We start from the raw sequence: 134297 nt of genomic DNA, 5'->3' as shown, positions 1-134297 counted from the left end.
GGGTATGCACACTTAAGTAACCAGGTTATTGTGAGTTTTTTATTTTTCCCCCTCAAAGATTTGAGTTTGTTTTTAAATTGAATTGTTCCCATTAAAGGTGGAACACGTTCTGACATGATTTATCTTTGTTTCATTCTTTTACATCACAAGAACCTGGCATTTTAACAGGGGTTTATATCCACTGTATATATGTATATATATGTATCCATGTATAACTTTATTTCACCCAACCAGTCAGTTTTATGGATTTAGCAAACAAAATATAGAGTGATATTACATTATTAAACTGAACTTAAAAGCATTCCCCTCAATTCATGAGACTAAATCAGTCTCTGAATAGAAGGCTAGAATAAATAACAACAGTTGCTTCTGGTAATTTGCATGTAAGTGATTTTTTTTTTCATTTGATACCAAGTGGAATGCAACATTGCCTGCATTCCACTTGGTATCAACTACTAAGGTCAATGACATGCAGGACAGGAAAGGGAACAAACTGAAGAGACCAGAACTCAGGCAACGTGGACTTCTGCCGTCTCAGATTCATTCACATACAAATGTGTGTCTGAAGCTGATGACACACCAGACCTTTTTTAAATCAGTAGAGTCAGTAATGGTTGCTGCTCTGTCTCCCCAAGACATCTCAATTCAACTTGAGTAAACAGACAAAAAAAATCCTAAGAGACAAATAACATCATTCCAAAGACCAATAACAGCCTTCTGAAGACTAATTACATCCTTTGTGTGATTAATAACATCCTTTAAGAGCCTAACATCCTAGACTAGTAACATCCTAGACTAGTAACATCCTAGACTAGTAACATCCTAGACTAATAACATCCTACTAACTACCATTCTTCCAAAGGCTAATAATATCTTTTATGAGACTAATAACAGCCTTCCATAGATTAGCTCCATGAAGACATCAAGAAGATTGGAGTGGGTTTGGAGAGCAGAAAAATAAGGAGAAGAGGGGAGAGAGGGGGATATGGGAGAGAACTCACTGCGGAACTTGACCACATGATATCTTATTTAACTTGCTGCATTAAATCACATGTTCCAGCATCACCTGAGTTGTGTTCCTGTTACCCATAATCACAACACACAGAATGTCCACATAAAACTATTCAGAAGTGAAGAATTTACAAGAACAATTACATTCTTCATAACGGAGGGTTCTCACCAAATTATCTCTGTGAATGCATTTCTTTTTTCTAAGTTTAGATACTAATTCAGGAAGTGAAAGTTGGAGAGGCGCTCTTGAAACCTATAACAAGGCTATTATGTGTTTTTTTCTAGAGTGTGATGGGGTTATGACATCACAGACAGTTCACCAGACATCTAATTACATTTTGTAGATGTATGGCCAGAAGTTGAAAAACTATAGTGAAGTAGTTTCTTGTTCAATACATTTTTGGTATCAGATCTATTTTTCGCTAGAGTAAAATGTTTCATCTTGAATTGCCTAAATGGCACATTTGATACACATCGTTTAACTTCTATCGGTTTGATATAACAGATGGATTGAAAAACTACTTTGGATCGCCAAGACTGCTAGACGTTTAATGAGCTCTTCCACTTAACGTCACAGCAAGTCCCAGGTCATAGTGTCTATAATACTGTATATCTATATCCCAGTAGGTAATGTGCAAAATAATTTCGGGATACAATCTCTATAAAAATATATATTTACATCCGATGACCATTCTATTGCAAACAGTTGTAAATGACTAGTTGAATATGGAATTAAGACTCGGCAAAGAATTTCTGAATTTGAAAGATGTTTTTAAAAAAAGGGAGCAATTTCTTTTCGCAGCATATCAACATTGGCCATGGTTCCCACAAAAAGGAGTTGAACGTTTTCTCAGCGCAGTCCGGACCCCTGTAAGCTCAAACAGGGTAGTTGGCCGGTGAATACGGCTACCTCCCTGTGAGTATGTGCTGGCAAAAACTGCTGACATACGCTTAGTACCATAATATTTATTAATATAACAGACTTCGTATTTTTTTCAAACCTCCTCCACCGTTGAAATTCTGCCAGAGTTCTGTGATGATCTTGTATTAATAATACCTCCAGAATCTTTGCCTGCTGATGCAATCACATGGACCAACTTAATGCACGAACTTGCCCATGACGCTCTGTGGTTTACTCAGAAGGTACCACGTTATTAAAACGATCTTGCTTAATTTATGTTGTGAAGAGAAGCCCGACTCATCATTACAGAAATACACATTGTGGATCTAAAATGACCCCATATTCAGCAATAAAAAAGTCTCCTTCGTTGGAATCAGGACCCTCATTGCGGGTCCTGTAGCGAGGAAATCTGTATGGTCAATAGAGTTGTTTTAGAACTTAATCGCATATTTTATAAATAGAAGACACAGACCTTGTTTCCCAATAAAAACCTTTATACCAACGTTATTCACTAAATGCAATAAAATAAAATAAAAACGTTAGTACTTCAGCTAGTCAAAACCATGAGTTAAACGGGTCCCTGTCTTTCATGACGGGAGACTGCATTGTCAAGTCTGCCTCACAGTTAACAGAAACCTCCAGTAAGCCTACTGAAGTTACAGTCATTCCCTTTCTGATGGCCCGAGGCTGGGCCTAGCATCGCAAACCTCCCATGGCTAACGTGAACCGTAACCTCACCTAGGGTAGCCAAATATCCTGACTTATGCCTCAATTAATGCATGGTTCTTGTTCAAATGTTTCAGCCCCGATGACCTGCTGCTTTAAAATACAAGCGGTTTTACAGTAGTTTTCACTTTCAGCGTACGACGTTTTTCGAAATGTTCTCAACGTTCTATGGTTTCACGTTCATGACGAATAAAAGCCTCCAGTAATTTCTTATAGAGTATTTTTCGTCATCGAATTATTAGTTGTCTGATGAATCGTGACAGACCATATTGTTTTTAAATTGTGTCTATAATTACCTTTGTGTTTAATGGACATTATTTACTTGTGGCTCTGATCATTTGGGCATTAAGAATCATATCTTGTATTTACATACAAAGCCACCACAGGATGGTTTAGAGTCCTACCTCTTAACCAGATAAGTAATACCTTTACCAGAACCAGATCAACTTTGTGACATCACAGAGAAGGATTCCAGGATTATTGTATTTCTTACAATTTGTGACATTTCAACCTTAGTTTTTTAGAAACAAGCGAGATTGGATGTACAAGATGAAGACAAGGAACAGATGGACATGCCACGGTTGTGAGAAACTGAGTGGGCTCACACCAGATGTTGAGCACATGTTAACTTCTCCCTCACACAAACTGTGTTTGGGAATAACACAGAAAAAAAATATATAAATAGTATCCCTCATAATGAACAGTTCTCAGCAAATTAGCTGTGAACAAATCTATTTTTCAGACATTTAGCTACTTAAGGGAAACGGGGGGCTCTAATCTTTTAACCCCATTGGCCAAGAGCGGTTGTATACCACAGGCCTGGGGGCATATACTTGACGGCACAGACACCTGGATTGGTTGTTTGTGTTCATCAAAATATAACCAAACAATGGGAACCGATTAATGGGACAGAGGCAGAAGATGGGAGAGCGGGGGGGGTAGCCAAAATAATTGTGTGGTGGAGTACACTACTATATAACCACATCCTGGTCTATTGACTGTGGGTGACTAGAGGGCAGAACGTCTCAAATTCCCCCTCCCTTTTAACCCAAAGTGAACCACATTCCCATAGGGCACTACACAAGCAGAGCAGGGCTTCATCTAGGCAAGGAGGGGCCATTTGAAACTCATTCACACAAACCATGAGGTCCACAACTTAAGGCCCGCAGCTGACATCTAGTGGAAACAAACGTGCCGTCACATTAAAGAGACTGCCCACATTTCACACTCCACAGTTGGAATGAAACAATTTCATCAAGTCATTTTTATTTATTAATAACAAACAGTTAACACATTTCCTTCATAAGATTTATATTGTAAATTGTATTCCTCTGAAATACTGAAAAAGTTAGGATGAGGAGCTTGTAAGTGCTTTTTCCACCCCTCAAAAATGAGCTAAATGTTTAGACAGTTCTGAAAAAAAACACACACAAGACCCTCAAAAATAATGAAAACTCAAACAGAATGCAAGACACAAACCTAAGGAAAAAGGTAGCAATAGCTTACAAAGAAAAGTACTTATCAAACTATGATTAGACAGTAACAAAGCATAATTTCATTACATTACTAAAGCAACAATACATCCTCCGTACAAACATTTAAAACCACACTGTAACACCAACAGTCACTAATGCAAACACACGGTTAAAGTGCAGTAGTTTCTGGACTTCAGGAGACGAAGGAAACCTAAATATGCTCAACACGTAGTCACGGTCATGATGTCAGCCGTGCTGTCTGAGAGCGCCGTGGTCTCCTCAATCTGCTGCAATGCATTGTGGTCAAAGGGGGGTGGCAAAGTGGGCTGAAAGAGGAGAGAAATGAAAAACATGTGATCACATGTAATGAGTCACCTAATAGAGTAAATGGCATTATCTAATTACAGATAATATTGTTTTTCCACATCTCCACCACAGAGCATTTAGTCTGGTGATGAATGTAGCTCAGGGAAATTCAGCCTTTAACTCCAGCAGCCAGCGACGGAGCAGATAGGTAGGCGGTTTAAAGTCCATTACTTACACTTGTGTCGGATGTAGCAGGGGTCACAATAAGGCTGTGTGTTTCTGATTCTGATCTGGGTTCTGAGCTCATAGCCTCCAAGATGGCACCTGCAGTCAGCACACTGGAGGGAAGACCATAAGAGGCTACAATGAAAAGCATAACACCCAACCATTACAGAGCCTGCAGACCGCCACCATGCAAGTATGGAAGACACCCAACCATAAGGGAACATAGCCTGGAAACCACCCCTGTGTATGGAAGACACCCAACCATAAGGGAACATAGCCTGGAAACCACCCCCAGTTCACCTGTGGCAGGAGAGGGGAGGAGAGGAACAGGCCCAACAAGCAGTGGAGTCATTCCACCAAATATATATGATAAGTTACGCAGAACCACACCCCAGTTTCATGAATCCAGCCAGCCACAGTCCATACCATCCAGAACCAGGATGGATACAGCCTCTCACCTGAAAACAAGCCAGGTGAAAACAGAGGCCCAGAGCCTGGATAACCATGGCGGCTCCCCTCCCCAGGGGAATGCCACACACTGAACACGCTTGGCGGGAACTCAGAATCCTGCAGGGGGTTGTGGGACCACTAAAGAGAGGGATCAGACGGATCAGACAGACCCACGCAATTTGGACCTTCAGGAACACCAAATCATGAAAACCAATCCGCTTCTATAAGAACAGTTTGTTCGATTTAAAACGTTTTCCTGTTCCATTAGTTTACTATTCAAATCCATTGTACCGAGCAGACCGTTAGACTGGGTGGTATCTGCCCGAGAACCCCGCTTTGGAATACACGAATGCTGGGAGGAGCCGAGGTCTGGAGCCGAGCAGAAACTCTTTGAAAGCAACTCCAGGGAGACAAGCGTCCATGACATGAAACGCCTGACTCATAGCATCTGATCTATAGGCACAGCTGGCCATGTCCTTTAATTCCCCCATGCGAAGCTGGACTAAGACATGCATACTATTGTAATCAAGCGGTCATCTGTGAACACTGACCAAAGACTGTATTTAAGTTGTGGAGCTGAAAAGGGGACAGTATAGCAACGTAATTGTGTGAAGTTACATAGCCTAGCATTCCATCCTGTTTCCCTGACTGAGCGCCTTTGTATGCATACTGAGAAAGGAGACCGCTACTGAAGAAGGGTTTCAGGGACAATAAGATTGTGATCATGAAAAGTAAAACTAACACTGCCTGGGGACTTATTTTCCTATAGTATCTTTGGCTCTACCGGACCAAATATATTTTGTACTAAATTAGTAATTCTAAATCTAACCCCTAAGCCAGTAAGACTTTTGTGGGACCAGCTTTAAAGAAAAAAAGTGCCAGAGTCAAAATTTGTCAACGTTTTAGTGTGGTCCTTGTTTGACTGTGCGTATTAGGACCACATGGCCTCACAATAAACTGGTCGGTACCTGCCACGCTGCTGCGAACTGGGTTGTGACTCCGTCAGGGGCTCCACCCCGAGGTTGGGCCAGGTGGGAGAAGTGCAGGAGGGGCGGGACCAGGTAGGGGAGTGTTTCTGGGTTCCACTGGAGTACCCCCCATAAGCTCCTGCCATGCTCTGACGGGAGGAGGAGGAGGGGGGTCGGTGTGAGGCAGAGAAACCCAAGGAGGAGTATGGGCGCACAGGATTTAAGACCGCGGTGGTCGACGACGAGCTGGAGGGGGCGGGGTTGTGGAGGTTGTCCATGGACTCATACCTGAAGAGAACATACATGTTACCGGGTCGTTGTCTCGCCATGAGAATTCACTCAGCAAAACGGACCAGGCTTGACAGCGATGTCCTGCATAGACATTTGCGCATTATGTCTGGACTCATCAAGCCATTGTTCCCATCACACACCTCCTCATGGATGAGGAGCGGCTGACTGGCTCCCTACTGGTGGAGGCCGCACGTTGGCGTATCCAGCTGCTGTCTGTCAGGAGAGCCGTCCTCTTCCTCATCTCCCCCAGAATCTGCTGCCGCTCGACCTCAGCTGGCGACATGCTCTGACCCAACTTCATCCTGGGCACCTCGCTGGTCCCGCCTGGCAACCAATCGTAGGAGTGTCACTTCAGCACCAATGAGTGGACAGTCCAAAGCACGACCAATTGGAAGACGCCCCAGTGCAGAGATAAATGCCAATCCAACAAATGATACACCCTGGCATATTTGAAATGGAGTGTACACCCTGGCATATTTGAATTGAGTGTACACCCTGGCATATTTGAATTGAGTGTACACTGCATAGACTGGTGCTAAATGGAGTGCATCAGAACCTCCAAGGTCCAACTCATTCCTAACAGAGGACAGAGACTCAGAAATGGCTGACCTTTCAACTTGTCACCATGGAAACTGACCAGCGATGAGGTAGACTTGGATTTTAGCCTGAAGAACACACAAGTCTGTCAACAGGACAAACACACTGATACCTTGACATGACTCATTTACATGGCATGCCGTCACCAAGCTAAAGATCTGAGCCCGAGTGCGGACTGACCTGTCAGCAGCAGAAAGCTCTGTAAATGCATAGGAATCCCCTGACCTGGAGAACAGCCACAGAGGTCATGTTAGAGGTCAGGGGGCAGAGACACAGGTGGGGTAACAGGGGAGGGAGTGAGATAAAGGGCTGATCACAGCAAAGCACAGCAAATAAGCATAATCACACTGATCTATAAGAATACTGATCCAGTCAGTCAGTTGAGCAAAAAAAAAAAAAAAAAGAAAAAAAAGCTGTTTAAGATCTTAAGGAATAAATGTAAACGTTCATCTGCCTTACCAAAAATCTCCAGTCTCCTCCCTCTCAGACAGTGACTCCACCTCCTCAACACATGGCCCCTCCCTTCTTTCCCAGTCAACTTCCTTTTTCTGATTGGACACCACCTGGGCCGGCGGCGAGGGCTGGCTCTGGATTGGCTGATGTCCAGCAGGGCAAGCCGTGTCACTGACTTCAGCAACCCCATTTTCCATAACACCTTTGGAGAGCCCCACCTCTGCTTGACTGTACCCCACCAGCCCTGCCTCCTTCTGGGCTTGCTGCCATTCTGCATCCAGCCTCTCCTGGTCGCGCCGGTACTTCTCCTGTAGAACGCATCCTGTCAGAGACCACGAGCTAAAAATTGCTCTATAACTGTAAAAAAGTTTTAAAGACAGAAGTGCCACACTGAACAACTACCTACAGTCAGCCACAACTATCTGCGATTCAGTATGGGTTCCAGGCTATAGCGGGCGGTAACTGCAAGTCAGTATGGGTTCCAGGCTATAGTGGGCGGTACCTTTGGACTATAACTTAAATATAGTTGGAAAACGTGAACGCAGTGCAGCAATGCCACCTCTGTCAGCACCGTCTCGTCCACCCCCCGTCCCATTCATTGTTCCTACTGGGACTTCACCCGGTGTCTTTATTTGCATGTGCCAGAGTCGGTTCCATCAGACATTTTAAGGGCAGAACATTCTGGCACACCCTTTTACCTAGAGGACTAAACTGTTCCCCGCCAAGATGGCAGGTCACGCCGACATCAGTGATCAAATGCCACTCTGGACAACTACCTACAGTCAGACAACTATCTGCGAGTCAGTATGGGTTCCAGGCTATAGCAGGTCACGCCGACATCATTGATCAAACGCCACTCTGGACAACAATAGGTTGACAGACACATTAACCTGACCTGTAGTTGACGCTCCTGCTCCTCCTGCCAACTCTGCTGCCGTCGCCTCTCCTCCTCAGGGTCCCAGGACCAGCTGGAGGAGGTGCTGAGGGAGGGCACCTGGAGCTTGTGGACAAACCATAACATTTCCAAACGCATTGTTTTTCTATTGTTCTGGGAACCTGAAACCTAATCCTAACCCAGAAATCCATGATTTCTAAGCCCCCTCCCAAACAACCACTTACATCTGATATTGCCGACACGGATCCTCCTGAGAGAGAGAGAGAGAGAGACAGGTAAGTCTTCCAACAACAATATTCACAGCATCAGGGCTAAATTAATGGTTACATCACTGTCCATTACAAGGAAACAAAAGGCACTGCACACCAAGGCACTGCACACCAAGGCACTGCACACCAAGGCACTGCACACCAAGGCACTGCACACCAAGGCACTGCACACCAAGGCACTGCACACCAAGGCACTGCACACCAAGGCACTGCACACCAAGGCACTGGACAGATCCGTCTGATCTGCAATCAGTTGAACCGTCCGGGTTTCTGTGGCAGCAGTAGCCGGATCCACAGGCAGTCGTAAGATTCATCGGTTTAACTAGACAATTATTAAACCCTGTCAAACAAAGCAGCCTTGTTGGGGACTTGGTCCTGATATTCAAGAGTGTTTCTGTGCTTCAAATGCAGAAAAACAGCAGGCAGGCAAGCAGACACACAGACATTTACCACATAGGTAGACCATGGAGCTGACTCCTGATGAGCCTGAAGGGAAACAGTTGTTATAGCATTCCCAACAGGCGGCTACAGCAACAGGGTAGCAGAATTAAACCTTCAGAGTTGAGCCATACAAAGAAACTGCAGAAGCAGCGATTGCAGGATAGCAGTAAATTTCATACATATTCAAAGCCCCAATCAGCAGACACCGACACATGACCCAGCAAATATCCCAGCCAGGCCAACCAACATCAACTTTTACCTTTCGGCTTAAAAAACTCTGCTCTCCTTTCCCAGTTTTTTAAAACAACAAGTACATGGTCTAGATGCAGAGAAACAGAGCGAAACAGAGCGAGAGAGAGAGAGAGAGATTTAGTGAGGCAGAAACTGAGCGACAAAACGAGAACTGCCATCAAGACAGATGATTAATTTACCTTTACTTCTGACAGCCTCAGGATCGTCACGGAAACCACCGTTCAAGCTTTTAACTGCCATACCCTAGAGGAGGAATGTACCAATTAAGGAGTCTCACTAACACTTACGCGTCAAGCTCCACTTATCTCCCCTCCCTCACTCACATTGAGAGCCTGGCCGCCGGCCCGGGACAGTTTCACAGTCTTTGCCGTGGTTATACCGGTGTCTCTGTCGGTATCGGGTTGACCTACAATGGTTGGAAGACCACCGGTCAGATTGATGGTCTTGCGGGTGATAAAGGCCTGTGAATGAAGACTGCTGGCCCAGTCTGGTAGACCACAAATCCAGAAAATATTGAAAAAGAAACTGTCAACCAGTAGATTAACCCAGTGGACTACATAAACTACTTTTGCACATTTCAGTGTTACATGTCCCTGAGCTGTACCAAGTACTGCATAATGTTGGTAAAACTTTTACTTTAACTACAAAAAATGTATTCACCCATATTCCTTTTATAGACTCAAATAACCCTTGATGCAGGCCATGTCTTCAGAAGTAGTTTACTTGAACAAATCCCCACAGTAAGGCGGCAGCCCCATGTCATGGGGATTCTTTACATTGGACTGGAAACATGTCATGACTGAGGGCAAGATTGATGGAACCAAGTACAGGAAAACATTTCAGGAGCAGGCCAAACAAAGATCCTAAACTGACTGCCAAGACTACATTGGAGGAGCTTAAAAGCAAACATTGTCCTAGAAAAGCTCAGTCAACTTTGCACAAAGACTTCTAACCAACAGAGCCCATAAAACTTGATCGGTTTTGCCCAGAAGAATGGTCCATAATTGCAGGGACTAGATGTTCAAAACAAACCGAGGCTTTCCCAAAACAGCAGTAATTGTTGCTCAAGTTGGTTCTAATAAACATTGACTCAGGGATGAATACTTTGAAATAACACATTCAGGGTTTGTCTTATTACCTTCTGTTTCACATTAAATCTCTATTTTTTACCTAGAATACAGTGATCTCCAAAAGGGACAAACAGAACACCCATGTCAGGTGGAGGGGCGTGTCCTTACCATGGTGACCATTGCACCGCACATCCATAGTGAGGCTGCCCTGCTGCAGGGCAGAGGTCATGGTGCCCTTCCACTGGTCATAGCTCATCTCTGCCACCCTGTGCCCAGCCACGGACATGATCTCATCACCCACACGCAGCTGGCACAGCTCCGCCGAACTGCCTGGGCCGTGGCATGAGAGGGAGACACGCGTTACTGGGCATTAGAGGAGCGGCAGCCATCACACTCGATCATGCCTAGGTAAGCACTTTGCTTCGTAAAGCCACACCCCATCAACAACATTCCAACACTATGAACTAGATGTCAGCAACTGGAGCCTCCGGGCAAGGTGAAGTCCAACCTGGCCGAGCCGGAGGTTATAGTCCCGGCTACAGATACTGTGACAGCCGGAACAGGTCCCTGCCACCTCAACACTTTAAACATTAATGAATGCCTCCTTATGAGGGACAGGGGAGACAATACGATTTCCAAAGACCTAGCCAGTTCACTTCCTGTTTTGATGACTAAAGAAAAAAAGTCTCTCAGCCAAACTCCTCTCCAATTACAGCTGCACATTTTATCTTCAGTTAATTTCTACTATAGACGATTTAGATGGTTTCTGTGGAGTACTGTGTGTGTAGGTGACATTGTTTAATGGTTTTATTAAGCCAGTACATGAAACAGTTTAAGAACCAACATAGACCTAAAACCAGACTTAATATAATTTATTTAGTTTTTTTTAAAAGGACAACAGAACAAAGGATACTTGTGGTTATCCATCAGTCACCAGACTACCTCACTATTACTGCTGTTGTCCCATCAGATTAAAACACATTCAGACATTTACAACGAGGCCTGACTGGGACAGACACACCACAGCCCTCTTCATTAATTACCAAAAAGAGTAGTAAAGTCAGATGTTACCTGGTTGGACGCTTTTGATTCTTGCTCCTGTAGAGTCCCAGTGAGCAATGAAGCCAAAATCGGGCCGACTGTTGGGCTTCAAGCTCAGACTTACTCTCAAGTCACTGCGATGCATCTGTGAAGGGAGGAGAGAACAGGTGACACTGGGCGATCCGATGTCCCACATGTCCTGACAGAAACCAGACCCCCGCATCTCTGCAGCACTCACACACAAGACTTCTCACCCAGGAAAGGCAGGCAGGCACACCCTTGGTTCAAACTACTTTCATGTGGTTTCCATTAGACAGCAATCCAGCTGATTAATTTCCCTTTATATTGAACAGAATTCCAGGTTAATACACGTCTTCCAAAAGGGCTCACCTCTGAGGAGCCCTTCTGGATCTGCATGATCGAGGCAGGGGGGCTGGGATGGGTGGTGGGGTCAGACCCTCTTGTCTTCAGAATGGAGGACTGGCTCCTCCCCTCCTTTTTAACTTCCTGGTTCACGCTGCTCTGATTGGCTGGAACCCAGGTCTGAGCACTGACTGCCTCTTCTGAGATGGTGACCTGCTTCCGGGGGCGTGACACTTCTGGAGGGGAAGTCTTCCTGTTGAACTTTGAGTCCTCTGGCAGAAAGGACTGTAACATTGAAATACAATGTTTCCATTACATTTTTAGTTTGTTCCTGAAGGACCATTGCAGTGCAGCATCATTCAGCAGCTTTAGAGCCGAACTGGAAAAGCGCTCTAGAAGGTACTCTTTTCACACCCCTTCATGTTCAACATGTGGTCGGCTTAATTTAAAATGGATTAAAAACCAAACGTTGACATTGGGGCCGATTCTAAACTGACCAGTACATGTATACATTCCATAGAGCACTATAATTCAGCAGAGTCGTAGGGACCACGGTCATCTGAAGCAGAACATGGGTCCATTTGGGACAGCTGCCAGGCCACAGTATCCACAACTCACCTCCATTATTCATAGGAGAGGCAAGCAGATCTAGTAGCACAGGGTAACAAGACCACACACCTACACAAAAAGAAACCTGCTCCTCCAATCCCTCAGTCACCAATAGCAGTGGACAACTACGAGCCCAAATCACACCTTCAAGAGGCGGTGGTAAATGCTAACCTGGAGGTCCAGTAGTGACAGGGGAGCGGAAGGGAAGGACTACTCACATGGCACAGCCCAGGTAGGGAGGACACTCTGGAGAGCTTGGCTCCAAAGGGCCGAGGGGTGAAGCCGGCAGAGAGGCAGGATGATGAGCTATCGGCCCGGCGGTATCCCCTGGGGAGAGAGGCGGAGACCCCCCCAGGCCCTCTGCTGCCTGGAGCTCTGGAGGAGTACCTGTAGAAGTGACACTCCTGCTGCTGCGCCCCAGGCTGAGGGCACTGCTGCTGGGACTGGCCAGACGAGAAACGCCCGGACTCCGGTCCCAACACGGACTTCTGGTTAACCGAGCCGTCCATAGAGGCTGAGGTTCTGTGGGAGCCCGCGTCGCTGCCAAAACTACTGGTCGTGTCGCTGCCACGAGAGGTACCAATGCCATCAACAGGGAATGATCCAGATCCATTTGTGAGGGTCTTGGCGTTCTGGTTCTGTCCCGTGGAGACCATGAGGGAGGGACTGGAGATGGACCGGCCATGGCTCTGTGTCAGTGAGACGAACTGAGAGGTTGCGCCGTCTGACGGGGGGCCAGTCATGGGGCTCTTGTCTCCTCCAACGAGGGGCTCCGGATCCTGGAGGGCCCCAGTGGAAGAAGGTCCACCATCTTCAGAGGAGTAGCAAGATTCCACAGCGTAGCTACGTGTCAGCAGGCCCCGGGTTTGGGGTCGGAGCTCCAGGGAACCCTCCTTGGCGATTGTGGAGGCGGAGGAACACGCAGTCTTGATGGAAGGAGAAACCGTCTTGGTGGAGGTGACTACCTTGTAGCTTCTACTGCCTGGGGAGTCCTGACCGCTGTATTCCAATATGAGAGGGGTGGTTGATCATATTACAGTCACATCAATGCACACTAACACCCCCCCCCCCCCCCGGGCAAGCAGGGGTCCACCCGGGATAATCTCACTTTCACTAATTTACAGAATTTAAGCTTTATAAGTCAATGTTAATAAAATGTTAGCATTATCATTGTTCCATTGTTTAAAAAAAAATTACACTAGACGTAAACAATTAGAATATTTCCAAACCACTGAATTAAAAAACGTAAATTATACAAATGAAATGTTTGCACCACATTCTGTCAAATATCTTGCACGGTGAATAGTAGATTTTTTTTTACTGAATTTCAGCCAATTCAATAAATGTGTAAATAAAATAAAAATAAAAAAAAGCAATTCACATTGACGTGTGTGTGTGTGTGTGTGTGTGTGTGTGTGTGTGTGTGTGTGTGTGTGTCCTACCCATCCTGTTGCAGGCTCCTGAACGTTCCCACGGTAACGACTTTGGCGTTGGCCATCAGGCCAATATTATCCTTCTGTTGCATTTTCCTCCGCAGGTCAGAGTTGGACATCCGCCGCCGCAGCTTCCACTGGGTCAGGTCCTGACGGACACCAGCAGACAGGCACTATAAACAGACAACTCCTAACTCACTAAGGTGTGTGCACGTGCGTGCGCTTACGTTATGCCACTTGGCCTCGCTGTCCATGACCCTGGCCCGCCCCTTCTGCAACGGGTCCTGACCTGCAGGGTCAGAACCAAGCACCGCCCCGCCCTCGGAACCTTGGTGCACCAGTCGCATGGCCGACATCCGCGGCGTGATGTCATTCATCGACTTGCTCCTGATAGGTCAGAGACGGGGGAGTGGGATTAGGAGTTCGGAATTCTTGATGACGCATCAGTCTCCACGCGAACGTTACGGCGGCAGCAATTTAAGCTACAACAGCGCCATCTGCTGGACACTGTCGGCATAGCTGAGTGGAACATTACAGCATATACAACATTAAGCCCAAAGGACGCCCAGGCAGCAAGCCAGGCAGTTGCAGTTCAAGCAGGTTGTCATAAAGGCCAGCCGGTGAATGAAGTACTCACCATATCCACCCAGGGTTCACTTCCCTATTTCTACAGGACCAGAGAAAGAGAGATCAGAGGTCACTTCCTGGTCACTTGTGGGTCATTGCCCAATCTAGTTTCACTCCTTTAATCCCAGACCATGGGCCCAGAGAACAGCATTACAGTAAAATTGTATCAAAATGGATTTGTAGTTACTTAATGACATTTGTGTACTTCAGTTGATTCGACAGACCTAGTTATGGAAACGAAGACGACAAAACTACAAATGTTGCATGCAAAGGACACTGGGTATTATAATAATCAGCTCCTTCTCCAAACAAATCATATCAATCAGGACTGTCAAAAAGGATTTTGTGAACTGCAAAACACCTTAATATACTTCACTGGATTGTATTTCAAGCAGGTGAAATACAAAACTACAGCACACAAAGGAAATGTAATCGTTTCAAATATCAGAAATACTGCAGAGCTCTGCGAAGGGCTCAGTTCCAAAGTAGTGCCCTAGTTTGGGTGTAGAGGGATATTTGGAACACAGAAATGCCCTCTAGAAGACCAATGACCCACATCACATATAACTGTAAAAAGCAGCAGCATTCATCAGGCCAGCACTAAATACCATTTAAACATGAATCTTGTTTTATTGACACCACGATTACAATGTTGGCTTTGTCACTGCGTCACAGTGCAAACAAGACATGCATTCAAAGTCAACAATAAATGTTGGCATTTAAAATAAAATGTAAATCAGTTAAAATATATTAAAGGGGTTAAGATAGGTCCACAGCAAGCCTGATCCCATTGGAACAGCCTAGAGTACAAGGCAATATTATTTGCATTATGATTAAGGGCGAACATGTCACAGGACATTACAGGGAGTCCAGCGCCACCCTGTCCAAAGCCATTTACAGTAATAAATGATACTTAAAACGACCCTGTCATGTTAATGGATGAGAGTTAAGTACATTTCCTATTCCATTTTCTGAAAAATATTTGGCAAAAATGCAACAGTCTCAATTCATGGTACTCTCTGCTTAGCAGCGGTGTCTCTTTGGGGCGAGCATGCCTGGAACCGTCCACAGTAACACCGGTTTTATCACTCAAACGCGTCCCGACGGAAGCTAGCCTCGCTAGAGGTTCACGTCACAGAGCGTTACATACACCGAAAGAAATACTCTCCTCCGTTTAATACCAAGGTACAGAACTACAGAGCGGATGGATAATTGAATTCCAGGTGGGTGAGGAGCAAGGGCTGGTAGAAGGTGGAGATCAGGTGGTGCGGACAGACAAGACAGGAAAAACAAGCCAGGAGGTCAGGCGGTCATCAGAGGAGCCCAACGTCTTTCGGCTACAGACAGAAGACGGATAGAAAGACAAGGACAGGGAATGGTGAAACAGGAAGACAAAGGGCAGAAAGAAAACGTCAGACAAAAACAGAAAACCAAGCCAATGCGTAGGAAAGGTGTGACATCAGGGTTAGGACGAGTGAGTCTGGGGTGGCCAACAGTCACACACATCCAGATATTAAACTCTCACGCCCACTTTAAAAGCAGCGCTGTGTAGAATCATGTCAATAACATTTACGAACATTCATTCAAACAACAGGCCAGAATAATAGCAGTTATTCCAGGGCAGTTTACGGTGGGAAGGATTGTGTCTAAAGCCAGTATGACCACCAGTCAATGCATGATTGGTGAGAAATACTGCTCTTCGGCACGCAGAACAATTTTGTAGAAAACTCAATTACTTAATTTCTTTCCAGGAATTTCCGCTTGTGTTTATGCCAGTAGTGCAGAGAGTCTTAGCCCTTTTGAGTGTCAATCCAACAATATTAGCTCATGCAAACAGACTCAGCCATGTCAGAACCAAAAACCAACAGACCAGAAAACCTGCAACCATCACACCAGGTTGGGTTAGGGTTAGGACTGCTGCAGTAGCCAAACCGGGTCAAAACAAAGCCCAACGCAGTCATGACGGCCCAGGGTCAGGACCCACAGCAGATGTTTACAGACGGACCTGAGGGCCACCATCCTCCGGTACCACGGTCTCTTCTGAGAGCCCAGCCTGATGTTCCTGACATGCACCTCCTCTTCAGGGGTCCAGTATCGGGGCAGGAAGCGGTCCTGCCCCAGGTTGGAGGAGGTCTGGTGTAACGTCAGTGCCACGCGTCGGGCGTAGAGGTCGTCCCGGACAGGGTCGGCCTCCTCTCTTCCCTCATCCAAGTCTTCGACGTCATCCCCGTACAGCGCCCTCGCCAGGAGCTCGTCCAGGGAACACCCCGCTTCAGACAGGAGGGAGGGGGGGGCGGAATGCGGGGGGTTGGTGGGTAACAACGTACTGCTGCAGGTACTAGAGGATAATGACAGAACCGTTAGGAAACCACGGACCAACCAGTCGCACGCGGCGGACACGGAGCAGATACCAGGGGCCCCCCCAACCCGCTGAGCAGGGTTAGTAGAACGGACAGATCCACCTGTTGAGCCAACGGCATCGTAGGGAACCCGTCTCGTCATGTTAGCTGCAGGGCTCAGAAGCCCGGGCGAACAGAGGGTGTGAGCACACACACGGTCAGTGGAGAGGTTACATGAAGCCAAAGAACAGGGTGCCATTTTCAATGCAATCCTGTGCGCTGTACAGAGAGGCTAGAAAACCTGGAATCCTCTCAGCGAAAGGGAACCCTGCAACACTCTTACCGAGAGGCTTGGAGGACTGGCGCCCAGCCTCCTCACGGTCTCTGTGTTAGTGCTGATTGAACACAGCTAGCCTGGTAGCTTGAGCAGAATGAAGCGGAACACAAACGCCACCCCCCCCCCCCCCCCCTGACCTCTGAGAGAACCCAGCCGTGAGTCGGCAGGGGGTGCCCATCCTAAATGGACGCGGCTCTTCGGGCCGCCGCCTCATGGGCACTGCAAAGTTTGTGGGCGTGGCTGGCGAGAAAGTGCGGAACCGCCGACTTGCCAGATCATCTGCGACAAAGTCGGGCTGGGGGCGACTGGGGTCCGAATCGCCGTTGCTATGGTAACTGTGCACCCACCGGAGAAAGGACGGCGTGTCGGATATCTGGGGGGGGCTCAGACTGGGAGGGCCTAGCCTGAGATCAGACCAGAGTTGAGCAAACATGATGTTTGTTCCCTTAGTGACACAGGTTTTTAAACATAATCATCAGTCTTCAAAAACAACAGACAGCACATTGGTAACGACACAGATAATACAAACCACACCAAGTACGAAACCAAGACGATCCTCAAGTACAGCCACTGAAGACGACAACAACAGAGAGGATGATGGGTAGGGGAAGCAGCGTGCAGCACCTACCTGGTGAGATGGCTGGGGGGGCTGCCTTTAGTCCTGTCCTCTTCCTGTCTCCTCCTGCATCGACCCGCAGGGGCCAACCCCTGATTCGCCTGTCCGGAGTCTCTGCCCTCGGCCATCCTAAAACACGACTCTGCCTCCATGTCACTACTGCAGCCTGGGGAGGGAAAGATGGAGGACAAGTAGTGAGAAAGAGTTCAGGAAGGAACAGCTAAGCAGAAGTTAGCATTGAGTACGGCAGTGAAGGAGGCGCGGTGGAAAGTGAAGAGGGTTTTGGGTGAACCGAAGCCTGCCACGTCCTCCGCCCCAACTCTGCCCCCCAGCCGGCATGAGACACACCCGTTACCAGAGAAGTGTGAAAGCAGAAGGAATGTCCCACCCAAGGCAGAGAGTCAGCCGGACCCGAGCAGGGATATGCTGTCGCCGTGTTCCTTCTTCTGTGCATTATCTTAGCATTTGAGAATTGTGACATCATTAACTCCGGTATAAGAATGTGTTTTCCCATTAGATCATGAGGATCTGGGCATTATAGCCAATCTCAGACTCATCCTTTCCTTATTTTCACTGTAAGCCGCTCACTACATCGGGCACTGAAACCCCGGTCCAGTCCGGTGAAACCCCGGTCCAGTCCGGTGAAACCCCGGTCCAGTCCGGTGAAACCCCGGTCCAGTCCGGTGAAACCCCGGTCCAGTCCGGTGAAACCCCGGTCCAGTCCGGTGAAACCCCGGTCCAGTCCTCACCGTCACTGGCGGCCCTCAAAGTGGAGTTGGAGATGCAGCTGGAGTCGGAGATGCAGCTGAGAGTCCGCGACCCAAGCGAGTCAAAGCTCCCGGCCGAGTCAAAGCTCTCCACGGAGTCCTCCCTCCGGTAGCTGGGTGGCTGAGACTGGCGCTTCTGCTGGGTCGGAAATCCCTCCTCCCGCTCAGGGTACCAAAGCTCACTGTACCCGCTGTCCCTCACACTTCCAGCCCTGGGGGCCTCTTCTAGAGCCTGTGGAGACAAGGGGGGGGGGGGGGGGTCAGGGGTCACTAACATAGGAGAAACAGTTAGGGGTTAGGGAGCATTTTACCTTGGACAGAGCAATGCCCAGCAGCCCTTCGAATGCTTTCAGGTTGAGCTGAGGACCAGAATAGAAGCAGTCACCCTGGGCCTTCCTGCCTAGCCAGTAGATGGTGATCAGAACCTGAGAGAAATGACATGACAGGACAGTGATTCCAGTGTGAAAGCATGAAAACCCAGAAACCACACCAACATCTAGAATTTGCCTTTCGAAAGTCCACATTGCTTTTTGGATACATTTTAACCATTCACACAGCCCGCTTCCAACAAACACACCTCAACTAAAAACTTCAGTTATCCATTATTGCTCAGTCCACTATGTTTTTTGTACAAAACTGCTGCACCAACAGACCAGAACAAATTACTAGTGTTGTGAAACTTCCAAAAAAAAAAATACCGGATCACACACATGGTTCATTCATGGTTCAAAGAGAAATGTCAACTTACGTTTTTCAGCCTCCGATTGCTCTCCGAACCCCTGACAGAAAAGTGAACAGGAGTGAATTTCACTGTCCAATACCGCCACACGCCTTATGAAAAAAAGTGAAAATGCCTAGAGCCGCCATAGAGGCAGCGGTCTGAGAGAGGTCCTCAAACAAGGACAAGATGTTCGTCACAAGTAACAAGCCTTCAGAACCACCAGACGAGGTCACAGGCTCAGTCGGCATGTCAGTCCCTGTCCATCTGACATCCAGTTCAGTCCAGTCTCACTGGTCATTGACGTGTGGTTACTGATCAAGGCAACTATGAACCAATCGCCATTCAAAATGACAAGGCATGCAAAAGCATACATGCAAATGCATGCAGAACTACATTCTCCTTAACAAGCCACTGATCTCATTTGCAACTCCTCGCCATTACAGTCATGTTGACACAGATTAGGATATCAATTGAAACTATTCATCCAGCGCTACACATCCAGCCATTGGCTGCCCAGACAGAGTCCTTAGTCCTTCAATAGAATATTAACAGTCACCAGAATAAACAGAACATTCTCTGCAAACATTGTTAAAATGACGCAGCTTCTCACTGAGACAAATAGCAAAGCAACCAACATTAAATATGTTGATGTATTCCTTTACCAAAATGTGAGTTGCACCATTTTCCTGCTAATACATGGAAAACAGACCCTTCTCCATCTAGTGGACATAGTTATTCATAACATACATTACATTTAGCGGAGTAAAAATCAGAGGACATGATGTTTACCTGAGAGTGGCCCGAGTGGAGAGATCCTGTAGGTCTCCCGGGTGAAACAGCTGAGCCTCATTTAAGCCCAGTTCACCACAGGCTCTTAGGAACACATTGATGTTGTCCTGGACACAAGGGAGAACAGACAGGACAAAATAAGTTTACCGGTTACTGAATTATAACTGTGCGGGACGATGGACATTCTATAAACTTGCCTAAAACCTTTTTCATAAAGTACACAACCTGGCAGAACCTGGTCAGAGACTTGTCTAAAATGTGCAGACTGCCCACTAGGTGAACTGAGCCAGACAACAAAAGAAAGGTCGGGCTTAGAGTTGTGGAAGACAACCATTCCAAATGTTTAGAGCCACCCAGTCAATCAAGACAAAACATCTTAAAGTAGGGCCTAACCTGCTGATTAAGGAGTAACTCAAAAAAATAGCCATGTCTGTCCTAACTTTAGGACTCCAACATTTTCAGTCTAAGAGTATTTCACAAAGCATTTTAGCACTAAAACCAGCTCCTCAATCTGTGGATAGTTGGGAGCAGGGAAGAGGACTCCAAAAGTCACTAAGACAAAGTTACAAACAACCCTAAAAGGGCTACTGCGGGGAATCCCCCTCGTAATCAAGTCGATGTTTTAGAAACATTTAATGATACTGAGCTTTTAAAAAGGTATCGGCTTAATCACTAGGGTGTTCTGATCACAGTAGAGCTGGTCAGGGATGCAGTCGCTTCACCAACAAACAACATTGGAGATCAAGGTTGTGACAACTCTACTCTACTTGGCCACAGGGAACATGCAGCTATGCATTGCAGATGAACTACGTACATCTCAATCATCTGTCAGTAGATTACGTCAAACAATAAATGCCCTCCCCAGACCTCATATCGTCTGACAATTCATTCGGTTTCCTCATGGTTTTTACCAACTACAAAGTTGGCCATAGCTGGACCACCCAGTGTAATCGGTGCTGGGACACAATTGCACAAATTATTGCACCATTAAAATATGAACACACATTTATCCATCTGCCAATCACTGCGGGCATAGGCTTGTTCGTGCAACACGACATCACCCATAGCAACTGGGTCAACCCCACCCTTTCCTTTAGCTTAGGACACTGAGTAAAAATTGGTCTTAGCAGCTTTGAGAATAGGTTAAAAACATAGCTAAAACAAACAAACACTGTGCTGTATAGGAGTCCTAATGGTAAGAAGGTGTTTTGTGAACACAGCACCAGGTTTTTAAGATGACAGATCAGTCATTAAGCAGACGCTTAAATCCAGAGAGACACAGATTAGTCGCACTGCTAAGTCAGTATCAGACATACACAGGAAACCACACAGGCTTCCTGACACACACACACACACACACACACACACACACACACACGAGAGAGAGCGAGAGAGAGAGAACTCACCAGCCCAGCGATGGGAGTAGAGAGTCTGTTCATCCTCTTGATGACACCTGGCTTCAGCTGGTTGATTAGCCTGAGATGGAATACGGTAGGTGGAGACAGACATTGAAAAAACACTGCAATGTTGTTCAGAGCAGTAAGAGGAGACCCAGTGCCATGAGGAAAAATGCTCCCATGGGAGCACAATCAACTCTACACATAACCAACGTTCATCACCCTCCCTTATAATCACATGACATTCCTCTGATACAACGTGCCTTTAATCTGCAGATCCGTTCTTTTGTGTTCTGTTAGTGGCTTTTTTTCCTCCCCAATTATTTTGGCACTGCAGAACAATGTTTCCCCAATGCCAGTAAAGCCCTTTAAATGGAATTGATAGATAAGGGACAGCAGTCTGAATCAAGCCCACTAACCCAGGGAAAGGCCCAGTGGAACTGGTAGTTTAACCAATATCAGCTAAGGTAGTCCTGTCCGTATAGCAGTTTAACTCACTCGCATAGCAGGACTCCATTCTCCAAGGCAGAGCGGAAGTTGTCACTGCCAAAAGATTTATTGGTCACCTCCTACAGAGGGAAATGAAAGGACATTGATCATCCCAGAGTCATACCTACATTATCAAAATGAACAGGCAAATGCAAGGGGAAAAATGCACATTACCATGTTGGCCACATGGCAGACTTTTAGAGAGACTGACCGGAGCAACTACAGGCAAAACACATTCTCCAATTCCTGGGAATCTGTATATAAAAGGCTATAAACCATGTGTGAACCAGGCACTGGCTGGCAGACCACCTGAAACCCCCCTTCAACTTAGTTGAACTCACGAAGATTTCAACCATTCAGTGGAATGACCCAAAATGAACTTGCCTGTATTTGACCCTTCCCTAGAATAAAACGGGACAGTGTGGGTTGAGAGAGCCATCGTTGGCATGACTACACACTCCCCCTAGCCATGTTCTGGAACCACCAGCCAACTGGTCCGCCGACAGCTCGTCATATACTGTGCCCCTCCGAGCAGAGGATGGGCACAGAGAGGACACCACTATGGCCCATTGTTCATTCATAAAGACGGGGACACTGGGAATTGGGTTGCACTGTCGTCTGCATTCCCATTATCGATCCCGCCACTGACCGCTGCACTGGAGAGCGCGTACTTATAACGGAACAAAACCATAGCAACCATCAACCAAGCAATTTCAAGTTTTTATGGGGCTGATATGAAAATCTCAATAGTTACACGTCATGCCTGCAGCGGTCGAGTTGATTTGCAAAACTCAAAAGGTAATATAGATTGCTATACCAGATTAACAGAGCTACACGTAATGTCCACATTACCGCGTCATCAATTAACTGCAGGATGGAGGTTATGACATTATGACTGGCCATTAAACAAACCATGCCTCTAAAAGGTAAAAACCCATCCTACCGAGCCAAAAGTTTAACTTTAACCGCGTGTCACCTAGTGAAACCGCAGCTGTAGCTTGAATGACACCACTTTACATGTGTAGGCCTATTCAATTAATTGGAGCAAACTAATCATGTATAAAAGAACATGTTTTAGAAATAGACTACTGTAGTTTTCGATTCAACCTACCTCCATCCACCGCTGTGCTTCGTCAAAAGCATCTTCACAACTCACGCTGGTTTGTTCTCGCCACTCCATCTCACAGAAAACTTAACAGAGACACAAGCACCTGGTTTGGGCGAAAGGAAAAGCTGGTGGGAAACTGATATTCTTTCTAACGATGCAAAAATATGTTGTGTCAATCAAACCATTTCCTTGTCGAAGGGTGCTAATGACCCAAAAACTATTTAAATGGCTTGCTCCGTATTGTTAGAAATTGCCTACCTGCGAATCCTGAGACTTCAAAACTCCGCTCACCGGTGAACGATTCCAATTAATTGACGTCGGTACGTGGCGAACCGGAACACTCGCCATAAAACGATTTGCCAAGCGCGCGCATTAACTTAAGTGGGCGTTTCCTCGCGCTGATGGATCACCCTTTTTGTCAACCAGCAGCGTTTTAACGGAACACCAGGGTGCGCCACAGACGGTATGAAGCAGCTTTCACTTACCCAACACTGTTGGCTGGTGTGAAGGCGTAGTGTTGAGGGAGGAGTAAAAAAAAAACGTTCTCCTCTAACTGTGACTGGCAGACACACCGAAGAAAAGTCATAACTGAGACAATTGTACTAAGTTACAGAGAGGGGGGGTCACAGACCGAGAGAGAGAAAGAGAGAGAGAGAGAGAGAGAGAGAGCGGGCGATAGAAAAGTAGTGAAAGAGAGTGGTATTCACAGAGGGAGACTGAATAGAAAGGTTACTACACAGTAAAAAGGTAGTCAAGGACTCATCAGTGTCAGTATCTACTGTACTCTACTGTGCTGTACTCTGCTCCATCCTCAGATCAGGTATGTATGTCTTTCCCCCTTTTTGTCTATCTCAAGGTCTTTCAAATTGGCTTTATGGTGATGACATCTAACATTTAGGTAGCCTTCTGTGATGTGGATGTTGGTATTGTCTGGTCCCTGTCATTTACATGGTTACTGACCCACATCCTTTTTTATCAGTTATTTTCTGGGTTTTAGCTGCATTAGAATTCTAGTCTACCCGGGTTTCAGTTCTGGGACCCATTTTTAGTAGTGGGTAATTTCCTGTGGACCTGGGGGTGAACTTTTGAACTGTGATCTCAGGCTTCAGAACCCCATCACCCACTTGTTGTTAAAAGCCCAACCCTCATTTTTCGTCCTGTTTACCTTCATCACGACTTCTCGGTGGTCGTGATTAAATGTGTCTAAGAAAAGTATGTTTTGTGTTAAAGCTCATGTTTGAATTAGCAATGGTAGACATTGCAGCTGGTGTGTGTGTGCGTGTGTGTGCGTGTGTGTGTGTGTGCGTGGGTAGCATAGTCTCTGGCTCAGACAACCTGCCAGGAAAAAAGTAGGCTACCTCATTATCATGGAAAGTCTGAAGTCATTCAATATATCACTGAACAGAAGAGGAGGGAGGAGAGGAGATGGGAGGAGGGGTGAGAGAGAAGGGGGAGAGGGGCAAGAGGAAAGGATGGGTGAGACAGATGGGGAAGAGAGGGGAGAGGGGGAAGTTGAGAGGATGGGTAGGAGAAGGGAGAGGCTGCTGCATGAGGACAAGTGCTGATCAGATTGAAACTTGTAGAGGAATTAGACCGGGGGGTCTCTAATGTAAGAAATAGGGAGCAGTTCTGTCAATCAGAGGGAGGTGGAGTCTGTCATTTGAGGGTATGAGTATGAACTCAGGTACAAACAGAGGGAAGCTGTTGGGCAGACAGACAGGCGTCTGTGGTAAGAGTTTGTGGTGGTTTGGTTTATCAGGCTGTTGGGTGCTCTTAGTCTTTCCATCTATCTGGCTGCCAGACAGAAAATTACACTGTTCCCTATTTGACTAAACTCTAAACCATCAAGTGTCTCAACAAGCCAGCAACTGGTGCTGAGAGATGTCAGTAAGAAACAGGTTACAGGTCACATCAGATAGCTCATGGTGTCAGTGTTTATTGTGGGAGTATGTGTCTGTCAGCTGGTCTAATGAACTAGTCCATCCTCTTTTGCTAATTAAACAGCTGTGGACGGGACGTTACCCTGTTGATTGACAGGAGGCCTTCATTTAGTGTCCATTAGAGTCCTTAGAAAGGTATGAGGACGATCCAGTCAGTGTCTGACTTTAAGCCCCCCCCACCCCCCCACCCCCCCCACCTCCAGCCAACCACACTAATAGTTTAGCCAGTTCGTTAGGTGGTTTCATCACTGGCAGCTGGGGTGTGGTGCTGGACACACAGGGCACTGGGGCTTGTGTACGCCGTGGCTTGGCCTAGCTTGCTGTCATCCTGCTAGGTAGAGTGGATGACAACCTGAAGTGTTCAACCCACCCCGGGACCATTATTGACCAGCGCTGCAGATCTCTTCACTGATACGCCTCTTTAAACTCTCATCCACATCTGAGCGGTGGCTGTGGTGTCGTCAGGCGACAGCAGGAAGTTGAGCTAGACGACAGTACAGAAACAGGAAACATGTGGGTATGCCAAGGCAGTTTGTGTCTGGCTGTGGACGGCAGTCAGACCACAACGGTAGATGCTTTGAAATGAACAGAAAAAGGCAGCAGGGTGTCTGAACACCTCTCAAACACATTCCCTTGGTTCTTTTCAGTTCAGGATAGCATGGGTTCACTTCCAGTCCACCCCCACTCCCAGAACTTTATTACTTCACTTTATTCTACTCTGTTCTACTCTACTCTGTTCTTTTTTTAAACTCTACTCTGCTGTACTTTACTGTACTCTGGTACTTACTGGTTAGTATGACATTTGAGTACAATAATAGGTTTCATATATTTCTGTACTTTTTCCACCACTCATTTTGCTCTACTAACCCCAACACTTGACCACAAAACATCCTGAAAAGGAACAGGAACAACTACTTAAACAGTAGCACCAGTATGGAGGAGAGCAAGAAATAACTACTAACTGTGTTGTCTCACTTGTGTCTCTCTCTCTCTCTCCCTTTTCTCTCCTGCCTCTCTAACCTTTGTCTCTCCTCTGTCTGTTTTCTTCACTCTCTGTCCTATACACTATCCTCCCTCTTGTAGTGTCTCTTGGTGTTTTCCCAAGCTGAGAGGGAGATGTCAGTTGTGAACCGGATCATGTTCCGCCCACAGCCTATGGAGACACAGCCCTGTAACCTTCCCTCTCTGCAGCCCCAGACAGAGCCTGTAGACCTGTCCACCAGCCACTCCAGGACCCCGCTGCGCCCCCTGCCATCGCCTTCGTCATCTTCCTCTTCGTCACGGCCATTGCTGTTGTCATCATTGTCGCCCTCTGTCATTAAACCTGTCCTAAAGACATCAGCTGCCATGTCAGGGTCTGGCTTGGGTCCGAACTGTGTCAAAGGTTATCCCCTCGTTGCCCCCAGACCTGCCCCTCTCCTCCAGCCCCGCCCCATCCCCCAAGCCCCACCCCATGGCATCCGCGTGCCCGTGTTGGTGTTGCGCCCCACACCCCTGCCCTGCCGGGTGCCCACAGCGACGCAGCTGCCACCCGGACGTCCGTGTTACCAGAGTGACAGCGAGGAAGACGAGCTGACAAACACAGAGGTGGACGGCGTCCCAGATATGGGACAACTTATAGCCAGAGTGATGCAACAGTAAGCACCGCCTCCTGGAACGCTTCATCCAGTCACATCAGGGCTCCCTCTAGTGGCACAACCAAAATTATATCACCAGAAAATAAGGTGGGAAAATCTCAATTTGAAACTCGTGAATCCCAGTCCAACTCCTATCCCCTACATACTTTCCCGGAGTGTCCCCGGAATGCCCTCCAAGCAGAATAAGACCCATAGAGTTGAGTATGGGATTCACAGCCTGATTTTTCCCATGAACTGTATTCCCACAGCCTGTATTTCCAGTAGAGGGCAGCATAGTTCAGTTTAGGACATAATTCATGATTAACAGTTTTAAAGATGAATTAGCAACATGACATCTCATGAGTCATTGATAAATTGGTGAGTGAATGGATATTTTTTGAATTGATTGGTTGATCGATGGATTGATTGGTTAGTTGATTAACGATTTATTAATGATTTGTTGAAGCTCCATGTTAGCCAGCCATCTCCCCAGCCTGGGAGTGTGTCATGTGACCCGCTTAGACTCACCTGACGCCAGGCACAGGGTGCGTGTCCGTGGGCGTGTCCACAGGTGTGAGGTTGAAGGATGCAACAAGGAATACACCAAAAGCTCCCACCTCAAAGCCCACCGACGCACGCACACAGGTTTGTCACAGGCGCGCACAAACACACGCACGCAGGCAATGAAGAATGAGACCAAGATCTCTCTTGTAATACTATAACCTTGTGTATCCAATTTCTCTGTCTTTCTGTCCCTGTCAAATTCAGACGGCTGTATTGGCAAGAAAAACATCGTAAATATTGACAAAGCGTCAATGTATACAGAATATATTGTAATGAAACAATAAAGCAATGAATACTGATAAGATAGTAATAATATTAAAAAAAACAATTAATATAATATCTAATTCAATGTTTCATGAATAATAAATACATGCGTTTATTATATATAATAAAAAAACTAATGAAATAAATAATACATGTTTAATAATATCGGTTTCTCTCCCCTCCCTCCCTGTCTCTGGTCCTAGGAGAGAAGCCGTATCGCTGTACATGGGACGGATGCCGGTGGTGCTTCGCCCGCTCCGATGAGTTGACCCGCCACTACAGAAAACACACCGGTGTGAAGCCCTTCAGGTGCGACGACTGTGAGCGCTCCTTCTCCCGTTCAGATCACCTGGCCCTGCACAGACGCAGACATGCACCGACCTGAGAACGAAACACACGGACTGATGAACGTCTGTTTAGAATAGGCTAGATGAACTTTTGCACAAATCAGTGGGCAGTTGGGATAGATATGAAACGAGCCGTGGGTTAAAAAGATTCAGTGTTATTTCCTTGGCTTTTAAATGTGTCAAAAGCTCATTTAAATGCTGTTTCAATTGCTACATATCAGTTAAACTGTGAATAAAATGTATCCTAAAATACACGTGTAATTCTTGAAGTTCAATTGATCTTAACTGATCTATTTTTGTATGGTGCTGTAGAAGAAAATACATTTTAGAAGTGTAGGTGATACCTACACCGTTAACGTCCAGTGAACTGATACGTTAAGTTTCTGAGACCAAAATTATTCCAAGTTAGTCTTAGAAACAAAACGCTGTCTCCATTGAATGCTAAACAGTCAGTAACTGTACAGTTTGAACCGTCTCGAAACAGTTTCGACATGTTTTTCCGTTAAAACAATGTTCTTGCGTCCTTCTTCTTGCTACACACAGCTGTTTGGAAATGTCACTGTCGGGGGTTGGATTACAAGAGGCGATTGTCCCGGTCGTAAATTAACAAGAGCTGGAAGCACGTGGAAACATTTCCGTCTGGAAACTCTTCGGTGCAGAGACTAGATATCTCCACAAGGAGGCAGCGCATCCATATTTGCCTGCATCACCATTAGCTCTCCCGGAGTTGGAGGACATTATGCCTATTTATTTAGTAAAATGTTGCAATTATTTTAATTATTTAACAGTCGTCCAGAGCGACTTACAGGAGCAGTGAATGTTAAGTGTCTTTTTCAGCGGCACTTAAGCAGATTATTCTCCTTGTCTCGTGGATTCAAACCTACCGCCTGATTTTAGCTCTAATTGATCTGACCATCTGACGTTGTTGTAGGCAAATAGTAAGCCCGAGCTGTCATGCCAGACACGTTTTGTAAACCCTGACCTTTAACCCCACCCTTGACTACCTGATTTTTAACCCTGTCATGACAGTTGTCTCATGCAGGGGTAACTGGCATTCTTACTACATAGTAGCATATAATACCTACTGGGACAAAATGTGTCTTAGCATGGACATGACAATTGAAAGCTTCTGACATTTTAATGTTGTCAGTTGGGTTGGGCTAATTGATGTCAGCCCTTAATTGCTGAACTGGGACAAAGTGTCCTTGTTATTGTGTAGTTTGTTGTCATTATGATATTATTGTCATCATGTTGTTGTCTTTGTGTGATCCATGTGGATGTTTATGACTGTCATCCACATACTGCTGATAGACAAACTGACCTCTGACTTGCTAAGTGGCTGTTTGTCTGACTGACTGAATGACTGGTTGTCTGACTGAATGAATGGCTGGTTGTCTGACTGAACGAATGGCTGGTTGTCTGACTGAACGAATGGCTGGTTGTCTGACTGAAAGAATGTCTGGTTGTCTGAATGACTGTGAAGGAACCGAAAACTGATTCAATGATTGTGAATACAGAGGGATAAGAAACACCTTCTGAAAATATTGTCTCAGCGTCAGTCCAAACAGCAGGCAGTGGAATGGTTTTCCTATCACCTCTGGGGTAGTAATCCAAACACACACACACGCGCGCACACACACACATACACACATATGATACAAACACACGCAGATACACACAAACACACACACAATCCAAACACACTGACCATTGAGAAGAAACAACACTCCACCACAGAAGAAAATGTTTGTTGACAAGACACAGAAACACAGAGAAGAAAACATGTTCCTTATTTGCTTTTACAACTCCCACTCCCTCCCAACTCCTTGTTCTCTCACTCTCTCCCTCGTTCTACCACTCTATCTGTCATACTCCTTGTCTCTCAGTTCAATTCAAAGCGCTTTATTGGTAGGGGAAATGTTGGTTTACAGTGCCCTGCTATGTGGAGAAAGAGATCTAGGAGTTACAGCAGGCCTTCCCTGGCTGGGGACAGAAGCACTACATTGTCTGCAAACAGTAGACATTTGACTTTGTGTCCAAGTGTTGCTATTTCTAAAATGTTGTAGTACCCTTGCCAATTTATCAATATAAATAAACACTACAGTGGAATCACAAATTGACTTTATAATGGTCCCCCCCCCCCCCTCTATTCATTTCTAAAGTAGAACTTCATCCCTGTTAGAAACCTAATGGAGAGATTTAAGTCAGATCCATACAAAACAAAGCTGAATCCCTGAATATTTTCTGTTTGACTCCTGGTAGTTTCAAAGATGGGACTAGCAGCTCTCCGCAATGTTCAATGTAGAATCTTAACGTCTGTATTTCCAACCCGGAGAAAGTTGAGTGCCCCGGGCCAGATGTGTTCCTGGATGCCAGAGGATGTTCTCTTTCATATTCATCATCTGATGTTTCTTCGACAGGAGAGCCACAATGTTTGTTCATAATTAATTACTTTAGAAACATGGGTTTGGGAGAGAAACAGAGAGAAACACAAAGGCAGAGTGGGAGACAAAGAGAGAGACTCAAAAGGTTTTGTGTCATATGGGAGTAACTGTTAAACTCTGCACGTTACCAACAGTCAGGCTGACTCCATGTCTCTCATCTCCTCCCATTATCAGCCCACACACTCCATTAACGCTGAATCACACACACACACACACACACACACACAAAAAAAACAGCAGTGATTATCTTTATGACTCTCTTTTAATGGCAGCTCCTGACTCATTGCTTCTTCTATTGTGATCATTGTCATCATGGAGGACAGCGTGGACATTATTGAATTTAGATCTGTCATAAAATCTAATGGGACATAAACATTCAGTGGCTGCAACATTGGTCTGCCAGTCTACATATTATAGGGAATGTTTTACAATGTTTGAGGGGTAAAACATTGGTTGGCAACAAGCACTGGTCATAGCTCGCAGGGTAGACAGGCCAGGACATGATTCTCTGCAACGTCAGGTAGGCCAGATGAATCAACATCTGTGACGTCATGTAGGCCAGATGAATCAACATCTGTAACATCATGTAGGCCAGATGAATCAACCTCTGTAACATCAGGTAGGCCAGATGAATCAACATCTGTAACATCATGTAGGCCAGATGAATCAACATCTGTAACATCAGGTAGGCCAGATGAATCAACATCTGTAACATCATGTAGGCCAGATGAATCAACATCTGTAACATCATGTAGGCCAGATGAATCAACATCTGTAACATCATGTAGGCCAGATTAATCAACATCTGTAACATCAGGTAGGCCAGATTAATCAACATCTGTAACATCATGTAGGCCAGATGAATCAACATCTGTGACATCATGTAGGCCAGATGAATCAACATCTGTAACATCATGTAGGCCAGATGAATCAACATCTGTAACATCATGTAGGCCAGATGAATCAACATCTGTAACATCATGTAGGCCAGATGAATCAACATCTGTAACATCATGTAGGCCAGATTAATCAACATCTGTAACATCAGGTAGGCCAGATTAATCAACATCTGTAACATCATGTAGGCCAGATGAATCAACATCTGTGACATCATGTAGGCCAGATGAATCAACATCTGTAACATCATGTAGGCCAGATGAATCAACATCTGTAACATCATGTAGGCCAGATGAATCAACATCTGTAACATCATGTAGGCCAGATGAATCAACCTCTGCGACGTCAGATAGGCCAGATGAATCAACCTCTACCATATGCCAGTAGGCCAGATTAATCATTTTCAGCAGCATCCAGGTAACAGCAAAATGGCCAAATCACAGGCGAAATTTACATAGCGAATGTTTGGATACCAGCACATATGAGATATGTATGTAAGTATGAGGTCAGTTTTATTTAAGTTGGGCTTTTCACGGATTCATCCTATTTGGTCAGATGTTTTTTTCAACCGGCCCCACAGAAACCAACAAATCAAACGAGGCCATATGTACCAGCGAGGTCGTGCGTGAGCAAAACAAAGAAAACGGGAATGCAAACAAAACAATAATGAGAAGGAAGTGGCGTCCATTTATGTGCGTGGTTTCCGGAGGGGAGTGGGCAGCAGCCATTGTTACACTCTGGAATGTTTATGATTGGCTGTATGAGACCACTCCCATGAGACCTGTCATAAAGTTACTTGATGTGTGCATCGTTTAATGTACATCAGATGTCTGACTGAAGAGGCCGGATGGATCACTTTACACATCATTTGTGTAGGCGGGAGCAGAGCTAATTATTTGCAGGAATGGCAACAATCATCATCATCATAACTTCAGTTGTGTAAAGTGGTGTCAATGTAGAAAGACCTGAGACATTTTTCTATATCAACCGTCCCTCTGTGCTCCCTCACCACCTCTTTCTAACCCTCAGTCCCTCACCACCTCTTTCTAACCCTCAGTTCCTCACCCGCTTTCTCTCTAACCCTCAGTCCCTCACCCGCTTTCTCTCTAACCCTCAGTCCCTCACCACCTCTTTCTAACCCTCAGTCCCTCACCACCTCTCTCTGACCCTCACTTCCTCACCCGCTTTCTCTCTAACCCTCAGTCCCTCACCACCTCTCTCTAACCCTCAGTCCCTCACCCGCTTTCTCTCTAACCCTCAGTCCCTTACCCGCTTTCTCTCTATCCCTCAGTCCCTCACCTGCTTTCTCTCTAACCCTCAGTCCCTCACTCGCTTTCTTTCTAACCCTCAGTTCCACACCCGCTTTCTTTCTAACCCTCAGTCCCTCACCCGCTTTCTCTCAAACCCTCAGTTCCTCACCCGCTTTCTTTCTAACCCTCAGTTCCACACCCGCTTTCTTTCTAACCCTCAGTCCCTCACCCGCTTTCTCTCAAACCCTCAGTTCCTCACCCGCTTTCTTTCTAACACTCAGTCCCTCACCCGCTTTCTCTCTAACCCTCAGTTCCTCACCCGCTTTCTTTCTAACCCTCAGTTCCTCACCTGCTTTCTTTCTAACCCTCAGTCCCTCACCCTCTTTCTCTCTAACGCTCAGTTCCTCACCCGCTTTCTCTCTAACCCTCAGTCCCTCACCCACTTTCTCTCTAACCCTCAGTCCCTCACCCGCTTTCTTTCTAACCCTCAGTCCCTCACCCGCTTTCTCTCTAACCCTCAGTCCCTCACCCGCTTTCTCTCTAACCCTCAGTCCCTCACCCGCTTTCTTTCTAACCCTCAGTCCCTCACCCACTTTCTCTCTAACCCTCAGTCCCTCACTCGCTTTCTCTCTAACCCTCAGTCCCTCACCCGCGTTCTCTCTAACCCTCACTTCCTCACCCGCTTTCTCTCTAACCCTCAGTCCCTCACCACCTCTCTCTAACCCTCACTTCCTCACCCGCTTTCTCTCTAACCCTCAGTCCCTCACCACCTCTCTCTAACCCTCAGTCCCTCACCCGCTTTCTTTCTAACCCTCAGTCCCTCACCCGCTTTCTTTCTAACCCTCAGTCCCTCACCCGCTTTCTCTCTAACCCTCAGTCCCTCACTCGCTTTATTTCTAACCCTCAGTCCCTCACCCACTTCCTCTCTAACCTTCAGTCCCTCACTCGCTTTCTTTCTAACCCTCAGTTCCTCACCCGCTTTCTCTCTAACCCTCAGTCCCTCACCACCTCTCTCTAACCCTCACTTCCTCACCCGCTTTCTCTCTAACCCTCAGTCCCTCACCCGCTTTCTCTCTAACCCTCAGTCCCTCACCACCTCTCTCTAACCCTCACTTCCTCACCCGCTTTCTCTCTAACCCTCAGTCCCTCACCACCTCTCTCTAACCCTCAGTCCCTCACCCGCTTTCTTTCTAACCCTCAGTCCCTCACCCGCTTTCTTTCTAACCCTCAGTCCCTCACCCGCTTTCTCTCTAACCCTCAGTCCCTCACCCGCTTTATTTCTAACCCTCAGTCCCTCACCCACTTCCTCTCTAACCTTCAGTCCCTCACTCGCTTTCTTTCTAACCCTCAGTTCCTCACCCGCTTTCTCTCTAACCCTCAGTCCCTCACCACCTCTCTCTAACCCTCACTTCCTCACCCGCTTTCTCTCTAACCCTCAGTCCCTCACCCACTTTCTTTCTAACCCTCAGTCCCTCACCCACTTTCTCTCTAACCCTCAGTCCCTCACACGCTTTCTTTCTAACCCTCAGTCCCTCACCCGCTTTCTCTCTAACCCTCAGTCCCTCACCCGCTTTCTCTCTAACCCTCAGTCCCTCACCCGCGTTCTCTCTAACCCTCACTTCCTCACCCGCTTTCTCTCTAACCCTCAGTCCCTCACCACCTCTCTCTAACCCTCACTTCCTCACCCGCTTTCTCTCTAACCGTCAGTCCCTCACCACCTCTCTCTAACCCTCAGTCCCTCACCCGCTTTCTTTCTAACCCTCAGTCCCTCACCCGCTTTCTTTCTAACCCTCAGTCCCTCACCCGCTTTCTCTCTAACCCTCAGTCCCTCACCCGCTTTATTTCTAACCCACAGTCCCTCACCCACTTCCTCTCTAACCCTCAGTCCCTCACTCGCTTTCTTTCTAACCCTCAGTTCCTCACCCGCTTTCTCTCTAACCCTCAGTCCCTCACCACCTCTCTCTAACCCTCACTTCCTCACCCGCTTTCTCTCTAACCCTCAGTCCCTCACCCACTTTCTCTCTAACCCTCAGTCCCTCACCCGCTTTCTCTCTAACCCTCAGTCCCTCACCTGCTTTCTTTCTAACCCTCAGTCCCTCACCCGCTTTCTCTCTAACCCTCAGTCCCTCACTCGCTTTCTCTCTAACCCTCAGTCCCTCACCCGCTTTCTCTCTAACCCTCAGTCCCTCACCCGCTTTCTCTCTAACCCTCACTTCCTCACCCGCTTTCTCTCTAACCCTCAGTCCCTCACTCGCTTTCTCTCTAACCCTCAGTCCCTCACCCGCTTTCTCTCTAACCCTCACTTCCTCACCCGCTTTCTCTCTAACCCTCAGTCCCTCACCACGCTTTCTCTCTAACCCTCAGTCCCTCACCCGCTTTCTTTCTAACCCTCAGTCCCTCACCCGCTTTCTCTCTAACCCTCAGTCCCTCACCCGCTTTCTTTCTAACCCTCAGTCCCTCACCCGCTTTCTCTCTAACCCTCAGTCCCTCACTCGCTTTCTCTCTAACCCGTCCCCCTTGACCATCCCTCCACCCAGCTGGCGCTACCCGGGGGGGGGCACAACCTGACGAGGTCCCCGTCCGTGGACACTGTGACACTGATCTCTCACCTACTGTGGATTGCTTTACACTTCTCTGTGAGGCAGAGAGAAAGGGTGAGCGATAGATGGGGAGGCAAGGGGGGAGAGAGGAGAGAGAGCTCCAGAGTGAGAGAGGAGTGAGGGTTCTCCTATGCCCTTGCACTTCTCTGTCATTTTTCCTGCCTGACAGTGAGTCACCGTCTTCTTCTCGGTCTCTCACTCTCCAGCATTCAGTCAAGGCTGAAAACCAGGAAAAGAAATGCTCATGTAATTTGGCACGCCTATCCAGTCTTTTGTGTTAAATCGCGCAAGCTGAATAATAACGTGGAGCATTTTGAGATTCCACTTGTCTTGTGGAGACTGCGTCGGTTGGACACTCCCTAGATGGGGCCACTGGAGGGTCTATTCAGCCTCCTACACCCTTGATCATTTTCCCGCCCTCAGCTTTGGGACACGGGTGCAAATGGCGAAGGCACCAGTTAACGTGTAAATGGCGGGACGTGGGCAGGCAGAAAGGGGAGGGAATCCATTCAGGACTCAACACTCTTTTAACCAGAAGGACTTCTGGATAATCTGACCTGATGACTACCTATAAAACCTGGTCCAGACCAGCTTGGCTCTATTCAATCAAACCTGCATTACTGAAACTAAGAGACTGGTCTTGGTACTGTATAAAAACCCACAACTACCACCAGACTGGTCTTGGTACTGTATAAAACCTACAACTACTACCAGACTGGTCTTGGTACTGTATATAAACACACAACTACTACCAGACTGGTCTTACTTTATTAAAACCTACAGCTACTACCAGACTGGTCTTGGTACTGTATAAAACCTACAACTACTACCAGACTGGTCTTGGTACTGTATATAAACACACAACTACTACCAGACTGGTCTTACTGTATAAAAACCTACAACTACTACCAGACTGGCTTTTACTTTTAAGAATGACACTCGTTACAACACATGGGCTCAAGATGAATTATAAAATATGTATTGTATGTATTGTGCGTTAACATTGGTGTAGTCGGTTTGAATGAATCCAAGCCCTATTGTCAGATAGCAGATGTCTTAGTGGGAAATGGAAAGTTTTTTGCATTTGTTCTCTACTTGGTGACAGAGGCCATAATGCGGGGTCAAAACCTGGGTCGGAACCATCCAGAATATGGAGACTATGTAGTGATGTGTCCCATCTGTAATATTTTAATCCAGACCCTGGAGGGACGAGAGACAGCCCACATAGTGGTGGACACACACACACGCTAACACACGCTAACACACGCTAACACACGCTAACACACGCTAACACTCACACAGAGCCCACATAGTGGTGGACACACACACACGCTAACACACGCTAACACACGCTAACACACGCTAACACACGCTAACACTCACACAGAGCCCACATAGTGGTGGACACACACACACGCTAACACACGCTAACACACGCTAACACACGCTAACACACGCTAACACTCACACACAGCCCACATAGTGGTGGACACACACACACACACACACACACAGACAGACACACACAAACACACGCTAACACTCACACAGCCCACATAGTGGTGGACACACACACACACGCGCTAACACACGCTAACACTCACACACAGCCCACATAGTGGTGGACACACACATGCGCTAACACACGCTAACACTCACACACAGCCCACATAGTGGTGGACACACACACACACGCTAACACACGTTAACACTCACACACAGCCCACATAGTGGTGGACACACACACACGCGCGCGCTAACACGCGCTAACACACGCTAACACTCACACAGCCCACACAGGTCAGTGGTGGAAGAGAGCAGGAGGTCATCAGAACAATGGAGGTCTATGTAGTTATGGTATGATGTGAGACAGACAGCATCTAGAGGATTATCACACAGAGATGATTATGAACTCTGGTCTTCATGAACACTAGAATGACACCTAGAGAGAATACATCTGGCAAAGAGGAGCAGGGAGGAGAAAAAGAGAGAACAGAGAAGAGGAGCAGGGAGGAGTGGAGAGGAGAGAAAAGAGAACAAAAGGAGCCGAGGAGGGGAGGAGTGGAGCAGAGTGAAGAGAAGGTGAGGAGGAAAGGAGAGAAAAGGAGGGCAGGAGAAGAAAAGAGAAGGCAGAAGAGCAATGGAGAGAGGGAGACGGAGAGGAGCATGGGAAAATATTCTGCTTATAATGAACCTTTGGGAGAGAGGAGGAACATAAGATGAGCTAGTCTGGTGGTCCTGAACCATCTGACCCACAGCACTCACAGAAGAGGCCCGTTCCTTAACCAGAACACTGGCTCAGGAGGGGTCAGGGTGGAACCTGACCCAAATAGGTCAACGGTCATTCTCTCATCCCGAGGAAGCATGTAGAATAGAGAAACACGATTTAAGGAAGATAGACTTCATTGTGCCTTTTATACACAGACAGGCAGACACACACACACACACAAATACTTGATAAGCTAGCATGGGTTACTCACAACACACCTGCATTTACACACACAAACTCTGACTACCTTGTTAACGTCTCCAAGTTCACCCTGCCTCTTCAGTTCAACAACTGTATGACAAGTGTATGACATCCTACAGACAATGAAGTGCCATGTAGATCTCTGCGCTAGGTTCTGCATGTAGATCTCGGCCGCTAGGTTCAGCATGTAGATCTCTGCACTAGGTTCTGCATGTAGATCTTGGCTGATAGGTTCTGCATGTAGATCTTGGCTGATAGGTTCTGCATGTAGATCTCTGCGCTAGGTTCTGCATGTAGATCTCGGCCGCTAGGTTCAGCATGTAGATCTCTGCACTAGGTTCTGCATGTAGATCTTGGCTGATAGGTTCTGCATGTAGATCTCTGTGCTAGGTTCTGCATGTAGATCTCGGCCGCTAGGTTCACCCATGTAGATCTCTGCGCTAGGTTCTGCATGTAGATCTCGGCCGCTAGGTTCTGCATGTAGACCTCTGTGCTAGGTTCTGCAAGTAGATCTCTGCGCTAGGTTCTGCATGTAGATCTCGGCAGCTAGGTTCAGCCATGTAGATCTCTGCGCTAGGTTCTGCATGTAGATCTCTGCCGCTAGGTTCAGCCATGTAGATCTCTGCGCTAGGTTCTGCATGTAGATCTCTGTGCTAGGTTCTGCATGTTGATCTCGGCCGCTAGGTTCAGCCATGCAGATCTCTGCGCTAGGTTCTGCATGTAGATCTCGGCCGCTAGGTTCAGCCATGTAGATCTCTGCGCTAGGTTCTGCATGTAGATCTCGGCCGCTAGGTTCAGCCATGTAGATCTCTGCGCTAGGTTCTGCATGTAGATCTCGGCCGCTAGGTTCAGCCATGTAGATCTCTGCAGCTAGGTTCTGCATGTAGATCTTGGCTGATAGGTTCTGCATGTAGATCTCTGCGCTAGGTTCTGCATGTAGATCTCGGCCGCTAGGTTCAGCATGTAGATCTCTGCACTAGGTTCTGCATGTAGATCTTGGCTGATAGGTTCTGCATGTAGATCTCTGTGCTAGGTTCTGCATGTAGATCTCGGCCGCTAGGTTCACCCATGTAGATCTCTGCGCTAGGTTCTGCATGTAGATCTCGGCCGCTAGGTTCTGCATGTAGACCTCTGTGCTAGGTTCTGCAAGTAGATCTCTGCCCTAGGTTCTGCATGTAGATCTCGGCAGCTAGGTTCAGCCATGTAGATCTCTGCGCTAGGTTCTGCATGTAGATCTCTGCCGCTAGGTTCAGCCATGTAGATCTCTGCGCTAGGTTCTGCATGTAGATCTCTGTGCTAGGTTCTGCATGTAGATCTCGGCCGCTAGGTTCAGCCATGCAGATCTCTGCGCTAGGTTCTGCATGTAGATCTCGGCCGCTAGGTTCAGCCATGTAGATCTCTGCGCTAGGTTCTGCATGTAGATCTCGGCCGCTAGGTTCAGCCATGCAGATCTTTGCGCTAGGTTCCTCCCATGAAAATCTCTGCAGCTAGGTTCTGCGTGTAGATCTCTGCAGCTAGGTTCTGCTGGTTACACAACAGGCACATATCTGCAAGCACATTTCCTGCATTAACACAGTGTTCACGTCTGTATCACACTTATTGCTAAACACACTGTCGTCTACATTAGGCTCAACAGCCAAAACATCTCTGTAGTCCCTTTGGAAAGCTACAATCACAATGCCAAGCTCTGTACACCAATTGGCCTCACCCACTCCTCACAGGTGTGACCACAGCTTTAGCACTATACGGCCATAGATGAGCTCTCCTGTTTTGAAGGAAAATGGAAGTCAATGGTGAAGCAAGAGCTAGAGGTCAAGGAGTGAGTGAAGGAGGAAGAGCAAGAGGAGGACGAGGAAGGACAGTTGTCTCAGATAAAATCAGGGCCACAGTGGTTGACCATGTGCTCAACCATGGATTGAGTATGAGGGAGGCGGGGCAGACAGTTCAGCCCAACCTGAGCCGCTACACGGTTGCATCCATAATCCGTACATTCAGAAATGAGAACCGGTAAGTTACCTGCCATCTACACAATGCTCTTCATGTATGTACACTGTAGTATACTGCAGGCATATCAGCAGGGCTGTGTTACTCAGAGATTGTTGGCCAATTTTACAGTAATGTTATTTCATAGTGAAAGACTAGAGATCATTATAGCGTACTGTAACCAATCATATACTGTAATATTTGTGGATCTACTGCAGAACTGGGAGACGGCCAGGCCATGGTGGAAGACACCGGCTGTTCACACCAGAACAGGCGACCGCTACGGTGAACATGGTGGTGGTAAACGACACCATTAGACTACGAGAAATCCAGAACCACATAATGGCAGACAACACAATATTCAATAACATTCAGCAGGTGGCCTTGTCGACACTGGACCGTGTGTGACGACGCAGCCGAATCCAGATGAAACCGGTCTACAAGGTGCCATTTGAGCGAAACACAGAGACGGTTAAAGATCAGCAGTATGAATATGTGCAAGTAAGTACTATCACATCAGCACTGTATAGACACATTACAGTACTGTAGTCCAGTCTGTTGTGGCTCATCATATTGACTGCTCTAGGTCTATTTCACATATTGTCTTGTTGTCTGTTTCAGAGAGTCTTGGAGCTGGATGCCGCTGTAATTCAGCTCGTTTATATTTACATTGATGAGGCAGGCTTCAACCTGGCCAAAAGAAGGGGACGAGTACGGAACATCATTGGCCACCGTGCAATTGTCCCTGGACAGGGTGAAGGGAATATCACCATGTGAATGTCCCTGGACAGGGTGGAGGGAATATCACCATGTGAATGTCCCTGGACAGCGTAGAGGGAATATCACCATGTGAATGTCCCTGGACAGGGTGGAGGGAATATCACCATGTGAATGTCCCTGGATTGTGTGGAGGGAATATCACCATGTGAATGTCCCTGGACAGGGTGGAGGGAATATCACCATGTGAATGTCCCTGGATTGTGTGGAGGGAATATCACCATGTGAATGTCCCTGGACAGGGTGGAGGGAATATCACCATGTGAATGTCCCTGGACAGGGTGGAGGGAATATCACCATGTGAATGTCCCTGGACAGGGTGGAGGGAATATCACCATGTGATTGTCCCTGGACAGCGTAGAGGGAATATCACCATGTGAATGTCCCTGGATTGTGTGGAGGGAATATCACCATGTGAATGTCCCTGGACAGGGTGGAGGGAATATCACCATGTGAATGTCCCTGGACAGGGTGGAGGGAATATCACCATGTGAATGTCCCTGGACAGGGTGGAGGGAATATCACCATGTGAATGTCCCTGGACAGCGTAGAGGGAATATCACCATGTGAATGTCCCTGGACAGCGTAGAGGGAATATCACCATGTGAATGTCCCTGGATTGTGTGGAGGGAATATCACCATGTGAATGTCCCTGGACAGGGTGGAGGGAATATCACCATGTGAATGTCCCTGGACAGCGTAGAGGGAATATCACCATGTGAATGTCCCTGGATTGTGTGGAGGGAATATCACCATGTGAATGTCCCTGGACAGGGTGGAGGGAATATCACCATGTGAATGTCCCTGGACAGCGTAGAGGGAATATCACCATGTGAATGTCCCTGGACAGCGTAGAGGGAATATCACCCTGTGCGCAGCTGTTGGCCAGCAAGGCGTCCTCCATCATCATGCAAACCTTGGTCCCTACAACACCGCCCTTCTCATCACATTCATGGACAGAATACATTGCATCCTCATTCCGGCCGAGCAGAGGGGTGGACCAGAGCAGCCCAGGTATGTTGTCATCTGGGACAAGGTGAGTCTCCACCGGGCTGCTCTGGTCTGCAATTGGTTAATTGACCACCCACAGTTCATTGTTCTATACCTCCCACCATATTCCCCATTTCTATAACCAATTGAAGAGTTTTTTCGGCATGAAACCATTTTGGACAGTAATGAAACAGTTTTGAATGCAGTGTTTGCTTTTGCTAGGGACTTGTAGGGTTAACCATTTTGTGTTTGTGATTTTGTGTTTTGTGTTTACAGTTTTGGGAAAATGAGTCAAGGATTCAGCAAACGTACGTAAAAACTGTATTTCACATTGCCAATGCAAGTAGAAAATAAGGACGATATAATACACAGAAAAAATTAAATGTACATTGAAAAAGTGTAAGATTTGAAGTTGGAATAGCCTTCAATGTGAAATGTGTTATTAGGTGAATGCTAAATTATGCTAATTATTATCATCATAGTTGATAAATGCAATTTGACATAACTCTGTGAAATAAAGATTATCTATGTGAAAAACATGTTGTCACAGCAAAAACACAACATTTAATCAAATGTGGCACATGCCATATACATTGTGCAATGACTGATGCATGTTTAATATATTACCTTTTCTAACATTTCCAAAGATGGCTTGTTGGCTTTTACAGCAATAAATTAAGAAAGAATATAATAAATATATCATTCTATCAAAACATTTCAACAATATTGTATCAGTGATTCTAAGGTTAAAATAAAACACTGCGTTCCAAAGAATAAACATTAAATGACAAAATTATTATTTTTTTTAATAGAAAAATGTAATGTTCCCTTCGTCTGCACAGGATTGAGTTAATCCTCCTCTGATGACAAATTGGAAGCTGTAAAATAATTATTTTAGGGATTGCAAAACACTTGACTCTTATGAGTACTGGGTGGGGTTTGGGCACGTATGGTGATGTAAGATGTCTTAACTTGTCTGGTGTCAAAGACATCTTCAATATTTGCAATTAGGTTTCTGAAATGTATGTAATTATTTTTTTAAACCCAAAAGTGTACAATGGAAAGTTATTTAGCTTTAATGTTTCTAACACACATTGAATTGATGTTTATAATGTATTCAACTGAATGTGTATTTAAACTATTCACTTCAGTAATAAATGCACTGACCTTTTCCAGCTCGTCAGCATGGCTCAAAATCATTCAAAGACAACACATTGATTAGGGAGCCTTTGATGGCTATTTGCAAACTAAGACTATTGATGCAAATTTGCTTACAAAAATGTAAACAGCTTCTTTTGACAAAGTAGCGTAGCAAACGTTGGCCAGTTTGCTGGCTAGTAAGCTTGATTAAACGTTGCTAAAATTGTTTACTTGCATGTTTCTAAGTAGCCAGCTAGCAACACAAAAATGAAGTGCATGTCCAAAATATTAAAATGATTAGCTCATTAATTGTACTTACAAATGTGATTTTGAATTTCCGCGAAATGTGTTGATAGAGGACAATAAGACGCCCTCTCTCAAAATGTCCAGCATAAGCAGGTTATTATAAAGTATAGTATAGCCACAACCTTAAAGGGGAAGATGACAAAGAGGCATTTTCATAGGCTAAATGTAGGCTAAATACGATCGTGACCGATGAATCACCCAGTCACTTATTGGAGTTTTGTCGGTAAGCCAAATTGCTAAAACACAAAACCCTGAACCAAATTCTCAGTGGCATAAACCCATTTCTTGAATCAGTCACTCTTGACAAAACCAAAAACGAATACAGATTGTTAGACACCATTTGAAAATGGCACTCTGTTTGCAAGACTAAACACATTCTCACTCACTAAATCAAATGTCGCACAGTGATGCACTTGTGTTGCAAAATGATAAACACAGGCGGCAAAAGTTTAACACAACTGGAGTGTTCTTTGGTCATTGGGCTTTTGCAGTGGACTACTGTGTTTTATGCCACTGCTGAATATACAGACATTAATTGCAGTACTTACAGTATTCAATATATTCACTGAACTAAGTTGTGCTTATTATACTTTATACTGCTAAATGATTATACTATTTACAAATCAGTAACTACATACCCTGGGTGCTGTGTTCTCCGTTTTTTTATGTAGTGTCTAATGAATGCTCTGTTGTGTTTATATATTGAGTGGCTGTGTGTATGATCTGAAAGCATTTACAGTTTCTTTAACGTACTTTGAAGATTTGTATCTGTGTTTAAAGTATTTACAAAATGGGAGGTTTCAAGAAATGTGTCTTAGCAATTGTGAAAAACTGTATCTCAGGATTAATGTTATTTTGCGTTTAAACAATATGTTTCTCGGCACTTCTTTCCTATTGAACTTTTCTTGGTATTCTAGTGCGTTGACTGTGTTGAATTGACACTCACCACAACAGGTTTACCCAAAGACTCACAACCCTCGATTTACAAGATAAAGCCAAGCAACAACAAGGTGTGTCTCTTCAGAATGACAATTACTGCTGTTATCTATAACGCTAATCACCGCTATCACGGAGCCACTACAGCTTTCTGTAAGTTAATCATTATAAATCCATTAGTCTAGAACTCACCGACCTGAGAGTCTAATCTCTATTTTACAAATTACTGTCGTAAGTGTTGGCGTAGAGGTCTGATTACTGTCATAAGTGTATAGTCTTCGAATGGGCTGGGCTATACATTAACTGTATGTAGAGGGAGTTGATATATGAGGGTAAATAACTCGGGTGAATGGTTGTATGTATGGGCATTTATCAGCCTTTTTTCTGTAGTGATAAGGATAAAACCTCACTATTTAGCTGTCACTGCTGAAGAAAACGAGATTAGTTGTGTTTTTTAAAACTTGCACATGAAAGGGGACAGATTATATGTTTCATTATGATATTTACCGAAACAGTATCTGATAGTTTAACGGTTGATTAGTTCGGACTTTGAGCAAAATCTTATCCCAGTGCTACAAACCGACTGGAAGTGCATTTTTCTAAGAAAATAATTTACTCCAAGTCAAAGTTGCGTTGAGGGATATTTACAGTGCCTAGAACACCCCCTTGAACGTTTGCACGTTTTCATTTTGTTGTCATTGCCTATAAGATTCATATATTTAAATTATAATTGTTTTCAATTCTATTATATATTATATATTATACAAAAGACAAAGTTATGGTAGGGCCCGCTTTTGCCGCACCTGCACCGTGGTGAAGTGCGGCACCTCATTAGAGTAGGCACATTGATGAATTTCAGTTGGTCTAGAACAGAGCAGCATGTATTGCGCTCAGAAGTCAATATGTCTCTCCTGTCTTTGAGTGAAGGGCAATTTAGTGTATAGATGTAGGTCTTTCTGCGGGGGTGTACATGTGTTGAGGGTTCTGAGGTGTCTTTTCTGTCAGTTGGCATATCGTTTCATTTTTTCTCGCCGGAAAAGTGTTTTGACGGTTCTTTTTGAGCGGAAGGGAACAACTAATAATAGTGTTTCCTTGTCTGAGTAATTTACGTATTCATTTTTCAATAGTAAGATTTTTATTGATTAAATCTGGATTACATGTCTTTTTTAAGGTCAGCCGCAACAGTAGTCCGTAACAACAGCAGACGAATCTCTTTTTACTCTGATGGTACTGTAGCACTCAGTTCATCAAGTTCAAGTAAGTAAAAACAGAGACCGATAATTGGACTGAGGCATGGAGATAAGTGAGTGTGTGAGTGTGTGAGTATGTGTGTGTGTGTGGGTGGGTGGTCTTTAAGAGCAGTTCTTAAAAACATCCCACCTACGCGATACGATCCAGCAAAGGTCTCATTCCAGATGTCACAGTAAAAATATGATCTAAAAAATCTGACAGTTGCTGAGTGTGGGTTTCAAACCGGACGTTACAAAACAAGTTGTTTGTCCTGAATTACGGTTTCTTGGTAACAGGTTGTTCCCACCACAACCCCTTATTAACACCATTTAGTAGTTCCATTTAAATCATCAGTACATATTCAGTGCCCCTCAACCCATTATATCCACACAATTCTAGTCAAGCATTTGGTTTGCAAACATCAGAGGTCTTAAACCAAATTGTCTGCCTCTCCAACCTGTGAACACATATTTTCTTTTCATCTTCTCTTTACCTTGCATGGAGAATAAACACGAATAAAAAAACCAAGCCGACAGCTTTTTTCACAGACACCCATTCATTTATCAGGAACACTGTGAACAGCATACCCTTATTATAGAAGGTGCAGCAGACTGGTTCTTCAGTGAAACTGTCCCTTTGGAACTGAGTCTATTTCTACACCTCTTCTCATCCTACAGGTGTGGTTAGAGTACGCTGACAAGAAGGGTCAACCTTTGAAGAACAACTGAGAGTTAACTCTCCTAGTTACACGGAGAGACCAGGCCTCCCTAAAAAACAATCATACATAAGAACGGTGACACAGACACACACACACACACACACACACACACACACACACAGACAAATAATGTATAGATCGAAGTTAATAAGACCTTCAAGGAATACAGATTAGCAGGAAGCAGTCAGGCTTGAGGAACATCATTGCCTCAGGGTCACCGACCTCAACTCTAAACAAATAGTTATCCTCCCTTGTCGGCCATGATTCCCCCAGTGCTGATCTCCGTCTTCGGTTTCGCTAACAGCCAGCGGTCCACTCCCAAATGCACCCCTGCCTCCTCTCTAGTGCACTCGTTTTGAACTAGGGCACATACTCTACACTGGAGGGAATAGGGTGCCATTGGGGATGCCAGCCCCAGTCTTATTGATCCAGCAAGAACAGGTTATGAGAAAATACTGTCCGACCTCAACCTTTAAACTGAGGAGGAAGCAGGGGAGGGTCTCTGTACATTAAAACAATAACCTGGCTACTCTGTAGGGAGAAAGGAGGAAGGAGGGGGGGATCAGTAGATGGTTGGAAAGAGGGAAGGAGATGTGGAGGAGGACATCTCAAGAGGAGAAGTCTGATTGGGTCCTCCGGTGCTTCTATTGTTTAGATTCTCTCTCTCTGTTTCTCTCTCTGTTCAGACATCTGAGGGACATTACATCCAGGGTCTGGGGGTTAATGCTAGGACTCAAACTGAGAACACATGTAGCGAGGGAAGAGAGGGAGACAGAGAGGGAGGGGTGGGGGTGAGGAGAGGTAGTCAAGGGGAATTCCCTTTATTTCCCTTCATCGCTGTGCAATGAAATAATTTATTTTCCTTTTTCATCGTGGACTAATCTTATATCAAAGGGGAACGGTGCTGATGTTCAGCAGGGGGACAGTGGGGCTTCTGCAGGTTGTGTGAGTCTTGTGTTACACCAAGGGGTCCCAAATGGCACCCTATTTCCTTTATAGTGTACTACATTTAAACAGAGACCAATAGAGCTAGGTCAAAAGTAGTGCACTATATATTAAATAGCAGCGATACACGTTGGTTTAGACAGAACCACGGACTATGATGGAGTCTCTTAAACCTGATGGGAACGTTTAGAGAACCTAGCCGACCAACTGGAATGCTAGGATATAGATGTTCTTTAGTAAAGGTTCTGAGAATTATTGTAAAGAATATAATTTCGATTTTATTAGACTGAATTACATACTCTGAACTATTTACTGACAAACATTTTTAGAGTTGAACCTGCCGGTATGTATTTGATTGCACAGTACATCGGATTGGTGAATGTTTTGAAATGATCTGCAGAATCACAAACATTACAGAACTTGTCTCTGTTCTGATGCCATCTGGAGTGTTGCTCCTATTTGCACCACAGTGTTTTGTTTAAATGGATTGAGTCAAACATCTTAGTGACATCATTAACACTTCCTCGTGTCATATGCCTAAGAGTTTCCTCAGGTGTTATTTAAGAATGGAAACAACTTCAGTTGAGCTCTCAGATAGATGGTCAATTCATGACAGAGGCTTTGTTTAGAGCTCAACTGGCAACTGAAAGAGGTTTTGACATCAGTAGGTAGGGCAGTACCTACTCAAACGTGTTTACAAAAGGTTTGAGACTTGGCTGTGAGAGATGACAAGAGAAACGTGTTTTGTTGGGAACCCACTGAGTAAGAGTTTTCTGGTTACAGGACCTTAACGGTCTCCTTTAATGCAGCAGAAATACATTGAATTCAGACCAGAAATAGAAAAAGTTACAACTTGATTCATTTAGGATTTTTTTTTTTTACTTAGTTTAAAGAGAACAACAATCTCCTTTTTTTTTTAGCTTTAGTTTTTACCAAAAGGGAATCTATAAAATAGGTTCAGATTAGAAATATAAAACAATACAATCATCAAAGTATTTAAAACAAAAAGTCACACAGAATGGATGCAGGGCATTTTGTACATTTTGCCCTTTTGTTTAAAAAAATTACAGAAGCCAAAAATAAAAATCATTATTTACACAGTAGGTATTTACATTAAGGCATTTCAGTTAAAGTAATAAAAAGGGCTAATCTGAGCATAGACTGATTCCCTCATCCTCTTCTAGAACCATCTAATAAATAAAGGAAGAGTTAGTGTTAATTGTCAGGAATTATCATTACACAACAACACAGAGGTCATTACCATCCTTGTAAACAGTTTAACTGCTAAATTAGACCCTTTGGGATCTCTAAGACCCCCCCCCCCCATTCCCATTTTTAGTCCACTACTTAGGGTCTAGATGATAAGCAGTGTTCTAGATGGTAGTGTACAGAGATCTCTCCGAAGACCTGAGGCCTTCAGGATGAGACGTGAAAGGCTGCAGAACTCCAGTGAAGAGGAAAGACTAGTCAAGAATGTAGTCTCATGCATCCCCAAGCAGAAGGCCCAGGCTGCAGACCCTGCTGTCCTCCAAGCGTCTGCTCAGAAGTATAGACGGTTTCTTCTTGCTCAAATCTGCCACATCATTGAAGGAGGATGAATGTCATGTAAAGGGGTCTAGACTATGACACTGCTGTCTGTCACTTTCTCATCATCAACCGTGTACATTATTTTAATAAATACTGCCGCTGTCAGTCACTTTCTCTCTGTGGTCGATAAATACTTCAAATTGTTCATCTCCTGGAACATGCTAATGAATCCTAAATGTGTGCAGTACAAACAAAAGGGGTTACATCCCAAAAGGACACCCTAAAACCTATGCAGTGGCACACACAATGCAGTGCACTACACAGATAATAGGGCGCAGTTTGGGAGGCACCCTGTTAGTATTGCAATACCAGAGATTTGTGTTTTGGGAAACGGGCAGTTGTCATCCTCCAGTCAAAACCCTTTTAAGTGCAAATAAAAACTGTATTGGTTAAAAACAGTTCTGCTACTGCTCAGCCATACACTGAACTAAACAAATAAAAGCATTTGGCCTTAGCTTTGTACAATCATGATTCCCACTTCTTACTAGGTTGGTCTAACACCAAGATCCAAAATTATACAATAATAATATGTTTGTAAGTGCTTCTGACAGGAAACTGTAATAGAGCTAGACCACGTGACTAAACAAGATTATTGTTACAGTAAATTGGTGTACAATGACTGGTTCTCAACTGGTGCGTCGAAATTGTCAAACTCAAAACATGTAGAGAATGTGTCGAAATTATTAACTGAACAAAAGAAAGCCTTTAATCATAGTGTTTACAGGGGCCCTATGCAGGTTTACACCACCTATTGGCAATGAGTTGAATATCGGTTCTATAACTCCATTAGGATCTGACACCATTACGAACTATGAGTCTGAAGCAGCGTAACCTGCTGTTGTCGATGCTGGAGCAATGAACACAGATATTTGTTTTAGATCGGGTCGAAGTTGATGGGTCCTTTCCATAACTATGGAACACAGAATAAACAAAGTAAACAGCTAAACTAATCAAAACGTAATCTGGGCTATCTATTGCGTTAGATGCATTGCCGTATTTCAGAGACTCGTTGATGGCTAGCTTGCGAACTTGAAACCATAATCGCGCTAGCTGGAACAATAATAACAGCATTTAGCCAGTTTGCACAATACTAAATCTGGCTAAAGGGCATTGTAACTGCTTCTTCCGAGCAATAGTCGCTTATGTTTTAGGTTTGTTCAAACAACCCACAATGCATGCTAGCTTTTCTTTATCTTTTGCAGAGAACACCAAGTTGTAACACTGTTTTCCAGCAGCAAATGGAATCAAGGAGTGTCTGTTCAGACACATAACTTAGCTAACTAATGTTAGCTTATCGTCTCGACCCAAGACTGGAGAAACCTTCCCATAAATCTGCGCTCATACAATAAAAATAAACAAGAACACACCTACGAACGTCCCGGCCTTCTAAATTTTACGTGCAACCATAACACTGGGTATAGTGTCAGTTCTGTTTTTTAACGTTAACTAATAATATTCAAGACTTATTATTGGACATTTTAAATGGAAAATGCTGCATAGAACACCTGTAATACAGAGCTAAAGCAGTGCTATGTAGCTCATTTTGTGGTCTCCAACACTTGGGCTTGTCACAATTATTTAAATTAACTTGCTCTAAAATAACCTGCTCTATTTACTGCCAATGTAGCACATGGCCCAGTGTGGCTAAGTTGGTGCAGCATGGTACATGCAGTGCCAGGGTTGTGAGTTTGATTCCCATGGGGAACAGTTACACAAATGTATGTCCTCACTACTGTAAATCATTGAAGTCTTCCAAATTGCAAAAATATAAAAATATAATTTACCAGATTGCGTTTTGGCGAAGAATGCGATGTGAACATTGAGTGGCGACAAAGACAACCTGATTCAAAACCAGTTGAGAACCCCAAGTACAGATGACCATCAGTGGGAGTTGAGATCTTTGGCTCGACAGCTTTGATGTAGCTCTTCATGTGTGTCAGTTCTTATCCTGTAAAGTCATTCCTAGTCCATGAAAGCCCAGCCTCTGGAGTGTCAACAAATGTTACTATAACATGTAGAAAACGCCAGAAATTGACGTTTGATGAAGGCGATGGTAAGCAGTCTGCATCATGGGGGTAGGTCTTCCCCCTTCAGAGGGTCTGTGTTAGAATATTATAACATGAGATCCAGAGATCAACAACAGTCCCAGGTCAATAGTCACCCAGATTAGAACAGAGCACTATAAGGCAGATTCCAGAAAAGCTGTTGTCGATAACTGCTGTTTAGGTTTAGCGTTTCATGGTTGGAGTTCATCTCTCTGTGATTCAAGTTAAAGTGTGTGTGTGTGTGTGTGTTGGTGCCTGGTCAGAGTGTCTGTTTGTGCACGTTAGTTCTGATGTCTCTTCATGTGCAGCGCCAGATGGTCAGACCGCGAGAAGGACCTGGAGCACACTGAGCACTGGAAGGGCTTGGCCCCCGTGTGTTTCCGGAAATGTCGGGTCAACTCGTCAGAGCGGGCGAAACGCCAGTCACACCCATCCCAAGAACACCTGTATGGCTTCTCACCTGAAAGACAAATGGAAAGAGAGCAAGAAACAGTTTAGAAAAATGTTTCGCAAGACAAACGCCCACATTAAGTTGACAGGAATGGTATTCCCTATAAAATGTGCACCTTTTAAGAGGCGAACCCTATAACACTTATAGAGAACTACTAATAACCAGAAACCTGTTGGTAGACAGGGAACCACTATATAGGGAAGAGGGTGGCGTATTTTATATAGTAACAAAAGCCAACACACTGGTCACCCTGATGTTAATCTACAGTCACTGAATGGATCTAAGAGCTAATAATGTTACGCGTCGTTAAAACGGTTAAATGTGATGAGCTGGGGAGCTGGTTAACAGCGTTGGAGTGGGAGGGGCTGCTAATGCTTTTGTGGTGTTGATCTTTCCCAAGGTCTTAAAGCCTGTTTTACCAGACTGTGTGTTTGTGTGTGTGACACACACTAAAATAGAAGCTTATTTGCAGAGCAGGTAGGTCTGACCAAGTTCTCCTCACTACAATGTTATTTACAAACCAAAATCCCAAACAAAGACCTCTGTGGATCATGTCAACCAAGGCTGGAAATACATGAGGCCCTTGTTGAACTGACAACTCATTTGACATGCTTTGTGTGTGTGATTCGGAAACGTTTCTCCGCGTGTCCCAGAGACACTCAGAGGATGGGGTCAGAAACAGGGTGTCAGGAGGGTCATGGGTCGGAGCGGTAGACACCCCCCAACGAAGGAACTGGAAGGGGGACAAAGCAGTGGACATGTCTGGACTGGCAAACTGTCTGTTCATAAATGCCACAGACAATCTACACCTTGAGGCTCCCTTCATTCCTTTCTCACACACACACACACACACACACACACACACACACACACACACACACACACACACACACACACACACACACACACACACACACACACACACACACACACACACACACACACACACACACACACACAGTCATAAAAATCGCTATCAGTTCCCAACGTGAATAAAGTGTGGGCTTATCACGATCTCAGGGAGATTTAAACTACGATCTTCTTTCAATCACTGTTGACAGTGTTCCTGAGCTTAAAGTACACGGAGGAATTTGGAGATATCAACAGAAGAATGTGTTTCTGACTGCCTGGAGGGTGGAGGTTAGACAGCCTACACCTAAACCAGAGCGGGTTGCCTGGAGGGTGGAGGTTAGACGGCCTACACCTAAACCAGAGCGGGTTGCCTGGAGGGTGGAGGTTAGACGGCCTACACCTAAACCAGTGTGGGTTGCCTGGAGGGTGGTTCCTTTGGCTTTTTCAATGACTAGTAAACATGACAGAGATTGGTGCATACAGAAGGAGTGGCACAGAAGGATAGAGAGAGAGAGCGCAAAGTAGAGAGTTGAAAAATAGAGATTTAGGGAGAGAGAGCAAGTTGAAAATGGACAAAAAAAGGGGAGGTATGGAGGACGTAAAATGTCCACACTAGACCAGCGTGTTTGTCTAGTCCTGAATCCAGACCTTTCAACTCCATCGTGTGTCTTCCTTTCTAACGGGGCCAGCACAGCGCATTCCCCCAAAAGGCTCTCCGTCAACGGTCGGTGCCCCCAGAATATCCCTCATCCCACAGTTAACACAGCAGCAACAGATGCAGCTATTTCACGATGGACAGCCAGTGACTCGGCTGGCGCGCTGCGTTTATTAAATGACACATTCAGGCAGCTCACACGCTGTCAGAGACACTGCAGGAAAATAGCAGGAGGGCGTCAGGAGCAACACTACCACATTCCTGACAGATATGTAGGACAACTACAGTACTCCGGGAGACAACTACAACACACGAGAACATTCGAGAATTGTTCTGACGTTCTAGAGCTCTGGGAAAAAAAAAAAAGTGTGGGGGGGGCGGGGTTTTCTGAGGCGCGGTCACTATCCACCTGTTGTTTTAAGGGGCGGGTGGAGTGGTGCTCCATTTTCAAGCACCACGCAACTAATGAATGCACTGCGCAGGCCAAAAAACACCTCTCTGCCTAGCAACACGCCCAGTAACAACCAAAATACGTCCCTCTCTTCGACCATGTCTTTTTAAAACACGGGAGACAGTCTTACCGGTGTGGGTCCTCAGGTGGGCTTTCAGGTGGGAAGACTTGGTGTAAACCTTCTTACATCCTGTTACACCATGAGGCAGAGAGGGAGAATATTATCCATGTTAACCAAGTGTATACGCCAAACATACAGACAACATAACACCATCCCCCCCGCTGCCATTACAAAAGGCCAGTTCTAACACGCTGAGGAGTTTGGTAACCTTGTAATGCCAGAGCCAGAGGCTATCTGACATTATCTAACATTAGTAAGAGGACTGCAGAGCGGTTGTCAATTCTCTGACAAGTACAAGCACATAAAACGTTTCTTCAGCCAGAGACGAAACCAGAGTTCCACAGAACGACTTGTGTTTCTCTAGATGTCGTGCTAGCTAGAAGTAACACAATTCAATAACAATCCGACTCGTCCATTTCCTTTTTATTCCTGACCAATCTGCCACTTGTTCCAAATCACCCCTATTCCCTATACAGTGACCTCCTCCTGACCAGGGCCCATGCAGTATGGAGTGATGGTAATATGGGGAATAGGGTGCCATTTGGGACACAGAGCGCTGGCTAAAAGCTCTGGCTAAGAGCCTGCTGTTCGTTACTGAATTATTCAACATCCCATCATTTAGAGGCAACAACAGGACGGAAGTAACATGTGGAGTTAGGCTACAGCTACACAGCACAAAGACAGACAACACAAGAGACAGGTGAAGGTTTGACAACGAACCTGACCAGACAGACAGGAGAAGCAACTAACCTGACAGACAGACAGGTTTATCTACTAACCTGACAGAGAGACAGACAGACAGGTTTATCTACTAACCTGACAGAGAGACAGACAGGTTAATCTACAAACCTAACGGACGGAGACAGACAGGGAAGTCACAGTCTACTAACCTGGGAAGTCACAGTGGTGTATCCTCCTCTTCTCCAGGTCTGGGTTGGTCCTACGGTTGTAACGGATCGGCATGGGCTGGGATGAGGCTGGGGCCTGAGTCAGACCTGAGGCTGGGGGCTGAGACACGCCACGGGGGAAGGCACTGACTCCCAGCTTGGAGGCGATGGTGGCGGCGTAGGAGGGGGGAGGGGAGAGGTTCTGGAGGAGATCCTTCTGACGATCAGGTGAGCCGGGCTCCGAGCTGGGAGGGGATGGGGGCAGGTAGGGCGCCTTGCCCTGGTGGTGGGCCTGCTGGAGAAAGTGTGTGTGGGGGTAGCCCCCCGCCACACCGTGCAGCCCACTACAGTAGCTCGTTTTAACAGTCTGCTGTTGCTGTGCCTGCACGGCCAGGTCATGGAAGGTCTGCATGCCGGGCGCCGGACCGGAAACCCCATGCTGCTGCAGCCCCGCCCCAACGCGGTGACGAGCGTGGTTGCCGTGGTGATGGTGATGCGTCAGTGCCGGGTCCAGATCGGAGGACAGCAGCTGGAAGAGAGAGCTGTCATGTGGCGGGTCGAACACGGACAGCTCCTCCTTCACGTAAACAGCGTCTGACGAGGACGAGGTGGGGTCACCCGACGAGCTGAACACGCTGGTGAACTCCGGCAGTGATGAAGGGGTCATCCCCGCGGAAACACTGACGCTACCGCCACTGCTGCTAGGACAGTGAGGATGAGGATGGACAAAGGGAGAAGAGGAAGACGGCTCAGTTTTGACCTGCAGGCCCAACCCCCCCCCCACATTGGAGGGGCAGTGTCGTGTCGGGCGACACAAGCCCATCCTCAGGTAGGCCAGGTCAGGCAGGTAGACGTTCATATTGATGCTGTATGGAGACCCGCTCTGGTCCTCTCCAAAGAACTGGTCCACCCCAGAAGCACTGTCCCGCCGTGATGTCTGCTCTGGGGGGTTGGGCGGGGGCATCAGGACCTGGGGGGACAGATACTTGTCCAGCTCACACTTCCCATCCTGTGGGGGGGGGGGGGGCAAGACAGAAAGACATGTTAGGTAACCGATCCTTCGAGAGGTGGCCTAAGACTTTCAGACAGGGGGGTTTTAGGTGGATACTCAATGCAGAAAGACTACCTGTCACAATAGGCTGTGTGGTCTTTAGCATCTCTTCAATAATGGCAACATATTAATTAGACTGCTACTCCAAACAACACCCTATTGCACTACATTAGGCCACCCCTCCCCCTGTAGAGAACCCAGGCCGACAGCCCATTATGAAAAGTGCAGGTCTGTTGATGTTCTCGTCAGGAAGTGCCTCTGATGATTTCACACTGAAACTAGGCCTGTGGTGAGTCCATTTGGGGAATGAGGTGTCCACTATTAATGTTTGATAGGACAGAGCCTCGTCACCCGTCAAACATTTATCAAGTAGGAATCACTGAGCTCCTGCCACATTCCCCCTGCAGCTGTAAAGAGTCATAGATTCCCAACCAAGGGGCTTTAAAGAGCCCCCCCCTCCCCCCCATTCCCTGGCCGAAGCAGTGCATGACTGGTTAAAAGAAGTGCACTAGGCTATATAGGGAATAGGGTATTATTTGTGACAGACCCTGTGACGGTAGGTCACGGACAGGTGGTCTTATTAAAAATAACGCACCGACACCATTGCCTCTTGTGAAGAAACAGCTAGACCACAATAAAGAATTTGGAGCCAAAAAAAAGCCTAAATAACAAATACTTGATTCAATACCAACGGACGAATGAGCAGTTTATCGGACTGGAAACGACCCATCCATCTGCTACAAATGCTTCGCATCGTCTTAATGCGATGTCCCGCCTTACTAGAAAAGCTACTTCTGACGCTTATATCGTCCAGCTAATAGCTGGTCATGTATCGGTGTGACAGGTTTCCTAAGGTGCTGGAGAGGGCAATCGGCGTTGCTGGGAAGTTTCTACCGGCTGGTCCGGCGTACTGCGTGGGTGAGTGGAGGGGTCGGTCAGAGTCAGTTGTTGATGGAAATGGTAGCCAAGATACCAACTGTGCGTGTGAACAACTGGCACTGTCTGACAGCCACATAGCTGCCTGGACAGTTCAAGTTCCAGTGAACCATGCGCTAAATGCGTCTTGCCATGAAATCTTGACATCCCATACATTAGGCAATTTGGCATTTTCTTGCTATGACCCGTACACACCTAAAATAAAATGTGTACACCAACAAACGTATCAAGAGACATCGTTGGATAATTTTGTCCGCAAAAGCCCCATCTATCAATGTGGCCTATCCAAGAAAAGCAGTCTATCGACAGCCTGCATGCAACATAATACTGCCCCGCCCTTTCTAATCACCGCACAGAAATCACAGCAGGCACACACGGTGGGGCTTCATACCTGCGCGTAGTCGTTCTGTCCGCTACGGTCCGCCGGTGCGTTCTTGGTGTCGAAACCGAAAAACGCGGACTCCTCTGCTTGGAAGCCGTCCGAGAGCATCGGCTTGAGCAGGGTGTAGAACATCTCGTCTTGCCCTGGCCCCAGTCCAGATCCGGCGCTCATCGTTATCAGCGTCGCGGCCATATACTCCCTCGAATTGACAAGGTGTAAGCGGCCACAATAATAATCATATATCTACAATAGGGAAATGTTAAACTACACAGCGCAAAGCAGACGAGACTGTTGCGGTGTACTCAAGGCTGTCTGCGACTGACTGTAGTCCGGCTAGCTACTCCGTCTGCCTGAGGTATTCACTCCACACTTTCCGAAACGTTCAGTCGGTTTTGTATTATTCAATAAGGGGCGTGGCGCACCCCCCCTAAATAGACGGACAAATCCGCCCACTACACCTTCAAAACGGCAACAGCAAACGCCTACAGAACCTTCAGAACTGTAACAGTGCCTACGACCACTGACCAGTTATGAGTTGAAGAATGTACCCTAATTATAAACATATGTGGCTTGGCTTACACCCAAGTACACGAATCCTCCTACTCAAACTCGTTTCCCATCTTTACGTTTCATGTCCTCCGTCTTCGTTTTATCATTAAATGAAGCTGAAAAGTATACGTTAAAAAAGTGAGGCTAAATCAGAAAGGAGACGGAGCAAAACAGTGAATTTGATTGGTTGGAAGGCATTCTTCGAAGCATTTCCGGGACAGACATTAATATGACACCTAAGAACACGACTGAAATGATCAAGGTATGCAAACCGTTTCTATTTTTAAAGCCAATATCTTCCTGCATCTGTCAAATCAAATAGCAGAGAGCTGAGTAAAAGTGGACCAGCTGCTTGAGTTGCTGTAAATGTCAACAAACCAAAGGAATCCTGAATAATTTGGGATAATCCATTGGAAATTGTTTTTTTCTGGACCAGAAAGGTTTCTTATTTGGGGCGGTCTGGATCAAACTTTATTTCAACTTCCCCTGACAGAAACCATGACCAGACAAAATCTGAACACTTGGATAAAACAACTGAGAATCTCACAGAAAAAAATAAAATGTAATTCAGACTCAAAATAGAACAGCATTTGTATGACTGAAAAAGACCAAAAAAAATATAAACCAGCTAGGCAACAACAGAGAAATACAATTTCACAGACTGTTTATTCAAAAGGTTGTACAGAATCTGTTTATTTCCACAGCACAATAATAATATACCATAAACAACTGTTACCAATAGTAATATAAATAAAATTGTAACAATTCACACATATCCTGCTCCTGATCATTTGCTTCAGCAGTAAGGTCATTGGTTATTTAGGCTGGAGCTTCACTTTTCTGGACCATACAGAACCTTCTTTGTTTGTCTGGAATTTAAAAAAGCAAACAGGAATTAACAAAGGAATATTTAGAAAGGTCCGTCTGGTCTACTGGAGGTCTAGGTGACACATGGAGGATTGGGTCTGGTCTACTGGAGGTCTAGGTGACACATGGAGGATTGGGTCTGGTCTACTGGAGGTCTAGGTTACACATGGAGGATTGGGTCTGGTCTACTGGAGGTCTAGGTTACACGTGGAGTTTTGGGTCTGGTCTACTGGAGGTCTAGGTTACACATGGAGGATTGGGTCTGGTCTACTGGAGGTCTAGGTTACACATGGAGGATTGGGTCTGGTCTACTGGAGGTCTAGGTGACACATGGAGGATTGGGTCTGGTCTACTGGAGGTCTAGGTTACACATGGAGGATTGGGTCTGGTCTACTGGAGGTCTAGGTTACACGTGGAGTTTTGGGTCTGGTCTACTGGAGGTCTAGGTTACACATGGAGGATTGGGTCTGGTCTACTGGAGGTCTAGGTTACACATGGAGGATTGGGTCTGGTCTACTGGAGGTCTAGGTGACACATGGAGGATTGGGTCTGGTCTACTGGAGGTCTAGGTTACACGTGGAGTTTTGGGTCTGGTCTACTGGAGGTCTAGGTTACACATGGAGGATTGGGTCTGATCTACTGGAGGTCTAGGTGACACATGGAGGATTGGGTCTGGTCTACTGGAGGTCTAGGTTACACATGGAAGATTGGGTCTGGTCTACTGGAGGTCTAGGTTACACATGGAGGATTGGGTCTGGTCTACTGGAGGTCTAGGTTACACATGGAGGATTTGGTCTGGTCTACTGGAGGTCTAGGTTACACATGGAGGATTGGGTCTGGTCTACTGGAGGTCTAGGTGACACATGGAAGATTGGGTCTGGTCTACTGGAGGTCTAGGTGACACATGGAGGATTGGGTCTGCTCTACTGGAGGTCTAGGTTACACATGGAGGATTGGGTCTGGTCTACTGGAGGTCTAGGTGACACATGGAGGATTGGGTCTGGTCTACTGGAGGTCTAGGTTACACATGGAGGATTGGGTCTGGTCTACTGGAGGTCTAGGTTACACATGGAGGATTGGGTCTGGTCTACTGGAGGTCTAGGTGACACATGGAGTTTTGGGTCTGGTCTACTGGAGGTCTAGGTTACACATGGAGGATTGGGTCTGGTCTACTGGAGGTCTAGGTTACACATGGAGGATTGGGTCTGGTCTACTGGAGGTCTAGGTGACACATGGAGGATTGGGTCTGGTCTACTGGAGGTCTAGGTGACACATGGAGGATTGGGTCTGGTCTACTGGAGGTCTAGGTTACACATGGAGGATTGGGTCTGGTTCTGTGTGGTCAATACTCACAAACACGGTGGGTCTGGGTCTGTGTGTTTGGGGGTTTTGCTCCTCCTCCTCCATGTGTTGACCAAGGAGTTTGGGTTTGCCACCCCCCCCGCCCGTCCCTGGTACCCGCCCGACAGAGGACTCAGTCGGTCTGGACCTCATGCTCATCAGAACCTGCTTCATCACTGTTAACTCCTAGAAAACAGAGGACAACACAGGAGATGGAGTCCAGGGCATTCCCAAATGGCACCCTATTCCCTACATAATGCACTACTCTGCACCCTATTCCCTACATAATGCACTACTCTGCACCCTATTCCCAACATGGTCTCAGAGCCGTACAGTGGCTGGTTAGTGGCTACTGAGCCGTATGGTGGCTGGTTAGCCAGTCAGCCTGCCAATCAGCCAGCCAGCCAACCATTCAGCCAGTCAGGTTTAATATAAGGAGGAACATTTCAGCCAACCAGGCAGGCATGAGAAGCAGCTGTCAGTGAGGTTTGAGAGGAGCAAACTAGATGCCAGCAGTAGACATTCTGTGGTTGTAAATAGCTAGCAGAGGAATTCTCCCTCAGCTACACGCCGGGAGGGCGTCCCTCCTCAGCTACACGCCGGGAGGGCGTCCCTCCTCAGCTACACGCCGGGAGGGCGCCCCTCCTCAGCTACACGCCGGGAGGGCGTCCCTCCTCAGCTACACGCCGGGAGGGCGTCCCTCCTCAGCTACACGCCGGGAGGGCGTCCCTCCTCAGCTACACGCCGGGAGGGCGTCCCTCCTCAGCTACACGCCGGGAGGGCGTCCCTCCTCAGCTACACGCCGGGAGGGCGCCCCTCCTCAGCTACACGCCGAGAGGGCGCCCCTCCTCAGCTACACGCCGGGAGGGCGTCCCTCCTCAGCTACACGCCGGGAGGGCGTCCCTCCTCAGCTACACGCCGGGAGGGCGCCCCTCCTCAGCTACACGCCGGGAGGGCGCCCCTCCTCAGCTACACGCCGGGAGGGCGCCCCTCCTCAGCTACACGCCGGGAGGGCGCCCCTCCTCAGCTACACGCCGGGAGGGCGCCCCTCCTCAGCTACACGCCGGGAGGGCGCCCCTCCTCAGCTACACGCCGGGAGGGCGCCCCTCCTCAGCTACACGCCGGGAGGGCGTCACTCCTCAGCTACACGCCGGGAGGGCGCCACTACTCAGCTGCATGTCGGGAGGGCGTCACTACTCAGCTGCATGTCGGGAGGGTGTCACTCCTCAGCTGCATGCATGTTCATAAATAGTTAATCGTCAGGAACGCGTTATTCCAGTGTAATGTACAGCATGCCGTGAGGGAACACACCAGTTAATGTTGAGAGCCTGGGAACCACCAGACACTAGAAACCAGTTTGTCCTGTTGCCTCCACATTCAGTAGACAAATATTCACAAGACTATTTCTGGTAGATTCTTTAAACAGGCCTCTATGTGCAGTACATTTTGTCTTCTTGGTGAAACACAATAAAGCAGAAAAATACCAATTAAAAAATAATAAAAAGATCAGAATTGGGCAGCTCGTGTAAAGGCAGTCTGATGACTCATCACACCAGGGTCCTAATCCAGACTAGAACTGGTCTAGGATGAGTCCCTATAATCTGATTCATTAGGATCAGTCCCTACAATTATATTCATTATGATCAGTCCCTATTATCTGATTCATTAGGATCAGTCCCTATAATCTGATTCATTAGGATCAGTCCCTATAATCTGATTCATTAGGATCAGTCCCTATAATCTGATTCATTAGGATCAGTCCCTATAATCTGATTCATTAGGATCAGTCCCTATAATCTGATTCATTAGGATCAGTCCCTATAATCTGATTCATTAGGATCAGTCCCTATAATCTGATTCATTAGGATCAGTCCCTATAATCTGATTCATTAGGATCTGATAGGATCAACACCATTGGTTTGTTCCCCATAATGATCCCCACAACTGACCTGAGGGTAATATGATCAGAATTGGGGTGTCTGTGGATTTGGGAACTGGTCTTTCTTTGGGGTCCTCGTAGCATTTGGAAAATATTCCTTGTATTTCACAGGCTCATACTACTTGACATCCTTCTCATGTCTCAGAGGTTAAGATCATTTTTGAAAAGGGCCTACATTTACATGTCTATACCAGACCAGTTTTGAAAAGTAATTAAATGACAACTGTCAAGCTGATGGTGGCAGACAAACAGGCAGTGCTATATAATATGTCCCGGGGTGTTCAGAACCTGCTGGTTTCCTTAGGGGTGGAACCAATCACAAACCGAAATGCTTCAGATGAAAACTGTCCTGTTGATTCTGGTAATGGTTGTGGTGTACCTCTTGGTGGTTGGTGTGTGTGTGTGTGTGGGGGGGGGGGGTATCTCTTGGTGGTTAGTGTGTGTGTGTGTGTGTACTACTCTCCTGTGTGTGTGTGTGTGTGTGGGGGGGGGGGGGGGGGGGGGGTATACCTCTTGGTGGTTGGTGTGTGTGTGTGTGTGTGGGGGGGGGGGGTATACCTCTTGGTGGTTGGTGTGTGTGTGTGTGTGTGTATGTGGGGGGGGGTATACCTCTTGGTGGTTGGTGTGTGTGTGTGTGTGTGTGTGTGTATGTGGGGGGGGGGGTATACCTCTTGGTGGTTGGTGTGTGTGTGTGTGTATGTGGGGGGGGGGTATACCTCTTGGTGGTTGGTGTGTGTGTGTGTGTGGGGTGGTGTACCTCTTGGTGGTTGGTGTGTGTGTGTGTGTGTGTGTGTGTGTGTGTGGGGTGGTATACCTCTTGGTGGTTGGTGTGTGTGTGTGTGTGTGTGTGTGTGTGTGGGGGGGGGGGTATACCTCTTGGAGGTTGGTGTGTGTACTACTCTCCTGTGTGTGTGTGGGGGGGGTACCTATTGGTGGTTAGTATGAGTGTGTGTGTGTGTGTGTGTGTGTGGGGGGGTATACCTCTTGGTGGTTGGTGTGTGTGTGTGTGTGTGTGTGTGGGGGGGGGGGGGTACCTCTTGGTGGTTAGTGTGTGTGTGTCTCTTGGTGGTTAGTGTGTGTGTGTGTGCACCTCTTGGTGGTTGGTGTGTGTGTGTGTGTGTGGGGGGGGGGTACCTCTTGGTGGTTGGTGTGTGTGTGGGGGGGGGGGGTTGTACAACACTTGGTGGTAGGTGTGTGTGTGGGTGTGTGTGTGTTGCATACCTCTCGGTGGTTGAGCAGTCTCTCCAGGTCGGCGGCCATATTGTTTTTCACCTGCTGGAGAGAAATTTTCTCTTTCTTCAGAGATCTGGACAGAGAGAGTGAGACCGGCAGGGAGAGTGAGACCGGCAGGGAGAGTGAGACCGGCAGAGAGAGTGAGACCGGCAGGGAGAGTGAGACCGGCAGGGAGAGTGAGACCGGCAGGGAGAGTGAGACCGGCAGAGAGAGTGAGACCGGCAGAGAGAGTGAGACCGGCAGGGAGAGTAAGGAGGACAACCAATTGATTACCAACGGCCATTCAATCTGCCCAATAAATACATCAATCAACAGTCAATTAATCCAATATACACAGAATTATAAACACAACACTTTTGTTTTTGCCCCCATTTACAGTTTTTCTCAATCGATGGAGAAAGAGCAAGAAGAGCTGAGGATGTAGGAAGAGGAGAAAATAGAGGAGTAGAGGGAGAAGAGATGGATAGATTGGAGGGCAATGGAATAGTGGAAAGAGAGAGAGAGAAGAAAATATAAGAAGAGATGGACAGAGAGGAAGAGGAGGGCAAGGTGTAAGAGGAGGGAGGAGAGGTAGAAGGATAGAGTACACACGTGTTTCAAATGAAATCAGAGCCACACTTACTGACCATGTCATAAATCATGGTCTCTCACTGAGAGAAGCTGGGCAGAGAGTTCAGCCCAATATGAACAGATCCACAGTGGCTTCAATTATCCGCACATTTCTGAGGGAAAACCGGTAACTAAATCATTCTACTTCTACAATGAGAGTCCATGTAGTCTTGTTTGACATAGGTCTACATTTCTACAGTAAATGTTCCTGCTTGTCCAAAACATTTTCAGAATTGAAGTCCGACAACATTCAGGTGGAGGAACAAGACTTCTTTCAATTGAACAAGAGCATGCCATTGTTGACATGGTGGTCCAGAACAACACCCTCCGCCTCAAAGAAATTCAGCAAAGAATAACACAGGACAATCAACTGTTCCACAACATCCACCAATGCAGTCTCTCCACAATTGATCATGTTCTAAGAATGAAGCAAGTACACAAAGTGCCCTTTGAGAGGAACTCCGTTAGAGTGAAGGAGTTGGGATTCCAGTTTGTTCAAGTGTGTGCAACCCAAACTACTGTCAACACAAATATGTTTTTCCTGAATTTTAAGTATGTGTCCATAACCTATTCCATGCTACTGTAAGTGAAAAAATGTAGGCATATCTATGTACAGGTGCTGGTCATAGAATTTGAATATCATCAAAAAGTTGATTTATTTCAGTAATTCCATTAAAAAAGTGAAACTTGTATATTATATTCTTTCATTACACACAGACTGATATATTTCAAATGTTTATTTATTTTAATTGCGATGATTATAACTGACAACTAATGAAAATCCCAAATTCAGTATCTAAGAAAATTAGAATATTACTTATGACCAATACAAAAAAAGGATTTTTAGAAATGTTGGCCAACTGAAAAGTATGAACATGAAAAGTATGAGCATGTACAGCACTCAATACTTAGTTGGGGCTCCTTTTGCCTGAATTACTGCAGCAATGCGGCGTGGCATGGAGTCGATCAGTCTGTGGCACTGCTCAGGTGTTATGAGAGCCCAGGTTGATCTGATAGTGGCCTTCAGCGCTTCTGCATTGTTGGGTCTGGCGTATCGCATCTTCCTCTTCAGAATACCCCACAGATTTTCTATAGGGTTAAGGTCAGGTGAGTTTGCTGGCCAATTAAGAACAGGGATACCATGGTCCTTAAACCAGGTACTGGTAGCTTTGGCACTGTGTGCAGGTGCCAAATCCTGTTGGAAAATGAAATCTGCATCTCCATAAAGTTGGTCAGCAGCAGGAAGCATGAAGTGCTCTAAAACTTCCTGGTAGACGACTGCGTTGACCTTGGACTTCAGAAAACACAGTGGACCAACACCAGCAGATGACATGGCACCCCAAACCATCACTGACTGTGGAAACTTTACACTGGACTTCAAGCAACCTGGATTCTGTGCCTCTCCTCTCTTCCTCCAAAGGTAATGCAAAATGTACTTTCATCAGAGAACATAACTCAGCAACAGTCCAGTCCTTTTTGTCTTTAGCCCAGACGAGACGCTTCTGACGCTGTGTCGTGTTCAAGAGTGGCTTAACACAAGGAATGCACCAGCTGAAACCCATGTCTTGCATACGTCTGTGCGTGGTGGTTCTTGAAGCACTGAGTCCCGCTGCAGTCCACTCTTTGTGAATCTCCCCCACATTTTTGAATGGGTTTTGTTTCACAATCCTCTCCAGGGTGTGGTTATCCCTATTGCTTGTACACTTTTTTCTACTACATCTTTTCCTTCCCGTCGCCTCTCTGTTAATGTGCTTGGACACAGAGCTCTGTGAACAGCCAGCCTCATTGGCTATGACCTTTTGTGTCTTGTCCTCCTTGTGCAAGGTGTCAATGGTCGTCTTTTGGACAGCTGTCAAGTCAGCAGTCTTCCCCATGATTGTGTTGCCTACAGAACTAGACTGAGAGACCATTTAAAGGCCTTTGCAGGTGTTTTGGGTTAATTAGCTGATTAGAGTGTGGCACCAGGTTACTTCAATATTGAACCTTTTCACAATATTCAAATTTTCTGAGATACTGAATTTGGGGTTTTCATTAGTTGTCAGTTATAATCATAAAAATGTAAAGAAATAAACACTTGAAATATATCAGTCTGTGTGGAATGAATGTATACATTATACAAGTTTAACTTTTTGAATGGAATTACTGAAATAAATAAACTTTTTGATGATATTCAAATTTTATGACCAGCACCTGTATACTGCTGCTTCAAAGTGTGAACTCAAACTTCAGCAACAGTTTCACAGTAGTATTGACTTAATTTACTGTTTTGTACCGTGTGTTCTTTTTACTCTAGAGAATCTTGGAGTTGGATAGCAGTGAAACTCATTATGAGTACCTGTATATTGATGAAGCAGGCTTCAATCTTCACAGAAAAAGGAGAAGAGGGAGAAATGTGATTATTGCACAGGTGTGCCTTAGGCTGGCCACAATAAAAGGCAGAGATCCCCGGGCCATGGGTCTGACTCACCGGGCCAGGGGTCAGAGATCACCGGGCCATGGGTCTGACTCACCGGGCCAGGGGTCAGAGATCACCGGGCCATGGGGTCTGACTCACCGGGCCAGGGGTCAGAGATCACCGGGCCATGGGTCTGACTCACCGGGCCAGGGGTCAGAGATCACCGGGCCATGGGTCTGACTCACCGGGCCAGGGGTCAGAGATCACCGGGCCATGGGGTCTGACTCACCGGGCCAGGGGTCAGAGATCACCGGGCCATGGGTCTGACTCACCGGGCCAGGGGTCAGAGATCACCGGGCCATGGGTCTGACTCACCGGGCCAGGGGTCAGAGATCACCGGGCCATGGGTCTGACTCACCGGGCCAGGGGTCAGAGATCACCGGGCCATGGGTCTGACTCACCGGGCCAGGGGTCAGAGATCACCGGGCCATGGGTCTGACTCACCGGGCCAGGGGTCAGAGATCACCGGGCCATGGGTCTGACTCACCGGGCCAGGGGTCAGAGATCACCGGGCCATGGGTCTGACTCACCGGGCCAGGGGTCAGAGATCACCGGGCCATGGGGTCTGATCCTGGTCTCGTCAAGCTGCAGTACCACCCGATGGTGGGTCGGACACCTGCAAGCACCACAGTGGATGATTGCCGGGGAATGAGTGTGCGCGCATGCGTGTGTGTACCTGACATCGTCCTCCAGCTGAGCAATGCGTTCTCGAAGGTTCTGAATCTGCGTGTCTCTCTGTCTCACCGAGTCCACCAGGTAGCTGTACGGCTGCTGGACCTGAAGCAGGAGGTGATTGGCTGCCTTCAGCTACGGGACACACAGACGGCACAGCACTGGTCAAGTATCCGTCCAGGACTTTAGAAGAAGCAATATTTTTAGGAGATATTCATTGTCCTGTTGGCATCCACCAAACATGCTATGACTGCACGTTCGTGCATTTCTACACTTGTGAGAACCAGTTCAAGTCTTGTAAACCACGGAAAATAATGTATTCAACAAAATACAAAGGTAGCTTGCTAAGTATGAAATGCAGAAACATTTCACAACATATTGCTGTCGTGTCTCACTTTTAACATTTTTAACATTTTTAGGGTAAGATTTAGGGTTTTGGGATCAGGTTTAGTTTTAGCATTTGGAGAAAATAGTATATGTGGGGATACATTTTTGCCCACAGTGGTTTATTTTAATAAGCTTGTGTGTGTGTTTCTGTTTTACTATCCGCCTGAGGACAGAAGGATATCTGACCGGGTTCTGACAGCTTTATCTGACTTGGGTTTAAGTTTAGGGTTAGGCTTAGAATTAGGGTTACGTTTAAGCTTTAAGGGTTAGGTTCAGGAGTTAGGTTTTAGGTTAAGTGAAATTGTTCCTTTAAAAGAGACAGTTTTGTCAGCGTGTGTGCATGCGTGTGTGTGCGTGCGTGTGTGTGCGTGCGTGCGTGTGCGTGCGTGCGTGTGTGTGCGTGTGCGTGCGCGTGTGTGGGTGGCTTTAGGAAACACCCAAGTATTTACACCTGAAAAGCAAACTGTTTTCACTTCTTTCACTCGTCACGGTCTGAGTCACGAGGCGTGTTGAAGAGCGTGCCAATCCGTCACGGGACGACGGCAGACTGTCTGAGGTCAGTACATATCACCGTCTAATCATTCATGATCTGACAGAAGTCGTCAATGGGTGATGACACAACGACGAGCCAGACGATGCGCAGGCCACTGGAACAGGCCTGGCACAGAGCCACGCAGAGCGACCTTGTGGTCAGATAGTGATCAACATAGGCAGTTGATGTAGTATGCTGTCAGCCTAAATACTGGTAGTCTAATGAAGGGTACGGTTTAGGTTGTAGACAGGGCGGACACCAATAAAGAAGTGCAAAACACCACACAATGTTTCTCTCGCTGACATTTAGATAATTTAGCAGACTTAAAAGTAAGTTAGTGCATTGCATTTTCCGGGTTCACACTGGTCCCTCGTAGGAATCCAACCCAGAACTCTGCCAGGTGAGCTAGACTAGACCTCACCCCTTTTCAGTGTCAGATTATCATTCGCCTTTTGAAGCCGACACTGATGTCTTGCTTGTGATTAGAAAGCTTAGACTCCCATTTTGTCTCTTAATTCATTGGGCGGTAAGTAATGGGCACAGGTACTGTGCCTTTGGGAGGTATTCGGTCCCCTATATGTTCTCCAAATGTTGTCCAAATATCAACTTAATATCACTGCAACAATTGATTAAAAAAGACCACTAATCTGAAAACAATACCTAGTAATGACAAGGCAAAAACAAGTTTTTTGAAATGTGTGCCAATTTATGAAAAAATCTCTATCAAGTCATTAGGTAATTAGACCCTTTACATAGCTTTGAGTCTCCTTGAAAATATCACAGTGTTGTAGGGATTACAGACAGACACAGGAAATAGGATAAGGGGTTCATTTTCCCAACAAAAAAAAAAACTAACAAGGCAAGCCAAAAATAATGTGAGGTGTAAACCCTTCAAACAATATACACGGACAAAGCTGGGCTGATAGCAGGTACCATGTGTACACACACACACACACACACACACACACACACACACACACACACACACACACACACACACACACACACACACACACACACACACACACACACACACACACACGGAAAGGTGATTGGTAGTGACTGTGTGATGGGACAGTCCAGGGGGAAAGGTGATTGGTAGTGCCTGTGTGATGGGACAGTCCAGGGGGAAAGGTGATTGGTAGTGACTGTGTGATGGGACAGTCCAGGGGGAAAGGTGATTGGTAGTGACTGTGTGATGGGACAGTCCAGGGGGAAAGGTGATTGGTAGTGACTGTGTGATGGGACAGTCCAGGGGGAAAGGTGATTGGTAGTGACTGTGTGATGGGACAGTCCAGGGGGAAAGGTGATTGGTAGTGACTGTGTGATGGGACAGTCCAGGGGGAAAGGTGATTGGTAGTGCCTGTGTGATGGGACAGTCCAGGGGGAAAGGTGATTGGTAGTGACTGTGTGATGGGACAGTCCAGGGGGAAAGGTGATTGGTAGTGACTGTGTGATGGGACAGTCCAGGGGGAAAGGTGATTGGTAGTGACTGTGTGATGGGACAGTCCAGGGGGAAAGGTGATTGGTAGTGCCTGTGTGATGGGACAGTCCAGGGGGAAAGGTGATTGGTAGTGACTGTGTGATGGGACAGTCCAGGGGGAAAGGTGATTGGTAGTGACTGTGTGATGGGACAGTCCAGGGGGAAAGGTGATTGGTAGTGACTGTGTGATAGGACAGTCCAGGGGGAAAGGTGATTGGTAGTGACTGTGTGATGGGACAGTCCAGGGGGAAAGGTGATTGGTAGTGACTGTGTGATGGGACAGTCCAGGGGGAAAGGTGATTGGTAGTGACTGTGTGATGGGACAGTCCAGGGGGAAAGGTGATTGGTAGTGACTGTGTGATGGGACAGTCCAGGGGGAAAGGTGATTGGTGGTGACTGTGTGATGGGACAGTCCAGGGGGAAAGGTGATTGGTGGTGACTGTGTGATGGGACAGTCCAGGGGGAAAGGTGATTGGTGGTGACTGTGTGATGGGACAGTCCAGGGGGAAAGGTGATTGGTGGTGACTGTGTGATGGGACAGTCCAGGGGGAAAGGTGATTGGTGGTGACTGTGTGATGGGACAGTCCAGGGGGAAAGGTGATTGGTGGTGACTTTGTGATGGGACAGTCCAGGGGGAAAGGTGATTGGTGGTGACTGTGTGATGGGACAGTCCAGGGGGAAAGGTGATTGGTAGTGACTGTGTGATGGGACAGTCCAGGGGGAAAGGTGATTGGTAGTGACTGTGTGATGGGACAGTCCAGGGGGAAAGGTGATGGGTGGTGACTGTGTGATGGGACAGTCCAGGGGGAAAGGTGATTGGTAGTGACTGTGTGATGGGACAGTCCAGGGGGAAAGGTGATTGGTAGTGACTGTGTGATGGGACAGTCCAGGGGGAAAGGTGATTGGTAGTGACTGTGTGTGATGGGACAGTCCAGGGGGAAGGTGATTGGTAGTGACTTTGTGATGGGACAGTCCAGGGGGAAAGGTGATTGGTGGTGACTGTGTGATGGGACAGTCCAGGGGGAAAGGTGATTGGTAGTGACTGTGTGATGGGACAGTCCAGGGGGAAAGGTGATTGGTGGTGACTATGTGATGGGACAGTCCAGGGGGAAGGTGATTGGTGGTAGGCCGATGATGTGAACCGAAGACAACAGGCTCAGAGGGACTGGATGAACAATGCCAACTAAATTATTACATGATGTACACAAACCAACACTGGATCCTCACCCACAATTAAAACTGGTTATTTTATGATGGGATTTGAATCAGAGTTGCAGCCTCTAACGGCTCTTGACAATCATTGGCAACTCCCTGTAATAATCTACAAGTTGTAACTGGTGAGTTTCGGTGGGTGGGCGTGGTCTGTCAGGCAGCAGCCAGCGCTTCAAGCCTCGACCCCCTCCCTGCTATCTGGGAAAACCTTCTGATCTGACAACTAAGTAGGACAGCACAATAGTTCAAGTAAATGACTCAATGTGCACAAAAATTATATTACAATCGGTAAGTTATATTACACTGTTCTCTAAGATTGTATCATTACTGTGATCTGACCAGTCTGTGTGCATTACCTCATCAGAGACCTGACCAGTCTGTGTGCATTACCTCATCAGAGACCTGACCAGTCTGTGTGCATTACCTCATCAGAGACCTGACCAGTCTGTGTGCATTACCTCATCAGAGACCTGACCAGTCTCTGCGTTGCGTTTCTCCAGGTCTCTTCTTAGCAGTGTGTTCTGTTTCTCCAGGAGTAACACTCTACGGGCCAGGTGAACACTGACACACACACACACACACACACACGTTAATACGAGCTAATGAAACACTCTTGGACATAAAACAAACCAACAAGTAAGCTGTCCCAAATGGCAACCAGCTAATCAGTTAAGTGCACTACTTTAGACCAGGGCTGGTCAGATCAAACAAACGGGGCCATTTGGGATGCACAATGAACTCCGACCTCACCTTTGCTTGAGTCGCCTTCTGGCCGTTGTGGGGACGTTGGCACCATACCCATAGGAGAATAAAACCCTCTCGGCCTCCACTTCATTATCAACTATCGGGAGGAACAACACTCGTTTTCAGAGGAATCACAGAAGAAATGCCTGTGTGTGTGCATCTATGATGGTTGTATGGCATACTGCCAACATTTTCTTTTGATGCCCGTGACAGATATTACTTTCTACAGAAACATTTTTTGTAGTACAACATTCCCACTTTCCTTTATCTGCAACAACCTGATGTTGTTTTTCTAACATTGTGAAACGATAACCTTGTTTTGTAATGACTTCCAATAATGTGGCAACATTATTGTGTAGTGTAATGTCTAATGTTGAGAGACACTGCTGTTAAATTTGAGTCCTAACATTACTTCACATTCATCCACATTACTTTCAGATATTTTCTCTAAAATTGCAGCGTTTACTTTCAGCAGCCTGCAGGGTGACATCATCCAGCTCCCGCTCCAGCTTCTCATAGGTATCCAGTCGGGCCAGGTGTTCACAGTTTTGGGCCTCAAGTTCTGCAATCCGCTTCTCTGACGACGCCTGGAGCCCATAGAACTCCTTGGTCAGAACCTGACGGGCGATAAGAGACTGATGGCATGAGTAGCTCTAAGGTATTGCCCATGCATTGTTTTATAGAGGCACAACTACGGCCCCATTCTACACACCTATTCAGAATAAAAATCCTAAAAAACATTCGGTTCGTCCCAGAAATCAATAGATTTAGGGTCAGGAAAAGAGCCCACCTGAGTGGGTTTCTGAAGGCTCATGGTTGGGTTTGACAAACAGACTGAGTTGACCCAATCCCAGATAACTATTAGCAGTAAAAAAAAAAGTAAAAAAAAGTTAATTTTCACATCTTTACAAATGAGTTGAATAGAAATCCAACTCAGACTGAAATATTTGGTGAATGATAGAGCAGCGGAATATGTCAGTCTGAGTCATCAGGCAAATGGAACGCCACCCAGGTTTATTGGCCCCAACTCTGGTTTCCACTTGTCAAAGGTGGTGTACTTTAAGAGGTAAAGGAGCCCAGATTAGGACCCAGCCATGTACCTCCAGTTTCTTCTGGTCAAAGGTGGTGTACTTTAAGAGGTAAAGGAGCCCAGATTAGGACCCAGCCATGTACCTCCAGTTTCTTCTGGTGCTTCTCTGCCTCCACCTGACACTGCCCAAGTATCCTGGCCGTCTCCTCCTGCACCATCTGAGCGCGTTCTGCCTCCAAACTCCTGAGCTTCACTTGGTTCAGGAGCTCCGACACGCGGCTGTCAGTCCCCAGCTGGATAGCACGGAACCTGTGCGCACACACACACACACACCGTAGGCTTAGTTTCTTCCTCTTTTAGGGGGTGGGTGTTGAAAACACCTCATCCAACTGAGATAGAGTGCTCAGGTTACGGAGAGACACTCAGAACTACCTTGCTGCTATGCAAGGTCACACACAGTAGATTACGACTAACAGACTCATCAATTCCGCCCGCTCTGGAAGTATTGTTGGGTTCACAGTGAGGTTGCATGAACAGAAGCAGTGCTTCTCCCCAAAACTGTGGTCTTCAAATGATGTCGGTCAGTGTCTGAGACGCCCGGTAAAGGTGTCTTCCAACCAGGAAGAGAATGAGGTTGGCTCGTACAGTTTGAGAGTTGGAATCCTCTCCAGTTTTATAGCCAAATCAACACTAGATATTTTATAGATAAAAGGGTGACAATTAATAAAACAAGAAACCAGGCAAGCCTAGTTCAGCCGGCCCGAAATAGAAAACATTGTCTGCTCGAGATTTGAACCCGGGTTCAAATAGGCTTACTAGTATCTACGAACTTCCTAGGAATAATCATAAGAATTGAGCTATTGCTAGCGAGACAGAAGACTAACTTTTCTATGCCAGAAACAGTCGCAATATAACCGTATACAGTTTCAGTTAAGGCTTACCATAACGTAACAGTATGTTGTAGCCAGCAAATATGTTTGTCTATCCTGACCCAAAACGCATGCACGGATGCGTTTTTCAAAAATCCACCAGAAACAGTCGCAATATAACTGTTTAATTTCAAGCTTACGATAATGTAGTTACTGGAGATTTTAGCCAGTGAAGTTTTAGTCTATACTGAATTATTCATAATGCATACTTCACTTCGCCTGCGAGGAGATATGAACTCAGGACTTCCCAGGTCCGCTTCTCTAACCACTACGCTATTTAACAAGGTTTGTTCGTTCGTTCACTCACTCACACAGTCAGTCAGTGACATTCGCTCTTCTTGGCTGGCTCCACATTCGCGGTCTGGCAAAAAGTGCTGTACAACCTACACAATTCCCAGTTTATAACATGCTGATAACATGCTGCATTCATCTTGCCATCAATTTTCACAAGGTACCTGTGCCTTTAGAGCTCACACCCCCCAAAACACCTGACCTTGGCTTGGTATCAAGAGATTCCCAAATGTTTCACTTCGTAGTAAGTAATTCAACAGTACTGACTGGCATTTGCAAGGCGTTGGATATTTTTTTATATCCTTTTCCATCTCTATAAAGTTCCATTACCGTGTTACGCAGGTCTTTTGACAGTTCTTTTCTGCTCCCCATGGCTCAGTATCTAGCCTGCTCAGTGCATCCATGTGAGAGCTAACAAACTCATTCACTATTTATACACTAATTCCAATTTAAAAAGCCACAGGTGTGGGAAATTGACCTTGATTTACCATTTTCACCTGCTGTTGGGTCACGTGTGGTTCCAGCTGGAAATGTTTGGTTAGAATAGCTTAATGACAAGGTAAGTTGTACTGACACATGATCAAAATCAATGCCAAAATTTCACAATTTCTGCCAGGATATGCAAATCCACAACAGTAACGTTCCAATAAAAAAAATTTACGACAGGAATAATGAGTCAGAAATATAGTACATTGGAATTACACTGCAACAAAGGTCACATTTCGAACACATTTGAAAGCGCTGGAACAATGAGAAAAACAAAACAGACCAAGCTCTCACAACCATACCAAACTGTCCCTTTTCTCTCTCCATACTTCAACCCAAAATAGCAGGATACCATGCATAGCACGATGGGGGTTAGGCTGCTGGAACACGGGAGCATCTGTCGTTGTTAACCCCAGAATCGGAGCCTGGTGGCTGGGTGGATGTCATCTGTAAGGGGGCTGGGAACTCCATACCCCCAGAAGAGCAATGCGAGGAATGCCTAACAACTGCTGCAAAGGATGTGTGGCACGCAAAACTACGGCTAGATGGGAGGACGGTGACGACCGCGGGCCTCTGCCGTTGATCTGCCGGTAACTGTCCCGTGGCCCCCAGAGTCACGCGGCTGAAGCACACTCAGCTGTGAGCAACGGGGCTCGGTTCAGAGCGCCTGCAGTTCCAGAGAAAAGGGAGAGGTTTCCTGAGGCAGAGATGCATGTGGCCTTTGATGGGAAAAAGACACACAACGGAAAGTGTGCCGCATCCCCAGCATTGAGAAATGGTGGTCCTGAGAGTCGGACTATGATGGGACAAAAGCTCTGCAGCCCAGGCCTTTTCAGTCAGACATGGTATCTAATTCTATGGGGTGGGTTCGGTCTGACCAGGCTGCTCCAAAGTCATGCACTAAATAGAGAAAAGGGTTTCACTTGGGACAAAATAACTGGAATCTGAGCATTAACAATTACATTATGAATGTACATTTCATGGGAAGTGGATGTGCCTAGATAATGAGAACAACAGAAACCTCTCTGTTTAGATTATCTCTCTGTAAGTTGCACTCTGATAACCACAGGAATGTTTACATTGACCATTTGGGCATGGGGGGGTTACTGCCTTGGAAACCTGATCTTTGCTAGGTAGACAAGCCATTCAGTGTATGTATCAGCTTGTAACCAACATTACAGTGAGAAGATAATGGAACGTTCACTGAATGACATCAGTGCTGCAATTTTCCAAATAACTTGAGCAAACTTCTGCCTCAATTTGATACAGGTTCTACATTGTGACTACTATATGTAACAGCCGGCTTCTAACATGAGAACAAAAGCATTTTGCAACACAAATTTCCTGTGAAAGCCTGTCAGTGCTTTGCTCAACAGGCATGACAGTCCAAGCTGAAGTGACAACGTCAGATCAGGTGGTTCATTTGTGGTTTTTGCCAACAGCAGTTGTGCTCGAAGGGGTTTGAGGTCTAGAGGCTTTGACCAAGCCGCTCAACTCAATTGAACTAGGATTTGTTGTGACAGGCAATGTTGTATCAATTCCCAATTAGTGTTTGGGGTAATATGTTCAATGGAATTTAATCAATCAAGCTGTCAGCAGTTGTCACAAAGTTTTTTTACAAAACTACCGGCCTGAAACCCCAAGGAGCAAACAACAGTAGTGTTGAACTTCAGTGGCTAGGAAAAACTCCCTAAGAAGGCCGGAATTTAGGAAGAAACCTAGAGAGGACCCAGGCTCAGAGGGTTGACCAGTCCAGACTCTATTTAAACTTAATCCAGGTTGAAATTGTTCTCTGACATGTCTCGTTTGGATGTCTTTACTATTATTCTACAATAGTAGCAAAAATACAACAGTAAAAAAATTGTGTAAAACAGTAAAAATTAAGAAATACCCTTGAATGAGTAGGTTTGTGCAAAGTTTTGTCTGGTACTGTATATTATAGACAAATGATGGTGTGAGAATTCACTTGAGAGATAAAATGCAAGGCTGCATGATGCCAGAGGATTCAGAATAGGGACAAGACTCAATGTCTGTATGATTCATTAATTTTCAACATGGGTTGGTGTGCCAAATCCACTTGTCGCAAGCCAGTGATTTGTTTTTAGTCCATACGTGGCTCCCCTACAAATTTCTTCATGACCTAGAGGAATTATTGTGCTATGTTTTCAGGTAATGTATAGTGGTGAGAACAAGTATTTAAGACACTGCCGATTTTGCAGGTTTTCCCACTTACAAAGAATGTATTTTTATCATAGGTACTCTTCAACTGTGAGAGACGTAATCTAAAACAAAAATCCAGAAAATCACATTGTAGGATTTTTAAATAATGAATTTGCATTTGGTTCAGTCTTAATCATAGGGGCGCACTGTAAAAAAATGTGCCAATGGAAGAAGACAATTTAACTATATTTGAGGAGATATTTGCTTGAATTAAGTGAAATAATCTGCCAATGGAACTGAAAGATGCTCATAGAAGTCTCCAAGGACCCCTGGGAAACATTCAAGGGATCTACAGGCCTCTCTTTTATGTTGTAGCGCACGAGGCAGCTGTCAGAAACAGACTGCCAAAACTTGGTCTACATGCAGGGTTGTATATTAAATATGCAAACATAAGAACAAAAGATAACACCCCCCCCCCTTGTGTTGTGAATAAGATGGGAGGTCCCATTTATCACTGATTCTCTAGAACTAGCCATGAGCACTCACATGGTGTAGACAGCTTTCACACATTCCCACACCTGCTTACCTGCTGAACATCGTTGGAATGACAATTACTTTGGCATTACTGGGAAAACAGGTAACAGGAGACCTCCCCCCCTTTGTTTTGTTTTTTTAAACAGACATAATTGACTGAAAGTGACAAGACAGCGTTCTAAGCTGACCTTTATAACAAAAACACAACCATTTTACAATGACAAAAAAGTCAGGTGTTAAAGCTAGAAACCTGATTTTAAGTCAAAAGTATCCAAGACAGAAAAGGCCTGCTCTGTCCCAAACCAGCCTGCCAGATTGTTTTAACTTGGACAGCAGTAAAGGTTAATGTTACACAGGAATTGCTGTTGTAGCTCAGCCCAGATTTTGGCAAAACACAACCCGATGGCTGTTCAAAGAAAAATACTAATTAAACCCATTACCACCCGTGCAGGTAACACATTTCCTGCAGAGCAAATATCCTAAATCAAAATAAAAGCTGAATGTTGCTGTAAAAAGCGGTAGTCAGCTCTAGTGAGCAGAGGACTTTTAAATCGGCGGTTGTTAAAATACGTTGCTATGGGCCCGCAGAGGAAGCCAAGTGCATTCACTTGTTCTTCCACACAGAATAACGTCTGGTTAGACAAAGTAGAGGTAGTAAAACGAGCACAGACACTTTCAGTACAGAACAGCGATAGAGATGTGTAACACTACTTTAAGGATTGTAGAATTTGGTCCACAAACCCGTCATACACATTTCTCGAGTCTTACTGTTCTAGCAGCTGGTCATGTTGGGCCTGCGTTTCTCTCTCTGCTGCCATCGCTCTGTCTTTCTCCAGCACTGCGTTGTCACGCGACTCACGGAGACTCCTGGATGACAGAAGAAAGAACAACAGGCCGAGGTCAGGCAGAAACACACAACGAACTCCATCGAGCTCTGGGGGTACAAGCATGCCCCCGCCCGACCACTAAAATGTTAAAATGAGGTTCCTCCTGGTGCAGGACAATGCCAGGCCTCATGTGGCCAGTGTAGGCATTTCCTGGATGATGAAGGCATTGATGTCATGGACTGGCCCTCATGTTCCCCAGACCTGAATCCAATTGAGAACCTCTAGGACGCTATGTATCGGTGCGTCCGACGGTGCCAAGTAGCGCCACAGACTGTCCTGGAGCTCACTGATGCCCTGGTCCAGGTCTGGGAGGAGATCCCCCAGGACACCATTTGCCGTCTCATCAGGAGCATGCCCAGACATTGTCAGGAGTCCATACAGGCACGTGGGGGTCATACACACTACTGAGTCATGTTATGAGTTGCCGTAATGAAATTCACACAAGTTGGAACCGCCTCTGATTTCAATGGTTTACTTTGATTTTCAGTGTGAGTTTGAATCCAGCCCTCAATTGGTTGGTGATTTTGGTTTCCATTGACCGTTGCTTATTAATTTTATTCTCAACAAATAACACAAAGTACAGAAAAGATGTTGATCTTTAGTACATTTTGTTCATCTAGACCCAATCTGTGATTTATGTGTTTCCTTAATTTTTTTGAGCAGTGTATGTACCAGGGAAGTGAAAATGTTACCTTGTGAGGTCTGGAGCCTGCTGGTTTTCTGTTCTACCTCATCAGAAATTGCCCCCACCTGGAGTCCCAGGTCTAAATAAGACCCTGATTGGAGGATTGCAATTAAGAAAATGTGGAACTGGCATGTAGGTCCAGAATGAAATATCACTTCAATATTCTATCTCCTACACTGTATACCAATTACACTCAGTGTTAGAGCCCCCTCTACTGGCCATGTCGTGTCATCGTCCCAAAACGCAGACATCCTACATTTCTCTAGCCAGCAGACACACACATCATCTGACCTGTTCTCTCTCTCATACATCTCCTTGGAGGTCCTCTGGAGGATGTCGATCTCTTGACTGGTCTTCAGGCGGATGTTCTCCAGCTCCTCGCGAAGTTTATTCTCATACTCAGTCTTGTAGTGGTCTCTGTGGAACAACCGTTAAATAACCTTCTATGCAGAACAACATTTACAATGTACTTCTCTGTGGAAATGGTTATATTATCTTTTTTTCAGAGCAATTATGGTATTCTAGGTATTCTCATACCTTCCTTTGACACTAACATGGGAGTCATAGTCACCATCAACACGAATTACCAAACAAAATAAAAGGTTGAAACAAGGAGGTTATCTACATTTTTGCAGTAAGATCCTTTGCAACCTTTCTATGCCAAACATGTACCTATGTTGGTTATGGTGTGCACTAATGAATGTCCTAGACCCAACACCCGCCTGAAGGCTATGTCCTAGACCCAACACCCGCCTGGAAGCTATGTCCTAGACACAACACCCGCCTGGAAGCTATGTCCTAGACACAACACCCACCTGGAGGCTATGTCCTAGACCCAACACCCACCTGGAGGCTATGTCCTAGACCCAACACCCACCTGGAGGCTATGTATTTTTCATAGACCTCTTCCCGGGCCCGCTGTGTATCAACCAACTGTGTTTGCAGTCTCTCCAAACGGTCCTCTTGGTGGGCACAGCGCACGTTCAGCTCCATGCTCTGTCGGTGGAGGTACTCCTTGTCCTTCTGGAGCAGGGTGACTGACTGCTGCAGAGAAGACACCTAAAATAATAGAACAGAACAACTTAATGGTTCCGGAGGGAACTTCAGTTGTAGCAAGCCAGACAAGACATGTCCAGATATAGTGCAGGTATTTTCCCACCCAAGGAGGTGAATGACTATGGACTATATTCTGGTTGGCAGCCCACCTCCTTGCAGAGTTGGTTGTTTTCTGTAGTCTGGGCATTGTGAGAGAGGTCCAATTGCTCCAGTCTCTTCCTCAGGTCTCTGACCTCACCCTCAAAGGCATCCCTCTCACTAGCAAGGAAGGAAAGAAGGAAGGCATCGTTTTAATTTAAGACATACATAGAATATTGATATCAGTTAAAAAATACATTACAAGTTAAATCGCACATTTTACAAATATTTCAGTCAAGAGATGTAATCTTAATTAAGACAAGGGTTTGTTAACTTGTCCTGTCTCACCGTTTGACCTTGGAGTAGTTCTCTCGTTTGTAGTCTCCCTCCTGGATGAGCAGTTTAGTGTCAGCCAGCTCCAGAGTCAGTCTCTGGCTCCTGATCTCCAACTCCGAACGCACCCTTCTCTCCTCCTCATAACTCTACACATTACACCCGGGTTACAACAGAACCCAAAAAAACGCAACTGTGTGTGTGTGTGTGTGTGTGTGTGTGTGTGTGTACCTCCATGAGGGCCTTGATCTGAGCCCGGTGTGTGTCCAGGTCATCAGTAAGGCAGTTCTTCTTCAGATGGAGTTCAGACAGCTGGGCTCTGAGAGGAGTCACAGCCTCATAGAAACGCAACTGGAGGAACCCAAAACGACAACACTTAGACCTGAACGGACAAATAAACTTGAACAATCCCCTTCCCTGCAGTTCTCACCGCTACATATTCAGGAATTGACAGGTTCTCTTCCGACACGTCTCGGAGTTCCATGTATTTGTCCTCGGTGAGCTCCAGGTCTCGGAGGCTGCGTCGGACATCTCCCGCCTTGTCACACAGCTGCCTGTTGGTCTCCTCCAGCTGCTTCTGTCTCAGAAGGATGCCATCCAACTCCTGTTTACGGAGAGCCTGCTGCTTCCTAAAGCCAAAATAGAGAAGTACTTTAATAAAAACACCACTTATACAAAGAAATGCATAACTAAACAGGTTAGGTAGTATTTTTATTTTATCTTTATTTGTCAAGGTAATACCAAATAAAATGTTAACAAATGCATCATCTCTCTAGGTTCCTGGCTTGTTTGTTTTTCCTCTCTTCAACATCTTATGTTTGGAGTTTTAAACTAGCTCTCCGTATTAGCATAAATGCACATGTAAAACGGGGAGCACTTGAATAAATGTAATTGATTAATTAATTTCTTATAATAAAATCCATATTGTCCCACCTGGCCTCATCCTGGGTCAGTTTAAGCTGGCTATCCAGTCGCAGAGCAAGGACCTGTTTCTGGTGAAGGGCATCATTCAGCCTCTCCTCCAGTTCCTCAATCTACGGAAGGTGGAAGACGGCACAGAAAAAAAAAACAAGTAAAAAAAGTTAGGCATGGCTCACGTTCAAGGCATGACGTGAAAGATTAGCAGCTAGCTAAATATAAGTAAAAGTCGCTACCTTGGTCAAGTGGTCAACTTTCATGTTGTCTACGATAAGGTTTTTTTGTGACATCTCTATTTTCAACAGCTGAAGGTTATGTAGAAGCTCTTTCCTCTCAATGAGCTGCCGGGTGACTTTCTGAGCACCAGTACCGTCTCTCTCTTCGGATGATGAGATGTCTTCGGTGGGCACTGTTGTCTCCAAACTAATATCTTCCGACTCTTCCAGAGAACTTGAGATGTTCACCGACGGGATTTTCTGTTTCTTAGGAGGCATCTTGTGTTTTGCGAGTTGCAGTAAAGAATCTCTTTTTGGTAGCATACACCTTTAGTATTGCCTGCCGAAGATTAACTAAGGATTACGTTAATAAGGACATCAAGGCTTTGCACTACTGTGGTTAAGCTTGCATTGGATTGGACTAAGTATTGATAGACTAGTTAGCAACAGTGCAGTAGATACTCGAACTGTGTTATAAATAAAACGTTGTCCAACACAAAAATCTATCTGGCTAGCTTGTACCTTAGCCGGTAATAGTTTTAGTCATACATGCATAATGCTGACAATTTATCCTATCACTAACCCCATCAATTGGCGAACAAAACAAATATGTTTGTGGTCCTGTTCATGATTTCAAGGGTCCCGCTCAACAACGCATAGAAACCGCCACTGGATCGGCGGATGACAACAAACAAAACGGAAGTGAATGACGTGCGCATTTTGCAACTACATAAAATGTCCGCTAAAACATTGAGTATTTATATCTGGATCTTTTCAGCTTCAAATAGTCTCCTCCGTTAAATGTTGTTTACTTTTTATTGATTCCCAAATCACTATATTTTCGTATTCGAATCACCTGCACACATTTACTGTAGAATTTCACAGCATTAATCTCGGAACAAATATAATTGTACTTTCATCAGCACGGCCGGATAATAAAGTTGAACAGGTTTCCAACGTGACCTTTCGAAATTGCTCGATAATCGACAAGCGTGTATGTAAAATTATATTCAGACGGACATTAATTTAAGGCATCAAATGTAATACTACTGCGATGATATGACATTTTCCGTTCTTGGCTAGAGTGGATCTACAATTCCCCCTGTGTGATTATTTGGTGGCAATGGAAAACATTGTTTTCTCTTACACGGTACATTCTCTCTGGTTGGACCGTTTTGTGACTTTCGGATAAGGACTTGAGTGTTGATATCTGGATAGGACACGCATTTTTTTCAAACTGTAGAAATGATGAGATTTATCTCTCCGTCACTGTTAAAGGAACTCCGCCAGAGTCTCCCGCTTGTACACACTATCGCCAAGAAACACGGAGTGTCTAAATTGACATCATTTACCTTTTCTCTACCACCCAACCTCTCGGTACCCCTAATTCGTTTAGTGTATACAGGGTTCGCGCTGAGAAACGATGTCCCTAAAGCAGAGGAGACTGAAGAGAAACTGGACCTGGACATATGGAAATCCGTGATGATGTCTCAAGTACCATTGGTGGAGGAGAAACAAGTAGAGGAGGAAGAGGGAGACAGCGATTCTGCTAATTCAGAACCAGGAGGAGGTGCAGCATCAGAGAAGGATGTCAGCTCCACACTGGAGAGCACCAGAGAGCTTGTGGTCATGTGGCGTCACGCTGGGAAGCTGGTCCCAGAAAACATGACTGACGAGGAGCTTGGGGTCCTGGCTGGGCTCGAAACGAAGTCCTCGAAGAAGAAGTACCTGAAATACCTGGCCATCAAGGAGAACCAAAAGAAGAGCCGTAAGGAGAAGCAGAAGCAGAAGGCGGAGAAGAGCGGGAGGTTCCTGGAGGACGACAGGATCGGCCCTGGTGCTCCGAGAGGGGAGGATGGGGGAGAGCTGAAGAACACATTCCTGCTCCGGTTCTGGACCAGTTCCCTGGACAAGCTGCTGGGCTGGAAGTCTGCCCAGGCTATGCGGTTCGGCCAGCCGCTGGTGTTTGACATGAGCTACGACCAGCACATGGCCCGGCGAGAGGTGGAGAACACTGTGTCCCAGCTGCTGGAGGTGGAGGGGTGGAATCGCCGCGCCCCGGACCCCTTTCACCTCCACTACTGTAACCTGCAGCCGGGTGGCGGCTACCGTAGGGAGCTGGTGAAGCGGTACGGCGCCGAGACCTGGGAGAACCTGCTCGTCACCTGTACGGAGAAACAGCATGTGGACCTGTTCCCGCGGGAGGACCTGGTCTACCTGACGGCCGACTCCCGCAACATCCTCCGCACGTTCGACCACTCCAAAGTCTACGTGGTGGGCTCGATGGTGGACCGCTCCATCCAACCAGGGCTCTCCCTGGCAAACGCCAAGCGGCTGAAGCTCAACACGGCCCGCCTTCCGCTGGACGAGTTCCTGCAGTGGGACTGCGGCGCCAAGAACCTGACCCTGGACCAGATGATACGCATCCTGCTGACGCTGAAGGAGACCGGGCGGTGGGAGGAGGCGCTGGAGCACGTGCCCAAGAGGAAACACGATGGATTCTACCGCCAGGTGCCGGACCGAGACGGCCCGGGCCATAGGGATTCCGACAGAACCAGAGGGTTTAGTGAGAGAGGCAGAGACCCCTGGCTCAGAGATGGTGACAGAGGGTTCAGGGGTGTGGACCGAAAGAAACCCTTTGACAGGAGGGACAGAACATTCAGAAGGACGGATGAAGACGGCATGGAGGAGTGGCGACAGAGAATGTGTGGTGGACCCCGAGAAAGGACCGGGGACAGGATGGCAGAGGGCAGACAGGCACATCCTACAGCTGATGGAGGCAACAGCAGGATACAGCCTTCAATGAAAACCAAAATGGAGAACAGGGGGAGTTCTGCCAAGGGTGGGAAGAGGTACTGGGAAGAGGAGGAGTAGCTTTGTCTGACGGAAAGACATTTGTTAGGTGTTCTTGTTGCATTGATTGATGTGGTTCTGCAGGAATAAGAAGCACTTGTAAAGGCCTTGAATATAAAAATGTTGATGTAACTATTTTGAGAATTGATTATTGGGATTCATACACAATAGTAAGTGTCAAGCTGTTGACATTCTTGTCATATAGTTTAGAAGGTGCATTTTAGTTGAATGATTTATACCACAACAGCATTACACCCTTTATTCTAATGTAATACCAGCAGTTCACCAGGAATACAAAAAAGAGGTTTAACACATTTTTAATATTAGTCCCTGACATGGAATTTAGAAAAATATTTACAAAGAGACATTTTTCAAAACTGACAACCATTCAACAAAACTGATGTTTTCAGTCACATCGTTGGGAAGAGAGAGAGCCTTGAAGAAAACACCTCATGTGATTTCTGGTCAAATCTCAAACAAGGTCAAATGATCTAACCCTAAATATCTTCATACCAGTGCAAATCACAGAGATCCTAAACATCAGGGGTATTAACTCTGGTCCTGGAGGGCCAAAAAGAAACCCTTTGAATATAAACAGAAAATACTCTGAAATTGTATTTTGGCTCCTGTCTACAATACTCCAGAAATTAAATAAATATAAAACTCAAATCACAAACACGGTTCAAAAGTAAGAACATCCTGTTTAAAATACATTCGATTCGTTTTTCATAAATAGCACATTTACTGCAAATTAAAATTGTAACGGAATGAAGCCGTATTCCGTAGCAGTGTCTCTTCAGTAGAATTTTGTGAATGTCCAGCCCCTAACCCTTCCCAATTTGCTTGGAGTGCAAATGGCGGATGAGCGGGTGAACAAGAAACTAATGGCCAATGGGAAAGGGACCTTTTGAGATTCACTTTCTCTGCTCCTATAACACTGTTTTCATAATTACAGTCTTCTCAACTCAAAACCCATCGGAGAAGAAAGGCTGACGTCCCTCTGATTTGACCTCCAATGAGCTTTGAGAAAGCCAAAGGTCCCAGCAGTAAAAACCCCATCCCTGAATTCCTGACGGTTGGGACTCTCCAGACCGTGGGAACAGGTCCTATAGCACCAGGATGTCGCCACGGCAACGCTCACAGCAGTTGTAGGTGATGTTCTCGTAGCGGGTGTAAGGGTGAAACCGGCCGATGCTCTTCTTATTGGTCAGGAAGGCAGAGGGGGAGGAGTCAGAGGTGGGTAGGGACGATGTTTCGTCCTCATCCAAACAGGAAATAGGGTCCAGGATTTTTAGCACCTGGAAGGAAGAGAGAAAACACTGAGGGATGTTTTTATTACAGATCTGCCAATTAACAAAATCAAAAAATAAATATAGTGTTATCGTTGGAGAAAATGGAGGTCCACCCCAAACCATACCTTCTCCGCCATCTTCTCAGCAGGTGTGTGTGATGTGTTGAGGAGCTCTGAGGCCTGGCTTTCCTTCCGCACACCAGGGCCCCCACTGCCCCCTGCTGGCCTCACATTGCCCAGCAGGTGGGAGTTGATAGCGTCTGCCAGCTTGTGATTGGCTGCGGCCAGCTCCCCTGTACTGAGGGGCTGGGCGCTGGGGTAGTAGGTCTGCTGACGACCCCACTGAAGAGAGACCAACAACTGTTCCAGAGACCTGAGGGACACACATCAATCATCTGCTTTGTGCGAAAAACCTCCCGGCATGTTTTGAATGTTCGTTCTGAGTTTTAGTGCATCGATAGAAGTCCTACCATACAGAGCTATGTCTCATATCGGTGTGTTTTAACTTAACAGCACGCTACATGGCAGTGCACTGTCTGTGTGAAAGCAACGTGTGTGTGTGTGTGTGTGTGTGTTACCGGTGTGTGAGCCTCATATCTCTGGAGAATTCCTCTCTCTCACTCAGCAGGTCGGTGATGGCGCTCTGGGCCTCTCTGGTCTGTCGCTGGAGGGAGACCCTGGAATTAGTCAGCTCCTCCGCCATCACCCTGCAGAGCCAACAAACACTTAGAGGTCAGGTCAGGTCACACACACACACACACACACACACACACACACACACACACACACACACACACACACACACACACACACACACCTAGAAGCCAGGAACTTGCTCCTCCAGACGTCACACTGTATGGACATGCGTTCCAGCTGCTCTGCTGTGGAAGCCAGGCTGCGTCCCAGAGCTTCATTCTCCAGGATCAGCTGGTTCTTCTCCCTGGCCAGACGCTCAAAGTGATACTGCAGGTCGTCGCCCACCGAGGCCACCAGGAGCTTCTTCAGCTCACGGTTCACCTGTGGGAGAGGTCAAAGCTTGGTTAGTTCATTAACAACATCAAAAGATCCCCATCGAAGATCCCCACTCTGCCTGTCTCTCCACGGCTTAAAGCATGTAATAATTACATTACAGAGATGTTACGCTCCACAAAAACCTGACTAACACCAGATGTTCTGTAGCAGTGAACCAAGGTTGTGCCATCTGTCCTGGCAGCTGACAGTTTGTCAGGTATTTGACCGTGTAACAGACCCACCTCAGTCTGGACACGCAGCTGGTTGAGCAGCCCCTCCTTGTCCTGCAGAAGTCTTCTCTCCGAGTTGTGCAGCTTCTCCAAAGCTCCCCGGAGGTCCTCCAGAGGAGGGGAGGGGGAAGGGGGCCGCTCCTCCATTTGCTGCCCCGCTCCGGCTTCTCCCTTCCCCTCAGCTGGCCCCACACGGCCCCCCCTCCGGCTGATAGCGGCACGGGGAACCACAATTCGGACCGCCTCCACCTCCACACAGGCCTCCCGGGAAACCTTGCCCAGGTGTAGCACCCCGGGGGGCTGGGAGACTGAGGGCGTAGTGCCCTTGGGACTGGCCCTGGGGCTCTCCTGGGGGGTGGAGTGGGGGCTGTGCTGTGTGCTGGCTGGGGCAGGGAGGGCCGTCTTGTCACTGAGTACAGGACTGGCCACTTTCAACAGAGACACAGCGGCCAGTGGCATATCCAAGGCGGCTATCTCCTTGGCGACTGGGGGCACGTCTGTCTCCATGCCATCGCCGGGGCCTCGGATTGGCCGGGCAGAACCTGGAACAAGGGGCAGACATTGTGGAATGTCATCTATAGTTTCTACCAGTCAGTGTATTGGGTAAGGGGGTGATCAGGTCACAACATGGTGTGGCATGATTGGCTGAGTAGGCAGACAGAGAGAGATCATAACCGTGGAGGATTAAGTGACACACCCCACTTCCATCTACTGAAAATGCAGATATAAGTATATAAAAATTGTAATAGACAAAAGTAACTAAATTAAGAATAACTTTATTATCCATTTACTGGACCAGTACCGGATCGAAATATAGTGGCACAAGATGGTCTAGGTAGTGATTATTACAATTATTACTTTAACTACTGTCCGTCACAATGGATGTGTCCGTTCAACGACTTGAATGTAAAAGTGTTGCAGGACATTAAAAAGTAGCAGCTTACCTCGGTCGGTTACTGCAGCTGAAGACATGGCGGAGGTTTTCACAACAGTCCAGTCGAAAGACAGCGGGAGGGGGCGGTGTATGACTTCCAGGGTGGCGGATGGTGTCTCTCCTGTGATGAAGACAAACAATATCGTTTGCTTTCATTGAGGCTTTATTTTTACTTGGTAGAAATTACTTATTTACCACCAGAACCTGTTAGATAATTGAATACGAACGTCGCGAGGTTATCTATTGAATGACGCAATCAGAGAATGAAACAAGTTAGAAAACTCATCATGGCCTCACAAGTCTTTTGTGTGTTGTCGAATTGGTCAACATTTATTGATAACTGTTGAGTTGGCATCAAGGATATTTAGCTTGATTGAGTTCCGTAAGTGACATGCCTAAAATAACTCACTCTCTTGCTTATCTGTGAGTAAGCTTTTACAACACTTATCACATGATCAACGCCCGCAGTATCTGGTTAGATAAAGAATGGCTAACAGTACGGTAAACGACTGCTAGATATAGCTGAAATAAAACATGTTTAACGTCAATATTATAGCTAACATTTGCTAGTTTTTAACAGAAAGACAACAACAGGCAGGCATACCAAAATATGCCTACATCTTTAAAAGTAAATACTTTTTAACATTTACCTTGCAGCTGTATAACAAGTCAGAAAGACTGTCACTTCGGCATTTCAAAGAATTAACCTAATTACATACCCGAAGAAAGATCCCCTTTAAATACGCGTCGCCATCTTGTTTGTCACCGGACGCTGTTGGCACAACTGATTCGTACAGTGGCAGAATTACGAGTTCAGCTGAAAACTGATTTGGAATCAGCTCATAGGATTTCCTGCGCTTTTAGTCGACATGATAATCTGATTCACGACCAGTAAGAGGATGTAACGAAACCAGTGTTACAAAACGAACGAACCGTAGAACAATGCGGAACCGTCTTTGACAACACAGTGTTCCGCCGTAGGAAAGAAAATATTGTTACACCCACAGAGTCAAAAGTATCCAAGTACCGGGTAAGTACGTCTCTCTTTAAATAGATTGGTCGATTATTTTTAATCTAGGTCTGACGTATTCTATAGGTGAGTTAAATAGCACGTAATTATAATTGATCATTAATACGTAGCTGGCTAACTGCGATCTTACCGGCGATACATTAGGTGCGTATAGTTGCTCTTAGGTGTTTGGATCTGAGTGGGAGCCATGGGAGTGCACGGGCTGTGGAAGCTGCTCGAAAGCACGGGGAAGCCCATCAACCCCGAGACACTCGAGGGCAAGATCTTGGCTGTCGGTATCCTTTCAAGGAGAAATCACCTGTTTTATCGTCCATCCCTCCAACCTCACTTTCTACATGTAATATGCCAGTTTGTGTGTGCATATTAAGCTAAATGTTAATTTCATTTCAACCTACTTAGAGTAGTCTTTAGAATGTGTTTTGAATGTAATCCTTGACCGGCCCATCCAAGACATCAGCATCTGGTTGAACCAGGCTTTGAAGGGGGTCAGGGACAGGGACGGGAACAGTGTGCAGAACGCTCATCTCCTCACACTTTTTCACCGCCTCTGTAAACTGCTGTTTTTTCGGATCAAACCAATCTTCGTCTTCGATGGAAAAGCACCTCTGCTCAAGAAACAGACACTGGTGTGTGTGCGTGTGTGTGCGTGTGTGTGCGTGTGTGTGCGTGCGTGCGTGTGCGTGCGTGCGTGCGTGTGTTAACCCTGTGTTGTACCCCTCCAGGCTGTCAGAAGACAGAAGAAGGAGGAGAAGACCCTGGAGTCCAAACAAACCAACGAGAAACTCCTTAAGACCTTCCTTAAGAGACAGGCCATAAAAGCTGCTCTGGGAGATAGGAGGTGAGGAGAGGGGAAGAGTGGTGGGAGAGAATAAGAAAGCAAAAGGAGACGATAGAGGGTAGGATAATATAGAACCATCTACTTGTTCAGAGTTTCACATCATGAGGATTCCAAAAAATCACGAGGATGGAGGAGTCTGTTTGTCTGTGATAATGTGTCTAAAAGTTATGATGATGAGGCTGCAAATGTGTTTGTCCTTCAGTCAGGAGTCTCTCCCCAGTCTGTCTTCAGTGAGGAGGGAGGAGGTGGATGACCTGTATGTACTACCTGCTCTGCCGTCCCTGCAGGAGAGAGAGAAGAGCAGCTCAGAGGAGGAGGAGGAATTGGAGGAGCAGCTCCATCACAGCTACCAGGTGAGGTCAACATAGAGTGGTGCCACAGTTATTTCAGCTTTTGATTATTTTGTAACACTGTGACATCTCTTTTTGTCGTGTGTTTGTCTACCTGTGTTTCAGGGGGATGTCTATGAAGATCCCAACTCTGTAGATATCAACTCTGAGGAGTTTGCTGCCATGCCTCCGGAGGTGAAACATGAGATCCTGAAAGACATGAAGGAGTTCAGCAAGAGAAGACGTACCATGTACCACACACCTCCTGAGGTGAACACACCGCCTACCACACACCTCCTGAGGTGAACACACCGCCTACCACACACCTCCTGAGGTGAACACGACGCCTACCACACACCTCCTGAGGTGAACACACCGCCTACCACACACCTCCTGAGGTGAACACACCGCCTACCACACACCTCCTGAGGTGAACACACCGCCTACCACACACCTCCTGAGGTGAACACACCGCTTACCACACACCTCCTGAGGTGAACACACCGCCTAACACACACCTCCTGAGGTGAACACACCGCCTACCACACACCTCCTGAGGTGAACACACCGCCTACCACACACCTCCTGAGGTGAACACACCGCCTACCACACACCTCCTGAGGTGAACACACCGCCTACCACACACCTCCTGAGGTGAACACGCCGCCTACCACACACCTCCTGAGGTGAACACGCCGACTACCACACACCTCCTGAGGTGAACACGCCGCCTACCACACACCTCCTGAGGTGAACACGACGCCTACCACACACCTCCTGAGGTGAACACGCCGCCTACCACACACCTCCTGAGGTGAACACGACGCCTACCACACACCTCCTGAGGTACACAGACACACCCCAACCCTGTTTTCCTCTCCTCCCAGCGTTCAGGGGATTTCTCCCAGTACCAGCTCGCAGGGCTGCTGCAGAGGAACAAACTGAACGTGCGCCTGGAGGGGGTGGAGAGAGAGATGTCCAACCGCAGCGCAGGGAATGCCCCGGGGGCAGAGCTCTACAGCCAGAAGGAGGGGCACAGCGTGGAGACACGACGCCTCCTCTCGGAAGACTCCACCCACTACATCCTCATCAAAGGTCAGAGGTCAGAGGGTTCATGGTTCTGCACCAGTGTACTCAAACTCATCCTCTCAAACTTACACATGTGCGTGTGCGCGTGTTGGTGCTTCGCAGGTCCTAAGAAGCCAGACAAGAGTGAGCGTGTTCCAGACAACCAGGCAGCCGCCTCCCCTTGGTCTGGTGGGCCCCTGTCGGAGAGGGGGAGGACAGGAGGAGCAGGGAGGAGACCTGAGCCCCTTTGGAGACCCATCTCTGAGGAGGAGAGCCAGGAGGAGGAGGCACCCCGCTCACCAACTCAACCCCAGACCTCTCAAACCAGCCCTAAGGACGCAGCACCCCCCTCTCCCCGGACGTTAAAAGCCATCCAGGCTGCCATGGAGGACAGCTTTTCGGATGAGGACGGGGTCCCCCGGGGCAGGGGTGATAGTGGGGGGGGGCAGGGGGGTCGGGGAGTCTCCCCTCGAACCCTCCTGGCCATCCAGACTGCCATGACAGAGGAGGCCATGCCCCCTTCTGCCCTCCAGATCCGCAGTTCTCCTGGGACACCCCATCCTACCAGCCCCCAGCCTTCACAATTGGCCTTCATCAACAGATCAGAGGAGGAGCCTGGAGGTATGGACGCCCCCTTGAGGTCACTTCTAGCCAATGAGGACATTCATCAGGTAAAGATGGAGGAGGTGCAACAGCCGTGCCGTCCCCCCAGCTTTCCTGGCCCTCCTGCAGACATCCTGATTCTCAGTGAGGAGGAGGTAGACCATGGCGGGAGAAGCACAGTGGAGCTTGAGGAGGTACCGAGGAGGAGCAGAGTTGAGCTTGAGGAGGTGCAGAGGAGAAGCAGAGAGGAGCTGGAGGAGGTTCAGAGGAGGAGCAAAGAGGAGCTAGAGGAGGCCATCAACCTAAGGAACAGGGCCTTCCACTCTGCAGTAGGTCAGACAGAAGGTTTGGGTCAAGGTCAGGAAGTTCACACATCAGCCCTGGGTCTGGATGGAGAGGAGGACATGGCGAGAAGTCTGCTGTCTGTGCCTGAACTGGATGTCATCATCCCTTCATCACTGGAGGAGAGGAACTCAGAGATGGTGAAGATGGAAGACAGTGAGGAGAGCGATTCAGAGAGTTTCATTGATGTGCCGGAGGAGGAGCTTAAGGAGGAGGAGACGTGTGATTCACTAATGGAGGTGAGGGGTGGAGCTCCTCCTGATGAGGTACATGAAAAGGTGGCAAAGGATGAGGAGGAGAAGAAAGGTCTGGAAGAGGCAGTCAGTAGCGGTGCTGTCCAACTAGAAGAGGAAGATGTGGAGACTGATGAAGAGGAGAGCCAACCTTCTTCACAGTCCAGCCTTGCTCTCGCTCCACCTCCAGCACCCAATGAGTGGGAGGATATCAACATGGTAAGAAGCTCTGGTTACATACTGGTAGCTGCAGTACTTTTGTTGTCCTATAGGAGGAGCTGATAGTATGTACACATGGAAGCATAAGGCAGGGCTTCCAACTTCAGTGGCTGATCAAAGTGGGTCATCAGGAGGGAACAGCCAATTCACTTTACTTTTGAAGAAAAAAAGGTACAACTTAAAAATGGAGATTGTGCACTGCCATTAAGACAATCAATCAATCAAATGTATTTATAAAGCCCTTTTTACATCAGGAGTTTTACAAAACCCCTGGCCTTAAACCCCAGTAGTTGAAGGAGCAAACAACAGTAGTGTTGAATTTCCCTAAGAAGGCTGGAATTTAGGAAGAACACAGGTGATCATCAACTCCATGCAGACAACCAAATATCCCTGACATCATACATGTCTAGTGATTCAGAGCCAGTGAGCCAGTGAGCCAGTAAGCAAAGGTCACAGGTTTGAATCCCCAAGCTGAAAAGAAAAACAGAATCAGTTTTTGTGTCTTTCCGTGTGGCGCTGGATAAGAGTCCGGTAAATGACCGACTGGACTGCTCCACTTACTGTGACTTTTGCCCTAGGAGGAGCTGTTGGTGCTAGAGAGACATCTGGAGGAGCAGCAGTCCAGCCTGAGAGAGCAGAAGCAGCAGCAGGAACGCGTGGCCGCCAACGTTACGGGACAGATGTGTCTGGAGAGCCAGGTAACCACGGTCAGCCCGGGGTCAGCCAATCCAGGAAATGAACCGACATTCCATTTTAGCACATTATTTAAAGGCATCCATGTTTCTCAATAAACATCCATGTTTCTCTTTTTTATTTATTTAATTTACTCAGTAAGCTATGTATTTTCAAAGTGTTTTAATGTATGCATTATCTATTTAGAACTCTTCCTGAATTAAGTGACTTGAGGTGTGATATTGTGTTTACAATAGGGGTGTGTGTGTGTGTTTGCATGTAACCGTGCATATTCAAGTCCCAGTGTGTGTGTGCCAGTTTGTGTATTAAATCCCTCTGATGGATATAACAGCTGTTTGGCTGTGGAGGAGAAGAAAGGGGGCAGGAGGTGGGGAGTTCTGGAATAGCCCATCGCCAAAGCAAAAGTTTTTATTAACAGCAGACAACCCCCCCCCCCATACGACATATTTCAGATGACGATGTGCGTTCATCATAATCCCTAAAGAGAGAAGGGAAGACTGCTGGGTCCTGACATAACTACCCCTCTAGTTCTGACCTGTGTTCTACCTCGCCTGTTCTAACCAACTGACCTGTGTTCTACCTCGCCTGTTCTAACCAACTGACCTGTGTTCTACTCCTCTAGTTCTAACCAACTGACCTGTGTTCTATCCCTCTAGTTCTAACCAACTGACCTGTGTTCTACCCCTCTAGTTCTAACCAACTGACCTGTGTTCTACCCCTCTAGTTCTAACCAACTGACCTGTGTTCTACCCCTCTAGTTCTAACCAACTGACCTGTGTTCTACTCCTCTAGTTCTAACCAACTGACCTGTGTTCTATCCCTCTAGTTCTAACCAACTGACCTGTGTTCTACCCCTCTAGTTCTAACCAACTGACCTGTGTTCTACCCCTCTAGTTCTAACCAACTGACCTGTGTTCTACCCCTCTAGTTCTAACCAACTGACCTGTGTTCTATCCTTCCTGTTCTGACCATAATAAATTAACTGAAATCCGTATTTCAAGGATATTCATATATTAATAATATTTGTTACATGTTGCAAATAATCTTAAGACTCAACCTACACAAGAACATTCATACCGATCACAGGATAGAAAAAATAAATCAATCCTCCGCTTCCTTGTGTGAGTGGCTGGGTGAGAAATAGAATAAATAGAAATAATATTAATTGTGAGTAGAACATCTGAATGTGGCTGGTCATTCTACTCTTTCTGTTTCTGTCCGTCAGGAGCTGCTCCGGTTATTTGGGGTTCCGTTCCTGGTGGCCCCCAGCGAGGCTGAGGCGCAGTGTGCTGCCCTGGACCGGACTGATCAGACCCATGGAACCATCACCGACGACAGTGATGTCTGGCTGTTTGGCGGACGACACGTCTACAAGAACTTCTTCAGCCAGAACAAATACATAGAACACTACCAGTACATAGACCTGCAGAACCAACTGGGTGTGTGTTTGTGTGTGGGTGTGTTTGTGTGTGTGTGTGTGGGTGGGCGTGTGGGGGAGTGTGTAAGTGTGTGTAAGTGTGTGTGTGTGAGTGTGTGGGTGTGTGTGTCGAAACATTGTCTGCTCCAGAGGCACCAGACAACTGTGGGAACATTAGATGACATTAGTCATGGAAACACAAGTGCTGAAAACATGTCGGCTCGCTATTTGATAAGAAGATGGAGGAGAAAGCTATAGGATAAAAAGTACAAGATATGTTTTTATTTATTACTTCCCCTCCCATCACTATAAAGGACCACGAAAAGACGTAAGCTGGCATGTTCCTGACCTCATGTCCTCCCCCAGGCGTGGACCGTACCAAGTTGATCAACCTGGCCTACCTGCTGGGAAGCGACTACACTGAAGGGGTCCAGGGGGTGGGCTATGTCACTGGCATGGAGATCCTCAACGAGTTCCCTGGACCAGGCATGGAACCCCTAAGGCAGTTCAGGTTCGAGCCATTGAGTAGTGATGGAGTAGTGATAGTGTATACTATCTACAGCACAATGTGTTAAGTATTTTAGGTATATGTTTGAAGTATGTTCAGGTGTTCATCTACCTCATGTTAAGGTTTATTCGTTTAACTCAAGTGTCTTGCCTCCCTATTTTCCCAGTGAGTGGTGGTCCTTGGCCCAGGAAAACAAGCGGTTAACCTCTGACCCCCGTGACTCCAAGGTCAAGAAGAAGCTGAGAGGTCTCCGGCTGCAGGCAGGGTTCCCCAATCCTGCCGTGGCCACCGCCTACCTGGAGCCGGCCGTCGACCTATCAGAGGGCTCCTTTAGCTGGGGCCGCCCACACGTGGACCTGATCAAGGAATATCCTTAAAGAGATTCAGCGGAGTGTGTGTGTGTGTGTTTGCACGTGTGTGTCTGTGTGTGTGTGTGTGTTTGCACGTGTGTGTCTGTGTGTGTGTGTGTGTGTGTGTTTGCACGTGTGTGTCTGTGTATGCACGTAACAGCTTTCCTTGACCCCACCCCAACTTTCTGTGAGAGTCGTTTTGGTTGGAACAGCAGGAAGACAGAGGAGACCCTCCAACCTGTTATCAAACAGCTAAATACACAACAGGTACTGTCTGTCGGTGTGACGGTCTGTTGGACTGTCTGTCTTTGTCTGTCTGGTATTGGATGAGTCGGTGAAGTAAAGGTCACTCGTTTTAATCCTTTAACTGACAAGGTGAAAAACCCAGTCAATCTGTCTCTGAGCAAGTTCAACCGTATTGCTCTCAGGTTGTTGCTGTAATTGAGAATGTGTCCTTAGCCCACCTGCCTGGTAAAATAATGTTAAAAAATGAAAATGTATGCATTAGTAGAACCTAATAATACGCCTCCCTCCCCCTAGTCTCAGCTGCGCATCGACTCGTTCTTCCGTGTGGAGCAGCAGGAGAGACAGGCTATCAGGAGCCAGCGCCTCCGCAGGGTCGTCACCTGTCTGAAGAGGAAAGAGAGGGAGGATGGAGGGGGAGAAGGGCAGGAGGAGGACCACGAAGAACAGGAGGAAGGGATTTCCTCCCCATCCAAGGCTAAGAAAGGAAGGTCTGCTGAGCAGAGAAAGGAAGTGGCAGCAGTGGGGGCAGGGTTTTTTTTTAGCAGCAGGGGTCACTGAACCTGTTCAGTGGGATGTGGGAGGCACCAGCCAGGTGGTGGGAGGGGACAGCCAGGTGGTGGGAGGGGACAGCCAGGTGGTGGGAGGGGACAGCCAGGTGGTGGGAGGGGACAGCCAAAAAGGGAAAGTACTGGGAGTGGCCAGCAAGGAGAAGGAAGTGCGGCCTTCTAATGAAGGTGTCAGTCAACCTAGTAACCTCCAACAGAGGGCGGGGCTAACCAGCAGTGGCAGCAGTTCTGGGGATGACAGTGATGCTGACAGCAGAGTCACCATGGTTACAGCCCGGTCAGTGTTCGAGGGCAAACCAAGGCCCGGGAGGAGGGGGAGGAGAGGTGCGGGGAGGGGCAGGGGAAGAGGGAAAAAAGACGTATAGGAACTTTTTTTATTTAACTGTTTGGTGATGTCATCGGGGGGAAATACTCTACATGAAACCATGGTGATACTATTCTGAATTATGAGTTTTTGAATGTTAGTGGTGCTATAACCCATTAATTTAAATTAAAATATAAAAAAAAAAAAAATGGTTTTGAATATTTAGATAATGACATGAATTAATATTTATTAATGTTTTGAACAATAAAAAAACCTTTTTGTATTACGATACCGGTGTCGTACCTTGGTGGCACTGGGGCTGTTTGTGCTGGCTCTGACTGGAGCAGAGGGTAAGCTGATAGGTGGAGATACGGGCTCCTCCACATTGAGCTACGCTGAGCTGTTGACGTGTGATCAGCTGGGAGGGAGCAGGTGGTCCTCAGGGAACAGCACTGTTCTGGAAGCTAATGCCGTATCTGATTTCAGCCCAGGCTCACTGCCGGCCTTCAGAGCATGAGGCTGTCTTTGGCACGACAATACCCCCCCACATCAAAGGTTGAATCCCCACAACCCCTTTCCTCCATTCTCTGTTGATACACCCCCTGTCCACAGTTCTATTTCTAACTCTGCCGCAGCTCACTTGACCTTCTTAGTCTTAACTTTCTCCGCCCTTCTTTCTCTCTCTGTTTCTTTCATCTCCAGCTGTTTCCCTGCATCCCCCCCCCCACCCCCCATTTCATGCTCTCTGTGTGGCTGCCGAAGGTTCAGCTGTTGTTGTGTATTGGTAGATGGTTGGTGTGGATTGGCAGTGGCCCCCTGCAGCATGTGAGTGAAGGAGAGGAGGGGTACCCTCCAACAGGTTACAGCATTCGAGTAGAGGGGGAGAGAAGGGGGAGTACTGCTACCCAGGGTTCAGTAACAGAAGGCGAGAAGAAACAGGAGCCTTTCCCAGCACAGCCAGCTGCCTGAATGAGTCTTGAGTCAATTGAGAGTGGAACACCTAAGGACTAAGGACCATTCATTTATCTGGAGCACAAGTCAAACCATTGATCACGCATTCAAACCCAGGACAGCCAACTGTCACCCCTGACCCCCTGGACCGGAGCAGACAGACACCCGGTTATGGACTCCCACCTGGTCACAGAGGAGTCTGTCCACTCTGAGGAAGGTGCCGGAACAAACAGTAGGTGGCTCCACCTGTCAGATCCACAGACTTCATATTCAGTCCTGTAAGAGCAGTATGTCTTGTTAAAAGTGTTTATGGTGTTGTATTCAGGAACTCACACAGAGGAAGAAGTGGGAATGGGATTTTACGAGGCCTTTAAGAGGCTTCTCTACACCAGTTTACATAACTGAAATATAGCAGCTACGTGTCTTCTCAATCAGACCGCAAATACCCTGCCTGTGCTAACACTACCAAAGAGCTGAGACGCAGTACTGACACTGGGTCAGTTATAGATATCCAGTACTGACACTGGGTCAGTTATAGATATCCAGTACTGACACTGGGTCAGTTATAGATATCCAGTACTGACACTGGGTCAGTTATAGATATCCAGTACTGACACTGGGTCAGTTATAGATATCCAGTACTGACACTGGGTCAGTTATAGATATCCAGTACTGACACTGGGTCAGTTATAGATATCTTGTACTAACAGGAGGTCAGTTAAAGATATCCAGCACTGATGCAAGGTCAGTTATAAATGTATTGTACTGACGCTGGGACAGTTAAAGCTGTCCAGTACTGATGCTGCACTGACTCTGGGTTATAACGATTATTATTAAATATTCAAATAATGGTGCTTATTTTGGGCCATGTACCTGAAAATACACGCACATTTCTTTGAAATATATACTTTTATTTCTAACACTCTGTGCGGTACTAACCTATCGAAATATAATGAAAATATCAGGCCTGGAACCAGTGACCCAGGCCTTTTGACTGGTCAGACAATGTGAGCAGTGTGAGTGTGCCATGTTGTTACTCAGTCCACCATCGACTCAACGTTCTGTTCATTGGATTTTTACGTCACATCTCTCGGTCAGAAGAATCTACGTATTGTAACCACTCAGCAGTCACTCTCGACCAAAACACAGTTAACATCTCAACTCCTTTCCTCCAGTGGGTTTTGGGAAGGAGAGAGGATGGGGGACTCTGCAACTGAGAGTTCCCCCCGGTGTTAAGTTGAACTGGGAGATCTGGTTAAGCATATTCCCATGCAGAGAGGAATAGGATACACCATCTGAGCAGAGGCAAGAAGGTTTGGAAATAGCTCCAGTCATATTAGCATACCCCTCAGAATGCACATGTCCTGCATACCCATGGTGCCTGGGGTTCAGGGTTCGCTCTGGCCCTTTTCTCAGGAAGGCGCCCCACCCCCTTACCCACCCAACACCACCCGAATCCCATCTGGAAGTTCACTTTCAGCACAATCCCTACATTCATGTCTTCACACATCTTTAGCTGAAGCTTCTGCACAGACGTTGGTTTGAGAGGTTAGGGTTCTCCTCAATGGCTGATCTGCTTCATCAAAGGGCTTTGCCGCAGAATGCACCAAGCAGCTCCAATTCTGGTTAGGATGTTGCATCGGTTTTATTTTTGGGGGCGCCAGTCTGCGTCCCAACAACAGACTGCACCCGAGACAGCCTCATGAGCCACCAGCCAGCAGAGTGTCCAGACAATTTGACTCAAAACAAACAAACATAAAAATTGTGAGTTTAGAAAACTGGGTAAAATGTGGGTAGTAACAAAACACCCCGAACGTATCAATATTCTGAAAATAATTCTGTTGCCATGACGCAGATGTCGCGGAGGATGCAGAGTTGGTGGGGGCCATCATGTCCAGGCGAGTCCTCCAGTCTCTGATCACCCTGGAAGTCTGGGAGGGCTACTGCTTCGCCGAGCACCAGATCAAGATCAGGGAGTCACATGACCTCTACGGAGCCGTGATGTGGCCATCGGTAGGCTCTCACGCCCCGTCCGTTCCCATACACACTTGTTACTGTCACCGCGACTACATGCTAATCACCACAATTATTATCACTACTGTTCACGATCAATGGCACCACGTTGTCTTCATCCGTCAACTTGTTTTCTATGAAGGCCATAGTTCTGTGCTATTTCCTGGACACCCAACGGGACACGTACAACCTGCTGGACAAGAACGTCATTGAGCTGGGTGCCGGCACTGGCCTGGTCTCCATAGTCGCCTGCCTTCTAGGTGAGTGACAACATATCCAAATGCTTTGTACACAAAGTTGCCTTTCATGTCATTATTATCAGCGAATACTGTGTGTGTGTCGGCCATTTATTAGGTAATTTGACACGAAAGGACTTGATTCCCTCATAAGTCTTACAAGAAACAGCCTTTGAAGGGGGTGTTGGAGCTAAGAAACCATTGTTCTGGGAAGGCAACAAGCAGAACCGATTGGAAGGACAGTTTGCTAGCTGCCACACGGCCCAGATTAGGGTCCGGTTCCGACCGGCCCAGCGGGAATCTCCTCGCCGTTCGCTAAGCGCTGTTTTGTCTGTTTCCCAGGCGCTGCAGTCACCTCCACTGACCTGCCCGAGGTTCTGTCTAACCTGCACTACAACATACTCCGAAACACCAAGGGGGGCTGCAGACACAGCCCTTCTGTCACAGAGCTGTCCTGGGGTCAGGAGCTGGAACAGCGATTCCCGCGGGCCACCTGCCGCTACGACTACGTGTTTGCCGCGGACGTGGTTTACAGCCACCCTTACCTGGAGGAGCTCCTGGACACCTTCGACCACCTGTGTCAGGAGGGAACCCAGATCCTGTGGGCCATGCGGTTCCGTCTGGACAGAGAAAACCAGTTTGTGGAACGGTTCCGTAGTAGGTTCCATCTAGAGGAGCTGTACGATCTGCCTAGTCTCAGCATCAAGTTGTACCGAGCATCAAGGAAGGACAAGGGTAGGACCACGCGGTCTGGACAGCCAGCCTGAAGTAAGAAGAAGTCTGGACAGCCAGCCTGAAGTAAGAAAATGTCTGGACAGCCAGCCTGAAGTAAGAAAATGTCTGGACAGGAGGCCTGAAGTAAGAAAATGTCTGGACAGCCAGCCTGAAGTAAGAAAATGTCTGGACAGCCAGCCTGAAGTAAGAAGAAGTCTGGACAGCCAGCCTGAAGTAAGAAAAAGTCTGGACAGGAAGCCTCTTTTAAGGTAATTTCAGAATTTTAGGTTTGATATTAAAAATAAATGTTTTTATTTTAGGTTTAGTGTTAGGGACTAGGGTGTTTTATTTATTTAATCTTTATCTTTAGGGGACTAGTTTTTTTCTGTGTTGGTAGTACTAAATTAGGTCATAGTCAGTTAATAGAAGGCTTAGTTTTAATATTAATCAGTGTAGGTTAGGCTGAAAATAATAAAGGAATGAAGATTTAAGAGGAATGTTTTCTTTCTCACATTTTGTGATATGTTCCATAGCTGTCCACAGTTTTATTCAACTCATTATGTAACTTGATGTATAAATATGGTGCACATTTTGACAGTGATTGAATTGCAGTTTATCTTGATACAGTATATTACTGTACTTTTAAGAACAGAGCCGTTTTAATTAAGTTCATGTTAATATATTTAACAATTTATTTTGTAATGTGATGATATCCATTGTTATAATCCAGTGTATCAATGCTAAATAAAGGATGCACCCATTGTCTGGAAACTGTCAGGAACACAAAGAAGAGTCGTCTCTAGCATCCGGAGTGTGAATATAATGGAGGGGGGACGAGGGCGGGGGTTACGTCGCAGGGGTTGGAATGCTTTAAAAAGGGAGGGGTTCGGCAGGCAGAGGGGTCCGGATCGGTCCGAATTTTAGATGAGGGAGGGGGGTTAGACTAGGGGGCGGGATAGAGGCGAGCAACGTGCTGACACATGAACAAACTGCACCCACAGTTTCCGGGGAGACTCGCGATTTCGTAATCCATGGTTACCCATTGGCGCGAATTGAAAAACTGAAGAACAATAATCTTAAAATACTCTTTCTACTCTTTAATCTTTTGATCCGTACCTCTGATGAATCATAAGATGTATATGAACTATTTGCCTAGTCTTCCTGCTACGGAAAAAAATACTGTTACTGTTGGATGATTGCTCATCACCCTGCCGGAGAATTTGAGAACAAAACCCCACCAAATGGTCAGACGTGTCATATAATTCAGTAAATTATTTATAATTATAGAAAACAGATTATTGTAAGATTGTTTGCAATTGGCTGCTTTTAATCAGCGATCGACCAGATGTACAGTGCTGGCTAACATTTGCTAACCAACGTTTGTAACATTACACAGTATGTCCTAGACAGATGAAGTAAGTTAACTAATTTACTTTTATGATGGGTTTCACTTCAACCTTCCGTGTATAACCTTTCATTTATTATAATGTGGGACCTTAGTTAATTACAGTAACGTTAGCTGACGTTTAATTTAGTTACAAGTAGCTGCTACTGACACGGTAGGTCGCGAGCGAAGAGGCCACAATAACTCAGGTAAATGTTGACTGAAATACAGTACTACTGGAACAGGTTGGCGACCAAAAACAACAGTCCAACACAAATCTTGTCCCGTCTAATGTAAACATTATTAACGTTTCTTACATGTAATTAAGTGTTTACCACACACGTAAGTTAAACTGGGTTCCATGGTAACCGCCTGATGCCTGATGCTGATGATCTGACTGGAGGCAAAGCGCTCGCCTTTGTGGCTCTGATTTTTTATTTGGTAGCGGAAAAAAGTGTTTGTGCTTATAACAATTACATTTCGCGACATATCAACTTTTCTTCTCATTTGTTTTATTTGACCACTTCAAAAAGAGCGCTGAAACACCGCAATTCTGGCTGTCTATGGAACAAATTTGAGTTTCCCCTAAACGATGGGCGTGGCTTAGTGTGTTCTAATGCAGTGGCTCCCAACCTTTTTTAGTTACTGTACCCCCAAAAAGATTTTGCACTGCTTGGAGTACCCCTGAAGCATCCCCTAATGGTAATTTCACTAGTAAGCCTATGGTGTCATGAGTGTTTTCAAGTACTCCCTGTGGAGAGGCCAAGTACCCCCAGGGGTCCTAGTACCCCTGGTTGGGAACCAATGTTCTAATGTATGACTTGATGCAGAAGTTGACTATTAAGTATGGGCGGATTAGACCGCAGGGGCTGGATTAGATGTGAGCGGTAGTGGTTTGAATTGGACAGGGTTGGCTGAGAGGGAATAGTTTAATTTGTGTTCATAATTTTTTACTCTTATGGTTTTGTTTTCTTGTTTGTTAACAGCTTTTATATGCAGTGTGTATTGAATCATTTTGTTTTTCCCATTTTTTTATGTTTAGTATCACAATCCACCATTATCACAACTGGACACGTTTAATTTTGTTTCTGAATGAACACGTTTGAAACAAATATTGCATAAATTCTCTATACAACAAATTGCGTAAAAAAACGAAACAATGAAGCAGGTCATTATAGTGCAGACTACTACTGTAGCAAGTACAGCGAAGTTCATATCAAACATCAACCACTGACAACCCTTTATCATGAATGTCCAATATCATGCACCATACCAACCAAGCCTTTCCCAGAGGAAGATAATTAAGACCCAGGGTTTTGTGTGCAGTGTTGTCTACAGTTCCTGTGACGCCACAATCTCCTCAGTCTTGCCTATCTCAGCCAGCAGGGTATTGTGAAAGGCACTCCTCTGTCTCTTTGCATGTGGCCATGAAGATCTTAACCTCTCCCATTTCAGCCAGTAGGGTGGTATTGAAGGCATTCTTGAAGATCTCAGTGAATCCCAAGTCTGCCTTAAAGCGGATCTTGTTGGCCCAGATCAGAGTGGTTCCTGAGGGAAATGATAAACTATTTGATTTGTTTAGTTCTTTGATGTGTTATACTCTCAGATTTTTTATGCACATTTTAAATGGTTAATTAATAGTACATTTATCATTCAAGTGATCAGTTAGTCAACCTGGACGGCAGAAGTGTTTCATTGTCATCAACAGATCCTCCAGGTAGTCATGGAGATACACCACATCGGCTGCCAGCACGTAGTCATAGTGATAGATGGATTTCGGGTACGTGTGTTCAACATCTGGACCCCAGGAGAGGACAGCTGCTTGGGGAATGTGCCTGCAGCGCCCTCTGGTGTTGCGTAGCAGGTTAGCTCTCAGGTTACCAATAATCTCTGGAAGGTCTGTAGCTGTTACCCAAGCACCTGGAGACAAATAAGTCAGTTAGTCAACAGACACACACACAGACGGCCAGCATCAGATCACGCCCTAGTCCAGCCGTTAGTTCCAGGACACTTCATGCAGGTCTGAACAGATTTGAGAGGTGCAAATGCCATTTAACTGGCTAGACAACTTGATTAGCTAGGTGGAATGTTTGTCATATATTCTACACCTCTCTGATCTCGTCAGACTGACAGTATGTGCGTGCCTTGACGAGATGAGCAGACTCACCTAGGAGTGTGGCTACAATGGACACTAGTCCAGGGCCTGCTCCTAGTTCCAGCAATGACTTGTCCACCAGATTAAACTGCTCAACGTTGGTCTCTAGGTAGCGACAGAGAGCCAACGCCTGCAGACAGGCAGTGTTAAAGGTATTTTAACCACAAATTATAATTACTGCTATCATGCCTTCATCCACCCATCCTCCAGACTGCCCATCCATGTACCATCCATTAATATCACCCATTAATTCATCCATCCACGTATCATCCATTAATTCATCCATCCATGTATCACCCATTAATTCATCCGTCCATGTATCACCCATTAATTCATCCATCCACGTATCACCCATTAATTCATCCATCCACGTATCATCCATTAATAATCCATCCATGTACCATCCATTAATTCATCCATCCATGTATCACCCATTAATTCATCTGTCCATGTATCACCCATTAATTCATCCATCCACATATTACCCATTAATTCATCCATCCACGTATCATCCATCCATGTACCATCCATTAATTCATTCATCCACGTATCACCCATTAATTCATCCATCCACGTATCACCCATTAATTCATCCATCCACGTATCACTCATTAATTCATCCACCCACGTATCACCCATTAATTCATCCATTCACGTATCACCCATTAATTCATCCATCCATGTACCATCCATCCTTTTTCGCACCTCTCCTTTACTTGCATCTGCCCATTCATCATCCATTCATCCCTGTCGTCCCTCATCACCTTCATCAGTTCATGTCAACATTGCATTCAATATTTGATTAAGGCTCTGTGTCAAATGACAGTGATGTAGTATTAACTAATAGAGTAACTCACCGCAGGCCATGTGACAGCACCTATCGTCTCAAAGCCCTCGAAGACACTGATCTCCACTCCTACATAGTGAAACACCTCTTTCCCACACTTGGAGTAGCAGGTGGGGACCCAGGCCTCAACCTTCTTATTCTGGGGTTCAGTCTCCTCGGCTTTCTCCTTTGATTCCTCTTCTGATTCCTCTGATGTTGTCTTGCACTCTTCATCTTCCTCCCCATTATCCTTTTCTTCCTCTTCTAGATGGACAGAAGTATCCTTCTCTTGGTGGGGTGAACATAAAGTATCCATCTAAATCTGTAAAAATATGTATATTTAAAAATAAATATTACATTATGTTAACATGATCTGGCTCAAACATATATATTTTGGCTCATTTGTTTCAATCCACTGAAAAAACTGTAAAATGTCATGTAAATAGGTACTCCTTTTATTCAGTACTTTGTAGAAACGTCTTTTGCAGTGATAGCTACTTTGAGTCTTCTTGGATATGTCTCTTTGCACACCTGGATTTGGGTAGTTTCTCACATTCTTTCTTTTGAATCCTCTCAAGCTGTGTCAGACTGGATGTGAAGTGTCGGTATCGGCAATCTTCTTGTCTGCCCACAGATGTTCAGTGGTGTTAAGGCCCGGGTTTTGACTGGGCCACTCAAGGATTATTCATAGACTTGTCCCAAAGCCATTCCAGCATTGTCTTAGGTATGTTCTTCATGTCATTATCTTGCTGAAAGACGACTCTTCGCCACATTCTGAGGTTCTGTGTACTCTGGATCAGGTTTTCTTCAAGTACTTCTCTGTATTTTGATCCGTTCACCCATTCCTTAATCCTGATCAGTCACCCAGACCCTACTGCTGAGAAGCATCCCCATAGCATGATTCTTCTACCATTCTTCACCGTGGTGTGGTATTAGCCAGATAATATGCAGTACCTAGTTTTCACCAGACATAGCACTTGACATTCAGGCTTAATGGTAAGATTTTGGTCTCATCAGTCCAGAGAATCGTTTTCCTCATGCTTTCTGATTCCTTCAAGCGGCATGTCGTATGCCTTTTGCTCAGAAGTGGCTTCTGTCTAGCCACTCTACCATAAAGGTCTGAATGATAGAGTACTAACAAGATGGTTGTACTTCCAGAATGTTCTCCAGTCCCAGCAGAGAAACTTTTAAGCTCTGTTAGAGTGGTCATTAGTTTTTTGTGACCTCATTGACCAAGGCCTTTTTTGCCCAGTTAGTTAGTTTGTCTAGAAGGTCCGTTTTAGAATGAGACTGGGTAGTTTCAATCAATCAATCAACCAAATGTATTTACAAAGCCCTTTTTACAACACCAGTTGTCACAAAGTGCTTTTACAGAAACACTCTGCCTTAAAGCCCAAGGAGCAAACAACAGTAGTGTTGAATTTCAGTGGCTAGATTGCAGAACAAAGATCGTTCTGACAGCATCTTGAGCTGTCTCTGTGCGGAGGTTGAAATACTTTATCCTAATCAGCATCCTGGTTTCAAACTTCTATCTCACAATGATGAATCTTAATGAGCTCATGGAAACTTTTAATGTTTTAGCAATTTTGTTATAACCTTCCCCAGGTCTATGCCTCCTCACAATTCTGTCTTGGATGTCTATAGAGTATTACTTGGACTTCATGGTTGGTGTGGTGTTGGTTCTGACATGCAGTCTGACGTGTGGTATCTTTTGTACCTTTATGTACCTTTTTAATAATGTTCAATCTAATGAATTTACTGAAAGTGGACTCCAATTAAATAAAGAGAATTATTAAAGGACACAGAATGTCTTAGCTCAGTTTGAAGTGTTTTGACAAGGATTTCTGAATACTTACATACACAGTATATTTTGTATTTGATTTTCAATCAATTGGCACACATTTAAAAAAATAAGTTTGCTTTGTCATTTCAGGTTATTGTGTGTAGATTCATGTCAAAAAACAGTGTTTAATAAATAATAAATGAAGTGTATAACACCACAGAAAAATGCGGATGACATTTTCTGAAGGCACTGTATAATAAAATATAATAATTGCACTGGCAAACTGTTGCAATCTCTTGCAATTTGTATCTGTTTTGAGTCTGATGATAAATGTTCCATTGAACTCTATTTTCAGACTGTAATAATCTCCCTCCCCCTCCACTCTATGTCAGCATTCAAGTTGTATCTGTCTTTTCCTTAACTCTTCCCCTCCATGGTCCCTCTTTGGTAACAGCCTGAAGAAACCCTGACAGAAGTGTGTCCTACATACAGTACACCCTCCTCACTTCTCCATCCTATTAACAGACCAAAGATCTTGCTGTATCTTTATGGCACCAAACCATCACTAACCTGCTGCTTGGATGTCCTTGCTCACTGTTTTATTTTTCCGGTTCAACCCTCTGGTTTTCCGTCTCAATTATGTCTTTGTGTGGAATTATAAAGTATTCTGCTCTTCCTCTCGTCGAAGATTGCAGAACAAAGATAGTTCTGACTGCATCTTGGGCTGTGTCTGTGCGGAGGTTGAAATACTTTATCCTAATCAGCATCCTGTGGGACACTCCCATCTCATCATGCTTACCCTGTCTATATTTAGAGATGGGGTCGACTGAAACAAACACACCATATACTCACATGGAGGCCCTTTGCAAGCACACAGTAACACACAGTAACACACAGTAACACACACACAAAAACCCTGACCTGAAAACCCTAACGGCCGACCCCTCAACCACTAGCTCCAGCCCTAACCCCACTACTAATCCTTTCCCCAGTGGTAACTTTCCCCCTAAACCTAACCCCTAAGCCGAAAATAGCCTCTGTTGGGGGATAGTAAAACGTGTGCACATGCACGAACTACTGTTTACTAGTAAGTAATCCCATCTTAAATCATCCTGGCAGATGGTGGTTGCATCATGACATTGTGACATGTTTTTGAGAAAAAGAAAAATAAGTCTACCTGAACTAGAAGATAGATTTCTTTAATATTAATGTGCAACTTTAAGCTGATGAACAACAAATAATTATTTCTGCTCATTTCTACAAAGGTTTTGGAGTGCACTTTAATCATTGTGTTGAAGCTTATGGCGCCAGATAAACAGGCTCGCTCTGGCTGGCGTCTGGGCCAGTGGTTCAGATATGATTCATGCATTTAGTATGTCCCTGTAATATGCTGACCCTCCAGGACTTTGCTGGTAGATGTCAGCCAGACTAGTCATATTTTGGCCTGAATCTAAGTTGGCTTCACCCTGGTTTAAACTTTAGTTACACTCCTACCTTCTGGTTTGGAATTACGGTCCATGTAGGGACACTAAAACCCTGGGACACTTAGAGTCATGGGGTTGCCAGGTTTGTATAAATCCTAGTGCACAGGGAGTCCTGGGGTTGCCAGGTTTGTTTTAATAAGCTCTAACGGATTTAGCCTCCTGGCACTAGACACAGAAGATCTCCACAGAGGAAGGTGGTACCCGACACACACTTCATCCTCTACTATTTAAAAACTAGCCTAAGAGTTTGGCTCATCTAATGCATAACAAATATGTCTCACTGGCATGCAAGTATCAAGTTTCGTAACCCTAAGAGTCTTCAAGAGAGACTTCAGGGGGAATTGTAAATCTGTTTTATCTTTCTGCGGTTAGCCTGGATGGGACAATTTTACCTGGTTACGTGCAATCTCAGGTTTCTCACATCATCAAACATTATGTTGCGCCTTCCCAATGTCAATGACCCACATGGTCCTTCCCAGCAAACAAGAAACACTCCCAGAACTTTAGAGAACATTTCCTTAAGTCTCATTAGGTCACTATTGTTATCTAGAGAAATGGTGTCTCTTCAATTAATGTTTGAAGAGACCATTTCTTTGATGTTAAATATACACTACTGGTATAGGACTTTTTACATTTTAATTACAGTACCAAATGAAATTATCCCTAAAAGGTTTGGACACCTACTCATGCAAGAGTAATAGCAAAGACATCAAAACTTTGAAATAACAAATATGGAAGTATGTGGCAACCAAAAAGGTGTTAAAGAAATCAATATATTTCATATTGTAGAAACTTCAAAGTAGCCACCCTCTGTCTTGACGACAGCTTTGCACACTCTTGGCATTCTCTCAACCAGCTTCATGAGGTAGTCACCTGGAATTCTCTCCCAACAGTCTTGAAGGAGTTCCCACTTATTCTGAGCAGCTGTTGGCTGCTTTTCCTTCACTCTGCGGTCCAACTCATTCCAAATGATCTCATTCCAAATGACCTGGTTTGAGGTCGGGTGATTGTGGAGGCCAGGTCATCACTCTGCTTGGTCAGACAAACATACGCATATATACAGTGGGGAGAACAAGTATTTGATACACTGCCGATTTTGCAGGTTTTCCCACTTACAAAGCATGTAGAAGTCTGTAATTTTTATCATAGGTACACTTCAACTGTGAGTGACGGAATCTAGAACAAAAATCCAGAAAATCTCATTGTATGATTTTTAAGTAGCATGACATAAGTATTTGATACATCAGAAAAGCAGAACTTAATATTTGGTACAGAAACCTTTGTTTGCAATTACAGAGATCATACGTTTCCTGTAGTTCTTGACCAGGTTTGCACACACTGCAGCAGGGATTTTGTCCCACTCCTCCATACAGACCTTCTCCAGATCCTTCAGGTTTCAGGGCTGTCACTGGGCAGTATGGACTTTCAGCTCCCTCCAAATATTTTCTATTGGGTTCAGGTCTGGAGACTGGCTAGGCCACTCCAGGACCTTGAGAAGCTTCTTATGGAGCCGCTCCTTAGTTGCCCTGGCTGTGTGTTTCGGGTCGTTGTCATGCTGGAAGACCCAGCCACGACCCATCTTCACCCATCAGCTATTACTGAGGGAAGGAAGTTGTTGGCCATGATCTCGCGATACATGGCCCCATCCATCCTCCCCTCAATACGGTGCAGTCGTCCTGTCCCCTTTGCAGAAAAGCATCCCCAAAGAATGATGTTTCCACCTCCATGATTCATGGTTGAGATGGTGTTCTTGGGGTTGTACTCTAAACACGGCAAGTGGAGTTTAGACCAAAATGCTCTATTTTTCTCTGATCAGACCACATGACCTTCTCCCATTCAATCAATCAATCAAATTTATTTATAAAGCCCTTTTTACAACAGCAGTTGTCACAAAGTGCTTTACATTCCTCCTCTGGATCATCCAGATGGTCATTGGCAAACTTCAGACAGGCCTGGACATGCGCTGGCTTGAGCAGGGGGACCTTGCGTGCGCTGCAGGATTTTAATCCATGACGGCGTAGTGTGTTACTAATGGTTTTCTTTGAGACTGTGGTCCCAGCTCTCTTCAGGTCATTGACCAGGTCCTGCCGTGTAGTTCTGGGCTGATCCCTCCCCCTCCTCATGATCATTGATGCCCCACGAGGTGAGATCCTGCATGGAACCCCAGACCGAGGGAGATTGACCATCATCTTGAATTCTTCCATTTTCTAATAATTGCGCCAACAGTTGTTGCCTTCTCACCAAGTTGCTTGCCTATTGTCCTGTAGCCCATCCCAGCCTTGTGCAGGTCTACAATTTTATCCCTGATGTCCTTGCACAGCTCTCTGGTCTTGGCCATTGTGGAGAGGTTGGAGTCTGTTTGATTGAGTATGTGGACAGGTGCAGTTAATACAGGTAATGAGTGGAGAACGGGAGGGCTTCTTAAAGAAAAACTAACAGGTCTGTGAGAGCCGGAATTCTCAAATCAAATAATTATGTCATGCAATATAATGCAATTTTTTTTTCTGGATTTTTGTTTTAGATTCCGCCTCTCACAATTTAAGTGTACCTATGATAAAAATTACAGACCTCTGCATGCTTTGTAAGTAGGAAAACCTGAAAAATCTGCAGTGTATCAAATACTTGTTCTCCCCACAGTATCAGTCAAAAGTTTGGACACACCTATTTATTCAATGGTATGGCTCTGTCAATCCTGTTGGTTTGTGCTGATTGGATGATCCTGAATGCTAAAATATGAATATAATTTTATTGTTTAATTTCGTTGATAACCAGTTTATAAAATGAAGAAACCCCTGCACCTTTTTCTTTCCTTTCCAAAAAAGTTGGAAAGGAAGGTTTTGAGTGAGGAACTGAAGGGTTCAAATTAAAAGACGCTTCTGTTCCTCACTCAAAACTTTCCTTTTCAACTTTTTTGGAAAGGAAAGAAAAAGGTGCAGTGGTCTCTTAATTTCTTCCAGAGCTGTACATGTTCTTGTGCGTTATTGCTGACTTATACCATCTACACGAGGTCAGGCTAGAATTTAGAAATTTCTGGCTAGCAGCGAGCCGACCCAAACAAGGACAAAAGGTCGTAGTCAAACAATATCAAAACAGTGTCAGTCACCGACATCACATGAAGGTCAGTTCCAATTCCTCCTAAAGACTCTTGGGGTTCCGACATGTGATATTTGCATGCCTGGGAGCCATATTCATTTCCCTGAGCTCTGGTGAATCAGTTAAGAAGGTTAGAAGGGCAATATGCCACACATTGCTTGAGCCAAACCCTAGAGCCGTTTTTGAAATAGTGGAGGAAGAAGACTATGTCGTGGCCACTGGAGTGTTTGTTAACCTTCCTAGACATATAATTGGTGTACGTCTCCTTTCTGTTTGTTTACATATTAATCCTATTCACAGGGAGTTGGAACTGGAAATCTGACTCCTGGCCATTCAACTTGGGTCTGAACAGTCAAATCAGGTATATTTGTCCCCAAGTGTTTTTTTTTGATATTTCTTGGGCTTCCACCTGATATGATGCTGCTAGTGATTGTCAGTAAATACATTTGCAAGAGAGTGACCTATTGTGGCCAGAAAAGACTAGTTTTCAAAGTTTAAAAACCTCTTGAAACCTGGACTGCCATCATGCACAGTATCAAAACAAATACCAAAATATAGTTTTAAGCTACTATTCTCAAACATTTTCCAGTCTTTGCTTTGACTTTGGGGGACAATACAAGGTGTCTGAAATGCAGGCTACAACAACACATTATATTTGGCATAAACCGATGCAATAACCTCTAGGACTATTTACATCTAAACAGATACTATTGGAGTGTGTGTGTGTGTTCTGTCTTTACTGGGAATATATTAGAGGACTGTACTGAAATAGCGGTTGGCCAGAATCAAATCTACTGTATAATTCAGCAGTATATGTTCACCGGAGCAGTGACACAGCCTGCTGCACCACCTTAGACCACATAACAACACAAGGACAGTAAAACACAAAATGGGTGTATGTGTGTGTGTTTGCTTGTTTGAGATGAGTCAATCTCTAAATATAGGCATGGTTAGCATGATGAGATGGGAGTGCCCCAGCAGGAGGCTGATTCTGATTAAGTCTTTAAATGACAAAGACGACCCAAGATGCCATTAGAACGATCCTCCGCAGGACCAGACGGTGAATTCACCGAGAAACTCAGAGGGCTGACCCCAAACTGACCAAGGACGTACAAACAGCAGGTAAGTGCTTGGTACCATAGATAGACAGCAAGGTGTTTGGTTGGGTGGATCTGGAGAGAGGAAGGGCTTATCCGGTCCAACCAAGACTTCATTTAAACCGAATCCTCAGACTAGGAGAGGAGAGGAGAGATGTCTTGAGGAGGACCCATGGAACTGTTATCGTTACCTGCCTTGCTTGAGGGCAGAATTAAAGATTTGGTTCACCTTGCCAGCTTGGGGATTCAAACTAGCAACCATTCGGTACTGGTCCAAATATCCAACCACTGGGCTTTCTGCTGTCCCAGAAGAATCAGCCACAGATACAAATTGTGCTGGGAGGCTTTATTGATATGGATGTAAAATATTACTGACACACTGCTGACTTTGGCTATTAAACCAGCTAGCTATTTACTAAATGCATTCCCTTTTAAAAGGTCGATTTTTTTGTACTTGTCATTCACCTAATTATAAGACAAAACAGGGCAGTATGGTGTGATTTGGATAGGGGTGTACTGTTGTTGGGGTAGTATGGTAGATTTGTGATTTGGGTAGGGTTCTACTGTAGTTTATTTACTAGGGTGGGTTTCTACGGTAGTAGAATGATTTTGATAACGAAGTATGGTAGTTAGTGGGTGGTACGGAGGTTGAATGATTTGGGTGGGGTAACACAGAGGTTGAATGATTTGGGTGGGGTGGGGTGGTACGGAGGTTGAATGATTTGGGTAGGGTAACACAGAGGTTGAATGATTTGGGTGGGGTGGGGTAGTACGCAAGTTGAATGATTTGGGGTGCTAGTTGAATGATTTGGGTGGGGTGGTATGTAGTTGAATGATTTGGGTGGGGTGGTATGTAGTTGAATGATTTGGGTGGGCTGGTATGTAGTTGAATGATTTGGGTGGGCTGGTATGTAGTTGAATGATTTGGGTGGGGTGGTATGTAGTTGAATGATTTGGGTGGGGTGGTATGGTAGTTGAATGATTTGGGTGGGGTGGGCAGAGTGTGAAAGAGTTTCTGACTGTGAGGCTGTCCATCCATGAGTGGCTGGTAGAGGGGTGTTTCTAGGTTCTAATAAGGGTATCAATGGGGTGGGGTCAGAGTTTCCTTACAGTCCTTGGCTTGTCACAGTGGGTGAGCAGAAACAAATATGTTATTACCAGAGTTCAAGGACGTGAGAAGCATGAGATAAGACTGGTGTTTACAAGAGCATGAGAAAGAGAGCCTATAAAATGTGTGAAAAACACCTTTTCAGGACAAATGAACATTACTTACTTTATACAGGTTAACTTACTACATCAGATTTCTGAAGATTGCCATGGATATTTTATATTCACATCAAGAGGAGAAAAATACTTATTTCCTGACAGAAGAGGAGGAGAACATTGAGGAGAATGATGAAGAGTGCAATGAGGAGAATAGCAAGACTACATTGTGAGATTGAGGGCCTGAAAAGTGTGACGTGATTAATTCATTATCTTTGGCAAAACACACCGAAGAGTTTCGCAGTGTAATTAGAAAATGTGCAAATCAAAATCATGCTTTTATTTTTCAGTGAAATGGGCATTTGTTTCATTTCATTCATCAGATTTCTGGAGGTTTCCACGGATACGTTATATACATCTGATCAAGAGATGGATACTCCTGTCCTCACAGAGGAGGAAAACGATGAAGAGGAAGATGAAGAGCGCAAGATAACACTTGAAGACAGAGAGGAGGAATTGGAAGAGGATTCAGAGGAGGACTCAGGGGAGCAATCAGTGGAGGAATCAGAGGATGAATCAGAGGAGAAAGCCCAGGAGTCTGAACCCCAGAATAAGAAGGTTGAGGTTTGGGTTCCCACCTGCTACTCCAAGTGTGGGAAAGAGGTGTTTCACTATGTAGGAGAGGACATCAGTATCTTCGAGGGATATGAAGCCCATGGTGCTGTTACATGGCCAGGGGTGAGTGTGCTAACATCACATTCATGGATGACACCCGATGGTTGATGATAATGATGACAGTAATATATCGTGACAATGATGGATGATTCTGGTGATAATGAGCATGACAGAACCACACCGATGATGATGATGGAGTATGGATGAATAAATGGATGATACATGGATGGATGAAGGCATGATAACAGTAATTATTATTTGTGGTTAAAATACCTTTAACACTGCCTGTCTGCAGGCGTTGGCTCTCTGTCGCTACCTAGAGACCAATGTTGAGCAGTTTAATCTGGTGGACAAGTCAGTGCTGGAACTAGGAGCAGGCCCTGGACTAGTGTCCATTGTAGCCACACTCCTAGGTGAGTCTGCTCATCTCGTCAAGGCACGCACATACTGTCAGTCTGACGAGATCAGAGAGGTGTAGAATATATGACAAACATTCCACCTAGCTAATCAAGTTGTCTAGCCAGATAAATAGCATTTGCACCTCTCAAATCTGTTCAGACCTGCATGAAGTGTCCTGGAACTAACGGCTGGACTAGGGCGTGATCTGATGCTGGCCGTCTGTGTGTGTGTGTCTGTTGACTAACTGAGTTATTTGTCTCCAGGTGCCTGGGTAACAGCTACAGACCTTCCAGAGATTGTTGGTAACCTGAGAGCTAACCTGCTCCGCAACACCAGAGGGCGCTGCAGGCACATTCCCCAAGCAGCTGTCCTCTCCTGGGGTCCAGATGTTGAACACACGTACCCGAAATCCATCTATCGCTATAACTATGTGCTGGCAGCCGACGTGGTCTTTCAGAAATACTATTTGGACGAGCTGCTGTTCACCATGACATACTTCTGCCGTCCAGGTTGATAGACCAATTAGTTTGACCGATTACAGTTTAAAAATAACCAATCACAGAGTGTCATTAAACTAATAGACACCTCCTACTAATCCCTCAGGAACCACTCTGATCTGGGCCAACAAGATTCGCTCCACATCAGACCTTGAATTCACAGAAGACTTCAAGAACACCTTCAATACCACCCAGCTGGCTGAGATTGACGGGGTTAAGATCCACATGGCCACATGCAGACAGACAGAAGAAAATACTTATTTCCTGACGGAAGAGGAGAACATTGAGGAGAATGATGAAGAGTGCAATGAGGAGAATAGCAAGACTAAATTGTGAGATTGAGGGCTTGAAAAGTGTGACGTGATTAATTCATTATCTTTGGCAAAACACACCGAAGAGTTTCGCAGTATAATTAGAAAATGTGCAAATCAAAGTCATGCTTTTATTTTTCAGTGAAATGGGCATTTGTTTCATTTCATTCTTCAGATTTCTGGAGGTTTCCACGGATACGTTAAATACATCCGATCAAGAGATGGATACTCCTGTCCTCACAGAGGAGGAAAACAATGATGAAGAGGAAGATGAGGAGTGCAAGATAACACTTGAAGACAGAGAGGAGGAATTGGAAGAGAATTCAGAGGAGGACTCAGGGGAGCAATCAATGGAGGAATCAGAGGATGAATCAGAGGAGAAAGCCCAGGAGTCTGAACCCCAGAATAAGAAGGTTGAGGTTTGGGTTCCCACCTGCTACTCCAAGTGTGGGAAAGAGGTGTTTCACTATGTAGGAGAGGACATCAGTATCTTCGAGGGATATGAAGCCCATGGTGCTGTTACATGGCCAGGGGTGAGTGTGCTAACATCACATTCATGGATGACACCCGATGGTTGATGATAATAATGACAGCAATAAATTGTGACAATGATGGATGATTCTGGTGATAATGAGCATGAGAGAACCACAGCGATGATGATGATGGAGTATGGATGAATAAATGGAGGATACATGGATGGATGAAGGCATGATAACAGTAATTATAATTTGTGGTTAAAATACCTTTAACACTGCCTGTCTGCAGGCGTTGGCTCTCTGTCGCTACCTAGAGACCAATGTTGAGCAGTTTAATCTGGTGGACAAGTCAGTGCTGGAACTAGGAGCAGGCCCTGGACTAGTGTCTATTGTAGCCACACTCCTAGGTGAGTCTGCTCATCTCATCAAGGCACGCACATACTGTCAGTCTGACGAGATCAGAGAGGTGTAGAATATATGACAAACATTCCACCTAGCTAATCAAGTTGTCTAGCCAGTTAAATGGCATTTGCACCTCTCAAATCTGTTCAGACCTGCATGAAGTGTCCTGAAACTAACGGCTGGACTAGGGCGTGGTCTGATGCTGGCCGTCTGTGTGTGTCTGTTGACTAACTGAGTTATTTGTCTCCAGGTGCCTGGGTAACAGCTACAGACCTTCCAGAGATTGTTGGTAACCTGAGAGCTAACCTGCTCCGCAACACCAGAGGGCGCTGCAGGCACATTCCCCAAGCAGCTGTCCTCTCCTGGGGTCCAGATGTTGAACACACGTACCCGAAATCCATCTATCGCTATAACTACGTGCTGGCAGCCGACGTGGTCTTTCAGAAATACTATTTGGACAAGCTGCTGTTCACCATGACATACTTCTGCCATCCAGGTTGATAGACCAATTCGTTTGACCGATTACAGTTTAAAAATAACCAATCACAGAGTGTCATTAAACCAATAGACACCTCTTACTTATCCCTCAGGAACCACTCTGATCTGGGCCAACAAGATTCGCTCCACATCAGACCTTGAATTCACAGAAGACTTCAAGAACACCTTCAATACCACCCAGCTGGCTGAGATTGACGGGGTTAAGATCCACATGGCCACATGCAGACAGACAGAAGAACGCCTTCAGTACCATCCGGCTGGGTGAGACCGACAACAATTTAAAAATACGCTTCCAAGGAAATCCATGTGTAAAACTTAGGTTTAGGGAAGACAAAGGAACAATTAAGAATGTGCCAACTACATCAAATGTTGCCAAGATGTCCTTTGTCCTTCATCCTCTGACAAATATGTATGGGAAATACTGAATTGCACTTATTACTTACCTACATACAGTGAACATAAAAAGTGACAGGTTTTTGTGATGTAAAAGAATGAGACACAGATAAATCATGTCAGTACATTTTCCACTTTTAATGTGACCTATAATGTGGAAAATTCAAATGAAAAACAAACTGAAACAAACACCTTACAATAACCTGGTTGCATAAGTGTGCACACCCTCTTATAACTGGGGATGTGGCTGTGTTCAGAATTAACCAATCACATTCAAACTCATGTTAAATAGAAGTAATTACACACCTGCCAGCATTTAAACTGACTGATTAATCACAAATAAAGTTCAGCTGTTCTAGTAGGACATTTTCTTGGTTGCATCTCAGAGCAAAGCCATGGTCTGCAGAGAGCTTCCAAAGCATCAAGTCCCCCAAAAGCACATGGGAAAATGTGTTATGGTCCAATGAAACCAAGATTGAACCTTTTGGCCATAATTCCAAAAGCTATGTTTGGCGCAGAAACAACACTGCACATCACCCAAAGAACACCATACCCACAGTGAAGCATGGTGGTGGCCGCATCATGCTTTGGGGCTGTTTTTTCTTCAGCTGGAACCGGGGCCTTAGCCAGGGTGGAGGGAATTATAAACAGTTACAAATACCAGGCAATTTTGGCACAAAACCTTCAGGCGTCCGTTAGAAAGCTGAAGATGAAGTTCACCTTTCAGCACAACGACGACCCAAAGCACACATCCAAATCCACAAAAGCATGGCTTCACCAGAAGCAGATTAACTTTTTGGAATGCCCGATCCAGACACCAGACCTGAATCCAATTGAATATCTGTGGGTTTGATCTGAAGAAGGTTGTGTACAGATGTCTTCACATTCTGACAGATTTGGAGCGCTTTTGCAAAGAGTGGGCAAATATTGCCAAGTCAAGATGTGCCATGCTAACAGACTCCTACCCAATAAGACTGAGTGCTGTAATAAAATCTAAAGTTACTTCAACACAGTATTAGTTTAAGGGTGCACACTCATGCAACCAGGTTATTATGACTTTTTTATTTTTCCCCCTCAAAGATTCCATTTGTTTCTTAATTGAATTGTTCACGTTATAGGTCACATTAATGGTGGGAAAGGTTCTGACATGATTGATCTTTGTCTCATTCTTTTACATCACAAAAACCTGGCATTTTAACAGGGGTGTGTAGACTTTTTAAATCCACTGTGCATGTGGTGACTCTCTGTGAATTGTATTTTCAGTGCTTGTTAACTGTACTTGACATTACTATATTAGTACATGCATCTTGATTTCGTGTGTGCAACAGTCTAATTTTGTTTTTACAGAAAAAAAGCTGTCCTGTCAAAGCGGTTGCACGGAGTGCTCATTCATGCTGCTTTCCAATCTTACCTTTTACTTGATTAATTAATTAGGACACTAATTAGTTAGGATCTCCCCTCACCTGGTTGTACAGGTCTCAATGGGGCACCAATAGAAACATAAAACAATACACTAGCTGGAAACTGTCTGACACTTTTAAATTAAAAATTAAAAAGAGCGCAAGTTTTTTTTCTGGAAAATACTAAGACTTTGAGATAGAGAGATGCTTGCTCTACAGTGATAGTATTTAAATCATTTAAAAAATGTCTTACTCCATGTTGTCATGTTCAAATAAAAGATGCTGTGTAGAATGAACTGATTGGTTGTATTTATGGACCCCAAAACAAACTCATAGCAACGTGACTATTCTTCCAAAACTTTTATTGAGAATTATTTTACCATTTGTGATATCATTTCATTACATGTACTGTGATAACAAAATAGCATGGTGGTACTTTCAATACCTTTATATGCCGCTGAGGAAGAATATGGTTATAAAAGAATAACTACTGTACCTTTCCCGTAAAATGTTAATAACATTCCGTAAAATATTGGCATCAATTGACTACGGTTTTCCTTCTAATATAAATACAAGACATCCATAAATATTATCCAAAAGAACTTTTGAGTCCAGCAGAAACAGAGGACGCATTCCAAACTGTAGCCTATTCCACACATACAGTGTACTACTTTTGCCCAGCGTCCTGTGAAGCACTACAGGAAACAGGGTTCTTATTGGTATGCAGCCATAGAGGTTGTTCTAACATCTGGAGCCTGTGGAGGAGGATACAGAAGGTCCTGGTGTTGATGACATTAAGGCCATTAGGAGAACGGTCATTGGCAACCGGACAGACGGAGGAACCCTGAACTTCAGAACAAAACTAAAACCCCAAACACTTAAATTTTCCCTTCAGAATGTGGGAGGGTGAAAAAGGTGGTAAATATACAGAGGTCCAGACCAGGGCGTAACCCTGGAAACAAGCAAGGCCATTCAAACCTTTCTAGGAACTCCAAAAGACAAACACACAGTAACAAACCTGGACACTGAGGGTTAAAAAGCTCTTTCAATATGATGTAAAGTAAAATCAAAATGATCCCCTTCCAGACTAAACTTTGCTTATACTCTTCAAGACATGCACACATTTAAAATACCTAAGGGAGAATAATAACAGTTTTATATATTTTTATCACCTCTTTATAATGCGCGTCATGACGCAAATGTACATTTCTGCAGTTAAAAATTGAAATAGCACGTGTGAATGAAAACGTCCAGACGCATAAACAAATCCGATTCATTCTGTACATCTGTTCCTGTTCACAGCCAAAAAGAAGAGCAGAGGGAGTAGCTGGGTAGTTATCATCCTCCCAAACTGTAGAGAGAAAACACAGGGGCATTCGGCCTGACTTGGTAAAAAAGGAAATCCTTGGTTGTTCCTGGATTACAGTCACATGGTCAATCCATGACCTGCCTTGCATGTGCACACGCGTGTGCGTGTGTGCGTGTGTGTGTGTGTGTGTGTGTGTGTCAGGGACCCGATGAGATCTAGAAGGGTGTATATTCAGCGGGGTACATGACAGGAAGCCAGTTCTCTGTGAAGGTGGCACAATGCATCCAGCCAAGAGAGCGCATCAGCTGTAACAACAGTAAGTGATGTCACAATGGATTTCGGGGGGTTTGCCACAATAATTTGTCTTTATGATGTCATATATGTTATATTATGATGATAAACAGAACAATACATTTTGGCAATTAATATGCAGCTACATGTTAATGGTTGAAGCCACAAATTGTCCCTTAGCCCAGATAAGAAATGAAAAAATAATTTCATTTCACACTTCAAGGAGTGACAGTGAGACTTTTTTTGTTACCTGGATGCAGTTTTTTAAGTTTTCTTTAGTGGGTTTATCTTCTACGATCTTGGAGGCGTACTTCAGGGCTCTGCCGTACATCTGACTCACCAAGGCGTGTTTGTATGAGAACGTTAACACCTAGAGAGGGGTGGAGCAATCCATACAAATTCAGCAAAACAATGAGATTGGCCATTCATTAGATAATGTACTTCTCCCATATTGTTGTCCATCACAACTTAAGGCCACAATCGGGGGGGTGGGGTGGGGGGGCTCCTTTGATTTTAAACGAGGAAGCGCCTCTCCACAACTTTTCCTCTCCTCACCTTTGAGTCTGTCAGCTCCACCCACTTCTGCAGCTCCCAGAAGGTGTCCGTCAGGGATTTGACCCCGCCCTGTTGGGCGTCATCAGAGCTGGTTACCTCCCCGTCTTTAGCCCCCCCATCCCCAGCCTCAGCCCCCTCCCCGGTCCCCAGAGCGCTGGCTCCGTCCGGAGACAAGGCAGGCAGCTGGAGGTCGGCCAGGGCACAGCCCTTCCTGCACAGGGCGTCCAGCAGAGAGGACTTCTGCTTGTCCATGTCGCTGCACGAACACAGAAAGCAAAGTTAAAGCACAAAAAAAAGACCTATATGGCCACACATGAAAATAGGTTAACTTCCCTTTTAAACTCTATATGAATAGCATAAAATAAAACATCTGCACACGATACACTCCATAAAAAAAGCACTAAACAGATGAGGTGACATTTCAGCCAATGGTGTGGTCGGTACCTTTTGATGGTGGCAGCGTCTGGTCGAGGGTCTGCCTTCATGGTGAGGTAGACCGCCAGGGCCGTCTGGTCGATCTGAGACAGAATTATGTCGGCTGCCACCACGATGTCACCGAGACGCTTTAAACGATCCTGGAGAGAAACACCAGGGTTAGAGATGACTCGTTACAAGCAGACAGCACATACACAGAGTGTGCGCGCACGTGTACCTTCTCAGAGTCAAGCTGGTGAAGCCTCTGTACATGTAAAGGCAGGTATGTGGGGAAGTTGTCCTTTAACTCGTCATAGAGACTGCTGGTGTCCAACCTGAGGAGAGAAAAAAAACGATTAGACAGCGTGTAAATATTAACACAGTTACTACAAATTGACACAGCCGAAAGCGTCGACCGCAAAATTAAAGCAAGCATATCCAACAAAGGCAGAAGACCAGGCAAACAGTGAACTGTGGTGACACTTCAGTTGTGTGGACGCCAGACGGTTGACGCTGTAAAAACAGACTGACTTGGTCATCCACTGGATCTTCAGGTCTCGGAGCGCCTCGGCAAACTCTTCCTTCACGTCTTTCTCTTTCTCTCCATCCTTCTCCTTCTCCTTGGCCCCATTCTTGGTTTTGTTAGGAGCAGGGATGAGGTGGTAAAAAACAGGTACAATGTCCTGGAGAGAAACATAACAACACACCAACTGGTTGAGCAACGGAAACTTCCCATGACCACATTATCCACAAATCTCTTGACGAGTCAGCCTCCCTTAAGCTCTTTTTCACAAACAGACAAAAAGGTTCAAACCCCTTTAAACTCAACCCCATTCCACTGGACCTTCAGTAGAACCAACCAATCAGGGACAGACCCAAGGACATTTTCAGAACGTGGCAGATGGAAATGCGATGAACAGAGCGGATATGACCGGCCCGCTACATGGTACAGCCCATTATGTTGTTCTGTGCTAGACAATTCTACCTGAGTGTTGTGTTGTCAGGTCAGCTGACCCCTCGGGGACTTGAACCCAGCACCACTTCAACACACTGCTATGGTAGGAGGACACTGTGAACCAGGAAGAGCCTTGCGGGGTCAAATATATCTTCATATATTTCTTTACACCCTTTTCCTTCCCATTTGCATCACACACAGTTGCCCCAGACGCCTCCCAACAGACTCAGGAGGACAGAGATCGAAGCGTTCCTCACAGGCATCGGGGCCACGCCTCCTGCCCCTCCAACCAGGAAGTCACGTCGGTCACGGTGTATGAGGTCACGCTCCCCTAAGGGAGACCGCGCTCCGACCCCCGGGGCGATGCCAGACAATTCTTGTTCACCACAGGGCTTCCCAGCCGCTCGGCAGCTGGTAGAACCGTCAAAGTCTGAACCTGGACAACGGCGCTCAGCTAGATGCTATAAAAGAGCACTTTAAAATGCTGCGCCACTTTGAGGGAGGGGCTTCCTGTACCTTTCAGCAAAAAATGTGGTGAGGATGTTGTCCTGTATTCACCACCAGTCCTTCTGCCTGTGCTGCCATTTGACCGCCAGAAAATATTACTTTATTTCCTCACAGTGATTCTGAACAGAACATTGAAAAAAAATTAACATGTTTGACAGTTATTCTAGACAGAACATCAGAAAGCCTGTTTGGCTGAGTTGTTCAGGCCCATCAGTACCTTTTTAAATTTTCCTTGTCGTTTTGCAGAGGCCTGTCCCTGGTGATCAGAACAACACGGGGTGAGACAGAGAACATAGGACACACCACAATACTGTCTGTCTGCCTTAAATCTATTCTGGCAAGCAGCGCCTATGCTCTTGAGCTGATTTGATTGCTTTAGAAAAATGAATGCCATTGGTGAGGATTTTCCCATAGCAAACAACTCCACCTAGTGGCAGCGATACTTCTCAATCACAATAATCAAGTTCAGTGGCTCAATGGCACCCACATCCTTTATTTTTCCCACACCAATTACTGTACTGCAGTGCTGCCATCTTAATCAATATTATCATAAGAATTATTCCCATGTTAACAGGAAGCAGGAAGTTCAGTAGACAGACTGACCCCAGTGTTCGAGAGGATAGAAACCATACCAGGGGACCGATCTACAAGTCACCTTGTATCGTTATAGAATTAACTGAATCCCTAAGCCTGAAAAGAGCAAGTCCATTGACACCAACTGCTCCTATAAGTCACACTGGGTTAAGCGTGTTTGCTAAATTACCCCCAAATATATATATTATTTAGATCAGTCTGTCAGAATGTACTCATGCCACATTGCAGTTTTTATTCTCTTGAACACAATCATTGTCTCACTTCAGATGGCTTTATTAACTATGCGGAAGTGTCTCCACTAGGACATGATTTTGGGTCCGATAAGTACCTGTTCTACCTAAAAAAGAAAACAAAATATGGAACGCATTTCCTTTGGTGCATATGGATTACGGTTTACACTTCCCAGTTGAGCGAATAGCGTGATGAGAACCACAGCGACATCTGATGTGCTTCAGAGAACACGTATCTCGACATTGACTGTCCGCTGACAGTCGGAGCGATCATATAGGGACACAAACTGAATATTAGGAATTGGGCAATAAGAAAATAATAATAATAATAATAAATATATTAATTTTATTTCTTAAAGCTCCACATCTGTGAGAAATGAGGAAATAGTGGTGGATGTGTTTCAAGAAAGGTGTATTTAAAAAAATTGTGCAACAAATCTAAGCTAGTGTGTCCATGAACAAACTTTACAATACTAATAATAACTAATCTGTGAAACAACTATCATTTTACATTAAATATGTTGGAACTAAGACTTTATTTACATCAACATTTAGAGAGGCAGTCAGCTAATTTTGATTTTGGGTAGGAATTGGTTCAGCAGACCGTGTCATATTTTTGACTCCACATGAGCAAACTACTCAGGTTCTGTAACATCTTTGAGACAGCAGTCATATCAATGCTACTTTACCAGATCATCTGATTTGAGACAATGACACAGAAACACCATTGACAGGCAGCAGAATCTACCAACCAGTGACCCCGGTGAGGTGGGCAGGAAACTATCAATCTCCTCCCACCCCACAATAAAAAGAGCAAGGTAGAAACATGCGAATAATGCTGCATCCAGAACCAAGTGGGAGGTGTGAAATGACCAGCTGTCAAGTCTAAACATCAGCCAGATAAATTCATCAAATCTGTTAGAAAACATATCCGGTACACTGGCAGGAAATGAATCCCAGAGATGCCAAGTCATTCTGCCCTTGAGCAAGACACAAAGTGTCCCCTGGGGTTCAATGAGGCTTCAAATTAAAGGGGTAGGGTTAAAACAGGGGGGGTCAAATTTCAATATGGAATTGGACCCCTAAAATGTCTTGATACTCTAATGACTGACTAATGGCACAGCATTAGATTTGAAAAAACACTTAGATAACTATGCATAAAATGTTCTTAACAGGTGACATTAGAAGTGGGTGCTCAAAACGGTTTCAGGGTCGTAATAATCAGTTGAAGGGCCAATCACGTGGATTTTGCCCAGTTGTAGGTTCTAAATTCCCACTTGGTTACGAACACACCGCGTAAAACAAAGTAACAAAATCAATTGTGAGACTAGCGAAGCTCCTCATTGGCTGAGTGTTAGGAACCTGTTGATTGACAGCAGAAAGAACCACTCACTGCTTTCTTCCCGTACTCTCCTTTGGGCACAACCAGGGAACCGGTCAAATAGCATCCCGGAGAGGTCCCTTTAGGAACCCTGAGAGTGGGAGAGGGGTCAGTGAGAGAAGAGCAGAGGAAGGACGAGGGAAAAGAGGAAGGACGACAACAACGGAGTCAGTACTCAGAGAACGACAGGTCAAACACAGCCATCCAACCCCCCCCTTCTATGGGAGCCCCCTCCCCTGGCGGAACTCACTTGTCGTCGGGTAGAGGGGTGACATAGAAGGGCTGACTGGCGCCGGGGGCCAGTGTGACAGAGTTGGCCTTCTTCTTGGCCAGGAGGGCAGCGCGGTGTGTCTCGTACACGTCCAGGGTCAGCGCCGTGGACAGACGGTGAGACACGATGAACGGCAGGTCCTTGAGACGCTCCAGCTCACTGGCCTGCTCATGGCGTACCTGAAGTCGCACCACGTAGTCGCCTTTCTCCAGCTTCACAGAGTACTGAAGGGGGGACAGAGTCGTCATCATCATCATCATCATCATCATCAATGAGGACAGAACGCTGTTGTCATCAAGGTCGGTTGGCACATGGTGTTCAGGTTGTGTTAGGGTTTGTTATGAGACTGTTGCTGTTGTGTGGTAGGCATGGTTACTTGTAAGAGTTGTGTGAATGGTTGTGATGTGATATGGTTTTGTTGTATCATTAAAATATAATTAGGCTGTGGTTGTAATTGGGTTCTGTTGTGGTGGTAATATGTTTTTCTAAGGCTGTGTTGTGATGGAGTTATGTTGTGGTTAAGAAATGTCTGTATTGTGGTTGTGATATGGCTGTGTTGTGATTGTACTGTGTTTTTATATAGTTGTGTTGTTTTGTGGATGTGATATGATTGTGTTGTGGTTATAACGTGGTTTTTACCTGGTGTGGGTAGGCATCTCCAGAGCCCAGTAGCCTCTTGTTCTGGTCAAATAGCATCCAGAGCTGAGAGTCAAACTCTGATTCATACAGGAGCTCACACAACAATGGACAGCTGGGAGTCACCTCACCTGACTTAGGCTGGGAAACAGAGGGAGGTTAGAGACACATTACAATATACACCACACACACACAGACACAGACACAGACAACTAACCTGGTGGAAGTTGTACGTGAGGACAATCTCATAGAGCTGTCTGTTGTTGGGTAACACATCTCTTTGACCCAAGGCTTTAGTCTTACAACTGAGGGGTCTGGAGGAGTGGAGAAGATGAGGGTTTGGATCGGTGGACTACAGATGCATATAGAAGCACAGTAGCTAGGGGACTGGTATGCTTACTATTCACGTGACTATATACTACACATATCAGAGTATAACAAGGAGTTAGGAATCTCTACTTCCTGTACAGTATAACTGTGTACCTGAGAGGCTGGACCCAGTTCTTTAGGGTGATGCTGGGAGAAACATCCTCGTATCTCAAAGGAGACGAAACCTCAAAACTAGTCACACCTTCTGATGCATGCTAGGAGAAGAACACCACAGGTCTGCATTTCTGTTATGTTTACATCAAGCTGCGATTTGTGTTGACGCTCTGTAAAAGCCTGCATTTCCCGTGAGTTTACTCACGATGTGTAGAGGTGAAGGGGAGGTGATGAGGCCATGGAAAGAGATGTTGTAGTTTACGTTGACATCCCCTAGGCTAGCCCACCATCTGGCTATACACAACTCCACAGTCCGGCCCGCCTGGAGACAAGACACACACACACACACACACACTTACTCGGACTGGTTGATAGATGTGATCAATTGATCTCGGAGTTGATTGACTGATTAAGTACCAGGACAGGAAAGGCCTCGGTCAGAGAGCCCTTCTCCAGGAGAGAGGAGAACTTGTAGAACTCATTGGCTCGGTACGCTCTCTGTTTCACCAGGTGGACCGCATGGAGGACAAACTTAGAAGAGACATCGCTACTCTGAGACGACAGAGTAATCTCTGCAGGGAGACATGGAGGGAGGGACATTTACATTTATTTGTCCCCTTTATCTCCACTCACCCAGACAATTATTTATTTATTATTGAAGTGAAAAAATCACTTCACTAGATTTTCCATGGGTTAAGCACGCACGCACGCGGACACACACACACACACACACACACACACCTGCCCAGGAAGCCCCCTGAGGTACTGTGATGAAGTGCCGTCTGATCTGGCCTGGTCTGAAGTGGACATCTGTAAATGACACCTCTGGACTGCGACCCTCTGGAACTCTGGAGTAGAGGGCAGAGAGGGGTCAGACACCACAGAGGGGCCAGACACCACAGAGGGGCCAGACACCACAGAGGGGACACAGAGGGGCCAGACACCACAGAGGGGACACAGAGGGGCCAGACACCACAGAGGGGACACAGAGGGGCCAGACACCACAGAGGGGCCAGACACCAGAGGGGACACAGAGGGGCCAGACACCACAGAGGGGTCAGACACCACAGAGGACACAGAGGGGCCAGACACCACAGAGGACACAGAGGGGCCAGACACCACAGAGGACACAGAGGGGCCAGACACCACAGAGGGGACAGACACCAGAGGGGACACAGAGGGGCCAGACACCACAGAGGGGACAGAGGGGCCAGACACCACAGAGGGGACACAGAGGGGCCAGACACCAGAGGGGACACAGAGGGGCCAGACACCAGAGGGGACACAGAGGGGCCAGACACCACAGAGGGGTCAGACACCACAGAGGACACAGACACCAGAGGGGACACAGAGGGGCCAGACACCACAGAGGACACAGAGGGGCCAGACACCACAGAGGGGACACAGAGGGGCCAGACACCACAGAGGGGACACAGAGGGGCCAGACACCACAGAGGGGACACAGAGGGGCCAGACACCACAGAGGGGACACAGAGGGGCCAGACACCACAGAGGGGACACAGAGGGGCCAGACACCACAGAGGGGACACAGAGGGGCCAGACACCACAGAGGGGACACAGAGGGGCCAGACACCAGAGGGGACACAGAGGGGCCAGACACCACAGAGGACACAGAGGGGTCTGTACTTACTTAGTAGGAATTATAACCGTTATGGGGATTCTGAATAGTTGGCCACAGGTTGGTGCAGCAGTGTCATAGCCACACACCTAAAACACAGACAGACAGAAGGAGAAAAATACCTGTACATATATCACTCGCCTCCTGTTCACCTCCTCCTCTCCACCCCCCACACCTTTCATCTCTTCTCCCCTCTATCATCCACTTCTTTCCATCCCTCTCGTCCCGTCCCCGTCCCCCCCACACCTTTGTATAGTGTACTCCCTCTCGTCCCCGCCCGCCCCTCACTTCGGTATAGTGTACTCCCTCTCGTCCCCGCCCCCTCCTCACCTCTGTATAGTGTACTCCCTCTCTGAGGCCCAAGGGGTCGACCCGAATGTTGACATGACGACACTGATTCATGAGTTCCAGGTGGGAGGGGCACTGCACCCAGGGGGCGGAGCATGTCAAGGCCAGGTGGAGTTGCAGTGAGATACGTTCAGTGTTCTCTGTGGATCCAGGAGCGACCAATCAGGAGACAGGACCATCATACCACCTGTGAGATCCCCAATCACGCCGTGTGTATGTGCTGTATGCGTGTGTGTGTGTGTGTGTGTGCACGCACCTGTGTTTTCAGGGAATATGGGTTCGATGCCAACTCCGTGGTCAGAAGGGGTCAGAACCTGGGTGGGTTCTCGGAGGTAGATGCCTCGCTGGGTTCCCACAGTCACAGAAAAGCCCAGGTTAGCAGTCGGAAGATGGGTATGCTGGGTAATGTAGTCCACGGCTCGGTCCACCTGGAAGAGGAAAGAAAACAGAGAGACATTTATACACTTTTCTTTATCATGATCCTCCTATAAGCGGTCGGATTTGTGGACAGCGATCTCCAGGGAGATCTTCTCAATCCATGTGGAAATGTTTTCCCAGCAGCCTCTTTGGTCAGACTTACCTGCATGATTCCGTATCCCTGGGCGAACAGCTCGATGTCGTCAACTCTCAGAGCAGTGTTCTCCAGAGCTCTTCTCACCGCGGCCACGGACGGACAGATCCCGTGCTGCTTTAGACCTGCCACACACCGACAGACACACACCCTCTGAGAACTGTAGAAATCAGCGAACACCCAACACACGGTCAGCCCCCCCCACACCTGTGCTCCCCCTCCCTCACCTGAGAGCACCAGCGCAATCCCGCCGCATGCATTGGGGGATGACATGGAGGTCCCATTCATGAGCTGGGTCCCTCGCAGGGTCCAGTTGGGGACGGAGGCAATGGCCCCACCTGGGGCACTGATGCTGACCCCAAGGGCCCCGTCTGTGGTGGGGCCCCTGGAGGACCACGTATACTGATTAGGGGGAAGCTTCTCCCTCAGGGAGTATTCTGCCACCATCATATCCGGGGTGACGTAAGCTCCCACTCCTGGATGGAGTGAGGGGAGACAGAAGGACAGGGGGGAGACAGAAGGACAGGGGGGAGACAGAAGGACGTCAAACTGTGTCTGCGTTATCACGGTCCATGTCTACACAGTGGAACCTGAAGTCTCCACAACAATACAGGTACCTGATACATTCTTCTGGGCAGGACCCCATTAGAGAACTAGGGATTTCTGGCTCAAGGTTTGGGCACAAAGGTTAGGTCGTTGAGGTGAAACATGGATTTCTGTGTCAGCGTAAAGGACTCAGGTCCTCAAGACAGAAATACAAACGTGTGTGTGTGTCTGTACCTATAACCCCACTAGTAGTCCCTCCAGGACAGCCCACAGTGGACAGACAGGGACCGTTGTTCCCGGCACTGGACACAAACAAGACATTGTGTTTCTGAACAGCCTCTGTGATCACCTCACATATCCTCCTGTGGATAGAGCAGAAAGAGAGTTAACAGACACACAGGCAGAGAGACAGGCAGACACACGCAGGCAGACACACGCAGGCAGACACACGCAGGCAGAGAGACAGGCAGACACACGCAGGCAGTGAGACAGGCAGACACACGCAGGCAGACACACGCAGGCAGAGAGACAGGCAGACACACGCAGGCAGAGAGACAGGCAGACACACGCACGCAAAGAGACAGGCAGACACACACAGAGAGACAGTTTCATCTTTCTCACCCGGAATTGGGCCAATGGGTGGCTTCACCGTAACTGTAGTTAACCAAGTCACACTTATAGTTGATCACCTCAATCATCTACAGAAGGACAGTTGGACAGAGAGACAAAGAGACAGAGAGAGGGAGAAAATAACAGAGAGAATAAGAAACAACATCATTTTTCTACTTTTAGTCATGATCAATCACTGGATTTCCTTTGGTAAAAAATATTTCCCACACCAAAAAAATACTATGAATGAATTGAAATTAGTTTTTATTAAAAGTTGTGCTGGCCTACCGCCCGGATCAGCCCGGTTCCGGTCTCCATGGTGCTGAGGCGCGTGTCACCAATCTTCAACGCCAGGATCTGGGCGCCAGGGGCAATGCCGTTACGCTCCGGCTCATCCGGGAAGTGACCCGCGGCGATGCTCGCCACGTGGGTTCCATGAGCCCCTGAAACAGACGTGATGGTGCCGTTTCAAAAACACGCGGTATTTCTTTATCCTCAACGTGCTCATCTTTCGACTCGTTGATTTCACATTTCAACTCAAGTCCTCCAGGAAAGGGTCAAACGGCTGACACAAAGTGACCCCTGACCTCCGCTGGTGACGATGCACAGGGTTTTCCCATCGTTGTAGATGTTGACCGAGTAGTTGAGCATCTCGGCATCACCCAGGGTGGCAAACTCCTGCTTCTCCCTGTAGGACGTCAGCACGGTGCAGCTACACAGATCTCCACCCTCTGACGTGTCCAAGACGGCCCTGTGGGGGGAGCCAGGCGGAGGATGACAGAGGAACCACACTGAATCACACTGACCCAGTCTGATCCCCGGTAGCCGGGCCTGTAGTGAATCACACTGACCCAGTCTGATCCCCGGCAGCCGGGCCTGTAGTGAATCACACTGACCCAGTCTGATCCCCGGTAGCCGGGCCTGTAGTGAATCACACTGACCCAGTCTGATCCCCGGCAGCCGGGCCTGTAGTGAATCACACTGACCCAGTCTGATCACCGGCAGCCGGGCCTGTAGTGAATCACACTGACCCAGTCTGATCACCGGCAGCCGGGCCTGTAGTGAATCACACTGACCCAGTCTGATCACCGGCAGCCGGGCCTGTAGTGAATCACACTGACCCAGTCTGATCACCGGCAGCCGGGCCTGTAGTGAATCACACTGACCCAGTCTGATCACCGGTAGCCGGGCCTGTAGTGAATCACACTGACCCAGTCTGATCACCGGTAGCCGGGCCTGTAGTGAATCACACTGACCCAGTCTGATCACCGGTAGCCGGGCCTGTAGTGAATCACACTGACCCAGTCTGATCACCGGTAGCCGGGCCTGTAGTGAATCACACTGACCCAGTCTGATCACCGGTAGCCGGGCCTGTAGTGAATCACACTGACCCAGTCTGATCACCGGCAGCCGGGCCTGTAGTGAATCACACAGACCCAGTCGGCACATGCTAGTTGAGGGACGGCTTCAAAACCTTCAGATACTGGGGGTCTCCACAAGATGTTTGAGAACCACCGATTTAAACAGCTGAAATGACTGCAGTAAAAGGGTAAGATGAACCATCTGTCCCCAGTCCCTGGTAGGTACCTCCATGTGACCCCGTCGTTCCAGAGCAGGCAGTCGTAGACCGGACCTGGGTCTGAATACTTCTTCTCCAGAGACGCCAGCAGCTCACATTGACACTGGAGCTCCTCTTTCTGCAGCTTCTCAGCCTGATCAAGACAATCATGTACCAAAATGAGAAACCCACCCTCACACACACATACAGATGTTGTCTGACCTGGAAGGGTAAGGGGTGGGAGGTCAAAGTGTGAAAAATCATGAACATTTAATAAAATAATTCTAATGTAATTCATTATATCAATGGGCGACTACGTTTCCATCCCAATTAAAGAGCTGCAGTAAAACGGTTTAGCTCTCGACATCATGTGGTCTTCTAGGCTCTGACCAACAGGAGAGCAACATCAAACTCTTCCTTACCTGGGAGGGCGATGGATGAGCAACATCAAACTCTTCCAGCCGGTGACTGGCCTCCGCAAGCGCTGCCCTGTGTGCGGGGTCCCACAACTTCTCCTTACGCTCCTTCTGTTGGATCACACAGCCAGGGGCGCATTTCATTAGGTCAACCGGCACCTCCTCTGAAATGTCTGGTACTACATACAGGCATATATACACCCACCACAGCTACAGTCCATACCTGTATCCTCTCTTTGAGAGGTTTAGGGAAGAACTCATATCCGTTTTTGATTCCAATGTGGTACTTTCCAGATGGATTCACCCAAGTAGGAGGAATCTGAAGAGAGACAGACAGATGTTTGGGAGAGAGCGGCTAAGAGGTTTGGTGGACATGATCGAGCTGAAATGAAACCCAGTCATACTTTCAGGGTTCTCCCAGAAAGCCCGGTGACCGTCCCATCCTTAGGCTCCACCACTGTCACCATGTTGACGTCACCGCTGCCCGTCGTATCAATGATGTCAATTATTTTGGGTTTACCCTCCGTCGTGGTCTGTGGGACAGACAGGGGGATGTGAGCAGGTCAAAGATGAAGAAATGCACACGGCCGCAACACTCTGACCCCAACACAAAGTTTAAGCCATTGCACTTGTGGACATACTAGTCAATCAATCAAATGTATTTATAAAGCCCTTTTTGCAATAGCAGTTGTCACAAAGTGCTTTTACAGAGACACCCGGCCTTAAACCCCAAGGAGCAAACAACAGTGGTGTTGGATTTCAGTGGCTAGGAAAAACTCCCTAAGAAGGCCGAATTTTAGGAAGAAACCTAGAGAGGACCCAGGCTCAGAGGGGTCACATGACTGCGGAATTAATACTACATACAAAAATGCCAGGGATGTAGTTTGCGGTCCCACAATGTGGCCAGACAGACATATTAAATGTCTCCTTCAGTCAAGGTTCAACTGTCCCTCACGAGACAGTCACTCATCAATTCACTACTGCTATAACTGAAACACACTGGGCAAATGTCAACAGTGTCTGAGGAAGCTAGGGGGAAGTATTAGCACTGGCTAGTGACTATTTGTTCCGTCAAAGCGAGTGTATTTTATTGAATAACTAGCAAGCCTGCTTGAAGTCCGACATTATTTTCTGATGACTGGCTATCTGATCTTATTTAGCCGAGTAGGTTAGCAATCATAGACACAGCTGACTCATACCAGCCAATTATGCTAAGCTAAATTTGGCGTGCCGGCTGACCCGGCGAATGTCAGGTTCAAAACAGTTAATTAGATATTTGTTCCCCAGAATCGTCATGGGTTAACCAAGTAGGGCTTGCTAGATTGGAGCGACAGACTAGCCCTGTAAAATTAGACATTAGTATTGCTATGCAACTCCATGAATGCGGCCTGTTGTTCTGCGCTAGCACCGGGCTAGATTTACCTGCATGCCCGGGGCCCCCGGGTCCACGCCGGTGTCAAGGATAGCGATAAGAACACCCCGTCCATCATGATCGGGAAACCTTGTGAGATACGACGCTGCCCCGGTCTCTTTTTTGGGGAGTAGTCCGTGAAAGGGGAACAGTTCCTCGGTACAATGAACATCCATGATCCGGTAGAGTTACAATGAGATCTATAGCAGAAAAATGAGGAAGACCGCTGCCATACAGCGAAGACAGGGTGCACGGGGAGTTTTTAAAGGAACAGGACACCGTTTATAAAACTCCAAAGCGGTCCAAAGGGACTGCTGTTTATTCTTTAGGGTTTCTGCAATGAAAGCTTCAAACGCTACTCCTGTGGTACCAAATTACCGATCTTCGTGTAACTTCACTCTTGGCATCGATGTATAAAGGTATTTAAACTACGAATATACCAGGTCAGTATGTCAGTGTGCATATAAATCAGACAAATCGTAAATCGCATAATAAAAAAAAACTTGGTACACATGTTCACACATACGCCTTACGCCCGGACATAAAGCATGTAAGCATATTTCGATCGACCGCACTGGGGCGTTATGAACAGGTCAAGCACACGCTACTCGCCACGTTTGACCTGGAGTCGTGAAAAATTTTAATTAGGTTAACCTCCATACAATGAACATCCACCATGGTGGATTTTCTGCAAATATTCTGTGAAAACACTTTAGATGCGACTCTTGTACAAATAGACCAATCTTCACGTAATTTGTTGTGGGTATAGAAAGGTCTTTAATACTTGCATAACACATACATGTATGTTAAAAACCATGGCTGCTATTGACCATAAATATAGGTGTTGACTGGCACTTATGTGCATATGAAATCCCACACCAAAAGAGGGTATCATAATATCAATGAATGTATATCTTCAAAACCCTAATAAGATGTAACATTTGAAAGTGCATTCTGTTTTGCTACAATGGCAGTATGATGATGAGTAGCCTGGTGTTGAGTGCTACCTTGTTTTAGCCAGACTTAGCAGATGGCGGTCAGGGCTAAAAGTAACATTTTGGCCCCATCAGAGCAGAGAATAATTTTCCCCATGCTCTTTTAAGTGCTGTTTGGCAAACTCCATGTGACATATCATGTGCCTTTTACTCCTTAATTGGCAGATTGTTGGAGTTCTACAGAGTCCTTCTGTCAGGTTCTTCTGTCTCTTCAGAGAACCTCTGAAACTCCATTGGCCAAATGGGTAGGGACAGGAAGTCCTAGTGTTTTCACTGAGCTCCTGGGAACTTTCAACGCTTCAGCAATTTCTTATAACCTTCCCCAGAGCTATGCCTCAATAGTTCTCACTTGGCTGTCAACAGAGAATTCCTTGGACTTGGTTTTTGCTCTGTCATGCAGTCTGAAGTGTGAGACGTCATGTAGACAGTGGTGTGCCTGTCCAATCAGTTGAATTTGCCCCAGGTGGACTCCAACCAAGTTCTAGAGACACAGGATGCATCTGAGCTCAATTTGTACTGTTTTGGCAAAGGGTTAAAATAATTATATCTGTTTCAGTTGTTAATTTTTGAGGAATTGGTACACATTTCTAAAAAGGTGATTTTGTTTTGTCATTATGGGATATCGTGTGTAGATTGATGGCAAATGTGAAGTCTGAATGGGTGGAGTAATTTCCCCAGGCATTGTATAGCAACACATTGAACTTTAAAAAAGCAGACAAAAACAATCTTCCAGAAGTTCTCTAAATGAGTTTAAGGGAACAATGATTTCAAGTCTGAGCTCATTTTGCAGCTGAAGGACAAAAAAAAAAAAAAAAGGTTTTACATGGTTTAGAAGTTAACCAGTGTTGTGTTGTAATGCACCAATTAATTAGTATGCTGTGCCACGCAATGTCTTTTCTTGTAATTTAAGTCCTTGACCTGGTCTTCATTGAAAATGAAAATGTGTTCTTTAATGATTTACCTGGTTAAATAACGTGACATAAAAAAGTAAGGTATGACTCAGGAACATTTAAATTTCTATTTCACTCGCTGACCAGCTTATGATGCATTGAAGGGGACAGTGTCAACATGGCAATTGAAACAATACAAGTCTTCTATTCTACACCCAATTTTTACACAGTTTTCCCCTGACATTTTCATAAACTTTCCAGTACCATTCTGTTCTATTTCAGACAGTACAAACCACAGACATAAATCCTTCAGAGTTTTATTGGGTTTACATACTTCTTACATAATTTAGGCAGGTTAATTAACATTAAGGGAGTAGCCTGGGACTGGGCACGTATGTAGAGAGTGACGTCTCTGACCAGCACTAGGTGGCGGTATGGGGCCACATTAGATTAAACAGCGAGCTTAACTAGTTGTGTGTCATAACAAGCTTTAGTTTTACCTCGAAATCACCTCCTTGCACAGTGAACCTGTTGACTCCCATGTTCAGAATATGGGGACAACAGTTTGCTGCAGACCTCAGACCTCCCCGCCTTGTTTCCAGCTCGTAAACCCATCAGATTACAGCCTCTGGGTTTTGGGCATGGTTGACAGCACACCTTTGACACACTGCTATGTGGTGGCTTGTACTGTTTCTGTTGAAGGTGGTTGTACAGTTAGAACTTGCTCTGTGTATTACCGGTGTATTGTCTGTAGTTTTATCAATGGGGTTTCCTCTGCTCTGTCTGTTTTCCTTCCTCTGCAGTGATTTAAAAACTGAAGTGAGAATGAAATGGTGAATCAGCGTACACAAGTGACCTAAACCAGAGAGGGGAAGGATATAACAGCTACCATGACTATCAGTTTCGTTCTGTCACCTACTGTCTCAGACACGCCTCCTTACACTTCCTGCTCCTGCCCCTCTCCTCATTCCTCTGTCCTCATTCCTCTCTCATTCCTCTGTCCTCATTCCTCTCTCATTCCTCTCTCATTCCTCTCTCATTCCTCTGTCCTCATTCCTCTCTCATTTCTCTGTCCTCATTCCTCTCTCCTCATTTTTCAAGAACAGGTATTTTCTCGGTGTGGGTGTTTCGAAGAGTAGAAAGGAGAGAATGTTCCTTCGGAAGTGTTGGTGGGAGAGGAACGAAAGGACATCGAAGGACTTCCCCA

At 46.1% G+C, this 134297-nt stretch overlaps 11 protein-coding genes across 23 annotated transcripts; 5 read left to right on the top strand and 6 right to left on the bottom strand.

Moving 5' to 3' along the window:
- Nucleotides 1-3892: 3892 nt before the first annotated feature.
- lmo7b (LIM domain 7b) lies at nucleotides 3893-23320 on the bottom strand. 7 transcript variants are annotated; one of them, XM_034289775.1, is made up of 29 exons: nucleotides 23225-23320; nucleotides 22970-23069; nucleotides 21868-21938; nucleotides 21379-21448; nucleotides 19973-20079; nucleotides 19211-19241; nucleotides 18774-18887; nucleotides 18445-18694; nucleotides 17708-17861; nucleotides 14414-14443; nucleotides 14128-14163; nucleotides 14004-14091; nucleotides 13786-13925; nucleotides 12562-13342; nucleotides 11762-12019; nucleotides 11402-11516; nucleotides 10499-10660; nucleotides 9584-9747; nucleotides 9440-9503; nucleotides 8523-8548; nucleotides 8299-8403; nucleotides 7410-7711; nucleotides 7131-7175; nucleotides 6963-7018; nucleotides 6494-6677; nucleotides 6063-6350; nucleotides 5103-5232; nucleotides 4655-4757; nucleotides 3893-4439 (listed from the first exon to the last, which is right to left on the bottom strand). In XM_034289775.1, exons 2-29 carry the CDS (start codon nucleotides 23036-23038, stop codon nucleotides 4417-4419), a joined length of 3966 nt encoding a protein of 1321 aa, XP_034145666.1. In that variant the 5' UTR covers nucleotides 23039-23069; nucleotides 23225-23320; the 3' UTR covers nucleotides 3893-4416. The 7 variants fall into 7 exon arrangements, with proteins under 7 accessions (XP_034145666.1, XP_034145664.1, XP_019898072.3 ...); XM_034289773.1 differs by having other exon boundaries at nucleotides 14004-14163; XM_020042513.3 differs by having other exon boundaries at nucleotides 9584-9666; nucleotides 14004-14163.
- On the top strand, nucleotides 22414-27936 carry LOC105007618 (Krueppel-like factor 12). 3 transcript variants are annotated; one of them, XM_013140070.4, is made up of 4 exons: nucleotides 22414-22656; nucleotides 25990-26543; nucleotides 26989-27167; nucleotides 27554-27936. In XM_013140070.4, exons 1-4 carry the CDS (start codon nucleotides 22618-22620, stop codon nucleotides 27733-27735), a joined length of 954 nt encoding a protein of 317 aa, XP_012995524.3. In that variant the 5' UTR covers nucleotides 22414-22617; the 3' UTR covers nucleotides 27736-27936. The 3 variants fall into 3 exon arrangements, with proteins under 3 accessions (XP_012995524.3, XP_012995525.2, XP_012995526.2); XM_013140071.4 differs by lacking the exon at nucleotides 22414-22656 and adding an exon at nucleotides 23390-23786; XM_013140072.4 differs by lacking the exon at nucleotides 22414-22656 and adding an exon at nucleotides 25150-25419.
- Nucleotides 27937-47195: 19259 nt separating this feature from the next.
- On the bottom strand, nucleotides 47196-56583 carry klf5a (Kruppel-like factor 5a). Its single transcript, XM_010866618.4, has 4 exons — nucleotides 55811-56583; nucleotides 53436-54441; nucleotides 52555-52614; nucleotides 47196-50475 (listed from the first exon to the last, which is right to left on the bottom strand). The coding sequence occupies exons 1-4, from the start codon at nucleotides 55991-55993 to the stop codon at nucleotides 50297-50299; spliced, it is 1428 nt and encodes a 475-aa protein (XP_010864920.2). The 5' UTR covers nucleotides 55994-56583; the 3' UTR covers nucleotides 47196-50296.
- A 444-nt stretch (nucleotides 56584-57027) lies between these two features.
- Nucleotides 57028-80109, bottom strand: pibf1 (progesterone immunomodulatory binding factor 1). Its single transcript, XM_034289897.1, has 17 exons — nucleotides 79448-80109; nucleotides 79227-79327; nucleotides 78724-78922; nucleotides 78525-78644; nucleotides 78309-78442; nucleotides 78032-78140; nucleotides 77704-77885; nucleotides 77118-77243; nucleotides 76023-76121; nucleotides 70998-71163; nucleotides 70291-70441; nucleotides 69831-69921; nucleotides 69539-69641; nucleotides 65471-65601; nucleotides 61719-61803; nucleotides 58571-58744; nucleotides 57028-57219 (listed from the first exon to the last, which is right to left on the bottom strand). Exons 1-17 carry the CDS (start codon nucleotides 79748-79750, stop codon nucleotides 57166-57168), a joined length of 2328 nt encoding a protein of 775 aa, XP_034145788.1. The 5' UTR covers nucleotides 79751-80109; the 3' UTR covers nucleotides 57028-57165.
- A 252-nt stretch (nucleotides 80110-80361) lies between these two features.
- trmt10c (tRNA methyltransferase 10C, mitochondrial RNase P subunit) lies at nucleotides 80362-82415 on the top strand. Its single transcript, XM_010886806.5, has one exon. The coding sequence runs from the start codon at nucleotides 80672-80674 to the stop codon at nucleotides 82298-82300; it is 1629 nt and encodes a 542-aa protein (XP_010885108.2). The 5' UTR covers nucleotides 80362-80671; the 3' UTR covers nucleotides 82301-82415.
- Nucleotides 82416-82524: 109 nt separating this feature from the next.
- blzf1 (basic leucine zipper nuclear factor 1) lies at nucleotides 82525-86551 on the bottom strand. Of its 2 annotated transcripts, none has more exons than XM_010886809.4 (7): nucleotides 86465-86551; nucleotides 85756-85866; nucleotides 84824-85353; nucleotides 84388-84587; nucleotides 84149-84277; nucleotides 83697-83943; nucleotides 82525-83577 (listed from the first exon to the last, which is right to left on the bottom strand). In XM_010886809.4, the coding sequence occupies exons 2-7, from the start codon at nucleotides 85781-85783 to the stop codon at nucleotides 83386-83388; spliced, it is 1326 nt and encodes a 441-aa protein (XP_010885111.2). In that variant the 5' UTR covers nucleotides 85784-85866; nucleotides 86465-86551; the 3' UTR covers nucleotides 82525-83385. The 2 variants fall into 2 exon arrangements, with proteins under 2 accessions (XP_010885111.2, XP_010885109.2); XM_010886807.3 differs by having other exon boundaries at nucleotides 86396-86481.
- Nucleotides 86552-86714: 163 nt separating this feature from the next.
- Nucleotides 86715-94777, top strand: ercc5 (excision repair cross-complementation group 5). 3 transcript variants are annotated; one of them, XM_029116651.2, is made up of 14 exons: nucleotides 86717-86775; nucleotides 86920-87050; nucleotides 87226-87401; nucleotides 87498-87613; nucleotides 87816-87966; nucleotides 88069-88212; nucleotides 88830-89037; nucleotides 89134-90407; nucleotides 90986-91105; nucleotides 92326-92539; nucleotides 92884-93028; nucleotides 93192-93392; nucleotides 93558-93642; nucleotides 93916-94777. In XM_029116651.2, exons 2-14 carry the CDS (start codon nucleotides 86963-86965, stop codon nucleotides 94177-94179), a joined length of 3186 nt encoding a protein of 1061 aa, XP_028972484.2. In that variant the 5' UTR covers nucleotides 86717-86775; nucleotides 86920-86962; the 3' UTR covers nucleotides 94180-94777. The 3 variants fall into 3 exon arrangements, 2 of the variants coding, with proteins under 2 accessions (XP_028972484.2, XP_028972485.2); XM_029116652.2 differs by lacking the exon at nucleotides 86717-86775 and having other exon boundaries at nucleotides 86795-87050; XR_004575158.1 differs by lacking the exons at nucleotides 93558-93642; nucleotides 93916-94777 and having other exon boundaries at nucleotides 86715-86775; nucleotides 92832-93028; nucleotides 93192-93282.
- Nucleotides 94778-95067: 290 nt separating this feature from the next.
- Nucleotides 95068-99184, top strand: mettl21e (methyltransferase like 21e). The gene is made up of 4 exons (XM_010886831.3): nucleotides 95068-95674; nucleotides 97298-97455; nucleotides 97598-97715; nucleotides 98034-99184. Exons 1-4 carry the CDS (start codon nucleotides 95614-95616, stop codon nucleotides 98456-98458), a joined length of 762 nt encoding a protein of 253 aa, XP_010885133.2. The 5' UTR covers nucleotides 95068-95613; the 3' UTR covers nucleotides 98459-99184.
- Nucleotides 99185-100851: 1667 nt separating this feature from the next.
- On the bottom strand, nucleotides 100852-105521 carry LOC105020108 (protein-lysine methyltransferase METTL21C). The gene is made up of 5 exons (XM_010886813.5): nucleotides 105124-105521; nucleotides 102802-103092; nucleotides 101957-102074; nucleotides 101464-101709; nucleotides 100852-101337 (listed from the first exon to the last, which is right to left on the bottom strand). The coding sequence occupies exons 2-5, from the start codon at nucleotides 103084-103086 to the stop codon at nucleotides 101165-101167; spliced, it is 822 nt and encodes a 273-aa protein (XP_010885115.4). The 5' UTR covers nucleotides 103087-103092; nucleotides 105124-105521; the 3' UTR covers nucleotides 100852-101164.
- A 4609-nt stretch (nucleotides 105522-110130) lies between these two features.
- On the top strand, nucleotides 110131-115196 carry LOC114830050. The gene is made up of 9 exons (XM_029116761.2): nucleotides 110131-110252; nucleotides 111814-112168; nucleotides 112401-112518; nucleotides 112768-113013; nucleotides 113108-113333; nucleotides 113488-113845; nucleotides 114078-114195; nucleotides 114441-114686; nucleotides 114781-115196. The coding sequence occupies exons 2-9, from the start codon at nucleotides 111860-111862 to the stop codon at nucleotides 114951-114953; spliced, it is 1794 nt and encodes a 597-aa protein (XP_028972594.2). The 5' UTR covers nucleotides 110131-110252; nucleotides 111814-111859; the 3' UTR covers nucleotides 114954-115196.
- Nucleotides 115197-116826: 1630 nt separating this feature from the next.
- tpp2 (tripeptidyl peptidase 2) lies at nucleotides 116827-131483 on the bottom strand. Of its 2 annotated transcripts, XM_029116711.2 has the most exons (29): nucleotides 131217-131483; nucleotides 130199-130327; nucleotides 130018-130113; nucleotides 129801-129905; nucleotides 129408-129532; nucleotides 128408-128571; nucleotides 128109-128263; nucleotides 127833-127909; nucleotides 127446-127573; nucleotides 126893-127141; nucleotides 126675-126790; nucleotides 126351-126522; nucleotides 126077-126234; nucleotides 125759-125835; nucleotides 124849-124955; nucleotides 124525-124679; nucleotides 124313-124429; nucleotides 124108-124208; nucleotides 123842-123938; nucleotides 123628-123765; nucleotides 122968-123212; nucleotides 122730-122808; nucleotides 120730-120768; nucleotides 119582-119733; nucleotides 119289-119385; nucleotides 119081-119211; nucleotides 118637-118892; nucleotides 118332-118451; nucleotides 116827-118095 (listed from the first exon to the last, which is right to left on the bottom strand). In XM_029116711.2, the coding sequence occupies exons 1-29, from the start codon at nucleotides 131379-131381 to the stop codon at nucleotides 118006-118008; spliced, it is 3840 nt and encodes a 1279-aa protein (XP_028972544.2). In that variant the 5' UTR covers nucleotides 131382-131483; the 3' UTR covers nucleotides 116827-118005. The 2 variants fall into 2 exon arrangements, with proteins under 2 accessions (XP_028972544.2, XP_028972545.2); XM_029116712.2 differs by lacking the exon at nucleotides 120730-120768.
- Nucleotides 131484-134297: the final 2814 nt, after the last annotated feature.

Source organism: Esox lucius, chromosome 22 (assembly GCF_011004845.1).
Source record: "Esox lucius isolate fEsoLuc1 chromosome 22, fEsoLuc1.pri, whole genome shotgun sequence".
Classification (NCBI taxonomy): domain Eukaryota; kingdom Metazoa; phylum Chordata; class Actinopteri; order Esociformes; family Esocidae; genus Esox; species Esox lucius.
Note: the sequence above shows the minus strand (reverse complement) of the source record. Positions and strands in the feature narration are given on the sequence as shown.

Excerpts from the sequence above, each read along its gene's own strand:
- lmo7b (XM_034289773.1), bottom strand. The coding sequence starts at position 23,038 with ATGGAGTGGCGAGAACAAACCAGCGTGAGTTGTGAAGATGCTTTTGAC. Across the intron at positions 6,351-6,493 it reads CGCTCCTCATCCATGAGGAG|GTATGAGTCCATGGACAACC; the intron begins GTGTGTGATGGG and ends TGTTCTCTTCAG. Across the intron at positions 4,440-4,654 it reads CTGCTACATCCGACACAAGT|CCCACTTTGCCACCCCCCTT; the intron begins GTAAGTAATGGA and ends CTCCTCTTTCAG.
- LOC114830050 (XM_029116761.2), top strand. The coding sequence starts at position 111,860 with ATGGATACTCCTGTCCTCACAGAGGAGGAAAACGATGAAGAGGAAGAT. Across the intron at positions 112,169-112,400 it reads GTGCTGTTACATGGCCAGGG|GCGTTGGCTCTCTGTCGCTA; the intron begins GTGAGTGTGCTA and ends GCCTGTCTGCAG. Across the intron at positions 113,014-113,107 it reads GACATACTTCTGCCGTCCAG|GAACCACTCTGATCTGGGCC; the intron begins GTTGATAGACCA and ends CTAATCCCTCAG.
- ercc5 (XM_029116651.2), top strand. The coding sequence starts at position 86,963 with ATGGGAGTGCACGGGCTGTGGAAGCTGCTCGAAAGCACGGGGAAGCCC. Across the intron at positions 87,967-88,068 it reads AGCTCCATCACAGCTACCAG|GGGGATGTCTATGAAGATCC; the intron begins GTGAGGTCAACA and ends CCTGTGTTTCAG. Across the intron at positions 88,213-88,829 it reads TGTACCACACACCTCCTGAG|CGTTCAGGGGATTTCTCCCA; the intron begins GTGAACACACCG and ends CTCTCCTCCCAG.
- klf5a (XM_010866618.4), bottom strand. The coding sequence starts at position 55,993 with ATGGCCGCGACGCTGATAACGATGAGCGCCGGATCTGGACTGGGGCCA. Across the intron at positions 54,442-55,810 it reads GACAGAACGACTACGCGCAG|GATGGGAAGTGTGAGCTGGA; the intron begins GTATGAAGCCCC and ends CCCCCCCCACAG. Across the intron at positions 50,476-52,554 it reads CCACCTGAGGACCCACACCG|GTGAGAAGCCATACAGGTGT; the intron begins GTAAGACTGTCT and ends TTTGTCTTTCAG.
- pibf1 (XM_034289897.1), bottom strand. The coding sequence starts at position 79,750 with ATGCTACCAAAAAGAGATTCTTTACTGCAACTCGCAAAACACAAGATG. Across the intron at positions 69,642-69,830 it reads AGAAGGCGACTCAAGCAAAG|TGTTCACCTGGCCCGTAGAG; the intron begins GTGAGGTCGGAG and ends TGTGTGTGTCAG. Across the intron at positions 61,804-65,470 it reads CAGCTGGAGGACGATGTCAG|ATCTCTGAAGAAAGAGAAAA; the intron begins GTACACACACGC and ends CTCTCTGTCCAG.
- blzf1 (XM_010886809.4), bottom strand. The coding sequence starts at position 85,783 with ATGTCTTCAGCTGCAGTAACCGACCGAG. Across the intron at positions 84,588-84,823 it reads AGCTGCGTGTCCAGACTGAG|GTGAACCGTGAGCTGAAGAA; the intron begins GTGGGTCTGTTA and ends CCTCTCCCACAG. Across the intron at positions 83,944-84,148 it reads GATATGAGGCTCACACACCG|GTCTCTGGAACAGTTGTTGG; the intron begins GTAACACACACA and ends TGTGTCCCTCAG.
- LOC105020108 (XM_010886813.5), bottom strand. The coding sequence starts at position 103,086 with ATGGATACTTTATGTTCACCCCACCAAGAGAAGGATACTTCTGTCCAT. Across the intron at positions 102,075-102,801 it reads GTGCTGTCACATGGCCTGCG|GCGTTGGCTCTCTGTCGCTA; the intron begins GTGAGTTACTCT and ends GCCTGTCTGCAG. Across the intron at positions 101,338-101,463 it reads GAAACACTTCTGCCGTCCAG|GAACCACTCTGATCTGGGCC; the intron begins GTTGACTAACTG and ends CATTTCCCTCAG.
- tpp2 (XM_029116711.2), bottom strand. The coding sequence starts at position 131,381 with ATGGATGTTCATTGTACCGAGGAACTGTTCCCCTTTCACGGACTACTC. Across the intron at positions 126,791-126,892 it reads GATTGCGCTGGTGCTCTCAG|GTCTAAAGCAGCACGGGATC; the intron begins GTGAGGGAGGGG and ends GGTGTGTGGCAG. Across the intron at positions 118,096-118,331 it reads ACTTAAAAAACTGCATCCAG|CTGATGCGCTCTCTTGGCTG; the intron begins GTAACAAAAAAA and ends CTGTTGTTACAG.
- LOC105007618 (XM_013140070.4), top strand. The coding sequence starts at position 22,618 with ATGCCTGCAGCGGTCGAGTTGATTTGCAAAACTCAAAAG. Across the intron at positions 22,657-25,989 it reads TGATTTGCAAAACTCAAAAG|TGTCTCTTGGTGTTTTCCCA; the intron begins GTAATATAGATT and ends TCCCTCTTGTAG. Across the intron at positions 27,168-27,553 it reads CCACCGACGCACGCACACAG|GAGAGAAGCCGTATCGCTGT; the intron begins GTTTGTCACAGG and ends CTCTGGTCCTAG.
- trmt10c (XM_010886806.5), top strand. The coding sequence starts at position 80,672 with ATGATGAGATTTATCTCTCCGTCACTGTTAAAGGAACTCCGCCAGAGT.
- mettl21e (XM_010886831.3), top strand. The coding sequence starts at position 95,614 with ATGGACTCCCACCTGGTCACAGAGGAGTCTGTCCACTCTGAGGAAGGT. Across the intron at positions 95,675-97,297 it reads GGAAGGTGCCGGAACAAACA|ATGTCGCGGAGGATGCAGAG; the intron begins GTAGGTGGCTCC and ends GCCATGACGCAG. Across the intron at positions 97,456-97,597 it reads GAGCCGTGATGTGGCCATCG|GCCATAGTTCTGTGCTATTT; the intron begins GTAGGCTCTCAC and ends TTTTCTATGAAG.